Genomic DNA, 111,520 nt, shown 5'->3' with positions numbered 1-111,520 from the left:
TCTGTTTGCCATGAAAGGATGGGGCCCAGATGCCATGATCTTAGTTTTCTGAATGTTGAGTTTTAAGCCAACTTTTCCACTCTCCTCTTTCACTTTCATGGAAAGGTTCTTTAGTTCTTCGCTTTCTGCCATAAGGGTGGTGTCATCTGCATATCTAAGGTTATTGATATTTCTCCTGGCAGTCTTGATTTCACCTTGTGCTTCATCCAGCCCAGCGTTTCGCATGATGTACTCTGCATATAAGTCAAATAAGCAGGGTGACAAACGACATCCTTGACATACTCCTTTCCCGATTTGGAACCAGTCTGTTGTTCCACGCCTGGTTCTAAATGTTGCTTCCTGGCCTGCATAAAGATTTCTCAGGAGGTAGGTCAGGTGGTCTGGTATTCCTATTTCTTTAAGAATTTTCCACAGTTTGTTGTGGTACACACAGTCAAAGACTTTGGCATAGTCAATAAAGCAGAAGTAGTTGTTTTTCTGAAACTCTCTTGGTTTTTTGATAATCCAATGGATGTTGACAATTTGATCTCTGGTTCCTCTGCCTTTTCTAAATCCAGCTTGAACATCTGGAACTTCAAGTTTCACGTACTGTTGAAAAATCAGTACAGTTTATCATAATATAGATATTATGGATAAATTATGTAGCCATAGTGATGCTACTGATGTATTTAAGCTGAGTAACAACAGTCTTCTTGGAGTTTTCTCATTTCTCTATGGATTGGGTGGAAAAGTGAACCCTACTCAAGTCAGAAGACTAAGATTAACCTAAGTTTGAACCTGAGCCCAACATCTTGTATTTGTGTGCTTTGGGGCAAGTTAACTTTTTAATCATTTTATTGGAAATATGATTTACATATTTTAAAAGGCACAAACACTTAGTGTATGGCTTAAATTTTTATTTCTATATACTTAAAACCATTGCATGAGTCAAAATGGGTAACATTTCTATTACCCTTTTGCCCCTTTGCACTCAACTCTTTTGCCCAGAGGTAACCACTATTCTGATTTTTATAATCATAAATTATGTTTGTTCCTGAACTCTATATAAATGGATCATCAACTCTCTTTTTTGTTGTTTTTTTCAACATAGTATTGGTGAGATTTCTCCATGTTGTGTGTATCAGTTCTCTTTTACTGTGTGGTGTTCTGTCATATGAATATACTATAAATTGTTTTTCTAATTTGTTGATGGGCATTTGAGTTGTTCCCCGTTTTTTACTATTGTAAATAAAGCTCCTAAGCGTATTCTGTAAGTCTTTGGTGAACACAGCTCTCAGTTCTCACAGGTGTGTACCTAGGAGTGAAATTGCTGGGTCATAGGGTAGGTATGTGTTTAGCTTTCCTAGTAACAGCCAAAGAGTTTTCCAAAGTAGTTGAATTATTATTATTATAGCTACCAGCATTGTAGGAAGATTGTTGCATTTGTTTCACACCCTCACCATTATTTATTATTGCCAGCTTTAAAATTTTAGCCATTTACTGTGGTTTTAATTTATGTTTACCTGATGGTTAGTGATGTCGAGCACCTTTTCATGTGTCTGTTGGTCATTTATTTCATTGTTTCTTCATCTGTTTACATGTCTACCAATCACAGTCTTGGCAACAATACACCTGGGAGTCATACAAGGGGGTGGAGAAGAGATGGAATCAAGGGATAGGACGCTATCTTACTGCTTCATGATGACACCAAGAGTTGTGAAATGGTTTACTGTTAGTCTTCCGAGTCACTGATTTTATCCACTAGGATGACACTAGCTGCTTTTAAGAAATCCCCAGAACTTCAGTGACTTAACAAGATGGAGGTAGGTTTTTGCTCACCTAACTGTCCAAGGAGGGTATTCCTGCAAGGTAGGCAGCCTTTCAAATGGTTATTTAGGACTCCAAGCTTCTTCTGTCATGTGCCTCTTCTATCTTTGTATCTTTGGTACATGGTTTCCAAGGACTTTATGCTTCTCTTCATCAAGCCAGGAAAAGGGAAAGAGTGGGGCTAGGGGAGGGCAGCAGTGGACAATAGGAAGATGTTTATGAATTAGGCAAAGAAATGGCATATAGATCTCTCTTCCTATTCCACTGTTGAGAACTTAATCACATCTAACTGTAAGGGAGGCTAGCAAGTGGCAGAGTGGGGCTTTGAACCCAGATATTCTGGCTCAAAGGTCTGTTTGCTGCTCCAGTCTAGCCCATCTCCAGCTGCTGTGTGTATGCTCAGTTGTTCTGTCGTGTCTGACTCTGTGACCCCATGGACTGTAGCCCACCAGGTTCTTCTGTCCATGGGATTTTCCAGGCAAGAATACTGGAGTGGGGTGCCGTTTTCTGCTTCAGGGGGTCTTCCTAACCCAGCGATCAAACCCACGTCCCTTGAGTCTCCTGCATTTGCAGGTGGATTCTTTACCGCTGCCTTGCTGGTATGGGAGAGACATATGTGATCAATATATCCCAAATATCATTTCAGTATATAATCAGTATAAAATTAAGGTATTTTACATTTTTGTACTGAATCTTTGAAATCCAATATATATTTTATAATTCCCTCCTATCTCAAATTGGAAGCTGTTTTCATTGGAAATATTTAGTATTTAGATTTTATAAACTATACTGAATATAGTAAATTATGATTTAATACCCAATATAGATTCACATACTCAAGTTGTTTCAGATACACTGAAGTTTCCCAATAGCCAAATCAAGCCTCAAGCTTTGCATTAAGTAAAATAAAGTTTAGAAAATTCAGTTTCTCAGTTGAACTAGCTGTGTTTCAAGTGCTCAGTAGCCACATGTGCTTAGTGGCTAAGACTCTTTTAGCAACAGTGCAATTCTAAAGTCTAGACTAAATTCAGACTGTAAGCTCTAGGAAGGCAGGGACTTCTGCCTGGAACTGAGAAAGTGCTCAAGAAATATTTGTGGTTTGAAAATAATGTCATCCTATTCTGAAGTTGGTAAGAGTTGAGAGTGAGGTTTAATAAATAATTTAATTGAATAGCTGGGAGGAAGCCAGGCTTCCAAAGCCAAGATTTTGCCTCAAAAATTTAATTATTCTTAATAAGCATTTAGAGTATGCTTATTATATATAAATATAGGATTTATTTTTATTTATATATTCATTATATATTATGTGTATTTGTTTTTAAATATATATTATTTATTTTATATATTATATAGCATTATATATTTTAATTATATATTATATATAAATATAGCATTTATATATAGCATTTATTATTATTAAATACAGCATTTATACATGCAGTGATTTAGGCCATAATGGCTATACATTTTTGGAAGATGTCTTTTTCCACCCAAGTGGCTGGCAACTCTTGTCAAATTGCATATTAATCACCACATAGTGGATTAGCTAAACAACTATGGAGGAAAATGTTCAAAGTTGATTTTTCTGCAATTCATTGGTTTGAATTTGGGGAATAGAAACTAAAGGAAAAGAAAGTTAAAACAATTAAGGTTCAAATTCTGAAAAATAATCATACATCCTATTTCATGTCGCTCTGCAGAGGAAACTATTTTGTTGTGTTACAGAGGCGTACACATGTAATTTAACAACAACAACAACAAAATGTTTTTTGAAAAAAAAAAAACCTGAAAAAAGAACTATATTCTTTGAGAATGAGAGTTTTATATATTAATGTTCTTATGTTTTTCCCACTAATTACCCAGACTTTACTAGTTCAGTGCTCTACTCAAGTCACACTTCTTTTGCAAAGTCTGTCTTGTTTACTGTACTTCACAGTGCTTCCTCCCATCCCAGAACTCATAGACTCAAATCTTTTGTTGTCCAAATATATATCTACAGTGTTGTGAATTGTTTCTCATTTGACTCATGTCATGTCTAGCCATCTCAACTCAGTCCTCTCAGTATTTAACAAGTAACAGTTGCTCAACTTGTGCTTGAGTACGCAAAAAAATGACAAATGGAAATCCTGACTGACAGCCTTCTTAAGAACCTCTGACTGTTCCCATGCTTTGAGTTCAAATTGCTTTACTGCATCCTTCTTGACTTGAGTAGTGAGAACAGTTCAGCTGAGCTGGAGAGCTAACTGCCAAGTGCTGGAGTACTGCATTAAACAGGTCAAAATGAAAGTGAGTCACGTTTTTAACCGCTTACGGCGTTTGTATAGACAAGGGTCTGAACTCAAAGGCTCACTCTGATCCACTTCTTGCTGTGGAATGGCCTACTTGTTGAGGGTTGGACGGATCAGCACAGATGTTGGGAGTTGTCTCACTGTTTAGGGAGCCCTGAACAAAAGGCACTTGCAGACTTATGGACCCAGAGGTTGGGAAAAGGAAGAAGGAAAGGCTAGGAATTGGAAACTACTGAGTCAGGGTCTAGAAAATTGTCTTCTAGTTTTTTCCCATAAGAAAACTTCCAGATAGAGGTGCCTGGGCCAGAAATGCAGATGTGTTTAACAGCACCGCCATCCAGGGGGACCTGAATCCTTGTCTGCAACAACTTTCAGAGATGGTAATGCATTGTGTGTTGATTTTGTATCAAATCTGATATGGGGAGGACACCTTTGTTATGAAGCCCACCAAGGGAAGTCTTTGTAATTGCTTATGGTCAGGCCTAAAAAATCGGTGATTTTTGGCTGGGACATGGACTCCTTATGTATGAAATCTGTACTCAGGACCTCAAACTACCCTTATCTGTTCCAGGGTGGACATTTCCCAACATTTTAATATCTTTGATATCAGGATGTATTTTATAATTGATGTCATCCAGATAACAGTTGTGATTTAATTGATGCTTTGGGATAAAAATCAAGAAAGTACCAGCATACTCAGCCCTAAAAAGGAATGAATTTGGGTCAGTTGTAGTGAGGTGGGTGAAATTAGAGTGAAGACAGAAAGAGAAAAACAAATGTCATTTATTAATTCATGGAATCTAGAAAAAAGGCACTGATGAACCTATTTGCAGGGAAGGAATGGAGACAGAGGTCTAGAGAATGGACTTGTGGACACGGGGAAGGTAAGGGTGGGATGAATTGAGAAAGTAGTGCTGAAATGTATACACTATCAAATAGTGAGAAGTTCCTGTATAGCGCAGAGAGCCCAGCCTGCTGAAACAAGGCAGAGGATGCAGACTGAAGCTGCCTAGAACTTGGTTTGGTTTCCCTCAACCACCCCAGTGCATGCCTCAGTCCATGGCAAGCACCCAAGCACCAGATAAAGAATCCAGAGCATTAGTAATAAGAATGCTAACTGAACTAAGGAAAAGAATCGATGAACACAGTTTTAATAAGGAACTAGAAAATGAATAAAAGAACCAGTCAGGACTGGAGAATACAGTAACAAATGAAAAACATACTTGAAGGAATAAACAGCAGACTAAGGATACAGAAGAACACAGTGATACAGAAGACAGAATAAGGGAAATTGCGCATTCGGAACAGGAAGAAGGTGGCTCCGGTGGTGAAGAGTCCACCTGCGGTGCAGGAGACTCAGGTTCGATCCCTGGGTCAGGAAGATCCCTGGGGAAGGAAATGGCTACCCACTCCAGTATTCTTGCCTGGAGAATTCCACAGACAGAGGAGTCTGGAGGGCTACAGTCCATGGGGTCGCATAGAGTCAGGCACGACTGAACAACAAACACACACATACAAGGAAACAACACAAGTGATGTGGAAGACAGCATAAGGGAAATCCCCCAATCAGAACAGGAAAAAGAAAAAGAAAGGGAACAATTTAGGGTACCTGTTGGAAAACAGCAGGTATACTAATATTCACATTATAGGTGTCCCAGAAGAAGAGAGAGAAAGATGTGTTGAAAATGTAATTTGATTAAATTGTGGCTTAAAAATGTCTGAATCTGAAGAAGGAAACAGATATCTAGGTATGAGAGGCACAGTGAGTTCCCTAAAATTTGTGAACTCAGACCCATTCCAAGATATAATTAAAACAGCAAAATTTAGAATTTTAAAGGCAGTCAGAACAGACTCATATAAAAGGGAATTCCCATAAGGTCATCAGCTGATTCTTCTGCAGAAACTTTGCAAGCCAGAATGAAGTGGCATGGTTTATTTAAGGTATTGAAAGGGGGAAAACCTACAATTTAGGATAATCTGCCCAGCAAGATTATAATTCAGAGTTGGAGGAGAAATAAAGAACTTCTCAGACAAGTAAAAGTGAAAAGAATTCATCAATACTACACCAACCCTAAAAGAAATGTTAAAGGATTTTCTATAGGTGGAAAGAAAAGGCTGCAAGAAGAAGAACTTATAGGCAAGGAAAAATCCAATTAGTAAAGGCAAATATATAGTAAAGATTGTGAATCAACCACTTAAGTAAGCTTGTGTAAAGATTAAAAGACAAAAAGAAATTCTAAAATCAACCATAACTATAATAAATAGTTAAGGGATAAACATGAAGATGTAAAATATGACATCAGAAATACAAAACTGCAGGCGAGAGGAGTAAAAAAATGTAACTCTTTTAGAATGTGTATGAACTTAATGACTACCAGTTTAAAACAATAGATATAGGCCAACATATGTGAACCCCATGGTAACAACAAATCATAGACCTACAATAGATATGCAAAAACTGGAGAGAAAAAGACTTAAGCATACCGCTGAAGCAATCAAACCACGAGAGAAGAGTCTAAAGGAAGAAGAAAACAGAAGAACTGCAAAAACAACCAGAAAACAAGTAACAAAGTGGCAATAAGTGTATTTAAATGTCAATAGACCAAATGGTCCAATGGAAAGACAAAGAGTGTCTAATTGGATAAAAAATAAGACCCCTGTATATACTGCTTGCAGGAGACTCACTTCAGAGCTAAAGCCACACATGGAAAGAAAGTGAGGTGATGGAAAAGAAGATTTCCTGAAAATAAAAATAGCAAGAAAGCTGGGATAGCAATATTCATATAAAACAAAATAGGCTTTAAAACGAAGCCTGTGACAAAAGACAAGGCCATTATATAATAACAAAAGGATCAATACAATCAGAGGATATGACATCTGTTAACATGTGTGCACCTTATATAGGAGCATCTAAATATATAAAGCAAATATTAACAGACATAAAGGGAGAAGTTGACATTGATAATAGGTGACTCTAACACCCCCATTTACACTGGTGGACAGATCATCCAGACAGAAAATAAGGACACAGTAGTAGTAAATGATACATTAGATCAGTTGTGCTGAATAGATATGTATAGGACATTCCATCCAAAACCAGCAGAATGCACATTCTTTTCAAGTGTACATAGAACATTCTCTAGGGTAGATCCTATGCTAGGCCACAAGTTTCAACAAATTTAAGAGCATAGAAATTATTTCAGGCATTATTTTCTGACCACAGTAGTATAAAACTAGAAAACAACTACATTAAGAAAAACGGGGAAAAAACCAAACACAGAGAGTAAACAATAAGCTACTAAAAAAACAGTGAGACAACAAAGAAATAAAAAAGGAAATCAGAAAATACTTCAAGACAAAAATACAACTTTCCAAAATCTATGAAAGCAAATGTGTGTCACATCCCACTCTTTGTAACCCCACATGGACTGTAGCCCACCAGCCTCCTCTGTCCTCCTCTCTCCAAGCAGGAATACTGGAGTGGGTAACCATTCCCTTCTGAAGGGATCTTCCCAACCCAGGGACCTAACCCAGGTCTCTTGCATTGCAGGCAGATTCTTGACCACCTGAGTCACCAGAGAAGCCCAAAATCTATGGGACACAGCAAAAACAGGTCCAGAAGAGAAGCTTCTAGCAATGCAGGCAACCTCAGGAGACATGAAAAGTCTCAAGCAACCTAGCGTACTATCTATAGGAATTAGAAAAAGAAGAACAAAGCCTGAAGTCAGTGGAAGGAAGGAAATAGTAAAGATCAATCAGGAAATGAAATAGAGCCCCCCTAGAGAAGAAACCAATAGAAAAGATTGATGAAGGCATGAACTGTTTTTTGAAGCAATGAAAAACAGAATTGATAAGAATCGGTAAGGCTTTAGCCAGTTGCCATGTCAGGCTATTACACATCTCTACCAGAAACATGTTATTTTTATAATTTTTCCATTTACTTTCAATGTACTGCTAAACTGTTCCTTTCTCTTACTTTCTGGGATCCATTTGCCTTAGGGCACAATTAATGGCTCCTCTTTCCCGTTTCCTGTAGCACTTTATACACACATTTAACAGCACTTGCCACTTTGTTCTATAGTGCCTTGTTTATTCTTGCCTGGAGAATCACATGGACAGAGGAGCCTGGTGGGCTACAGTCCACAGGGTCGCACAGAGCCAAACACGACTGAAGCGACTTAGCACAGCACAGCACACAGCACCTTTGTTTATGAGTCTGTTTTCCTACCTAAGTTGTGAATGTTTCCTAGTTGAGACCTCTGCTTTCCTCAACTTTGTTTCCACAAGCTCAAGCATAAGATCTGACACTGACTTATGTTTGTGGAGTTGAGTTGAAAGGCTGGAATGCATGGGTTTCATCTCTCCTCCTCCAACCTCAATGTTACTTTCTTCAAGTGTATTGATTTGCCATTCTAGCCAGCACTGTCTCCTGTTGTGCTCTGTCCCATGCTTTCTGTCATATGCTCAGATTGACTTTAGCCCCTATCAGTAAACTCCTGCTGCCATAGCTTCAATGGTCCCTAAAAGTCCAAGTTGCCTTCTTCCTTCAGTTGACATTTATCTTCTCTATTGCATGTGTTATTTGTGGTAATCATGTTTTATAAAGGCACTGTGGACTCGGAGTTAGTGAATACTGAACACTTCTCCCTCGTGGAAACACAGGGTTGAGTTCCTGTGAACCTCTGGTCACGACATTGGTGTCAGATACTCAGCACATAACCTTGTTGTATATGTGTTTCCATTTAAAGGCACCTAGTTCAATGTATCGGAGAAGGCAATGGCACCCCACTCCGGTACTCTTGCCTGGAAAATCCCATGGGCAGAGGAGCCTGGTAGGCTGCAGTCCATGAGGTCACGAAGAGTTGGACAGGACTGAGCGACTTCCCTTTCACTTTTCACTTTCATGCATTGGACAAGGAAATGGCAGCCCACTCCCGTGTTCTTGCCTGGAGAATCCCAGGGACGGCGGAGCCTGGTGGGCTGCCGTCAATGGGGTCGCACAGAGTCGGACACGATTGAAGTGACTTAGCAGCAGCAGCAGCAGCAGCTGTTCACTGTATATTGTTGGTGCATCAACCTTGAAGTCACAGCCAACAGCAGTATAACTCACACCTGAACAAAGGTTGTCTAACACACGTATGTCCTGTCAAGCACATCATGAGCTTCTCCTTAGGACCACTAGACAGCTCTTCAGCACTACGCTTGAGGGCCATTTTAAATGGCGAAATCACCATCAAAACGCACGCAAAAATGTGAAAACTGTGGCACTGAACAGATCATGAAAAGAAAGTTTGTACAGTACAAGAGCAGTGTTACTTATTCAACCTCAGCATGGAATGTATGCTTCTTGCCACTGCTTATGTCTGTGAATGACCATGGCACAGCTCAAGGACTGATTCTGGGGACACAGTGAATTTTAGAGAGTTGGTGAATTTGCAAATATGAATCTATGGGTAATGAGGATAGATTGTGCCCCCGTAGTATCTCATCTTCTGAAATTATGAGATTCATGGCACAGATCTTGCTTCTTGGTGGCCTCCCTTTTAGGTGATTTTAGGTTTCAACTTTCTCATGTTTCTTCATCCCGCTGCCGCTTGACTCACTTCTCATACTCCAAAACTTTTTGACCTCTCTTATTGCCATGTTTTGTTGTCTCTTCTCCCATTTGTTTTGTTTGTGTGACTTTGTAGCTTTCCTCTGCCTTTACCGTCATTTTCATGGAGTTATCTGATAGAGCAGAGAGAAAAGTATGTATCCAATCAACCATGGAGCCAGAATTTTATTGTATAACATCATTAGTCACGTGTTATATGTATAATAAGTTTACTAAGTAATTGTTGAATAAATTAAAGAGCTGCTATTTTTATGCAAAAATGTACCTGTCCTAGATAGTACATTATAGCGGTATTTTTTTAGTACCTCATAGTTTACTATGTTAAAGAAAAAACAAACAAACTTTCTCCTCCTTACTTCTGCTAACCTTTCCTACTTAGTAGAACATTGGCTAAGGAAGATGGGAAATAAATTTAAATTAAGACATATATGGGGACGTCCCTGGTGGCACAGTGGATGGAACACTGCCAACGTAAGGGACATGGGTTTGATCCATGGTCCAGAAAGATTCCACATACCTCAGAGCAACGAAGCCCATAAGCTGCAACTCCTTAGCCTGCATGCTTCAACTACTGAAGCCCAAGTGCCTTTTCTCTGCAGTAAGAGAAGCCACTGCAGTGAGAAGACTGCACCCTGCAAGAAGGACTAGCCCCTTCTCGTCACAACTGGAGAACGCCCATGCAGCAGCCAAGAGCCAGCACAGCCATAAACGAATAAATACTAAGTTTAAAAAATTACTAAATAAAAAACCATATTCAGCTGGAGCGCATATCTTGTTTTAAAGCTTAGGTTTCTTTCCTTTTGCATCATTTTTTCCATAGACAGTTCCATAGACTTTATGATTTTGTCAGTTACAAAAAGATAAAATTATAATGCCTAAAGTGATCCCAGAAACCATCAGATTTAACCTTTGATTTATAGGATACCGAGAGTCAGGCTGTCTTGGTTCAGTTCTTGGCTCTACTACTTGATTTGGACAAGTGTCTTTTTCTGGCCTCTGTATCTTCATCTATAAGATGAGAGGAAAAATATAACTGATGTCATAGAATTGTTGTGAAGACTGAGATAATTTCAAGTCTGTAGTACTATGACTGACATGTAGTAAGATCTCCATATATATTTAATTATTATATTAAGTCACTTAATTAGTAATTTAGCTGGCTTCCAGCCCCCCAGTTTAGTATACTTAATATTGGGTTGGTCGAAATGTTTGTTTTTCCGCAACACTGGATGAAAAACCCAAATGAACTTTTTGGCCAACCCAACACATGCTTAGGAATTATAAATCTCTTTTTCCAAGTTAGCTACCACTATTTTCTCTCCATCTCTTTCTTCATTTAAAGATCATTGCATGATGATATATTTCTGAAACTAAACATACTCTTAGCATTTCACCCATTACCACCTGCATTTGTAAGGACTTCCTGTATAGAACATTTTAAATTTAGTCATTCCTTGTAGTTGTTTATGGCACTTTCAGATAGCACTTTTTTCTGTAAAGTTGAGTGGTCTCACAGAAGCAGATTTTTTTAAAGTTACAATAATGCACTCCATTTCCCAGCATAAGTGGGTAAGTGCCACCCTGGCTTGAGCTGGGCTTAAAAGCAAAGGAAAAGCCCTTGGACCAGAGAGGAAACACTCGCATAACTGTGTTGATAAATTACAAACCACTCTCCTTGCTCTCACTTGTGCTGTGGAAGACAGGGCACCTTTGATGTGGATCTTTTTAAACAGCAGAACCTCTGTGGGATACCACCCCACACAGGAAGGTGAGTATCAGGCCACAGAACCTGATAACGCAAACACCTGCAGATTTGGTCCCTTCTTCTATTATATGAGGGTTTATTTCTGCTTTCTTCAATAAAGTTATCGGTCAGAACTCGCTGCATGACTTACTCTGTAGTTAGATTGGTTATTGATGGTGACAAGGAATCTAATCTTCTGGCAGTATATCTTTTTTCAAATGGTGGCGCTAGGGTGGGAGATGGTGGAGGACAGTGATCAGGGGCTGGGGAAAATATAGGAACGTTAAAGGTTTATCTTTCTGGGAGCTTGAGGCTGTAGAAAATTAGACCTAGGAGATTCAGAAGAAAATCCCTGTGTGTAATGGCATTTTGTGGCAGGAGGACTGAGGGAGAGTAAACCAATAATAACTTCTGCTTGATTTTGATGGAGAGAATCTAGGCTTTAGAATAAGAGAAGCGTAAGTTTGAATCCAGCCATGGGGTCGCAAAGAGTCGCATACGACTGAGTGACTGAACTGAAAATGAAACTGAAGTCACTTACAAACTATGAGAGTTTTGGACTGATGAAGTGATACTGTGAGCCACAACTTCCATATCTGTAAAGCAGGGGTAATAATACCAACTCTGCAGGGATTTTAGGAAGGACAGGTGTAACTTATGTAATGCAATTAGGACTTTGTAGACTTTGTAGTAATGTCGCATCATACTTGTGTTCTTGCCAATCTTGCTGCTAGCTGTCTCAAAGTATTCATTGTGTGAAAGCAGCCTGAACCTCAAATGGGTTTATACTCTGAAACTGAATGCAGTTTCCTGATAACTCTTTTTAAAAGTAATTGAGATATAATTAACTTATTAGTTTCAAGTATACAACATAATGATTGAATATCTGTATGCAGTGTGACATGATCACCACATTAAGTCTATTTAAGGTAACATGTATGGTGGCACTAATGGTAAAAAACATGCCAGCCAATGCAGGAGATGTAAGGGATGTGGGTTCGATCCCTAGGTTGGGAAGATCCCCTGGAGGAGGGTGTGGCAACCCAATATTCTTGCCTGGAGAATCCCCATGGATAGAGGAGCCTGGCAGGCCCCAGTCCACAGGGTCGCAAAGAGTCGGCCACGACTGCAGCGACTTAGCATGCACACATACCACCATACATAGTTACAAAAGTTTTCTCTCGTGATGAGAGCCTTTAAGGTCTACTGCCATGAAAGTGAAAGTTGCTCAGTTGTGTCCGACTCTTCGACACACCACGGACGGAATTCTCCAGGCCAGAATACTGGAGTGGGTAGCTGTTCCCTTCTCCAGGGCATCTTCCCAACCTAGGGATCGAACCCCGGTTTCCCACATTGCAGGCGGATTCTTTACCAGCTGAGCCACAAGGGAAGCCCATACATGGTCACAAAACTTTTCTCTTCTGATGAGAGTTTTTAAGGTCTACTGCCATAGCAACTTTCAAATATACAGCACAGTATTATTAACTAATATTAACATATTAGTCACCATGTTGACAGCTCTTAATCTCATCTTGATAAGGTACATAAGCATTTCCTCACCCAAAAAGAAGATACAGTTAGTTTACTAGGCTGAAATTGTCAATATGTGACTGTTTCAGACTTATGAAAATAGCATTTTTGTATAATTCAACCTAAAAGTATGTTACTATCCCTAGAATTTACTTCTTTGTCCATCCTTTAAAAACTCAATCCCATGCTCTGCACAGTTTGTGGCACAGCATGGGTATCAGCACACATTAACTGAGGAAATGTATGAATGAATGAATGAAAGCCGGGTCATATAGTGATATTTTGGTGTGCAGGCGAAATCAGGTAAAACAGCCTCCAGGACACAGCCTTGAGTGGGAACTGAAGCTCCAAAGAACAGCCTGCGTGTGGGGTGGTGGAGGTGTTTGTGTGTGTGTAATGGGCAATTGGAAAACAGAGATGGAAACCAGCCATGCTATTGCTTCTGGTTGGGTGATAAGAGATAGAATATGGAGAGGAAGGGATAGTTTCACATCAGCTGGCAAGAGCAGAGTCTCTTCCTTTGTTTTCTTGTCTCCAGCCACTGCTGAAGCCAGCAATAATTGGTTGGTTTCACTTCCAGTCATTGTACTCCTAACAGTAGCTACTACTTTAAAGATAAGACACTAAAAATTACTCAAGTGGCATCACTTTATGTTCTGAGTCCTTTGGTTCAGTATGGAATATTCACAGTGTTGTTTGAGAATTCCAGAGCTCCTGTTGTATTCAAATCAGGCACCACTAATGAGAAGGTGTGTATTTCCTAGGAAGTGCCTCCTTAGTGGAGACAGTTATTCAAAGCTGCTGCATTTTAAAAGTTAGCACTGATGAGTCAGGCAATGAAGGTAATGGTTTAATGGTTCTCCTTAAGAGCTCAGGATAATCTTCGTGAATTTTCTGTAGCCCACAGTCTTGCTGCACCCAGAATTGCTCAGATTTGGGGAGGCTGATTACCGCATGTAAGACTTCATGAGACTGGTAGGTTTAAACAAAGGAGGGTAGACTTTTCTAATTACTAGAAGACTTACATCCTTTGTTCAGGATCGGGACTTTTGCTAAATTATCAATAATCAGAAATGGCTTCACAGAATCAGAGCAGTCATGGAAATTTTGGGTTTTGAGGTATCTTTCATCAAGGCTGTGGTGAAGTCTAATGATTGTCCTGTTATAGCGTACAGCTGACCCTTGAACAACATGGATTTTAACTGTGTGTCTTGTTTTCAATAGTAAATACTGTCGTACTACACTGTTCATGATTGGTTGAATCCAAGGTTGTAGAACCTCAGATGGGGAGGAACTGGGTGTGTGGACAGAAGTTATGTGAGTGGATTTCTGACTGTGTGGAGAGCCTGTGCTCCTAACTTTGGCATCACTCAAGGTCAACTGTATGTCACTGCAGCAATGGAAAACTTCATAATTTCCTCCCATGGATATTGAGTCACTCAGTTGTGTCCAACTCTTTGTGACCCCACGGACTGCAGCCTGCCAGGCTCCTCTGTCCATGGGATTCTCCAGGCAGGAAGAGTGGAGTGGGTTGCCATTTCCTCTTCCAGGGGATCTTCCTGACCCAGGGGTCGAAACTGCATCTCCTGTGTTGCTGGCAGATTCTTTACCCCTGAGCCATCAGGGAAGCCCAATGAACACCAATGAACACTGCCAACTTTTTTTTCTGTGACCTCTCCTTTCCATTCCCATAGTCTCCTTCCATTTAGGATACATTTAGTTGAATAAATTCCTGCAACTAAATGACAGTGTTAATTTTCCAGATCCAACTCTCTTGAGTGTACACCCAGGCTTCCTTGGAAGAAGTTCAGAGGGAAGTCAAGTTTTTCAAATGCCATTTTACAAATACATTCTTGATTTACTCCCACAGTTAACTAGGATCACTTCTGTGCACACATTTTGCTAGTTGAACTCTCAGTTGAACTTATTTCTAAGTTCCTGGGAGGTACCTCACATTTGTTTACTTTTACTACCGATAAGCAGTCATGAGTGGTAGTTCTCTGGTGTGTGAGGAGAAGTGGAAAACGCCCTGGAGGACAAACAGGTGTTAGGGCATTGTCATTCTAGCAAAGCTTATTGACTTCCCCAGTCATCAGCTCTTCCCTCTCTTTGGACATTCTGTGCTCTCCTCGCACTATTGTAATTACAGCACTTATCAGGTGATATTTGCTATTACTATCCGTGCTTCTGTTGCTGCAAGTAGATCAGTGGTTCTCAACCCTTTTTTCTTCTACAGCTTTGTCTCTGGGTATAATTTAGTACTGTTAGTACTGCTGTTTTTTGTTAAGGCTTTAAAAATTCACAAATAATAAGTGAGTATTCTCACTGTAAAGCAAAAAAGCAATAATTACAATTAATTAAAATATTTAAGTTCAATATATTCAATATTTAATATTGATAAGATTTTAAAATGCAAAAGCCTGTGTTGGAATAACAATTTGAGCTTTAGCACTTATAATTGCTTATTTATTCAATCATCGAGACTGTCAGCATCATGTCTTGAATAGTGTCTTCATGACTGGGCCTCCCTCACTTGCCAGTATGCTTTTAGAACTTGTAAAGGCATGCTTTTTGGCTAAGAACTGGAGAAAATTAGGACACCATTGTGAATAGTTGGATGTTAAAAAGTGCTATTACTGGGAATTCCCTGGTGTTTCAGTGGTTAGGACTCTGAGCATGCAGAGGGCATGGTTTCTATCTCTGGTCAGAGGACTAAGATCCCACATGCTTCAAGGCAAAAAAAAAAAAAGAAAGAAAGAAAGCAAAAATTCTATTCAAGGCCAAAAAAAATCTATTGCTGTTATAATTAATTTTCAAAGAACACATTTATTCTTCATTGAAAAATTTAGAAACTTCCTAAGTTTTATACTCATTTAAATCAAAATGGTTGTTTTTGGAGAGATTAGCCACAGTTCTTGAGTAACAGGCATTAACTATTGCTGTTATGTAACCATTTTTTTGTTGTTTCATAATGGTATTTCTATGACTGTGGATCCAAGTTCTCACTCTGCTTTATTTTGCCCTAGGCACTTTCAGTTAGTTAGGTGTTTCAACTGGTTTGTGTGTGAGAAAACGTTATCCCTATGGTTTTCCTCCAGAAATGCTGCATTCAACTTTTCCTAAAATGATTTATTTTTCTGAAAACTCTCCTTTTCCCCCCATAATGATATGTCAGCTGAAAATGTAGCATCATTTATTTCTTTCTGAAAGCGAGATATTGCCTTTACATTTGCTTTAATCCTTAGACTATCTCACCATCTCATCTGGGATGATGTGAGGCGCAGCAGCCTTTTTATCCTAATTATTCCGCAAACAATAGTGAATGTCTACCAGGTCCCAGGCACTGCCTTCAACACTCAGGCTTCATAGAGAGAGAAGCTCCACTCTTCAGAAGCTCCCTATCTGTAGAGAAGCCAGCAGGTAATCTACTAAACACCGTTCTGTGTGCTGCGTGCACAGTACGGAAGGCATGGAGGGCGGGTGGGGCACAAAGGCTGACTGGCGGGCCGAGTCCATCTGGGAGCTCAGGGAAGGTGCTTGGAGAAGGCTAGCTTTGAGCTGAGTCTGGAAAGATGGATCACTTTGTCAGGAATAGGGAAGAAAGGACATTCTAGACAGAAGGAACCACATGGACAAAGCATGGAGATGTGAAGTTGCATGGTGCTTTTGGGAAATGACGAGATGCCTTGTTTAGCTGGAGTGGTCAGGAACTGAGGCAGAGACTGGAGGACAGTACTGTCTTTCTGGAGTGTATTCTTGCTGGCTGGTGTACTTTTTGTATTATATAGTAGAATTAACTGTGGACAAAATAATTGACTGGGGTAATGGAATAATCACAGAGGGATCTATGTGATGCTAACCAAATAAATATAACAAAATAGAATGTAATACAAAATATATAAAACAAAATACCTTTCCTCAAAATTCCCAGAATCTGTTTGTCACTAGAAACAGAACTGTTGAGGAGAGACAGGAAGCAAACTAACTCTTGACTGACGATATTTTCTGTTCTCTTTTCAGCCTCCCTGCATTATTTGGGAACAATGTGGGACACTGTGGATGCTCCCTCTACTCTGCAAATTTGGCCTGGCAGGTAGGTCAGCCTGTGCCCTTTTATGGATTATGTGATTCTTTCTGCCTTTTTTGGATAAGAGTTGTTAACTTGAGAACAAAGGGGCACCTGGACATGGGCATTCATGGATGAACAATGGGGGATTTGTGAACTCCCTGAATTAGTGTGGGGTTGTATGTGCCTGTTGATATACACTTATGCATGTACAAGTTTGGCAAGATGATCTATCATATTTTCAAAGGGAGATATGGCCGTTTGAAAGTCAAGATTCACTGTTTTAGAGTAATAGTAAATGATTATCTTGGTGATTCCTGTGTTAAGTGTGCATAGGTTCCTATGGGATACACACATAAAAACATATATACGTTTTCACACTATTTGCCATAAATTTCAAGGGTATAAAGGGAAATGAATCAACATCTTTCTACAATGGTCCAACTCAAAACTATGGGCCTAAAGGCCATATAATACCTTGTAGATCTAAGATGTATTACTTAGATCACATATTATGTTAAAAAAGATAAGACCAGATTAAAAGAAATGGTGACTGAACACTAGAAATGTAGAAAAGGCATGTAGTATAATTATTCGTCTGGTCAGGCTGCTATATAAGAAAATACCACAGACTGGATAACCTAAACAACAGAAGTTTATTTTCTCACAGTTTTGGAGACTGGAAGTCCAAGGTCAAGCTGTCTGCAGAGTTGATTTTCTCTGATACCTCTCTCCTTGACTTGTGGATGACCATCATCTTGCTGCCTCTTCACGTGGTCATCCCTCTGTGTATCTTAATGTCCTCTTATAAGGACACCAGTCAGATTGAATTAGGACACCCTGTAATGGCCCCATTTTAGTTAATATGTCCTTATATGCCCTGTTTCCAAATGCAGAGCAGAGAGAGGGTAGGGCTTCAACATATGAGATTTGTGGGGAGGGACACAATTCAGGCCGTAACTTATCATAATCAGAGGTCACCCAGAAGGCAGTTGTGATCCAGAGATAATGAGAATGTCTTCTAGACCTCTGGCATGCCTGGCCCACCTTGCAGGTCCCTGGGCTTATACTTGTGGACACTCCAGAGCTTTGTAGACAATACAGGCAGGTAGGGCTGTGTGTCTCTGTCCCTTTCAGCCATCTCAGAAATCCCCAATTGCTTCCAATTGTCCAATTTAAAGTTCTGCTTATAAGCATCATGACACCGTTCCCCTCAACTTGTATCTTGGTCTTGTATCTCAGTCTTCTCTTACTACCTTTCATTAATACCATTTCCTGTATAACTGACTCCAGTTTCCACACTACTTCCCTTCTAGACAGTTTTTCCCTCGGTCTCAGCCTTGCCCTTCTTTTATTTCAAGGCATTGCTCACAACAAAATGTATCTTTGCAAAGATACCAAAGATATATGGACATAGAGGGGAAGAAGGGAGATTGAGAAGATCTTTTTAATTTTGAAAAATGTTCTTTTTGCATGTAGGAAATTCGCTGATAAGCAAGAGCAGAACATTCTCCTGGTCCTTCTTAGAGGAAAATTCTGAATATTTCTGCTTATTTCTAAAAATAGAGGAAATAGTTATTTCTAGAAATGTAGCAACATGTTTATATGCTTTTTCTTAACAAGTGGAAGGATTCATGTGTGTGAGGGGCAAATGTAGCCTTCAGTTGTCCATGTGTAAAAAATAAACATTCTGTTGTAGTTTTAAATGTACACAAAAATTGTGAAGATAGTACAGAGAATTCTTATATACCCTTCATCCAGTTTCCCTTATTGCTAATATTTTCTAATAGCATCGTATGCTTGCTGAAACAAAGAAACTGATATTAACACATGATTATTAAGTACATTCCAGACTTTATTTGATTTCACCAGTTTTTCCTTAATGTTCTCTTTGTATTCTGGGATCCAATTCAGGGTAGCATATTGCACTGAATTGTCATGTCTCCTTAGTCTCTTCTGGTGGATGACAGCTCTTTAGTCTTCCCTTTTTTCTCATGACTGTGGCAGTCTTGAAGAGTACTGTGAGTATTCTTGGGGTTTTTTGAAAAATAGAACAGAGGTAAAATGCCCTTCATTGCTCTATCACAATTATATAATGTTTGTGACAGTCTTTTGATGAAGAGTTTATATTCTGATTAGAGGTAAGTTGAATAAGACTTAAAATAGGCACAGTAGGTGCCAACAAATAGGCAGGACAACAGATGTATAAGCCTTGCTACTCACTTGCAGTTACATAGGTTAGGGCAGTTCAGATATGTGGGATCCACACCAGATAACTGAGGCTGTAAGTAATAACTCTTAAGTAAAGAAAGAAAGCAAAAATGAAACTGTTTGCTGATCTGGTTTTCCTTTTTATTCCAGTTCCCCTTGACACCCTCATTTGTGACAAAACAAATCTACAATGCCCTGAGATCATATGCAGAGTTAGAATGTCATGAGGACATAGAGAAAAAGGACATAGGACAAAGAGAAGAAGAGGGAAGATTACTCTTAAATGAATTCCTCCCCCAAGTCCTAAAATCTTGGATTTTCAGGCAAGCCATTTTTCACATGAGGCAGGGAAAGTTGTTTATGCCGTGAAAATAAACAAGCCTAAAATCTTAGTGCTTAAGACAACAAAGTCTGTACGTCCACCACCGGTAAGTAGGGACCTAGACTGATGGGGGCTGTACCAGCCTAAGACTCATCATCTCAACATGGATTTGCAGGGTGTGCAGGGCAGAGGGAGGAGAGAAAGGATAATCATGTACCAGTGCTTTAGTCTCCTCTCATGTCAGGGGCCAAAGAAGTCATGTTGCTATGCCCAAGGAAGCAAGGAAATAAAATCTTCCCATATGTCCGGGAAGGGGAAATACGGATGAGCACTGGAAATGTTCCTGGGCATTCATTTTATTTATTATAAATCTCTTCTGTAACACCAACATAGGGGATCAGACTATGCCAACCCCAAATATACCACTTTGGCATAAGGATTTATTTTGATTCGGAGTCAAATGAGAATCAAGAGATGCAGAAGCAAAGTCTTTGTGGAACTTCTTTTATTTGTTTAAAAGAAGACACTTCTGAAAAGTAAGGACTGCTATACATATCCTCTCCTGGAGGAGTCTGATGACCATGAGGAAGACAGAAAATCAGTGCCAGGATGGATCTGCACATGTAAACCCTACTCCATTAGTGTCTCACATACATTTACCTTTTCACAGTTTGCCACCCTTGAAAGCCTAAGTTCATTTTCCTTTGCCCTGTCAGTTCTCTACAGATTTATTGGTTTTGTCTTAAGATGCTGTTTCAGCCCAAGTTCTCACCACCTCTTTAAGTTACTCTTTATTGAGTTTTTGCCTGTGTAATTTCACTGCATGCATTAATATAATGTTTTCTCTTATTAACCTGTCTTTTGTCAGTCTGATTTTACAGGGTGCTGGCTGGAGAACCTAGGAGAGTAAAAGGAAACAGAATTTTTTCCTTCTCTATACCAATATCAAGTGGCCTCGCAAGAATATCTCTGTCCTGCCATGTACCAAACAGGGAGAGTAAAACAAATGTAGCTCCTTCAAAAAAGCTCAGGGGAAGAGGAAAATCATTTTTACAACTACTTCCTCTTCTGATTTCTGATGACACTGATGGTTCTGGTAACCAGAGGTTGGATTCCCCTCTGACTTATGGTTTTTATAGATATTAATCAAAGCTTCTGAAAGAGCTAAAGAGAGATATTCAAGGAAGAATAGTAAAGACCAGAGTTCACCATGGTTCGATGGGGATATATTTAGATTCACAAGGATCTATTCCTGTGCTGTGCTATGTTAAGTCACCTCAGTCGTGTCCGAGGCTCCTCTGCCCATCTATTTCTACACTGGTTCTTTTGGTGGCTGTCTTTGGAATCAGCCTGTGCAAGACAGACTGAGAATGAAGGTGGAAATCAAATGGGACCGTAGGGGGCCATAATGAGAATAGTACAAAACTAAAGACTATTCTGAGGAGACAGGGAAAGGCATCTTATTTCTTTGTTTTCCAGCCAATGATCAACTTTGAAATCCTGCTGAGAGTTCATGTGCTGGTATGAGCAAAATGGAGGTGGAGGGCAGGCTAGTTTTGGATGACTATTTGTAAGGAACTTGGCCAGAGGACTAAAGACAGACCCACATGTACACACAAACACATACAGCCAAAATCTCTGAGCCAGAGAGTGAGTCAGTCAGTGTGAAAGCCATTCCCCTGGGGACATTGTTGGCTAACCCTTGGCTCACCCTCTTGTAGAATTTTGCCTGTCCCACTGACAGTTGTGAAGTGTGTATCTGTTAATATTCTGCTTGCTGTCCTGAGGATTCCTGAGGGAGGGTTTTCAAGCTATATGGGCTCTCTGAGGAATTACTGGACTAATCGGTTTACCTTCTGATCTCCACTTGACATGTAGTATTCTTTGGTTCAGGTCAGTGAACTTTGGTCCTTTAAGCAGTTGGACTTGGAGATCACCAGCTTTTTCATGGTTTTCAGCATGCAAGTAGCACAGATAGAAAGTCATTGCCTTAATTGTTTGTCCGGAGCCACCGGGATGGGCCCAGTCCGTGACAAGGTCATGGGACGAGAGAGGAACCTGCAAGGCAGCTCTTCCTCACATGGGGCTGCCCCGGGGGCCCAATATGTCCCCTCCGGAGCCACCGGGACGAGAAAGGAACCTGCAAGGCAGCTCTTCCCCTCGAGGTTGTCCCAGGGGCCTGGTATGTCCCTTTCTTCCTTCTGTCTTACTGTTGTTGGGCTTTCTATTAATTTTTAGAAAGAATAATGTATAGTAATAAGGCCTCACTGGAAAAATCCAAGCCTTTTTGGAGATGCTCATGATTGCTCTGGCTCAGGACACGACCATAAACATTAAGTCAAAGAAATAAGGCCGCAGTTATCGTCTGGCTGATTGCTTAAAAGATTATAATGTTCTAGAACAGAAAAGTGTAGAGGTATTTAGATTTAGAAGTAGATATACTGCTTTAGTTTACTTGCTCCTTGGTTGATGTAAATCCATGGCTGATTCGCGTCAATGTGTGACGAAAACCACTAAAATGTTGTGGGGTGGTTGGCCTCCAGCTAATAGAAATAAATGGAAAAAAGAAAGATGGAATCTACATTAAAAAAAAAAGTAGATATACTGCTTTAGTTTACTTGCCCCTTGGTTGAAAGGGTTTTCATCATTGCTATTTCCTTGCTGCTATTTGTTCATTGTTTCCTTTTCTTTAAACAACACGGGATATTATAGGTATTTTTGTAAAATTAGAAAGTGGGGTATATAGGATTTTAATAGAAGATTTATATTAACCAGCTTCACTGCCATTATCTCACTATTAATAGAGATGTTTTGCTGCTTTAGAGGTGTTTTTGCTGTTTAATAGTTAATCATTGTAAACTGAGATTTTGTGGTTTCAGGTAAAGAAAAATATCAGGTTTTTCTCGTGGTACTATTCTCAGAAATGTCAAACATGTTACTGTGACCCTTCCCATGTATTGTTTTATTGTCCAAAGAATTTACACTATACCTGAGATTTGTGGAACATTGTTTTTGTTAGAGTGAGAATGTTAGGCCATTGAGGCAAGAAGACTATGTATGGGACATTTAAGTATAAACCCTGTAACCAGAAACGTTCTAGATGAATGCATAGGGGAAAAACATGGGAAAAATATTGACGGAAGCACAAACCAATATCTGATGTAGTATGTGGTGACTTAAGGGTGAGGTAATATTCATTCTATAAAAACTGAGCTATCCTAAAAAAAAAATAAAAAAAAAGCTACCTCTTCTACGCAACCGTCTGTGTCTGTGTGTCTGTCTGTCTTCTTCCTCGCCGACGCCACTCATCCCTTGGGTATTCCTGGTCCTGCTGGGGCTGGACCTTGGCAATTGTTGTCAGGATCAGGCTCATCTGCAGGACTCAGAGGAAGGCGTCTCAGGAAAAAGCTGGAAATGTGGACATGACATGAAGGCCCCTTGCTCTCCTTCACTCTTGTTTGGCACTCCCAGGGGCCGCTTTACCTATGTGGACAATTCTCATTTCTTAGACCACAGTCTCCCACATTGCAGGCAGATTCATAACCATCTGAACCACCAGGGAAGCCCATGAATGAATATACAAATCCCAAAAGTCCCAAATCTAAGCAGTGAATACAACCCATTCTGAAACCGTTTATTACTGACTTCCTATTAGAAGGTGTTACCTCTGGAAGAGTTGAAATGTATACATTAGTCAGATATGCAGATATATTTTATAGCATCCTTATTTTCTATGATTAAGCTAATCAGTATTCAAAAAGTCCCTGCTCGCCTGGAAAGCCAGGCAAGCCTGAGGAAGGGAACAACATGGGCAGCACTTATATTTGTAAGCATTGTCTCAGTTTCTCCTGATTTATAGTGTTTTTCAGCTGATTCAGTCTCTCTGGGGTAACTGTGTGCAGTTCCAGAGCTTCTGCCTGTCCCCCTACTCCTGCCTGGGGTGGTGTCTAGGTATATGAGAGGGTTTACGTAACTTCAGAGTCCTTGTCTCCTAAATCTGTGTGAGCAAGTCTTTGTTTCCCTCTGTTTTCCTCTGGGCGGTCTGCTGGGGTCTTATCCCTTCTCTGTTATCTGCTGCTGGGCAGCCAACTTTGCGTGGGCTTTGGGGTATCATTGCCAAACCCACTCCTGAAGTTCATGCCCCAGCTGTTTGCCTGTGGTCTTGACATCCCCCTGTGCACAGAAGCCTCTTCATCTGAATCCCAGGCCTGATCTACAGCCATAACACCCTGAACGTGCCTGATCTCTTCTGAATCCCAGGCCTGGACCAACCCCACACATCTATACCCACCCCCAGTTCCTCACCCTGAGATACTGGGGACTTCTGAATCCCTGCTTGCTACTCTCACCTGTTCAGAGCTTACGTGAAGATCTTCCCCAACCCACCCTCTGCAGTGCTAGGACTTGCATATCATGCTGGAGTTGGTGCTTAAGTGGTACACGAGGCTCCGACTAGACTTACTATGCCTGGTGAAATAGGCCACCAGCCCAAATGACCTTGGTTCCTCAGACTCATGCGTATTTGTACTGTTGCACCCAAGAAAGCTGATATCTGAGTTCTTTGCTCCATCTTACCTTCACTCCCCTGCTCCAATATTTTACTTGCTACAAGTGATGGACTTTTTACTTCTTATCTGGTAGGAACTTCCTTGAATAAAAATAAAAGAAGTGTTTTCTAAGTAGAAATCTAGCTGTTTAAAGGGACTAACTGCAGAGATGGAGTTAGATTCCTTCCATGGCCCTGATAAGGAGAACCTGTTATACCTAGTAACTTACCAAGAAGTTCAGCTTTTGATTAATCTGTTTTCATCAAACTCTTCAATGCTGGCAATATTTATCATGCACTAAATTTACTGTGTTTGTGTAGTTTTCTAGACCTGCCAACTAAGCCTGAGAACATTTCTTGTGTCTTCTACTATAGGAAAAATTTTACTTGCACCTGGAGTCCAGAGAAAGAAGCTAATTTTATATCTACACAGTCAGGAGAACTTCGTGAGTATGGGAGCTTTTGTGCCATCAGGGAGAGTAAGGGGAAGAGGCAGAGGTTCCCACTTTAACTCCTGACTCAAGTTGCTTAGACAGTAAGTAATATGTTTTCTCAATTATAGCTTCTAGATAACCATTATTTGCATCCAGTGGCTGGGGTGATATCTTGGTTATTTGCAACCATACTGGTAGGATCTAAAGCTAAGAGGGAGGGGAGGATGCTTGTATAACCATTACACTACATTACCCTGTTGGCCATTTTTGCACTCTATGATAACCATGGAAAACCCTGAGATCCTTTCTGCTTTCAAAATTCCATGATTCTCTATTTCTGTATGTTCAGGCTCTGCTCCCTCACCCCTGCCTTTACAAATCCTTACAAAGTGGGCCCCCTCTTCTGGTCTCAGCCTGTTTCATCTCCCACATAGTCCCTAGAGGACTATAGCAATAGCCACCTCCTTGATTCCTACAATATGTGTAGTTGTTTTCATTAAGTTATAGCTTGATAAGGTTTAAGTTATCTATCTAAGAAACTAATTGTAATGAGTTTTCTGAAAACAGTGTACACCAGTGGCAAAAAAATCAATCTGAAAAATATGAAGAATATAAAAAATCACCCAAAATCCCACCACCAAAGGTAACAATGTTTAACATTTTAATGAAGGCATTTCTAGACACCTTTAAGAAGAGTTATGTAAATATGTAAGTTCATATTAATGTAGTCATTATTTATATAATATGCATCTTGCTTTTTTCACCATTAATAGAGTACCAGGCATCTTTCCATATCATTAAATATAGTTGTAGTAAAAACTATCATTTTAAATTCTATTTATGTATCTACTGTAATTTATTTAACAAATTCTTTTTATTTTTTCTTTTTTTTTTTCTATGTGTGTTAATTTTTTTTTATTAGTTGGAGGCTAATTACTTCACAACATTTCAGTGGGTTTTGTCATACATTGATATAAATCAGCCATAGAGTTACACGTATTCCCCATCCCGATCCCCCCTCCCACCTCCCTCTCCACCCGATTCCTCTGGGTCTTCCCAGTGCACCAGGCCCGAGCACTTGTCTCAGACTATTTTTTTCCTTTAAGAATAAGTTCTCAAGGTTAGAATCTGAGATTTTCAAGAGCCTATTCATTATTTTTTACGAATAGGAAATATGTTATATGACTGTAACTTTTGATGGACTTACAGGATTCCCAGGGAGGTCTCCATGGTAACTTTTCTCTCTTCTTGAAGCTGAGGAAGGAATCTGGAGAGATAAACATCAATTTCTGGACTATATAGTTCTCAAGAGAGACCCAGAAGGAAGCTACCAAATACATGCTTAATATATTAAATATGCTTATGTTTCTAAACTGCTGTACTAAACTAATGCTGAATCATTTTTTCCTTCAAAGGTGTTATTTACATGAAAATGATACTTGTAATTCTACAAGTAAAAATGGTTCTTCATGCTCTTTTTATTCAAGATTAACACCACCAGATATTTACATTATTCAAGTGGAGGCTCAAAATGCATATGGTATAATTAAATCTGATATTAACATATTGGGACTTAAATACCATAAGTAAGTATCACTTTATATTCTTATGTACTTTTTTTTATTAAAATATACCCTCTTCTTTTTTTTTTAAAGAGATATCTGTGAACTAAAAAGTAGATTCACAGCTCAAGTATATACTAGGTGTATGTTATGGATATATGGAAAATTTGTCTTCTTTTGAAGAAGGAAAAGAGAGGGAGGATCAGAGGGAAGATGAAAGGAAGGAAGGAGGGAACTGACCAAAAAAAAAAAAAAAGAATGAGAAGAAACATTTTGCTGGTCCTTGATTTTCTCTTGCAGTTTGTACCATAAATTATATTAGAAGAAACAGTGTTTCTCCTTCAAAACATTATTGCTCCTGTAGGAGAAAGTAAAACTCTTATTTTGAAAAATATCTCACTGATTGTTACCTTTTAAATTCTTTTTCAAAGAGTAGTTTTTACTATTTAATTTTAAAATAACATCATTTGTGAGATATAATTCACATGTGATAAGATTCACCTTTTTTGTTATTTATTTTTAACTGGAGGATAATTGCTTTACAATATTGTGTTGGTTTTTGCCATACCTCAACATGAATCAGCCATAGGTATACATATGTCCCCTCCCTCTTGAACCTCCATCCCATTCCCCACCCCAAAGATTCACTGTTCAAAAATGACAATTCACCAGTTTTTAAAAATCATATTCACAAAGTTATACAAATATCATCAGGATCTAGTTCCAGAAACTTTTCATCACCCCTCAAAGAAACTTCATGCCCATTAGCAGAAATCCTTAATTCCACCTTCCCCTTGGTCTCTGGCAGTCACTAATCTATTTTTCTGTCTTTATGGATTTACTTATTTTTGAAAATTCATATAAACGTAATGATACAGTATAGTCCTTGTGTCTTATTTCTTTCACAGCATAATGTTTTAAAGGTTCAATCCATCTTGTAGCATTTATTCCTTTTTATAGCTGAATAATAATCCATCATAGGGACATATTACATTATGTTCAACCATACATTGGTTGATAGACATTTGAGTTGTTCCCACTTTTTGGTTATGAATGCTGCAATTATGAATATATGTGTACAAATTTTTGTTTGGATATAGGCTTCAATTCTCTTAGATATATACCTAATGAAATTGCTGTGTCATATAACTCAGTCTTTAACTTTTTGAGGAACTGCTGAATTTTACCAAAATGGCTGTATCATTTCACATTCCCACCAGCAATTTATAAAGTTACTAGCTTCTCCATATCCTCACCGACACACTAGTTATTGCACTTTTTTTTTTATCATAACCATCCTAGTGGGTATTAGGGAACTTCCCCGATGGGTATTACATCATACCTCACTGTTCTGATTTGCACTTACCAAATAATCAATGATATTGAGCATCTTTTCATGTGCTAATTGGCCATTTGTACATCTTCTCTGGAAAAATGTTAATCCATGTATTTGCTGATTTTACAATTATGTTGTCTTTTTATTGTTCAATTTTAAGAGTTCTTTTTGCAAGGAGCTGTGCTCTGAAGCATGTGAGATCTTAGTTCCCCTACTAGGGATCAACCTAAGCTCCCTGCAGTGGAAGAGTGAGTATTAATCACTGGATTGCCAGGGAAGTTCGAGTTCTTTATATATTCTGGGTATCAGCTCCTTATAAGATATGTTTTGCACATATTTTCTTTCTTCCTGTGGGTTATGTTTTCAATTTCTTAATGATGTCCTTTGAAACTAAAACATAATTTAATCTTGATGATTTTATTATAATTTATCTATTTTTTCCTTTATTGCTTGTGCTCAGGAGTCAGAACTAATAAACTAGTACCAAACCTGAGGTCACAAAGATTCCTACTGTTTTCTTTTAAAGACTATAGTTTTAGCCCTTACATTTAGTTCTATGATCCTTTCTGAGTTAATTTTTAAGCAAAATTAACAAACTTTGTATTCCTGAAATAAATCTCACGTGGTTGTAAGTGTATAATGCTTTCTATATGTTGCTGAATTTGGACTGATAGTTTTTTTGTTGAGGACTTTTTCTTCTATCTTCATAGGGGATATTGGTCTGTTGCTTTCTTTCTTGTGAAATATTTGTCTGTTTTTGGCATCATGGAAATACTGGCCTCATAGAATGAGTTGGAAAGTGTTTCCTGGTCCTGTTTTTGAAAAAGTTACAGGGATCAAGACCATCCACAAGAAAAAGAAATGCAAAAGAGCAAAATGGCTGTCTGAGGAGGCCTTACAAATAGCTGTGTAAAGAAGAGAAGTGAAAAGCAAAGGAGAAAAGGAAAGATATACCCATTTGAATGCAGTTCCAAAGAAGAGCAAGGAGAGATAAGAAAGCCTTCCTCAGTGATCAATGCAAAGAAATAGGGGAAAACAATAGAATGGGAAAGTCTAGAGATCTCTTCAATAAAATTAGAGATACCAAGGGAACATTTCATGCAAAGATGGGCACAATAAAGGCCAGAAATGGTATGGACCTAACAGAAGCAGAAGATATTAAGAGGTGGCATGAATACACAGAAGAACTGTACAAAAAAGATCTTCATGACCCAGATAATCATGACGGTGTTATCATTCACCTAGAGCCAGAAATCCTGGAATGTGAAATCAAGTGGACCTTAGGAAGCATCACTATGAGCAAAGCTAGTGGAGGTGATGGAATTCCAGTAGAGCTGTTTCAAATCCTGGAAGATGATGCTGTGAAAGTGCTGCACTCAACATGCCAGTAAATTTGGAAAACTCAGCAGTGGCCACAGGACTGGAAAAGGTCAGTTTTCATTCCAATCCCAAAGAAAGGCAATCCCGAAGAATGTTCAAACTACCGCACAATTGCCCTCATCTCACACGCTAGTAAAGTAATGCTCAAAATTTCTCCAAGCCAGGCTTCAGCAATACGTGAACCATGAACTTCCATATGTTCAAGCTGGTTTTAGAAAAGGCAGAGGAACCAGAGATCAAATTGCCAACATCTGCTGGACCATCAAAAAAATAAGAGAGTTCCAGAAAAACATCTATTTCTGCTTTATTGACTACGCCAAATCCTTTGACTGTGTGGCTCACAATAAACTGAGGAAAATTCTGAAAGAGATGGGAATACCAGACCACCTGACCTGCCTCTTGAGAAACCTGTATGCAGGTCAGGAAGCAACAGTCAGAACTGGACATGGAACAACAGACTGGTTCCAAATAGGAAAATGAGTATGTCAAGGCTGTATATTGTTATGCTGCTTATTTAACTTATATGCAGAGTACATCATGAGAAACGCTGGGCTGGAAGAAGCACAAGCTGGAATCAAGATTGCCAGGAGAAATATCAATAACCTCAGATATGCAGATGACACCACCCTTATGGCAGAAAGTGAAGAAGAACTAAAGAGCCTCTTGATGAAAGTGAAAGAGCAGAGTGGAAAAGTTGGCTTAAAGCTCAACATCCAGAAAACTATGATCATGGCATCTGGTCCCATCACTTCATGGCAAATAGATGGGCAAACAGTGGAAACAGTGGCTGACTTTATTTTGGGGCTCCAAAATCACTTGCAGATGGTGATTGCAGTCATGAAATTAGAAGACACTTGCTCCTTGGGAGGAAAGTTATGACCAGCCTAGACAGCATATTAAAAAGCAGAGCCATTATCTTGCCAACAAAGATCCATCTAGTCAAGGCTGTGGTTTTTCCAGTAGTCATGTATGGATGTGAGAGTTGGACTATAAAGAAAGCTGAGTGCAGAAGAACTGATGCTTTTAAACTGTGGTGTTGGAGAAGACTCTTGAGAGTCTCTTGGGCTGCAAGGAGATCCAACCAGTCCATCCTAAAGGAGATCAATGCTGGGTGTTCATTGGAAGGACTGATGTTGAAGCTGAAACTCCAATACTTCGGCCACCTGATGAGAAGAACTGATTCATTTGAAGACCCTGATGCTGGGAAAGATTGAGGGCAGGAGGAGAAGGGGACGACAGAGGCTGAGATGGCTGGATGGCATCACCGACTCAGTGGCCATGAGTTTGGGCAAACTCCGGGTGTTGGTGATGGACAGGGACGCCTGGCGTGCCGCGGTTCATGGGATCGCAAAGAGTCGGGCACTACTGAGTGACTGATCTGAACTGAACTGAAAGATCAGTGGTAATTCGTCTTTAAACCTCTGGTACATCTCAGCAGTTTAGGTATCTGGGCCTCAGATTTTCTTTTTGTGAAATGTTTGACTTGGGTTTCTTTTAAAAACATTTTTAGGAACTCCCTTTGGAAGGCTTACATCACACTGCTAACATTGGCTCTACCTCTTGACGATGGGCCTGAAAGGGGCAAGGCTTTTCACTTCTTAAACACAAACTTCTATTTTATTATTATCTTTACTTTCTTAAAATTAACATATATTACTTTAGCAAAAATGTAAATTAATGGAAAACAGTATGAAAGTTCAAAAAAAATTAAAAATACCACTACCATGTTAAAAATACAACTACCAAATTAAAAACTACAACTCCCAAATTAAAAATATAACTACTAGCAATTCCAATTCTGGTATTATCTAAATAGGATCTTATTAGGATCGTAAAGAAATACTTGCATTTCCATGTTCATTGCAATATTATTCATAATAGCCAAGATATAGAAACAGCCTAAATGCCCACCAACAGAATCATGAATAAAGAAATTGTGCTATATATATACACTGCAGCTATTACTGTAGCTATTTTGGAAAGCAAAATGACATTTTGTGGGAAGTAGCCCTAACAATGTTTATGCTGTTGTTTTTTGTTGTTTAGTCACTAAGTCATGTCCAACTCTTTTGCAACCCCATGGACTCTAACCCTCCAGGCTCCTCTGTCCGTGGGATCCTCCAGGCAAGAATACTGGAGTGGGTTGCCCTTTCCTTCTGCAAGGGATCTCCCAACCCAAGGATCAAACCCACATCTCCTGCACTGGCAGGTGGGTTCTTTACCACTGAACCACCTGGGAAGACCCAAAATGTTTATACCTTTTAATTTAATCCTTCTGTCCTAGGGGATCTAAGGAAGCCATGAGAGATGCAGACAAAGATACAACTGTCATCCACTTACTTGTTCACTTAACAAATATCTGAAATTTGCTAAGTGCCAAGTGTTAATCCAAGGCCTTGTGATGGAGACTCAGCTTCTGTTCTCAGGGGAGCTTTAAAACAAGAAATTGGAAACACTATGTACACTAATAGAGAAAGTGTCAAATTCTGTTCCTCTATAAGAGAATATTATGAAGCTTTGAAATCATGTTTTGAAAAATTTTAATGCAAAGGGATGTTTGCTGGTTTCATAATGTTTTTCAAAAAGACAAAAGATTTATTTAGCATAACATCATTTTCAAAAAAAAAAATACAAATTCTTGTATAGGAAAAAGCCTGGAAATACACCAAAATGCTAATAAGGATGATCTCTGGTTGATTGCAAGAAGGACATGGCAACCCACTGCAGTATTCTTGCCTGGGGAATCCCATGGACAGAGGAGCCTGGCGGGCTAGAGTCCATGGGATCACAGAGAATCCGACATGACTGAAGCAACTTAGCATGCATGCCGGTTGATAGAATTATGGTTGACTACATTTTTCTTTGTAGTTTTTCTATATTTAAAAAATTTGGGGAGGACTTCCCTGATGGTCCAGTGGTCAAGACTCCGCCTTCCAATGCAGGGAGCGTGGGTTCGATCCCTGGATAGGGAACTAGATCCTACAAGCTACAACTATGAGTTCTCAAGCTGCAACTCTGCAACTTAGACCTGGCACAACCAAATAAATGCATTCAAATAAATAATTTTTGAAATGAGCCTATGTTACTTTTATAACCCCCCCCACACACACACTTTTTCAAGGAGAGATTTAGGGTGAGAATGTTTGTAGTGTTCAGGGGAGATGAGAGGTGCTTTCCACTGGACACTTCTTCATCCTGAAGGTCAAAGAAAGAGAGATGGGGAGAATAGACAAGAGGAGCAACCCATTCTCTGGTCATGGAGTTTCCTTTTACCTCCCTTCTGTTTGACAAAAGATCTCAACCAGTCAGTAAAAGGCTGATTTGTTTAAAAAAAATCTCAGAAATATAGCCTTTCCTCACTGGACATTCTCTTTTGAAGGAGTGGGAGGTGGCAACATTCTTTTTGTCCTGCTTTCCTAAAGCCTTGTGCATACACTAAATCACGAAATATGCACTATCATTTCCTTTTCAATTCTGGGTGGATGTTATTAGCACTTTCTGGTCTTTGTGCAAATACAAGAACTGTATGATTTTTATTTTCAGCTAAAATCGAGCCTCCTAAGATTTCCAGTGTGAAACCAGTTTTGGGCCTCAAAAAAATGGTTCAAATAAAATGGACACAGCCTGTGTTGGCACCTAAGTCATCTACTTTAAATTATGCACTTCGATTCAGAGCAGTAAATAGTACCCACTGGGTAAGTTACGCCATTATAATGTTTCTCAGAGAATTATTGATGTTTGTTGATCTGGAATCAATTTTTTTCTATTTTCTACATTTAAAATAGAAGATAGACAATAGTGAATACTTTTCTCCCCAGTTTCCCATTTGGGCCTTTTAGATTGGAAAAGTGTTTTACCATATGCATCTTGCATTCTGAACATAGGGGCATACAAAAAAGTGATAAATTTATTTTTGCATTTCATTCTGTTTTGTGTCTAGCTACATTGGTTCTTGAGAGTCTATAGCTTGGGAATTTCCTTTTAAATTGTTCTAAACTTTGTGATCTATAACACATATTTAGAAACGTGAACAAAATATAAATATTGCATTTAACAAATTATTATTAAGTCAGTGTGCATGTAAAAACCACTGATATAAAAAATAGCATGCGATAGCCCCCTGCCTACCTTTTTCTGATAACACTCTCCTCCTGCCTTTAGAACCAATGATTATCCTAATTTTCATGGTAATTGCTTCTTTGCTTTTCATTATGGTATTACCATGTAGGCCTGCATCCCTAAACAATGTAGTTTGAGATGGTATATAAATGGAATCCATATACTTTGTATTTTCTTTATGTTTGACTCCTCTCTCTCAATATTGTGTTTTTAAGATCCATTCATGTTTTACAGTGCTGGTGTTTATACATTTTTATTTATTCCAATGTAGTCTTCTGTTGCATGTACACAATGGAATCATGGCTTTAATTTGCATTTACCTGACTTTTAATGAGATTGTATGTCTTTTCATGTATTTATTGGCCACGTGGAATCCTTCTTTTTGAAGTATTGATTTAAGCCTTTTGCACACTTTTTTTCTTTTGGAAGATCTGATTTTTTAATTGACTCATAGGAGTTACTTACATATTCTGTTTATGAGTCTTTATTTTTTATGTGTCTTGTAAACATCTCTCACTAAGCAGCTTGCCTTTTCACTTTCTTAATGGTAACTTTAGAGGAACAGAACTTCTTAATATGAATACTGTCAAATTTTATCAAGGTTTCCCTTTATATTTAATTGTCTTTTGCATCTTGAGAAATATTTTCTTACCTCAAAATTCAGAAATAATTATCATATTTCCATAATGCAGTCTGATATTATATCAACTTTCTATTTCTAACCAACTTACATTATTGACTCTTAGCTTCCAGCCAATTAAATCATTTAAATCTTTAAGATTTCCCCCCCCAACACACAAAAGATTTTCTAGTAAGAATATTCCCACTGTCTTATAACTTATCCCTTTTTAACCTAAAATGCTGATGTTTCATTTATTCCTATTGAATTTCTTCAGGTTGGTCTTATCCATCTTTTTGGCCTATTGAGAATCTTTATTCTATTACCCAAAGCTTGTAGTTAATTTTCTACTTTCTAACTTTTCTATAAACCTTCGAGTTAACTTTTTACTTTCTAATTTTTTAATATCTTCAGATTTGATAACATTTTTATACCTTCATCTAATCATTGATCAAAGAATGACTACACTGGAGCCCACCCAAAGACATCAGCCTCTCCTTTGTGCTAAAAGAAGCTCATTTACTCAAGCTTCTTTGAATATAGAAGACCACCACAACCATTAGCCTACTTTTTTCATCTTGGCCATGAGGCCATCACTAGACTTTTTCCTTTATTGAAGCCATGGTACTATATCCAGTGCATCCTCCACTAGACTAGAACTCTTGCAGAAAAGAAAACTGGTTAAGTTTCACTTGTCTTATATTCAAGTCAAGAGAAATAATGAGTTCACTCTTCCTCTCAGCTTCTTTTCTGTGCCAACTCTGGATCCATTCTCCTAGAACTGACTATACGAACATAAGACTCACTGATGGGTAGTTTCTGGAACCCAGAAAGGAACCCCTAAGTAGGGCACTCCCCAGCACAACGTAAGCTCATCTTCATACCACATAACATGGGCTCAGTGAATCTGAGGAACTTCTGTGTGATCTACTGTCTAGCAACCCTTGGTTTCTTTTGTCTGATCCCAGAGTCCTGTGACTACTTTACAAAATCCAACAAGAAAAAGAAGCCAGGAGCTATATTCCTCTGGAAAATTACTAAACCACTTACAATACTAAGTGAGGGCAGCACATGCAAACTACTTCAATCCCTAGCATCCTGTACCCCACCTCTTTGAAAAACTTACCTGCATCTGTACTCATCTTTGCCTCCTTCCTTCCGAGGTCCTTCCTCCTGCTAACCTGGAGAACGTGGGAAGGAGAGTGGAATGTACAACCAGAATCTCTCTCCTTTCAGTTCTCAAACACAACCAAGTCTAATCAGTTCTAAATCCACCTAAACCAATCCAGTCTTCTCTGGATGGTTCTCATCCCATTGTCAATGGAAAAAGATCTAAATTCTTAACCCTCCAAGGCCTGGCCCCTATCAAGCCCTCCAAACTCATCTTCCATCTTGCTCTTGCTTCTCTAGTAGTTCTGAATTGCTAGTTTCCCTTGTGTCACATCATTTCATTACTCTCTGCTTCTGCCTAGAACAGCTCTCTGCTTTGTACCTCTCCTCTTGGCCTAAACCTTGCTAGAGCCACTCATCTCTCAGAACTCTGATCTGACATATTTTCTTCTGGGAGTCTGAGATAGGTACTCCTCCTCTGTCATTGCACTTAACATAGTCACTTAAACTCATCTCTCCCCATATTTGATGATAAGTTCCTCAAACACAGAGACCTTGATTTTCATCTTAGTATTCTCATTGCCTGCCACATGTGCTCAATAAATGTTTAATTAAACTACACCACATAAAAACCAATTCCAAAATCCCAATATGTTCATATAACAAGACTCATATTTGTGAGATGCTAACATATGGGTTTGCTTCCCAGGTGGCTCAATGGTAAAGAATCCTACTTGCCAGTGCAGGAACTGCAGGAGACTCGTTTTCAATTCCTGGGTTGGAAAGATCCCCTGGAGGAGGTAATGGCAACCCACTCCAATATTCTTGCTGTGATAATCCCATGGACAGAGGAGTTTGGTGGGCTACAGTCCATGGGATTGCAAAGAGTCAAATATGACTGAGTGACAGCACCCATGCACACAATATATGGGTTGCAGAGTGCTTTTTTATACTGCAAGCTACTTAATCCTTGCAAATATCATATAAATTGTTGTTTTTTAGTTAATAAGTTGTGTCTGACTCTTTGCAAGACCATGGACCATAGTCTGCTTGGCTTCTCTTTCCATGGGATTTCCCAGGCAAGAATGTTGTTCATTCGCTCAGTCATGTCCGACTCTCTCCAACCCCACGGGACTGCAGCACGCCAGGGCTCCTGGTTCTTCACTATCTCCCAGAGTTTGCTCAAACACATGTCCATTGAGTTGATGATGCCATCCAACCATCTCATCCTCTGTCACCCCTTCTCTTCCTGTCCTCAGTCTTTCCCAGCATCAGGGTTTTTTCCAATGAGTAGGCTTTTCACATCAGGTGGCCAAAGTACTGGAGCTTCAGCTTCAGTGTCAGTCCTTCCAATGAATGTTCAGGGTTGATTTTCTTTCAGATTGACTGGTTTGATCTCCTTGCTGTCCAAGGAACTCTCAAGAGTCTTCTTCAGCACCACAGTTCGAAAGCATCAACTCTCCGGTGCTCAGCCTTCTTTATGGTCCAGCTCTCACATCCATATGTGACTACTGGGAAAACATAAGCAAGAATACTAGCGTGGTTTACCAATTCCATCTCCAGGAGATCTTCCCAACCCAGGGATTGAAACTGTGTTTCTTCCATTGGAAGGTTGATTCTTTACCACTGAGCCACCTGGGAAACCCCTCCTATAAATAAGATATCGCTTTTCTTCTTATTGTTGTTTTTGTTTAGTCAGTAAGTTGTGTCCGACTCTTTGTGACCCCAGGGACTGTAGACCACCAGGCTCCTCCTCCTTGGGATTTCCCAGGCAAGAATACTGAAATGAGTTGCTATTTCCTTCTTCTGGGGATCTTCCTGACACAGGAATCAAACCCACATCTCCAGCATTTGCAGGTGAATTCTTTACCACTGAGCCACCAGGGAAGCCCCATTGTTATTACAGATTAGTAAATTGCAATGCATTGGAGAAGGAAATGGCAACCCACTCCAGTATTCTTGCCTGGAGAATCCCAGGGACGGGGGAGCCTGGTGGGCTGCTATCTATGGGGTCGCACAGAGTCAGACACGACTGAAGTGACTTAGCAGTAGCAGTAGCAAATTGCAATGTAGAGCACTTTGGTCATCTGTCCAAGATTTGTAAGTTACAGAGTTGAGCTCAGGTTTTGTGACGCCAAGTTCAGTCATTCATTTGACCATACTTTAGCCTCCAAACCACCTTCCCATGGCCGTAGCGTAAAGGGTTTCTACTTTTATAAAAGGGAACCATGTGAACACTCTACCAAAGGATTTCAAGACTGTTTTAAGAATTTGACTTAGGCTTTGCTCCAAAACTTCTGACTCATCTCTTAAGATATAAACACTTGGGATAAGCTAGGACGTGGCACAAAATATAGGTTGCTAGAAACAAAACTGGTGGTTAATTAGTGTTTCGGTAGGAGTCCATTGCTTGTTCTGAGTTCGGGGATTTTTAGATTTAAGCCTGTATATGGAGGATCAATTGGTCTTGGATCCAGTGAGGACCAAAGCCATATAGCCTGGAAAAAAGCCACAGTAAAGAAGCCTTAGAGGAGCACTCTTTGGAACTTTAACTGCATTTTTTTACTGCCCTGAGGCTGGGTCTGGGAAGAACAGGTTTGCACAGGTACAGTAAAGAGAGCTTTCTGATTGTGAGGAGACCCAGCAAGAGACCAAGCATATGCTGAGGGTACTAGCAAAACAGGAGGAAAATTTTGAGAAATTAAAAATAGAAGAAGAATATTATATATTTTAAAAAGCATGGAAAGTAAAATAGAATGTCATTAGACTTCCTTACATGTGTTTTATGGATTAATACTGTTTTTATTTTGATTTATGCATGGAGAGTACCATGTGGTTGACCTTCTCTCAAACGTCTTAATCTGGTTTTAACTGAGCCCCATAACTGAGGTCGGTTGAGGAGGCCACTTCCCCGGAGATGATGAATTGTCCCAAGATATGTTCCCAACAGCCCTGTTCTACCACTGCAACGTCTCCAGGGGCTTTTGCAGGAAGGTGCTCAGGGAACCTGGGGTGCAAAATTGCCTTCAGGCCTGGATGCTGCTTCCTTGCTCTGATGCCATCTCACTAGACTGCAGCTGGGATGCTCAGCTGTTGGCCATATAGACGCATCCTGATTTTGCCCCAATTTCCTTTAGGCCCAGCACCTATAATTGTGTACCGATTTTCACAGTTGTTGTTGTACACATAAGTGATATCAGGACTTCCTATTCTTGCCAGATTCTATGGGCTAGTGTGCATCCTCACAAAGTAGTCATGTCTGTAAATAGAGTTTATTTTCATTAATAAGCTCAATATAAATTTATATAAACCTACAGCTAAAAGTTCATGTTGCAGCAACAATGATCATGCTCAGTAAGACATAGCTGAATTTCTACTTTCTTGTGGAGAGTTAAGTCCAGAGGGACTTTATAGAAAGCAACACGCTCATTTACTAACAAGGAAACTGAGGTCTAGAAAGGGGAGGTGGTATATTTGCCTCTCCCTGTTCTGCACACTGAGAGAGTGTCAAAATGAATTTATGTATCTAGGATACTGAGATCTTTAGCAACTTGACTGATCACCCAAAGACCAATCATTTGAAATGGGAAGTTTGAATCAAAGGAAAGAGTCTGGGCGTGAGGGGATCTGTGCTCTGATCCTAGTTCTGCTGATTATAACTGCTGAGGTAGTCCATAATCACTTAACTTGTCTGGGTTTTGCTCATGACATGAGTTTGAACTTAATGCTGTCAACGTGTCTTTTACATACTGTTCCTTGAGATCTTATCTCTAGGTATTGTTGTCATCTCCAGAAATTAAACTGAGGCCTGTATTGGGTGCCAGGACTCCACCCACCCTGCATCTTCCAGGACAGCAAGATTCACTCACATCCAGCCCAGAGGCAGGAATATCTACCTCACAAGCTTAGAAAGAAGAAAGGGGATGAGTGGTGGTTCTTGGGGTAACCCCTCTATTTGATGCTAACAGTCTCCAAGCAAGTGTAGAAGTTTATTTGTGAAAATTAAAAAATTTTAAATATAATGCTACTGGTTCAGAAAGGTAAGAGAGGGTTGGGGAGTAAAGAAGAAACATGGAAAGATAACATGTGGTCTCCCATCCAGCTTAAGGCTGTCTTTGTCTTTTAGATGGAAGTCAACTTCACCAAAAGCTGTGTGAATGAAGAAGAAGCATATAACCTCACAGGGCTGCAGGCTTTTACAGAGTACGTTGTGGCTCTGCAATGTGTGGCTCACAAGTCAAGGTTCTGGAGTGGCTGGAGTCAAGAAAAAATGGGAATAACTATGGAAGAAGGCAAGTTGGTCCATTGTGGTTTCTTTTTTGTCTGCTCTGGTTTAGGGCAAACTGAACTGAGCCCTTGTGGATTTTGTCAAGTACTTTGCCATACTTGGGAATGATGGAATCCCACAATCCCAGAGCCAGAGAGTCTGTACAGTGCACCTCCACAGGGCATGCATGGCACACGCCTGAGCCTACAGGATAAGCTGGCCTTCCCCTGATGATGTTAGTGACATTAGCAGCTTTCTGCCTTGAAGGCAAAGGACCATATCTTGAATACTTGTATAAAGTTCTTATACTGTGCTTGAAGTAGTATAAGATTATTTAAAGATGTCCTATGATAAATTAAAGATTGATGTTGCAAACCCTGAGCTACTGCTAAAAAATAAAGGTGTAACTAATGAGAAAAAAGGCCACATCTTTAATTATAGTGAAGGAAGGAAGGAGAAGAGGATTGATTGCACCTTGATTGAATGGTTACCATGAGTCAGGAATGGTAATCAAGAACACTATTGGGTTCACCAAAATGTTCCTTTGAGTTTTTCTATAACATCTTACAGAAAAACTGGAATGAACTTTTTGGCCAACCTAATCTGTGGGCTTGATATAAAATCCAGCCTGGCTGTGGAGTAACTTTGGGCAAGATACTCACCCTCTAAGATTCAGTCTCCTTACTAATGTTTCCCCTTTTCCATAATGGACTATAATTTATAAAATTGAGTTAATAGTAGTACCTACTTTTTAGTATTATTTTAAAGATTAAAAGAAATAATTGTGTTTAGCCCATAATCAACATTCAGTAGTTGACAGATTTCCTATCAGTGTTATTAATTCTCCTAAGAGCCCTATAAAATATGTAGAATCACCTCTGTTTGCAAGTGAGATAGCTGAGATGTTAATTTGTTCATTGTCACTCAGCATGTTACCATGCTCTATAAATCAAGAGCTTTGCCCAGAGCCTGACCCCAGTAGACGTTCAGTAAGTGTTTGATGAATGTGTTCATTTCCTGTGGCCACTGTAACAAATTGTGGGTGTGTGTGTGTGCTCAGTTGCTCAGTCATATCTGACTCTTTGTGACCCCATGGACTATAGCGTGACAGACTCCTCTGTCCATGTAATTTTCCAAGTGAGAATACTGGAGCAGGTTACCATTTCCTACTCCAGAGGATCTTCCCAACCCAGAGACCAAACTCCCCTCTCTTGTGTCTCCTGCATTGGCAGGTGGCTTCTTTGCCACTGTGCCACCTGGGAAGCCCACAATTTTTTTTTTCTCTTCTAGTTCTAGAATTCAAAGGTCCAAAATCAGTTTCATTGGACTAAAGTCAAAGTGCTGGCACAGTTGGAGATTTTGAAGGGAGAATATATTTTCTCGCCTTTTCTATCTTCTAGTAGCTGTCTGTATTCTTTGGTTTGTGGCCCCTTCCTATAAACAAAGCATATTACTCCAGTCTCTGCTTCTGTCATCACATTACCTTTTTCTCCTCTTCCATGTCAAATCTGTCTGCTTCCTTCTTGTAATGACCATTGTGATAACATTTAGGGCCCACTGGGATAATCCAAGATAGTCTCCCCATCTCAAGATCCTAACCCAATCACATGTACAAAGTCCCTTTGGCCATAAAAGGTAACGTTTATAGGTGATAAGAGATTTGTACTTAGATTTTGGGGGTTCATTTTTCAACCTAATACAATGAATGAATGACTAATTAAATGAATACTTATCAAAGGCCACACATCTTCTGAAATATGTAAGAGAAACAGAAAAATGCTGATCATTCTAACCTTCTGAGGCTTTAACTTTGTTTATGAGACATGTAAGTTCTAGACCATGAATTTCCCCTCACCCCACCGTGGGCATGATTTCAGGCCCTTTTTAATCAGTCTTACAACAAGTCCCTCACTGATCTTATGCAACATGTGGGGTCAGCTCCTGTGCTCCCTGGTCTATATGGCGAAAGTGTATTCCCCTGGATCCTGGTTGAGTTTCCCATGAGACCCAAGTTAGTGTTAACAGATATTTGGCATGTTTGCCCATATGATCATATGTCTGGGAATAATCAGGTGCCTTCTGAATTTTGTATCTCCCACTGGAGATGTTCATGCTTAGTCTGGACTACTCATTGGTGGATGTAGTTACAACAAAGATTCATGTGACACACATAGAGGATTGGGCTGGATGGCCTCTGAAGTCCCTTCTTACTCTAAGATTCTGTTCATCTATGGCATTCAGGCATCCAGGCTTCCATGCTCAACTGTAAGAATACAGGAAAAAGTAATATAAAATTTCTAATCCCTATGTGTTTATATGCTTAGAACAGTGCCTTACAAATGGTAAGTGCTATATAAATTTTAAATAAATAAAAATACATGCATGATTAAAACAAAACTAGTCAAGTTGTGGACCTAATGTGAATTTTTGATTAAAATTATATGCAGTATTTGGGAACACTCTATAGACACCATCTTAAATAATCCTCAGACGGTAAAGTGTCTGCCTACAACTCGGGAGAACTGGGTTCGATCCCTGGGTCGGGAAGATCCCCTGGAGAAGGAAATGGCAACCCACTCTAGTATTCTTGCCTGGAAATTCCCATGGACAGAAGAGCCTGGTAGGCTACAGTTCATGGGGTTGTAAAGATTCGGACATGACTGAGCAACTTCACTTTCACTTTCAAAACAAATATACTAGTTTACAAATACCAAATAGCACTTAAATTGTACAATATAAAATGACCCAATGGTTACAATCTGTTGGAGTGCTCAGTTATTGCTGTCTGTGGCTTCACTGACCCCTATCTTTAAAAATATTAGAACGAAATGCAAGCAATATCCTTGTGCAAGTTGTCCTCTCCCTCTGCTATACCTTTCAGCAGGCAATCTGGGAGAGTGAGTTCTACCCTGGGTTTGATCTTGTTTTGTACAGTTCTCCTCCCTGTAGCTGTCATTCTTCTTAGAGACCTAACATCATTATGGTTCACTGTCTTAAGTTCATCACAGTCCAACCACTTGCTAATGTCAATTTCATACACTTGTTTCACCACTAGAAATGAGATTTACCATTTCAACTGATTTGTTATTTCAGCTTGCTTGGTTAAGATTGACCACCAAAACATTAGATGCTAGTGTCCTCTGTGCCCTGTGCTTGTTAAATAAAATGAACATCTGTCAACATACCACTGGACAATTTTTGCTTTTCTTAATTTTTTCAGAATCCCAGAAGAAACTAATGAAAATGTACCCACCCCTGGCAAATCCTAATTTATCCTCTTCTAATTCGTAAAGTGTTTCCCTGTTTCACAAAGAAATGCCAGCTGTTTTATACACACTACCTCAAACCTTTTCTAATTTGAAAATTTCCATTTTAAGTTGAATATGAAGTACTCTTCCCTTTTGCATTTCAATATATTGATTATTAGGATTATTTACTCACATTTAAGCATATAAATATATACTACTTGAAACACGCATACTACACAAAACAGCCGATTCATGAGAAAAGACCCTGATACTGGGGAAGATTTAAGGCAAAAGAAGAAGAGGGCAGCAGGGGATGAGATGGCTGGATCACATCACCAACTCGATGGACATGAACTTGGGCACACCTCGGGAGACAGTGAGGGACAGGGAGGCCTGGAGTGCTGCAATCCTTTGGATTGCAAAGAGTCGGGCATGACTTAGTGATTGAACAGCCACAGGAAACATATAATAATATTCAATTCCTGGCGCCATTACTTAAAAGTTATATTGGGCAATTTTCTCACTTCTTAACACCTCAGAAGAGGAAATAGTAATATTGATGTACCTAATTATAGGCTGTGGAGGTTAGATGAGATGATTCAGGTAAAATGCTTAGTATCTGACACTTGCTAAAAGTGAGTGATTCTTAGTGTTAGTCTTCAGCAAAGGCAGCAGAATGTGTCTAAAGTGCTGATTGGTGGTGACTGTGGGTATTTCCAGATTGTACCTGGAGCAACAGAACAGCAAATTCTTACTACGTCTGTCCAAACAGTTGATGCCTTGGAATATGTAAACTCCAATATGTAATTGGAGAAGGAAATGGCAACCCACTCCAATATTCCTTGCCTGGAGAATCCCATGGACAAAGGAACCTGGAGGGCTACAGTCCACGGGGTCGCAAGAGTTGGATATGACTTAGCGGCTAAACCACCACCACCAATATGTAAATATTTTGGCAAATTTGTAAAAGCTTAGTATTATTCTTTCACAAATACAGAATTATTGCTTTTCCCCATTTGGTTAAGCTGGATTATTAATTTATTCATTATCAATTTATGATCTTGGAAAATTGACTGTAATAGTTGTAGATGAGGGTTTTTCAGATGGCTCAAGTGGTAAAGAATCCACCTATGAATGCAGGAGATGCAGTTTCAATCCCTAGGTTGGGAAGATCTCCTGCAGGAGGAAATGGAAACCCACTCCAGTATTCTCGCATGAAAAATTCCATAGACAGAAGAGCCTGATGGGCTACAGTCCAAGGGGTTGCAAAGAGTTGGACACAATTGAGCATGCACACGTAATTGTAGAAGATTTAAATGCTAGCCATTTGTTTTACTAAAAGTCACGTCTGTAGGAAGTCTACATCAGAAAGACTGTTTCTCTTTGGAACACATCTGCAGGAAACAGTGACCACAGTGAAAGAAGAAAATACCTGATTAAATTCATTCGTCAGCACTGTTTACCATCTACTAGAACCAAGTGGCTGCCTATGGGGTAAATCTAAGTAGAATTTTACTCTTTCTAATCAGTGACTGGAATGATTGATTATTTAATGATCAGTTTATTTATTTATTTTTCACAACACAATACCTTTATTAGCCTTAATATTTTTTACTGTTATTAAATATTATGTTTCCTAACCTTGGAATTAAAATCAATAATCATTTGAGAACAGTCATATAATACAAATCTACTTTTTTTTTTGACATAGGAATAATTTAGGTGATATAGTATTTGCAATATATTTTTGGGTGGGACTGTCCCCTCCACTCAGGATTTATGAATTTTTGAACACAGAGAAAACACACATAACCATTGTATTGATTATACTAAGGATATTGGTTCTTTTTTTTTGTTTCTCTCTATGCTTCACATGAGTATTTGGAACTGGTTTGTAATGAAAACTTTGCCTTTAGGTTTTCTCTTTCTTATTCTCCATATTATTATCCCAGAGTCTGAGTTCCATGTAACTGGAACAGAGAGACTCTGCAAGTAAGAGATGGATTGAGAGTCTTTCCAGTTCTGTGGGTCACCTATGAAGGTCTCATGACTTTGTAGCTTTGTGCTGAGAAGACTGTCTTCTGGGAGGAACACTGTCTTTGCTGACATCTCAGGCTGTAACCTGTTGACAGGCTGAAACTTGTTGTTCTCTGTCTGAGAAAGTTGAGTCCTGACTGTCCAGTCTCTTGATTTGGTAAAGACCTTTGGGAAAACTCCTGGCAGAGCTTGTGAGACAACATTTCAATGGAATGAAGATTGAGTCATATATAAAGTTTAAATGTTCCAATTTCCTTATATGGCACTTACATGGAATTACAATAGGTCTCATCGGGACACTTGGAACCTAGCCGTTAGACTGTGTTAACCACACTTTGACTTCTGCAAGCATAGTTGTAGAAATGTCACCCTTCATTGATGACAAGACAGGTCATTGATTTAATTGCCCTTTAGTGCCCTTCTCTACATTATGAAGTTGTCTTTAATTAGGGTTCAGTATGTAATTTCACATTAAACACTCAATTACCTGAATTAAAAACAAAAAAATCCCTAAAAATAGTCTCTCAGTACTAAAGTAGTTTAGATCTTGTCCTGAGTGGCAGATCCCATTTTTTGCAGACTGAATTACATTCCTTTCATCCATGTGAATTCCTCAAGAAAAGATTTAGTCTTCATAAACTTCAGCTTTAGTTAGAGACATTTCCTCAATTACAGGCCAATAGCCTTCTGAACAGTTCTTTCGAACCCTGCTTTCCTCTCTTGACTAAAGTGTATGTGTCATTCTTTAGTCAGTAGCTCACCATTTGAAATTTCAGGTGCATGTCAGAAGGTTCAACTATAAATTACCAGTGGCCCACTTTGTGCCAAAACTCCTTGAGACAAGATATTTGGGAGATACAGTCTGGAGGTCAAGTGTAATAGAAATTCCTCTCTCTCCTTCTCTCTTTTTTTTAAGTTTTATCCCTGAATGGTTAGATCATCAGAAGCTAACACACTTGAACTATGCTGTCTTCAGGTATGTTGTTTTTCACGGGAGAAATGCATGAACCTAACTTTCACATTATGACCTTGTATTTCATAGAAGACAACCATGAGAAGTGTACACTTGCCATATTTATGTGCTTTTGTTCAACTGTGATTGCAGACACAGTTTTAGGTTATCTTTTGTCTTTTTTGACTGGATCTACAAGGTAATTCCATTTATGAATTTAATGCCCATAGCCTGAAAAAACTTGCCTCTTCACAATGATTTCTATGTGTTCTTTTTATCAGCACATAAGGAATACACAACTAAATTTCATTCTTTTTCACTCTTCCTGCCTGGAAGATCAGCATTAAATTTAGAGCTTAGAGAGGGGCTTAGGAAAGATTATTTCTCTGCTTGTTTCTTCTTTGATTCTTTGTTGTGCTTTATAACATTGTAAGTGTGTGGTTTCTTCTTTTTGGGGAGTAGATATGGCATAGTGAAAATGAAGTCGCTCAGTCGTGTCTGACTTTTTGCGACCCCGAGGACTGTAGCCCACCAGGCTCCTCCGTCCATGGGATTCTCCAGGCAAGAATACTGGAGTGGGTTGCCATTTCCTTCTCCAGGGCATCTTCCCAACCCAGGGATTGAACCTGGGTCTCCCACATTGCAGGCAGACACTTTAACCTCTGAGCCACCAGGGAAGCCCAGATATGGTATAAATTATATATAAACTCTCCTTAGCAGTTATCTATGTTATTCCTAGCTTTCATGTATGTGAATGATGAGGACATGAGATGTCATATTCCAATCCAGATTTGAATAATAAATTATATTACAGTGGGATCTATTGTAGTTTTATTTTAGCTTACCTTAAGTCATCAGATCCAAGAGCAGTTTTAATTTTTTATTTTATTTTTATTTTTGCCCTACATGATTGTGGTTTTCATAATCATGATTATTTTTTCCACAAAATACAAAGCTTTTCACCACATTATAGTAGTGTTCTAATACAAGAAAATCCCAACATTTTCATTGCAGGGGGAGAGTGATTTATATATAGGATATTAATTTTATAGATCCTTTGTTATTTTTGACTTTTGGTTGATTCTAGTCCTTCAACTACAGGATGAAGACGTCATTGCAATGAAGTCTTCCACTCTCCACCTTACTCCTGCTGGCCCCCTCGAGCAAATCCTCCCCAACTGCATTTTCTAGACAGACAGCCTCACTAATTTCACCATCTCCTGCTACAACTCCCTTCTGTCTCTGCTGAATACCTCACTCCTATTCTTTACAGCTCCACATGACCTGGATCTATGGAGAGATTAGACAAAGTGGATGGAAAAAGGCCAGTGCAGTTGTTGTGGAAGGTGACCTCTCTCTGGGTTATTTATTTACAATTCTGTGTAAAAGCCTTGGTCTCTTATACCTCTAAGAACCGTGATTATGGGCATTTTACCTCCTTAATTTCCTTCCTTTCCTTTGATGCCCCAAATCTCACAATGGTTTCCTACCTCAGAAAAGCCCTGGATGTCATTTTGTAGAAGTCCTGAATGGGCAATGCAGACCCTGAGCCTTCTTCTTTGATCTGAAATGTTAACACTTGGAAATGTTAACACCTGGGACAGGTACAAAGTGTAACTGCAAGTGGAAGTGCAGGAGGCTCCTTGACCTTCTGGAGAAAACTGTCGCTGGCTGGCCCTCACTCTAAGGCAATGGAAAATTATATAGTCCCCACCCGCACACTGGAGAAGAGCACTGCCTTGGGGGTGAGCTTACCAGTGTGTCCTGGGGTCATTGCACAAGTGCCCCCCAGAGCACTGGGATAGTGGGGTGCAAGGATAGAACAGGGGCCCAATGGTCCTTTGTAGGATGGAGGCCTCGGAATGAGGAACAAAGGAGGATCCAGGTGGTTAATACAGAGGATACGAGAGAGGGGATGAGAGGTGACTGTAGGAAAAAGGACAGAAAAGGAGAGAAAGAGGGGATCATTAGGAAAGGAAAGGGCAAACAGAGGGGAAAAACCAGCCAGAAAGTAGGAGAGAGGAGTTGGGGGAAAGAAGAGAGGGAGAAGAGCAGTGAGATGCCCCAATTCTTTGGTGTGTCTCCAAATTGCTCAGGAAATACTCATTGGGTTATCTCATACTTGCTCAAGTCTGGGCAAGTTTCAAATGCTCTTGAAAATGGAGAAATCACCCTGCTTTTTCCAAATGACATCCCAATTCCAGTTACTTCAGGGTTGGAGCATCCTTCTACCTTTCTCCTCTCCCCACCCCGAGGACAGAAGGACGCCATCAGTGGCAGCATGCAAGGGAGAACACAGCCAGTGGTGTTGGGAAATCTTCAAGAATTGATCCCAGATGTTGTGAGTTCTTTCTCAGTCATCAAGTGTGGAAAGGAATTACTCTGTCAACATATTTCTGAGAAGGAAAATAAACAAGAGCACATCCTGTGTGTGGCCAGACCCAGATAGATCAAGTAGGCCAACCTGTGAAGTAGGTGAGATGGACTTGAATGCCCTTCTTCTTCTCCCCCTCACCTGGGGACTGGTCTTCCTTTTGCTTCAATAGAGTTTTCTAAGAATCAGAGATGCTTAAAAATGAATGAACTAAAATCAGATTGTGGTGATGATTGCACAACTCTTGACTATCCTAAAAGCCAGTGAGTTGCACACTCCAAAAAAGTGAATTTTCTGGTATGTGAATTATATCTCAATAAAAAATTTTATTATTTTATTATAAAAATAGAATGAGTTATCATGAAAGATAAATGCCTCCCAGTCATCAGGAAGATTTTTAACAGACTTTTTATGTCATGGGAGGTGTAAAGGAAATTCTCAAACCAGAAAGGCAGTGGGACAAAGTGACTTCTGAAGTCCTTCTGACCTTATGTTCAGTCATTCTGCTCATCTCTGTGTGTTATCAGTAACAGAAAGAGAAAAACAGGGAAGCCCTCTAATTCCTGAGAAATACTCAGCATGCTGATCTCTAGCAAAGCATATGATTAACAGGCTCAGGTTCAAGGCTGAAAAAAAGAGGTTGGCCTGGAGCCCCTGTGGTCACCTTCATTTCTCACCAAGGATTTGGTCTGATAGGGTAACCTTGAATGTTCTAGTCCTCTTAGCTGGAATGTCTGGTTGGGGAAGCTAGCTCTCTCCTTGGAGAGGGTGGTATGGAGATAAAAGGACAGGGCACTCTCCAACCCCTGAAGGTTTCCATGAAAGAAATCATCCAGGGCCAGAACAGACTTGGGATTGGCTCAGAGGAAATGCCTCAGCTTTTAAGTTTATGCTTCTCTGTCCATTACCAATATCCATTGGATCATAGAAAAAGCAAAAGAATTCCAGAAAAATATCTGTATCTGCTTCATAGACTACACTAAAGCCTTTGACTGTGTGGATAGCAACAAACAATGGAAAATTCTTCACGAGATGGGAATATTAGACCACCTTACCTGCCTCCTGAGAAACCTGTATGAAGGTCAAGAAGCAACAGTTAGAACTGGACATGGAACAACAGACTGGTTCCAAATAGGGAAAGGAGTATGTCAAGGCTGTGTATTGTCACCCTGCTTATTTAACTTATATGCAGAGCACATCATGTGAAATGACAGGCTGGATGAAGCACAAGCTGGAATCAAGATTGCCAGGAGAAACATCAGTAAACTCAGATATGCAGATAACAACACCCTTATGGCAGAAAGTGAAGAGGAACTAAAGAGCCTCTTGATGAAAGTGAAAGAGGAGAGTGAAAAAGTTGGCTTAAAGCTCAACATTCAGAAAACTAAGATCATGGCATCTGGTCCCATCACTTCATGGCAAATAGATGAGGAAGCAATGAAAACAGTGAGAGACTTTATTTTCTTGGGATCCAAAGTGCCCACTGTGGATGGTAACTGCAGCCATGAAATTAAAAGACGCTTGCTCCTTGGAAGAAAAGCTATGACAAACCTAGACGGTGTATTAAAAAGCAGACACATTACCTTGCCTACAAATGTCCATGTAGTCAAAGCTATGTTTTTTCCATTAGTTGTGTATGGATGTGAGAGATGGACAACAAAAAAAAACTGAACACCAAAAAATTTATGTCTTCGAACTATTGGTGCTGGGGAAGACTCTTGAAAGTCCCCTGGACAGCAAGGAGATCAAACCAGTCAATCCTAAAGAAAATCAACTCTGAATATTCATTGGAAGGACTGATGCTGAAGCTGAAGCTCCAATACTTTGGCCACCGGATGTGAAGAACTGACTCACTGGATAAGACCCTGGTGCTGGGAAAGATTGAAGGCAGGAAGAGAAGTGGGTAACAGAGGACAAGTTGGTTGAATGGCATCATCGACTCAATGAATTTGAGTTTGAGCAAAGTCCAGGAAATAGTGGAGGACAGGGAAGCCTGGCATGTTGCAGTCCATGAGGTTGCAAAGAGTCGGACAGGACTGAGCAAGTGAACAACAACCTCTCCCATTGAAGACAGAGAGCAAGATGCTGCCTAAAGGAATAAGGAGTGGTTTGCTTGCATTGGTTTGGGCATCATGCTAGTTTATCTTTGTGGAATTAGATTTATGTCAAGGGTTGATACCAAGAGACCATTTAGAAATCACCTCTCCTGGCATTTGGAGGGTTAACATGGCAGAGTGTATGTTACTCATCCCAGAGGGATCATCATATGATTATAGTTTAGCACCTAATAATTAATATTACCTCCCATCCCTGATTCCCATCACTTATTACTGTCTCAATGACTTTCTTTCCTTGCTGTTAGCAGTAAATTTTGTTTCCTTTGTGTTCAGAAGGCAAAAGGAACCCCAGTCCTGGAGAAAGTACTTGGTTACAACATATGGTATTTTCCAGAAAACAACACTAACCTCACAGAGACAATGAACACTACTAACCAGCAGCCTGAACTGTATCTGGGAAACCAGACCTACTGGGTACACGTGATTTCTTATAATTCTCTTGGGAAATCTCCAGAGGCCACCTTGAGGATTCCAGCTATTGATGAAACGTGTAAGTATGACATAAACTTCTTAGTTAGATGCCTTACCCCATCTGATTTGCCAAGGAGTTGTCCCTATCCTCTCAATGGTTGCTGTTTTTTTAGCATCGAAATGAAAATGAAGTAAGGACATTTTAGGTTATGGTGGGGAGATCATAATCTTCAATTAATGAGCTTCTTGAAATAATGTTCTTTTGGAATAAAGCCTCTGTTGAAAATCAGAGATTTCATAAATCATAGGATACACAGTCATGAGCCTAGAAGTTCTATGTGCAGCAAGTCTTTGTTTTATTCTGAGTGAATATAAGCTGGATTGAGCATTAAAACTGTCAGATCTGCCATGTTTATCCTCAGTGGCTAAAAGATGTCTTTCGAAATCTTCCCTTCACAGTTCTGACCCCATCCTGGTCTTGATTTGTTCACTCTCCTGTTTCCTTCTTTTTCTCCCTTCCATTTGACTATCTAGTTAGGGATAGTTCTAATGTTAATTGTTGTTGTTGTTCAATTGCTAAGTAGTGTCTGACTCTTTGCAACCCCATGGACTGCCCCATGCCATAGGCTTCCCTGTCCTTCACTGTCTCCCTGGAGTTTGTTTGGATTCTTGTTCATTGAGTTGGTGATGCTATCTAATCATCTCATCCTCTGCCACCCTCTTCTTTTGCCTTCAGTCTTTCCCAGCACCAGGGTCTTTTCTAATGAGTTGGCTCTAATGCTTATTCTTGCCAATAATTGCTCATTACACCTTTAATTAAGTAATTTTAAAAATATTACTACTCTCATGCAAACCTATATCCTGTTTTGGAATAAAATAGCTTCTTTGAGTCTTATTCAAGGAATTGCAGACAATCTATTTCCTCTTCCTGGCTTTATTTTCTCTATAGATCTTATTGCTGTTGTTCAGTTGATAAGTCATGTCTGACTCTTTTGCGACCCCATGGGCTGTAGCCCACCAAGTTCCTTTATCCATGGGATTGCCCATGCAAGAATACTGGGATGAGTTGCCATTTCCTTCTCCAGGGGATCTTCCTGACCCAGGGATCTAACCCTTGTCTCCTGCATCTCCTGCAACAATGTGAAGCAGTGGCAGTGTTGAGTAGTTGCCACAGAGGAGGCCTGCAAAACCTAAAATATTTACTATTTGACCCTTTACAGACCTCTTTGCAGTTCCCAGTCCAAGACATTTAAGAATGTGATGTTTTACAGAATTTTGTTTACTAGAGTCGGCTGGAGAATAGTTATAATAATAATTGTAAGTTTAACAGTCATTAAGTATAATTATCCAATATTGTCCATTAGGATATGTCAGACATTGTGCTAAAATGATATGATTCAATCTAATTTTAGCCTCACATGACCCATGGGATAGGTGCTATCAGGTTTACTTTTGAGCTGATGAAGCTGTGATTCAGGAAAGCTTAGTAATTTGCTCAAAGATCTCTCAGGTGGACTTTAAGCACAGGTCTACATGATTCCACACTTGTCCAATATATTTTATCCAGAACCTTGGACTTAGTAAAGTGACTTAGAAATCTGATCACAGCTGCTGTGTGACACTGAATGATTCTTTTCCTCTGTGGACCTCTGTTTTCCTATCTTTCAAATAAAGAATTGGAACAGAAACACCTTCAGGTTCTTTTTGGCCCCAAGACAAGAAGCTCTGCTTCTAAGAGACCTTAGCCAGCAGACAGCTGTGGAGTGGTCTGAGGCAGGACATGGCAAAACATGGCCAATTGTCCAAGGAGGAGCTTGGTCCTGAGTTGAGGGAGGGTTCAGGTTGGGCTAGGATGGTGGGCAAAGATGAAGCACTACTAGCATCTGAGAATGATATTTGATGGGCCCAGAGTGACTGACTTCATGCAAATCATAAGAAATTAACAGCATTTGCAGTCTTAGTGCCTTTCCTCTTCTCTCAAGAGGAATCTATTTCCTACCACATCTGGGGGTGTATTGTGTTTGGAGAAGTTGCTGAAAAAGTGATTGTTGAGTGATAGAGGCAATTAGTCAACATTCAGTAGAACAATGACTTGGAAACTTCTTTCAACAACACTTAATGCTGCCCAGGCCCTTTCATCTTGCTAGGCTGACTCATGGCTTGATTCCACACCCTCTGTGGTCCAGAATCTGTGCTTGTTTCTTAACTCTTTAGACCTGACTTCTGCTCCTCAGAGTTCCAATACTGCTAAAGAGAAAGAGTGTGGGGTTAGCAACCAACACTCACTTCCATCTTCAAGTTGGGATGTTCGTGCAAGTGGTTTATTAATCAGAAAAGGAAGGAAGGCCAGGGAAGAGGAGGAAGAGGAGGCTGAGCCAAAGATGTTGATTGATTTTCCCAGATCTTCCCAACAAAGCACCATAGACTCGGTGACTTCAAACAACAGAAACTCAACTGCCTCATTTTTCTGCAGGCTGAAAAGTCTGAAAAGTCTGAAAATGAGGCACTGGCAAGACCGTGCTCCCTCAAAAACTTCTAAGGGAGGATCCTTCCTTTTTATCCCAGCTTCTGGAAGCCCCAGGCTTTCCTTGGCTTGTAGCAGTCTAATTCTAATCCGACTCATTCCTCACATGACCAGCTTCCTGTGTGTATCTGTCTCTGCATTCAAATTCCACTTTTAAGGAGACCAGTCATATTGGGCTAAGGACTCTCATCTTATTTTAACTACTTATTCCTGCTTTCCAGATGAGGTTACATTTTGCAATACCAAGAATATCTTCTGCGGGCACACAATTCAACCCAGAATGGTTCGATTTGAGTTGACAGTCCTGGGGAGGGTGGTTCCAGCCTGACCCTGCACAGGAACTCTGAAGTTTGTTACAGCTCAAAGTTATCCCAAGCAGGCGACATATAAAGACAGCAAAAAGGCATCGGAGGGGATCGGTTGGCAGTTTAGTCTCTAAGTCGTGTCCGACTCTTGTGACCCCATGGACTATAGCCTGCAGGCTCCTCTGCCCATCGGATTCTCCAGGCAAGAATACTGGAGTGGGTTGCCATTTCCTTCTCCAGGGGCTCTTCCCAACCCAAGAATCGAACCTGGGTCTCCTGCATTGCAGGCAGATTCTTTACTGACTGAGGGGATCAGGGAACACTAATGTTACCTGCTTCAAGAGGCTGAATAAGTTTGCAAATGCTCCAATAATGACTTTAAGCCTGATTGCAACAGTGACTAAGGATGCTTAGAGGCTGTGAGCAGGGGAGGGCAGGGAGGAGAGAGCTGGAACGCTAGGGCTTAGGTGGGTTTAATTTCCTGGCTCTGTGCTCCTTGCCCTACTCCAGCTTCACGATTTCTCCATATGTCAGTTGCCCTTCCTCAGAGCTGCCCTTTCAAGTTGACGGATTCTCTGGCCTTGCTTCTAGACCAGACGGTAGAGTCTCTCATAAAGGCCTAGTACGGGGAAAGGACTCCTTTCCCTTCCATTGTGAGCTTCAAGAACAGAGGCTCCAAATAGGTACACAGCCCTCTGGGGCTTGTTGTTGTTGTCGTTTTCCTGTTATTTTATTTATTTTTAAATTTTAAATTAATTTTTATTGGAGTCTAGTTGCTTTTGGAGTGGGGAGCTTCCTTGGTGGCTCAGACACTAAAGAATCTGACTGCAGTGCAGGAGACCCGGGTTCAATCTGTGGGTCAGAAAGATTCCCCTGGAGAAGGAAGTGTCTACCCATTCAAGTATTGCTGCCTGGGAAAGCCCATGAACAGAGGAGCCTGGTGGCCTACAGTCCATGGAGTTGCAAAGAGTTGGACATGACTTAATGACTAACACACACACAGTTGCTTTACAGTGTTGTGTTAGTTTCTGCCATACAGCAAAGTGAATCAGTTATACATATACACATATCCCCTCATTTTTAGATTTCCTTCCCATTTTTTGGCTTCCCTGATAGCTCAGTTGGTAAAGAACCTGCCTGCAATGCAGGAGACCCTGGTTCAATTCCCGGGTCGGGAAGATCCCCTGGAGAAGGGATAGGCTACCCACTCTAGTATTCTGGTGTGGAGAATTCCATGGACTTCGGTCCATGGGGTCGCAAAGAGTTGGACACGACTAAGCAATTTTCACTTTCCCATTTAGGTCACCACAGAGCACTGAATAGAGTTCCTTTTGCCATAGAGTAGGTTCTCATTAATTATCTATTTTACACATAGTAATGTATTTAATCTCCGGGAGTTGGTGATGGACAAGGAGGCCTGGCATGCTGCGATTCACGGGGTTGCAAAGACTCAGACATGACTGAGCGACTGAAATGAACTGAACTGAACTGAATGTATTTGTTGCATAGGCATAGCAGAATTTAGTACCGCCTGGCCTCTTATGCCAAATCTCTATACTTGCCTAGCTTTCCAACTTCCAGAGGCATTTTGGCTTTTTTGAGGGACTCCACCTCCTCTTCTGTCCTCATCCAGAACCATCTTTGATGTTACTTTAAACATACTTCCTGTGGATTCCAATTCTATAGGATCAGGGATGTTGTAGGCGGTGAGGAGTAGAAGAGGGGAAAGCCACATGCTGTGGTCTTCTGAGCCCCACTCCTTCATGCCCTCCTTCTCCTCCTTCTCTCCCCACATCTCCAGTAGTCCTCTCTTCTGCATATTCAGAACATTTTCAATAAGGGAACTCTCTGATTCTGATTAGATCCCAGGTACTAGACTTGAAGCCACATGTTCAACTTTTCCACTAAAGAACACTGTGGACTGTTTCCCCACCTGTCTTTCTGCTAGGTCTGCAGGGAATGCAGTCATTTACTTATTGGTCCACATCTAGGTGCTTTAGTTGGGTGTGTCTATATCCTTCTGCAGCAGACACAGTTCTTCCTACCTGAAGATGGGACTGCATAGCCAGGTTGTATAGCACCAGTTTAGGTAGTTGAAATTAGAAACCATCACCCTGGTGTGATTTTAGGGTCACCAGATTCCAGCTTCCCAGTCACAAAGTTATAGATGCCTGAAATTCTACCTTTAGAGATCCATTCTTTGTCTCAGGCTTACTTTCCGTTTGATTTGCACAGACCCCAGAGATGCCCGGTAATTCTTCTTAGGCATCAACGGTCTAGTAAGGTTCTCTGCTGGCAACAGGCAAATTTGGGGAAGATAACAAAAGGCACTTCATCAAATATTAAGAGTAAGGAAAAGGGATACAATAAAAACATTGAAAACAGCATCCTAGTGGAAGGTGGCAGTGGAGATCCTGAACTTTGACCTTCTTTACACTTTAGGCAGTGAATAGATGTAAATATGGTTGGTGCGTTTGGAGGATGAGTTCGGTGTTGTGAAGCAGTCTTTTCCTCTCCTTTCAGTGTTCCAGTGCATTGAGGCCATGCACACCTGCCTCACTCAGGACCAGCTGGTGGTGTAGTGGCAAAGCTCTGCTCTGGAGGTCGATACATGGATGGTGGAGTGGGTCACAGACGGACTCAAAGCCCTTGGCCATTTCCTGGGAGTCTGTGTCTCATACCAGGAACTGGACAATCCAGCAAGGTAGTCAGTGCGGACCCCACAGGTTCTTGCTGTGTAGGATTCACGATTGTTTTCACCAGTTTTAAAGTCCTTAATTTTGTCTTCAAACCTGTAAATTGTAAGTAATAGAATTTGACAGGCTAGGGCAAGCTTAGTGACGTGTGCTTCTTGGCATTTCCCAGAAATGCAGGAATAAGAAGCCGTGAGTATAGGACTAGGCAGCTGATGTCCTTCCAGGCGGAAAGCACCATCTTTGGTGGTGGACACCCACCATCAGAGAGCTCTTCCCAGATACCAGGATCATGTGAATACAATGTGGAAATCATGCGATTGTGTGGAAACACCAGAGTTTGTATCCCATCTGTCCAATTCAGGATGCCTCCTTCAGTTCTGGCTACATGTTTAGGTTCTAGGGCCCTTCCCCAAGTGACTGATACAGAGAATAGCCTTCTTTTCAAGAAAGTCCCTGCTCCATATAAGACACATAAGTGAGGCTTTACTCTCCCAGTCCTATCACTCCAACCATTTTTTAATACTTAGTAGCATCTATATGAAGAATTATACTTATGTAGGGATGCAGACAGACAGAAGAGCTAGAATGTATGGTAGCTGAGTTCTCTAAGGTGATATGCTATTGAAAGAAGAATTAAGTTTATTCTGTAGTGCTCCCCAAATGATGTAACAAAATCAGTGATGAAGGAGAGCCTGGATCTCTTACTTCTCCTTTCCTGGGTGGCTCAGCCATTTTGTCAGAGTGGTGCAGGTTTGGTTCCTTTTAAAATTTAATTAATTTTAAAATTAATTAACTTTAAAATGTTAGAACCAACATAAATATTAGAGACCATCCAAGTTAACTTCCTTATTTTTCAGATGTGGAGATGATTGAGAAATAAAGTATCTTCTCTAAGTCACAGGTCATGAGTCTTAGTCTAGCATTCCTTCTTCTATGCCATGCTCTGCACCTAACGCTTCTTCCTGCCTCCCTTACTCCTTCTCTCTCTTTCCCTCCCTCTGCCCCCCTCCCTCTCTACCTCCCCCTTTTCTGCAGATGAACTGAAACCTATCTGGTACTATAATATCTCTGTGTATCCAATGTTGCAAAACCGAGTGGGCGAGCCATATTCCATCCAGGCTTATGTCAAAGAAGGTGGTATGTATGGACAAGGTGCCATTGGGCAAAGGAAACTCTGGGGCCTGTCCAACATTTACTCAAGGCTGTGAAGGCCTGTGGCTTGTTCACAGTTGTTTTAGTGCTCATCCGTGCTGCACATTTAGCTTGTAGTAAGCTATGTATACTTATTACAGTTTGTAGAAGTTGACACAGTTGTGGTCAGAGTATGGAGTCAATGAAATTTAAAGCTGCGGTGGACATTAGAGATCATCAAGTCCAAGTCCCTCATCTCACAAAAGCAAGGCTCAGAGAGGTGAACCAACTTGCCAAAAGTCACAAAGAAACAGTGCTAACAGCTCTATAATCAGAAAAGACCAAGCTAGGGACCCTAAGAGTTAACTGTAACTTGGAGATGCTAAAAAACTGTATTTGATTGTATAGCAATAAGCAAAGGTTTTATTGGTGAACCACTCAGACTGTAACTTCTGCCTTTTTGGAAGTTAACATCTTCCAGATTCAACCTTAGGAAATATATCCTGTCACTCAATGATAGCTCATGGAAGCATAATCTTCAACTGTTTGATAATAGCTATTACATGTCTGGATGAAAAAGCTGGGTGCCAAATTAGTGAGAGGTCTATGAGGAAGTACTCTTTCTCTGGTCTTTGTCTCTGCTTCTCTTCCTGTTTGAGAGGCATGATTCCAGACAACAGCTTTTCAAGACAAGTTGATTCATCGTTTCCCTACTCTGCCCCACCTCCCACCCCCAGCACTGATTACAGTTTGAGGACTGGGCAGAGACTTCGTAGGGGAAAGACCTGCTGGGGTGTGATTCGGTGTTCATTTGTCTCCCTGTCCTATAAAGTGCCATCAGCAGGTCCCGTGATGAAGGCGGAGAACACTGGTGTGAGGACAGTCACAATTACATGGAAGGAGATTCCCAAGCATCAGAGAAATGGTTTCATCAATTACACCATATTTTACCAAGTTGAAGATGGAAAGGAATTCTGTAAGTGAGCTTATAGTCTAGCTGAAAGAACCCTGAGCCCCAGATAGATGCTGTGGATAGACCTGCTATCGGGGTAGCTCCTATGGTGGGTGCCCTGCCATTTTGCAGGAATCACTTAACTTCCTTGAGATTCTCTGAAAACAGTGTCAAGGGTGTCCATCTCTTGAGTTTTTAAGAGTCAAATGAGATTGAAATGACTGTACCTGAGAGTCCTGTAGGGACCAGAGAAATTGATATAATTTGTGCCCATCAGGCTGTGAACAGTGGGCCTCCATGGAGCTCTTGATCTTTACGCCAGAGTGGGACATGCCTAGATTAAAGGCTAGAGGGGACAGACCCTGTTTGGTGGCACTTGCTTCAGTGCAGGACCCTTTACAATGGCTTCTACCGTCCACTGCCTTTTTCTTGCATCTACAATATTGCCTGACATCCTCAATTGTGGGCTAGGCCTGGGTTTCTGTTTAGGCTAATTTTTTTTTTTTTTTGGTTATGGTAAAATACATGTAGTGTACATATAATGTAAATTGTACCACTTCAAACATGTGAAAGTATACAATTTAGTGGCATTAAGTATTAAACATCCGTAATGTTGTAACCATAATACTACTTAATTCCACTCCAAACAGGAACCGTGTACCCATGAATCAGTCACTTCCTTACCCTTGACCCAGAGTCCGCGGCAACCACAAAACTCCTTTCTGTTTCTATGGGTTTCCCTACTCTGGATATTTCATATAAACAGAATCCTACAATATGTTACTTTTTTTTTTTTAGCCTGGCTTCTTTCACTTAGCATAATGTGTTCAAAATTCATCCATGTTGTAGCATGTATTAGCACCTCATTCCTTTTTATGGCTAAATAATATTTTATTATATCAAGAAACATCTTTTAATCCATTCATCAGTTGATAAAACATTTTAGCCACTGTGATTAATGCTGCTATGAACATTGGTGTATAAATATCTGTTTGAATCTCTGCTTTTAATTCTTTGGGGGGTATATACTAGGATTAGAATTGCTGGGTCATTTGGGAATTCTAAGTTAACTTACTGAGGGGCCACCAAACTGTTTTCCATAGCAGTTATACCAATTTGCATTTCCACTAGCAATAAATTAGAGTTCTAATTTCTCTACATCCTTATCAACACTTGTTATTTTTCATTTTTAAAAAGCGTGGCTGTCCTAGTGGGTATAAAATGCTATCTCAATGTGGTTTTTTTTAAAATGTATTTATTTTTAATTGAAGGATAATTGCTTTACAACACTGTGTTGATTACTGTCATGTATCAACATGAATCAGCCATATCAATGTGCTTTTGATTTGCACTTCCATAATAACTAATGATGTAGAGCATCTTTTATATGTGTTTGTTGGCCATTTGTATATCTTCTTTAGAGAAAGTCTTCTCAGTCTCTTTGCTCGTTTTTAAATCGGGCTGTTTGTCATTCAGTTGTTGAGTTGTTAGGGTTTTATTTTTTAAAGCATTCTGGATACAAATTCCTTATCAAATGCATGATTTGCAAGTATTTTTTCCCATTCTGTGAGTTTTTCACTCTCTTGATAGTGTCTTTTGATGCACAAAAACTTTTAATTTTGATGAAGCCCAGTTTAATCTTTCTGCTGCTTCTGTGCTGGTGTCATATTTAAGAAGTCATTGTCATATTCAAGGCCATATAGATCTACCTTATGTGGTTTTCTAAGCGTTTTATAGTTTTAACCCTTATATTTAGGTCTTTGATCCATCTTAATAAGCTAATTTTAACGGATAGAGAGATAGGAGTATTAGATGGCCAAGCTTGGAAGCACAGGTTCCAGTGCTCTTATTTGAACTCCAATAAAGCACAATTTTCACTTGGGTTTGGCTGTGGTGTTTGACTTCTGTATTTTTCCTTTAGCCAAGACAGTCAGCTCCAGCATCTTGTGGTATGACCTGGAGTCCCTGACACGAAAGACCTCTTACACTGTTCGGGTCATGGCCAGCATCAGTGCTGGGGGAGCTAATGGCCCCGGGATAAACTTCAAGACATCATCAATTAGTGAGTACTCTTTTAGTCCCTGGGAATGTCTCCTTGACACTTCCTTTAGGCCAGTCACAGATGGTGTTTGCCAGGGGCAGGGGGAAGCCAAAAGAAAGGGCAAAGTAAGAAGAACCATTTGTTGTCTGACTCACTGGCCTTCCAGGAAAGCATATGAGTGATGGGAGGGAGAGCAGGAAGATTGAGAGCTGAATTTGGAAAGATGGTTCGTTTTGCTTCTTCCTCACGGGTAGCCCCAAATCTTCATAGAGAGGAGGGATCAAGTTAATGCCAACTTCACTGACACTTCAAACCAGCCCCACCTCAAGATTGTCCCCAGTTCACAGTTGTCAATCCCTGTGTGTCAAACAAGGAAAAACCTTGCACCACTGACCCACTTAATGTCATCATTTGTGGAGTCTTTTGAGTAAAAAAGTGCATAATATGTTCTAGTAATCAGATTTTATATTTAAAATGGGAGCAAGAAAAATTTAATAAATAAAACAATAATGTAAAATATAATGTGATTCATCTGATGCTCGTGGGGGCTATTCAAGAGGGGAAAGAAGATGGGCTGAGAAGGGAGATGAAGGAGAAAGAAGGAAGGAAGATGGGAGAAACAGGTTAATTTTTCCAAGCCTTTGAATGACAGAGATTTGATTGTAAGGATATACTAACACTGTTCTTAAAAATGAAACTTAAAAGTGAAGGGATATTGCAAAATTTCAATAAAAGCTAGAAACAGTCTAAGTATTCTTGGAAGTCCCTTGTTTATCATCATGTTTCCAAGAGAAGAAAAGCAGTTTATGGTTCTAGAAGATGTGGGTATAGTATGTGTTTCTACACAGAAAACATGTTCTTTTTTATTGACTGAAGCATTGTCTTTAGGGACTTCTTTTTTGATATTGCTCTTTAAAAATCTTTAAAAATCATGTCATCTTTTTACAACACTAGACACAAATTGCATTATCTGGTGGAATTTCTCTAGGGGTCAACTTGAAGGCAAAAGTCTACCTTGGAGCCTAGAAGTTTTTTACCAGTGCTTCTTATAGATCTCCCTGCTTCTATCTTTGATCCTCTACCATCTGTTTTCCACACAGTAGCCAGAGTTTAAAATCCTAGACTCCTTGCTTAAAAGCCACCAATGGCTTCTGTTGTATTTTAAATAAAACCTAAACTCCTTCCCATAGCTTTCAGGACACTTCCTCATCTGTCCCTTCCTGATTTCACCTCTCATCACTTCCCAATTATGTTCCCATTTATGCTCCTGCATCTGCTCTTTTTTCTGTCTGGAATGCTTTCCCCAGAATGAACATGGTTCGTTCCTTCTCATTATTCACATTAGCTCAAATTTCACTTCTCCCAAGAGCCTTCCTTTGCTACCCTATCTAAAGGTGCTAACTCCTATCCTACTTTACCCTAGTTATTCTCTAATAATAAAATAATTTTAAAAATACCCATTTTATCTGAAATAATCTTACATTATTTATTGTCTGAATTCTTGTACCAGAATGTAAACTCCAGGTGGCCAGCTTCTCTTCTAGGCAGAGTAGGGAGCAGGGTACCCATGGAGTTGGAGCTCTGGCCAGCGCATGCCCAGCATAGACTGGTCCTTGCTAATTACACAGTGTTGGAGGGCTGGCTGAAGGCCATTTGTCCTGCCTGCTCTGGCCACTGTAGGGGAGGAAGCCTGTTTTCAGGGTCTTGTCCTTTCTCTCCCCAGGGAGCCTCATTCTACCCTGAGGGTCACGGGCTCCCTCCCTGGTAGACCTCTCTCTCCAGAACTGCACAGTTGTGAGTCTTCTCTGCCAAGCTGCACTTGTGTGTGCATGTATGCTAAGTCACTTCAGTCGTGTCTGACTGTTTGCAACCCTAGAGTCCATAACTAGGGACCATAGCCTGCCAGACTCCTCTGTCTGTGTAATTCTCCAGGCAAGAATACTGGAGTGGGTTGCCATGCCCACCTCCAGGGGATCTTCCCAGCCCAGGGATTGAACCCATATCTCTAATGTCTCCTGCATTGGCAGGTGGATTCTTTACCACTGACACCACCTGGGAAGCCCAAGCTGTGCTTAGTTATGGTCAAACTAAGTCAACCTCCGTTCCCATGGATTGTAACTGAATCTTCAGCACAAATTCTTGTAAATTTTGCATATCTAAAAGCTCCCAGGTGGTGATGATGCTGCTGGTTGGGAACCACACTTTGAGAATCACTGCTCTAAAATATGAGTATCTTATAAGACTTAGAGTGTTACCTTTCCTGGGGAATAAATCTCAAACAAATGGCTCTGTGATAGTGTGATTTCCGGCACCAGGACCAGGGGGTGGAGATGCAGTGGCAGGAGAGGGGGAAAGAGTAGCTTTCTGGAGAAAGGACTCCCTCCATTATGTTGCACAAATGACTTGCAGTTTCAACCCCCCCTCGCCCCCCGCCTCCCAACAAAGTACTCTGTTCTCTCAGTTTCCATCAGGAGGCTGTGAGCTTGCCATTATTCAATAGGGAGCCGTACAATTCCCCATGTGTGTTTGCATGCTCAGTCGTGTCTGATTCTTTGTGACCCATGGACTGTAGCCCACCAGACTCCTCTGTCCATGGAAGTTTCCAGGCAAGAATATTGGAGTGGGCTGCCATTTCCTTCCCCAGGGGATCTCCCCAACTTGAACCTGGGTCTTGCGTCTCCTCCACTGGAAGGCGGGTTAGCATTCTTTTGGCTTGGCCATGCAGTACAAGGAAAATGCTTCTTGGACTTACTTCCTGTTTTAAAATCTTCTCTCTTATTAGCAAACTGAAGCACCTATGTTGGCCTGATGTTCCCAACCCTGCTGAAAGCAGTATAGCCATGTGGTTTGGGGATGATTTCAAGGTAAACACTCCTGTTTCTATTAAGGAGACTGTGAGCAGGCTGGTTATGGGAGGTGGACAGGATGATGCAGGTGGGGAGCAGTCCTGGGCTGAGATTTACACAGGGTTCACATAAGGGGAACTCGAGGTTTAAACGTCCCAGGGAATGGCTGGCAGGACAAGTGGAATCAGCCTTCCTGGAACAACTTTGACCTCAATCTTTGGACAAGAGGAAAGGGCTTTACCAGGCTCATAGAACCTAGTGTTTGCTGGGCATGGAACTGGTCCTATAAGGGATGCCACAGAAGAAAGACACTGGCCTTACCTTTAAGGACCCGACTGTCCAATTAGAAAGCAGGAGAGCCCAGCTATAAGGTTGGAGGCCATTGAAACAGCAGCCAAGAGCAAATTAATCCAGAGACCACCTGGGGACTGCTTATGTGTATTTCTGTCCGAAGGCTAGGGCAGGCTGCATCAAATTGTTTTTCTCAGATTGGAGAAGTTGGCAATGGGTATTCTCGTGAGTTATTCATAATAGAAAGTGTCCTTTCACATACATTTTGAAAGTGAAAACTGTTCTGAAATTTTTAAGGTTTAATTTCCTGGTTAAGTAGAAATAAGCCCAATCAAGTATAACCTTTTTTTTTTTCAGTTACTTTATTTTATTTTTTTATTTTTCATTTATTTTTATTAGTTGGAGGCTAATTACTTCACAACATTGCAGTGGGTTTTGTCAGACATTGACATGAATCAGCCATGGAGTTACATGTATTCCCCATCCCGATCCCTCCTCCCACCTCCCTCTCCACCCGATTCCTCTGGGACTTCCCAGTGCACCAGGCCCGAGCACTTGTCTCATGCATCCCACCTGGGCTGGTGATCTGTTTCCCTATAGATAATATACATGCTGTTCTCTCGAAACATCCCACCCTTGCCTTCTCCCACAGAGTCCAAAAGTCTGTTCTGTACATCTGTGTCTCTTTTTCTGTTTTGCATATAGGGTTATCATTACCATCTTTCTAAATTTCATATATATGTGTTAGTATGCTGTAATGATCTTTATCTTTCTGGCTTACTTCACTCTGTATAATGGGCTCCAGCTTCATCCATCTCATTAGAACTGATTCAAATGAATTCTTTTTAACGGCTGAGTAATATATCAAGTATATCCTTTAAATCCTTATTATTGAAGGACTATTTTCAGTATCCCTTGATGCAGGAATTTTTAGTATCAGCCCTCATTTCAACTCAGAAGACTTTTTTAACGTGGGCATTAAAATTATTTTATTATTTATTGAATTAAATTCTTGTTATTTCTATTTTCTTCTCTCATCATTCATGTATTATCCTATTTAATTTCCTACTGATCAAAAGTTATTAACAGAGTAAATTAATTCATAGGAAGTATTGTTTGATGTCTAAAATGTTTTTTGAATTATCTGCAGTACCCACTTATTAATCACTCAATATATGCCAGGCATTGAACTCGGCTCTGGAAATGCAAAGATGTCAGACCCTGCCCCTGCCAGGAAGCCATCTTTGATTTTTCTGGTGATGTTGGGAAAGTCATTTGTCTTTATGACTGTGATTTTTCCATCTGTAAGAGTTTTAATTTGATGCTTCCATTTCCACTGGAATTTTGTGAGCCCATGATTATATGAAAAATAGCTTTGGGCTCCCTAGAAGAAGAAATTATTTGAATATAGTGTGTTCTTCTCAGGAAATGGGCCACTCTTGCCAAGGTTGCATGGAAGGGCACCACTTCTGGTCTCTGAGAGGGATGTGGCAGACTAGTGCAGAGGTGGGCTTTGGGTGTCCCAAGCCCAGTAGCTTTTGGCTACATCATGTGTGGCCCCCAAATGACCATTGGGGGCATGTCTCTCTCACTTTCCCAGGGAAAGCTAAATCTGAAGAAGTTTGACAACTCTGTGAACAGAGAAGAAGACAAGATTCTAAAACCATGTTCTTCACCCAGTGGCCTTATTGACAAGTTGGTGGTGAACTTTGAGAATTTTTTGGAAGTGCTTTCCGCTGAGCATCCTGGGAAGGGTTGGGAAAATATCTTGAGAGGGGAAAAGAATGAGTACGTGACCTCCCCAAACAGGCCTTATTGTCCCACTGTTTCAACCGAGATTCCACCCAGAGGGTCCCAGTGCCTGTGTTCTGGGATGTTAGAGGAGACCTGCTCAGAAGCCAGAGAGCAGCTTCTCCCTCCCACCCAAGGCTTTGGGCCAGACCATCTCTGTGAGGAAAGAGCATCAAACCCATACTTGAAAAATTCAGTGACAACCAGAGAATGTCTTGTGTCTGAAAACCTTCCAGAGCAAATCCAAAGAGAAGTCTAAGTGCTGCTGTGACTTGAATCCCCCTGCGTCTCAGTGTGGCTGACACACAGAGGTAGAAGGTGTGGCTCCAAGAGCTTTCTTGGCATCTTCTCATCATGCTTGTGTTAGAAAAAGCCTTGCACACCCCCAAACTTGGTTGGTACAGATGTGGAATTCACTTGAGAAGAAAGGATGGTGATCAGTCAGAGAGCAGAGGACGCCCAGGCAGTGCTAGGAGTCAAGGTGAGGAGGGTGGCCTGAGTGTGCACCAGGGGCTCCCCACCCCAGAACACAGGGGACCCCACAAGGGCCTAATTCCCACACCTTGTCAGCCCTGGAAATCTCGGACTGTGCTGACTGCACCCTGGGGAGCCACCCTACTTCCTCCTTCAGGTAGCCAGGGGACTGCCCGCCCCAGAGGCATGCCCCTGTGAGGTCTGAGAGCACACCTCAAGGGGAGACCTGTAAGTGGCCTGTGTCAGAACTCCCAGGGTGCATTGCTCAGCCGAGGCTGCTGACACCCACTTTCTCCCCAGAGGCATGGTCCCCATCTGTTCCCCTGCCTCACTCCTGGCTCTGGTTTGATCCCAGGCGTTGCACTCGTGGTCAGGATGACTGAACTGAGCAAGCCCAAAGAAGACCTTCAGGACCCAGGTGAGGCCCAGGGCCCAGAGGAGGCACAGCTCTTGGGGGCTGAGGCAGGGGAGGCTGCATCCACCTCGGCCTTCTCCCCACAAGACTCCTGCTCCACCCTTGCAGAGGCCTTGCCCCAGGAAGCTTTGAATGAGATGGTGGCTAACCTGATGAAGTTCCTGCTGTTCGAGTATCGGGCCAAGGAGCTGACCTCCCAGGCAGAAATGCTGAAGAAGGTCCTCAGGGATAACCAGGAGCACTTCTCAGTGGTCTTCAGCCAAGCCTCGGAGTGCCTGCAGCTGGTCTGTGGTGTGGAGGTGAAGAAGGTAGACCCCAGGGAGCACATCTGCATCATGGTCCCCACCCTGGGCCTCACCTGTGATGCGATGCTGAGCAGTGGGAAGAGCATGCCCAAGGCCGGCCTCCTGGTGCTGGTCCTCAGCCTGATCATGTGGAATGGAGACTGTGCCCCTAAGGAGGATGTCTGTGGAGCACTCAGCAAATGGGGATGTTTGTCAGGAGGGAGCACTGTGTCTTAGGGGAGCACAGGGAGCTGCTGACCCAAGTGTGGGTGCAGGAGGGGTACCTGGAGTACCGGCAGGTGTCTGACAAAGACCCTGCTCGCTTCGAGTTTCTGTGGGGTCCCCAGGCCTGTACGGAGACCAGCGAGTCGGAAGTCATGGAGGACCTGCTGAGGGTCAACCAGTGGTTTTCCAGGGCCTTCCCACCCCCATCTGCAGAGGCTGTGAGGGAGGAGGAAAAGGAGCCCTGACCCAGAGAAGCAGCCAAGCTGATCCTCCCCTCTGTGATTGAAGAGGGAACAGTCAGCCTTCTCAGTAGTGATGGCCTGGGCCACTTGAGGGAACCCGGGGTGTAGCATCTTTGTGTTCCTTTTCTCTGTGATGACATGGAAATTCATCTCTGTTTTTTTTTTTTTTAGGAATTTTTCAAATGTGTTTTTTCAGCTTAAGCCTTAATAAACTTCAGTATCTAACTTTGTGAATGACATTGATCACACATGTATTTGTACTTAATCAGTTAAAGGACCAGAGTTTTGCTGTTTTGTAAAAGAGATTGGAAACTTTTGCATTTTATTTTGTGACCCTGAGCAAGATCACATGGAATTGGAATTACAAGTATTTTGATATGTGAACTTACTTAGCAGTATATAGTTGGTGGAAGAATTGGAAAATAAAAAACGATTTTAGTGAATTCTCGCTTCTTATAGGATTTGATTGTCCTTTTCTACAGCTAATCCACCACATCTGTTTACTTGGATTTTGCCAGGTTATTATTTAAGAAAGTAGGAGAAAATTGATGAGATTAATAAGACCCCTTCTCACTGTCTCATTTATTCCACAGAATTTCACGGATCCTCTGCTCTGTGGAAGGCCCTGTTTTAGCAGTGGGGACACTAGGAGAAGCAGGACACCCCCACACCTAGAGCTATGTTCTAGGAGCCACAGTCACAGGAGGAAGGTGGAGAGACATACCATTGTCCCACAGAACAGGCAATATGGGGCACAGTGGTGGGGATCCAGGAGGAGCACTCGAGTGTTGGTGCCTGAGCCAGGGCAGTTTGAGGCTTTGGGAAGCTGGGCTCCTTCTGTGGGAGATGATGGTAATGAACCTGAGTGGTGTCAACAGCCAGACTGTAGACAGTGTCTTATGAGTGAGAGGAAAGTCTGGAATCAGGCATGTATGTTAGAAGTTCATCTTCTCTCCAATAAATCTCCTGGGTCTCAAAAACAAAGTGCAATTTGGTCAGAACAGGTAGACACCTGGGTTTTCTGCCTGAGTCTAAATACACTTGAAAGTTTCCAAATGGGAAATGAGTGAATTTGGTTTGGCACACAGTCTACTCAGTCTCAGGGAATACAGTTGAAGACATTTCAATTACCACCCTCAGTCTTCTGGTAAGATTTTAATGGGGTTCTTCTTTGAAACTGGCAATTGGACACTTCAACTGATGGGTCAGCTTTCCTAGGTGGTCAGACCCCAAAGCCATAGTGAAGGAGGAAACAGAACAGGCTCTATCTTGAAAGTAGGACTCCATCTTGGGCTGGACTGTGGACTTTGAGCTATAGGCCCAGTATCTGTGGAGACGACATAGCAACTGGAAAACCAGGACCCCGAAAGGAAGAGTCTCAGGGCTCTCCATCCCCTAAAAGAATACCTTAATTATCTGTGTAACCAAATAGAATCATACATTCTGTTATGTTTACTGGGGTATGACCACAGGCTTATTGATAATTGTCCACTGTTAACTACCTGGGCTTAAGGCATATGATCAGGGGTTACCTTTGTTTGGATCTTTCTTTTTCCTTTGTTCAGACTAGTTTCAAGGAACCTTATACACTTAGGGTATATAAGGTTTTCACAAAAACTGGTCAGGGTCCCTGGCTAAGAGGAGACTCTGTCTTGGGCCCACCGGTGTAATAAGCTGCACTCCACTATCTGCATTGTCCTACTGAGGGAGTTTGTTTCCCAGAATGCATGGCTACAACAATAAAAACTGCACTGAATTTGAACTCACACACCTCAGAATCCTCCCAGAGAAGGCAATGGCACCCCACTCCAGTACTCTTGCCTGGAAAATCCCATGGACGGAGGAGCCTGGTAGGCTGCAGTTCATGGGGTCTCGGGAGAGTCAGATAGGACTGAGCAGCTTCACTTTCACTTTTCACTTTCATGCATTGGAGAAGGAAATGGCAACTCACTCCAGTGTTCTTGCCTGGAAAATCCCAGGGACAGGGGAGCCTGGTGGGCTGCTGTCTATGGGGTCGCACAGAGTCGGACATGACTGAAGCGACTTAGCAGCAGCAGCAGCAGAATCCTTCTTGAAGGTGAAGAGTGGTGCATTGTGTTTATCCTTGCTGGATTTTGTAAAGAAAACTCCCACTGCCCTTTTTCTCCCACTGTCACTTGTCTGATACCTGCCCCTCATGAAGGTCATGGCTTTTGGGGAGCCTACGGGCACCTGTGCATGTGCTCAGACATGTTCTATCCTGTGGAGGCAGCCAAGTCTCCCAGGCTACACTCCCTGGCATTAGGAGGCAGGGCCACATATTCACTCTGCTGAGACTGTGGCCGGGCAGCGCTGCAGAGGGTCGGGCAGAAAGAGAACTGGAGGGAGTCGGGGGAGGGGGACCCCCTCCCTGACATTCCCAAGAGCCTTGGAAACTAAATCAGATCTTGCATTGGAAAGTGCCAGTAGAAAAAAAAAAAAAGATAGAAAGTGCCAGTAGAGAGTAGTGACTAGAAACAGTTGAAAATTCAAGGCGTCTTTGGCTTCCTCAGAAACTCCTCAACACGTGAAGGGAATTGTCTTCATCACAAGCTTTACCTACCGGCTGCTGTCTGTTGAGCACCAGCACCGAGTACACTGCAGGTCAGGGGAGAGACTCCAGGTCCTTGTTCACATCTCTTCTCCCTCTGCTTCCTGGAAGCTGCCTGCAGGGAACAGGGGATCCTTATGTAAACCTACAACAAGTTGGAAATAAATACAAGATTAATTCACTGATTTTAATACAAAGAAAAAAAACGGTTCATCTAAATAACAATAGCATGTACTTTAGGGAAAAAGCATCCCATGTGTCTTGATGCCTGGGGTGGGATGGAAAGGTATTTTGGATGCAGGTGGTGCCACATCCATGGGGCTGAGCTCCCACAAAGCAGGATATGCTCCTGCCTGCCTGACTGATGGAAGATCTGTCCAGGTGCTGTCCATTCAGGGCCAAGGGTGAGGACCTGGGCTCTTCCCAGTGGCACAGTCAGAAGGTAGGTGTTTTTAGGAGAACTACTCTCTTCCTAGAGCCCTCCAGGACAATTGTGATGTAGACAGGGTGGAAGAGGAAGGAGCATTTTGGATTCTGGGCACTGCAGATGGTATCCTGGAGGTGGTACAGCCAGAGGGACTGAGGAGGGTGGAGAGCCCTGGGAGCAAGGGGCAGGGATGCAGCCTAGGAGTCTGGAGCTGAGCTTCAAGCCAGAATCACATGAGGACCACGCAGTCTTCTCCCTCTGCCCTCCTTCTGGGGTCCATCCTTCTCTCCCTTTCCCTTCGTCACATGGCAGGGCTGGGTCAGGAGTAGAGGAGACACATGGATGGGAAACTGGTGCCTGAACCTCTGCAGAGAGGAGCGCAAAGTACCAGGTGGGAACCATGGCTCAAAGGTCAGTAGGACTGTTATGTTATCTCCTGGGGGAACCATCTTCCTTTGGGAAGAGCATGTCCTGTCACCACCATTAATAGAGTGACCAGTAGCCACATGAGGCTGGGTAGTGTGAACTCAAATGTACTTAGTGTGTCCCAGGGCCTGGCCTTCTGCCTTAACATAATGTGAAGTCAAATGTAAATAGCTAGAAGTGGCTAACGGCTAGATAGCCCCGCTGAGGGACTGCAGAACCTACACGGGGGCCCAGAAGCACAACTTCCCCTGTGGGCCACTGGGAGTGGTGGTAGGTGGGGTCACTGTTCCCTCTGGTTCCAGGGCCATGTATCTTACCTAGTGGGGGAACTAATGATGACAGATGTGGAGTTTGTCCAGTCCCTGGAGGGTGAAACCCCAGCACCACGGGCTCTCATATCCCAGTGTGCACCTCACATGTGCTTCGTAGAAGCCATTCCGCTGCTCCAGGAGACCAGCAGCTCTGGAAGCTGTGGTCTCAGGGCAATGAGGGCTTTGGTGTGAGGGTCCAGCCTTGGGTCAACTCAGGGACATCCTGTACCTTGCAGAGCTCAAGATGAGGACCCTGAGGAGGACACAAGGACCCCATGGATCCCACCCCTGCTGTCATCCCTAGGCATCCCTTATGGTGGCATGAGCACTTGGCAGCATGTCCCTAACTTTGGCATCCCTGTCTCTGACAGGTTGGGGACCTAATATAAGGAGCGGGCCTTAGAAGGAGAAGCGGAGGATCTTAGGTTCTGAAGAAGTCTGAGTGAGGACCCTGAGGAAGGACTGAGGGGATCCTGGACCCCATCACAGAGTGGACTCAGGGAGCACATAGGGTGGAATGAGCACATGCCGCATTTCCTGACAACCAGGTCTCAGAGAGACTGGGATCTGCTATAGGCGGTGGGGCCTCAGGTGGGCAGAGAGGAGAATTCCAGGTCTTGTGGGGTAAGAAGTTGAGGTCCCTGAGGGGGGACTAAGGGACCCTTGACCTCAAAGAAAGCTGTCTCTGTTGTCGGTCCTTGGCGACCCTGAGGTAGGATGAGAACCACAGGCATGGTCTGACTTCCTGACATCCGGGTCTCAGAGAGACTGGGTACCTCGTATAAGGGGCGGGGCCTCAGGTGGGGAGAGGAGAGAATCTGAAGTTCTACCCGAAGACAAGGTAAGGCCCTGAGGGAAGATTGAGGGGACCCCCAGGGAGGACTGATGGAACCCCACAGATCCCCGCCCCTGTCATCAGCCCTGGGAGACCTTGGGGTGAGAAGAGCACACTACACCTGTCCTGACTGGGGACCTGTTGTGAGGAGCCGGGCCTCAAACTGGGGGAGGACAGAGCCCCAGTCCTACCAGGAGTCAGGTGAGGACTCTGAGGGAGGAGTGAGGGGAGCCGGACCCCAGAATAGAGGGGACCCTGGTATTCCCCAGGCAGGACGACTTTGTGCTGCATTTCCTGACATCAGGTCTCAGAGAGACTGGGGACTGGGTGAGGGCGGTGGGGCCTCAAAATGGAGGATGGGCCAATTCCAGGTCCTGCCTGGCATCTAGGCTCCAGCCGGGGAAGGACTGAGGCAGTTACACCCCAACACAGAGAGGGATCCTTGCCTTTGATGGGGTCTTAGAGGTCCCAGAGCGGGTTGAACAGGATGAGCAGTTTGTCGACCTCTGGCTTAGGGGCCTCGGGAGATGAGGTGTTCAGGCGGATGGTGGAGGCTTCAGATGCACAGAGGGTGGACTCCATGGACAGAGCCGAACCCACTCTTGTGGTCAGTGCTGGGAGTCTAGGCTGGACGTGAGGTGAGGACCGAGCATCTCCCCAGCCTATGTAGGACCCGCGGGAGGCCCTGGGTAGGTGCGACCACATGTGGGGCCCCTTAGCGCTTTCTCTTCAGACTCGGGTCTTGTTCTGAGTTACTCTGCAGGCCCCCAAAGGGCATGGTCCAAGCCGTGGCAGGGGAAAGGTGGGCACTACAAAGGAGCGACAAGGGGACCACTTCCCCCACAGCTTGGGGGGGGCCTCAGAGTCCAGGGCTGTGCAGAATCTACCCCCAAGGGGCCCCCTCCATTTTTTTCACAGGGGCTCCAGGAAAAGGCAGAGGCAGAGGTCTGAGGCCTGTGTCCAGAGGTCTGAGATCAGAGGAGGTCCAGGCAGTACCAGGAGTCAAGGTGAGGAGGGTGCCCTGAATGAGCACCAGGGGTTCCCCATCCCAAAACAGAGGGATCCCCACAAGGCCCTAATCCCCCCACTGTGTCAGCCCCAGAACCTCTGGCTGTGCTGGCTGCATGCAGGGGAGCCACTGCCCTCCTCCTTCGGGTAACCAGGGGTCAGACCAACCAGGAGGCGGGCCCCTGTGAGGCTGAGAGCACCTCTCAAGAGAAGACCTGTTAGTGGCCTGTGTCGACCACCCAGGGTGTATTTCTTAGCTGAGGCCCATGGTCCACAATGTCCCCTGCCTCACTCCTCTCTGTGGTTTGATCCCAGGCATCGTGCTCGTGGTCGAGATGAGTGAGCTGAGCAAACCCAAGGAAGACCTTCAGGACCCAGGCGAGGCACAGGACCCAGAGGAGGCACAGCTCTTGGGGGCTGAGGGGGGGGAGGCTGCACCCCCCTCGGCCTCCTCCCCACCAGTCTCCTCGTCTGCTGCTGAGGAGGCCTTGCCCCAGGAAGCTCTGAATAAAATGGTGGCTAACATGGTGAAGTTCCTGCTCCACAAGTATCGAACCAAGGAGCCAACCTCTGATGCCGAATTGCTGAATACGGTCCTCAGGGATAACCAGCAGCACTACCCGGTGGTCTTCCGCCAAGCAGTTGAGTGTGTTCTGCTGGTCTTTGGCGTGGATGTGAAGGAGGTAGACCCCAGGAAGCAGGTCTACATCATGGTTCCCTGCCTGGGCCTCACCTGTGATGCAATGCAGAGAGGTGGGCAGGGCCTGCCCAAGGCTGGCCTCCTGGTGGTGGTCCTCAGCCTGATCCTCCAGAATAGGGATCACGGCCCTGAGGAGGAGATCTGGGGAGCACTCAACAAGATGGGGGTGTATGTTGGGAGGGAGCACTCCATCTTTGGGGAGCCCAGGGAGCTGCTGACCCAAGTGTGGGTGCAGGAGGGGTACCTGGAGTATCGGCAGGTGCCTGACAGTGCCCCTGCTCGCTATGAGTTCCTGTGGGGTCCCCGGGCCTTTGCGGAGACCAGCAAGGAGAAATTCACAGAGTATCTGCTCAGGGTCAGCCAAAGGGCTTTTAGGTCCTTCCCACTCCCTTCTGCAGAGGATGTGAGGGAGGAGGTAGGGGGACCCTGAGCCAGAGCAGCAGCCAGGCAGATCCATCCCTCTGTGATTGAAGAGGGAGTAGTCAGTCTTCTCAGGAGTGATGGCCTGGGCCACTTGGTGAACCAGGTGTAGCATTTTTAGGTTCCTGCTCTCTGTGATGACATGCAGATTGATCTCTGTTTTCTTTAGGAATTTTTCAAATGTGTATTTCAGCTTAAGGCTTAATAAACTTCAGTATCTAACTTTGTGAATGACATTGATCACACGTGTATTTGTGCTTGCCCAGTTTAAGGACAAGAGTCTTGATGGTTTTTAAAAGAGTTTGGGAACTCTCCCATTTATTTTGTGACCCTGAACATGGTAACATGAGAATGGAATTATAACTATTTTGGAAATGTAAACTTACTTAGCAGTAATGTACTTGGTGAAAGAATTAGAAAATAAAATGTGATTAAAGCGAAGTCTTGCTTCTTATACTTTTTGTCTGTCATTTTATACTGTTAAGCTATCTCAGTTTATTTGAATTTTCCCAGGTTATTATTTAAGAAAGTAGGAGAAAACTAATCTGACTAAATAAGGCCCTGCTCCCTGGTTCATTTATTCCACAGAACTTCACGGAGCCTGATTTCTGTGACAGGCCGTGTTAGCAGTGGGAAAAGCAGAGTACCCACACACCTGGAGTGATGATCTCAGAGCTGCAGTCACATGAGGAAGGTGGAGAGACTTTGCCTGGTCCCATAGAACAAGGCTACACGTGGCGGGGCGGTGGGGATCCAGGAGGAGCCCCCGAGTGTCGGTGCCTGAGCCAGGGTAGTTTGGGGCTTTGGGAAGCTTGGTTCCTTCTGTGGGAGGTGATCGTGATGAGACTGGGTGGTGGCAGTAACCGGACCTCTCGACGATGTCTTATGGGTGAGAAGAAAATTTGAAATAGGATATATACATTAGAAGTTCCTCTTCATATATAGCATTTATTATGTTGAGGTATGTTCCATCTATTCCTGCTTTCTGGAGAGTTTTAATCATAAATGAGTGTTGAATTTTGTCAAAGGCTTTCTCTGCATCTATTGAGATAATCATATGGTTTTTATCTTTCAATTTGTTAATGTGGTGCATTACATTGATTAATTTGTGGATATTAAAGAATCCTTGCATTCCTGGGATAAAGCCCACTTGGTCATGTTGTATGATTTTTTTAATATGTTGTTGGATTCTGTTTGCTAGAATTTTGTTAAGGATTTTTGCATCTATGTTCATCAGTGATATTGGCCTGTAGTTTTCTTTTTTGTGGCATCTTTGTCTGGTTTTGGAATTAGCGTGATGTTGGCCTCATAGAATGAGTTTGGAAGTTTACCTTCTTCTGCAATTTTCTGGAAGAGTTTGAGATAAATCCATGAACCTATGGACATCTTATCTTCGACAAAGGAGGCAAGTATATACAATGGAAAAAAGACAACCTCTTTAACAAGTGGTGCTGGGAAAACTGGTCAACCACTTGTAAAAGAATGAAACTAGAACACTTTCTAACACCATACACAAAAATAAACTCAAAATGGATTAAAGATCTAAATGTAAGACCAGAAACTATAAAACTCCTAGAGGAGAACATAGGCAAAACACTCTCCGACATAAATCACAGCAGGATTCTCTATGACCCACCTCCCAGAATATTGGAAATAAAAGCAAAAATGAACAAATGGGACCTAATGAAACTTAAAAGCTTTTACACAACAAAGGAAACAATAAGCAAGGTTAAAAGACAGCCCTCAGATTGGGAGAAAATAATAACAAATGAAGAAACAGACAAAGGATTAATCTCAAAAATATACAAGCAACTCCTGCAGCTCAACTCCAGAAAAATAAATGACCCAATCAAAAAATGGGCCAAAGAACTAAACAGACAGTTCTCCAAAGAAGACATACAGATGGCTAACAAACACATGAAAAGATGCTCAACATCACTCATTATCAGAGAAATGCAAATCAAAACCACAGTGAGGTACCGTTACACGCCAGTCAGGATGGCTGCTATCCAAAAGTCTACAAGCAATAAATGCTGGAGAGGGTGTGGAGAAAAGGGAACCCTCTTACACTGTTGGTGGGAATGCAAACTAGTACAGCCACTATGGAGAACAGTGTGGAGATTCCTTAAAAAACTGGAAATAGAACTGCCATGACCTAGCAATCCCACTTCTGGGCATACACACTGAGGAAACCAGATCTGAAAGAGACACGTGCACCCCAATGTTCATCGCAGCACTGTTTATATAGCCAGGGCATGGAAGCAACCTAGATGCCCATTAGCAGACGAATGGATAAGGAAGCTGTGGTACATTTACACCATGGAATACTACTCAGCCATTAAAAAGAATTCATTTGAATCAGTTCTAATTAGATGGATGAAACTGGAGCCCATTATACAGAGGGAAGTAAGCCAGAAAGATAAAGAACATTACAGTATACTAACACATATATATGGAAATTAGAAAGATGGTAATGATAACCCTATATGCAAAACAAAAAAAGAAACACAGATGTACAGAACAGACTTTTGGACTCTGTGGGAGAAGGCGAGGGTGGGATGTTTCGAGAGAACAGCATCGAAACATGTATATTATCTATGGTGAAACAGATCACCAGCCCAGGTTGGATGCATGAGAAAAGTGCTCGGGCCTGGTGCACTCAGAAGACCCAGAGGGAGTGGGTAGAGAGGGAGGTGGGAGGGGGGATCGGGATGGGGAATACATGTAAATCCATGGCTGATACATGTCAATGTATGACAAAACCCACAACAATATTGTAAAGTAATTAGCCTCCAACTAATAAAAATAAATAAAAAAAAGAAGAAGTTCCTCTTCACTTGGAGATGAATCTCCTGGGTCCAAAAGACAAAGTGCACTTTGATCAGGATCAAGTAGATGCCTGGTTTTTCTGCCTGAGTGTAAACACACTCAAAAGTTTCCAAATGAGACATGAGTGAATTTGCGTTGGCACACAATCTTCTCAATCTCAGGTTTTATAGCTGAAGACATTTAGTTACAATGTTGTAGAAACCAGTACTTGGGAAACCTAGCATGACACTTGGACAGTTGGAGAAGTCAGGTTTATTACGCCAGCGGGCCCAGAGGAGTTAACACTCCAAGCTCTGAGCCTCGAACAAAGGGATTGCAGAGTTTTTATAGATAGACTGTAGTGGGCAACACAGCTGTTAATAGGCTGGTTTAAACAAAAGGGTTTCTCATGCATGGCAAGAGTGGTCAAGATGGGGAGGGGGATTCCTGACCTGGACAGGCATGATTAAGCAGGTTTGCAGGGGCTGGGTGATTGCAAAGAGCAGGACAAGGGTGAGTGAGATAAACTGCAGTTCCTAGCATTGCAAGTCTTCACTTTCTGACGCTATGTGACCTATGTGATCTACACTTTGCAAGGGGCAAGCTGAGTTACAGAGGCAGAAGGAGAAGGAGGTGCTGTAAAAATTTAACTTTTCTTCTTCATTCCCCCTTCTTGATGCTTCTATCCCTTGTTGTAGAAAGCATCATCCCATATTTTTGGTAGGACATTCAGAGCTCCCCATCGTTTATGGGGCTGTATTGAACTATTACCATTTGTAACTTTGTGGATTCAATCCGAGAGGTTATGAACTGGGTAATAGCATTGAGTATACAAGGGCCAAACAAGAGCGCTGCAAAGAGCATGAAATGAGGACCTGTTAAAGGGAGAAGCCATGATGGCCAACTCCAGATATTACTCCAATTACCCCAGGAATTAGCTAGCTTTTCTCTCCTTTTATGATTTGTTCCCTTAGCTGTTGGGCCATGTTCCTGACTATTTCTGACTGGTTTATATAAAAGTAGCATTCTTCATTCAAGAAGAGGCAGAGTCCTTCCTTTTCAGCTGTCAGTAGGTCTAGACCTCTCCTATTTTGCAAAACCACCCCAGCCAGGGCGTCTAGTTGGTCCAGTAAGGCCACTAAAGATTTGGCCACTCTCTCAATGTCATCTGTGAAGTCTTTGGATAGTGTATGGTGAAAGATGGTTGGTGAAGCAATTCTTCCTATCCCCATACCTATCCCAGCCATGATTCCCAGACCAGCTAGTAGGGGTATAAACTGGATGGCTCTTTTTGACTGTGTATGTGCTGCCAGAGGTATGGTGAGTCTGGTTGTTAGGGACAATATTCATCTGGGGAATGAGGAAAGCTAAGGTGCTGATACCCATCTAATTGACAGGTAAACACAAGTAAGCATCTGTCCCACAAACAAAGAAAAGGCCTTGATGGGGCGGCACCATCTGTTACAGCAAGGGACACCAAAAGGCTGCAAAGCAGCCTGCACATAACAGGTAAGTGAAGACTAGCAAAAGGGTTTCTCCCCATCTTTTGGTTGTCACGGCTCTAGCAGCTGAGCCTATCATGAAGGGGTGTCAGTTATACTGTGGAGCAGTTTAGTTAGTAGGGAGAATCAATCATAAGAGACTTCTAATAAGAATGAGGTTTCCCATTACAGTGAGATAACAGACAGTTAACTGCAGCTTCTGACCCAAACACCAGTCCTGGGGTGTGACTGAAACTAGTCCTGTTGTGAAGAGCACAGAAATAATAGCAATCAGGGATAGAGTCCAGGCTTGACAATGAAAATCCACTGATATTTTGATAGCCGGATCCTCAAGCTTCTGTCGTGTGTTGACAAGCCAGCTGCCGGAGTGTGGCTGGAGCAAGTCTCAGCATCCTTCGTGCGTGAGGGTTGTTGTTTTTGTAAACAGACCTTGAGGATGTTTTTGGGGTCCTGAATTGCTTTCCAGGTGTCCTCATTATAGGAAGCCGCTGCTTTCTTGACTCTGGTGTGGTGGATCCAAGGGATGAAACCTATAACTTTAACAGTAGTAGGGGTTGGCAGGATGACCACGTGAGGGCCTGTCCAAACTGGCTGAAGTGGTTCCTTTTTCCAATCTTTAACCCATACCTCATCTCCTGGCTGATAGGGATGAACCCAGTTGCCCAGTGGAATGGGTGTCCTTTCTCAGGGTTTTTGGGTGATATGGTGGAAGAATTTCCCAAGGCCTACACCTCCAGGTCAGCTAGTTGGTGGTCTCCCTTGAGCTTTTTAATCACTGGGGGTGATCTCCCGTATAAGATCTCAAAGGGAGAATAGCCTGGGTCCTCGGGATGCATTTACAGAGGGCGATGTGAGTCCACAGACTAAGGCAGCTTGTTCTAATGTTGTCTGGGCATTGGCTGGGGAATATTCTTGTCGTACTTCTACTTGGAGAAGCAAACTTAACAAGAAAGTTAAAGATATGTGGCCCAAAGATTAATAGAAGTAGAAAAGCTGCCAAGGCACAACTAGGAGAACCAGGTCCAGACATTGGTTTGTGACATTAGTGTTTCTCTAGGTGTGAGAAGATTCAAGAGTTTGGACTTATAAAAATGTTTGCCTGAAAACATCTGACTATCTGAAGGCCTGTTTCTCTGGGTTTTTCCCAGAGCTCAGAGTGCCTTATTTTTTGTCTCCACCCTTAACGCCTTTGAAGGGAGTGTTGAAAGATCAGCATCTTATAGTGGTCATGATTTAATCTTTGTAGAGGCAGCTGGCAAGGGCCAACTTCCAGCTGATAGTCATTTTTATCTGATGGGTTAAAGGCTTACCTGCATACAGTGTTAATGCCCTCACAATGATTTCTCCAAAAAAAAAAAAAAAAGGAAAAGAACAAAATCATGTTTCATTAAATATTAAGTTCTAGTTTTGTTAATTAAGGTCTGTGCTACTAAGACGCACTTCTGAGAGTTCCTTGTTATGTTATATTGCTAAAAGGATTAATTAAATTATTAAAAAAAAGACACTCTTAAGTTTGTTATAGTCATATTTGACTTCATAGTCATATTTGGCCATGTTTGGGGGGCATTTCATGGTCATTGCTCATTCCCAGGTCTAACAAAGATTCCATTGACAGCCCACTCAATGTGTTGTCACTAGACCAGGCCTTGTAAGTAGCAAAAGTCTCTGAACCATACATGTCTTACTAGCCTCTTGGTCCAGAAGAATGTTCCCTCTTGTTGTTTCTTCCCATAATTAAAATTAAATTATTACAGTTATTGATCTCATATGGAACTGCACATCAGCATTTTATCACAGGCTCTGTGACACATTTGGTAACATAAGAAATAATCTTCTGAAACAAGCTACATAGAAAATAATATAGCTAACAGTTATTAGTAAGGTCACAAGCAAGAATTTAAGTCAAGAACTTTCATTGGTTATAGCCCGGTATACCCCAGGTCACCTGTCTCAGTTAAATGATTATAGCCAAGTGTTAATCTCCTGGTTATACATCATGGAGCATCTGACCTTTATCCAAAGACTGGTTGCTGAGGTAAGCTTTAGAAACAATCTTAAGAGTGTCTTTTTTAATAATTTAATTAAACCTTTTAGCAATATAACATAACAAGGAACTCTCAGAAGCGAGTCTTGGTAGCACAGACCTTAATTAACAAAACTAGAACTTAATATTTAATGAAACATGATTTTTTTCTTTTCTTTCTTCTTTCTTTTTGGTGAACTCACTGTGAGGGCATTAACACTGTATGCAGGTAAGGCTTTAACCCATCAAATAAAAATGAGGTCTATCAGGAGCCGGGAAAAGCTAAGGGGCCATCTTGGATTTCCCATAGCCCTGGATCTTTGATGTTTAGCTGTTGTTTATTTTTAATTTCTTGATGTAAGAGCAGACTGTCACCATGTTTTCAGGACATCAAGATAGTAAAAGTCTAACCTTAAAGGGTTATTTTTTGTTGAAGCAGAATAAGCTTTGTCTACATGTACCATAATCTTAAATAATGTTTATTTATGTTACCAAAGTAACAAAAACATTTTAAAAACCAATGAAAATCACTTAAAGGCAAAGAAATTTATAGTCTGTTTTTGAGAGCTACTTTTTAAGAAAACTTTGTTCTCTAAACAGAGAGAAGATCAAATTACAGTCTGGTACCAGCTTACTGTTAATAACAAAATGTGTTTATCTGTTTAATCTTAGAAAGTATTTTCCATAAATCTTGAACTAGCTGTATTCATCTAAAGGCATGAGAGTAAAATCATAGAAGGCATGTTTAAAATCTGATTCTATTGCAATTGACAAAGAAACCTGGTCATAACACTTTAATATGATAACTAGAATTATAATTGACCATATTTTATCAGGGCATATCACATCTATATGAATTTCACATAATTTTAGGATATCTATATTAGTAATATCAGCCATAGAGTATAACCTGTAAAGAATTTTTTCACCCCTTTAACAGTACTTCCCATGTAATTTAACACGTCCAGTGAACCCAGGTAGCTTAATAACTCTTTGTAATGTCTCAGGGACCCTCTGAAGCATCTCAAAGTTAGCTAGAAGTCAAGTTATTTAGGAAGTTTTGCCGATAAATATCTAAAGATTTATCATAGTCAGGCAGGATCATGTAAGTTGCTGTGAAATAATAATTATTTACTTAACCAAAGTTAACAAAAGATTTCAAAGGTTAATATAGAACAGATCAATTAAGAGGGAAAGGAACTTAAATCTATTATTAAAAGCAGTTCAACATCTAAAGAAAGTATGTCTTCTTAACAGAGAGAAAGGCCAAATTTAAGTCTTTGCACCAGCTTACTTTCAACTCATTTAGGTAAACCTCAATTAAATTTATTTTAAACTTAGTCCTAACCATGCACAAAACATTTTTACAGGGTCCACCTTCCACAAACCTTTTAATCACTTTCTGTAATAGCCACCTGCAAGTCAGACCTACTTTCTTTTCCCTTTATAAAAATGTAATTTTATTTTTTATATCTTCTTTATTTAAAACACACATCCTACTTTCTTATTAGATTAGCAAACAAACATTGATACTAGATATTCAATATAGAATATTTCACAGTTCACATGAATCTGAATTTTTTTTTCGTTTTTTTCTTTTTTTTTTTTTTGTATTTAGAATTCTTTGGTTTTTAAACACTTATTTTTCTCTAGGGCAATTAAATTAGAACTCATTTACAACTTCAACAATATTATCAGAAAAAAGACATACACTGAGACACACATAAATCCAGACAGACAGACTGAGAGAGATCTTATAGTTTTCTGTTTGAGATTTAAAATATCTCTTTGACACCCCCCCTTTTTTTCCCCTTCCGTTTAAAGTTCTAATTTGCCCAAGGCTGAGGTCTCAGGCAAAGCTGACTGTATATTTCAAGGACATGGAAAGGGTTAACTTCAAGCTTTTCCCTGGGCAGGTCTTTTAACAAGCTAGTTGTTTTTAATTGCACACGCAAAAAGAATTGGTTTTGTAGTTTCCAGAAGTTTCTTTCAAGTTTCTTTTCAATCAGCAATCACACACTCACAATCATTCAGAGGCTACCACAATGCCTCCCTTCCTCCCAAGTCCCCAGGTCTCCCTATCTGTTGATCCCTTCCTGGGAGCCCAAGGAGGTGATCGGTCTCCTCTTCTAGCCATTGGGGTAGGTTCCTGCTTGGGGACCGGCCCCAGGGCCTTATCTTATCCTGTGATCATTCTTGGTGAGTTGGTCTGTCCCTCCAATGAGTTCAGTTGGGGCTCGGCCGTCCAGAGAGTCGGAACACCTCTCCAAAGGAGAACCCAGAATACCGTCAGGTGGCGTGCCTCCTCCATCATCTTGGGGTTCCTTTGCTCCAGCACAGCCGAGCCAACCTTCTGGTGGCTCAAGGGGCCAGCGTGGTTGGAATCTCACTGGAGCCTCCAGAAATGTTACAGAAACCAGTACTCGAGAAACCAAGCACCACGCTCAGAGAGTTGGAGAACTCAGGTTTATTATGCCAGCAGGCCCAGAGGATTTAACACTCCAAGCTCTGAGCCCCAAACAAAGGGATTACAGAGTTTTTATAGACAGACTGTAGTGGGCAACACTAGCTGTTAATAGGCTGGTTTAAACTAAGGGGTTTTGCATACCCGGGAACAGTGATGGGGATGCCTGACCTGGACAGGCATGATTAAGCAGGTTTGCAGGGGCTGGGCGATCGCAAAGAGCAGGACAATGGTGAGTGAAATAAACTCCACTTCCTAGTGTTGCATGTCCCCGCTTTCTGAGACTATGTGACCTACGTGATCTAGACTTTGCAAGGGCCAAGCTGAGTTACCGAGGCAGAAGGAGAAGGAGGTCATGTAAAATTTTAACTTTTCCTCTTCAACCACTCTCAGGCTTCCTGTAGGATTTTAATGGGGAAATTTTTTGAAACTGGCAGTTGGACTCTTAAACTGATGGAGTGGCTCTCCTAGGTGGTGAGACTCCAAGGCCATAAAACTTGCTCTGAAGCTGAATTCACACAGCTCAGAATTCGCCTTGAAGGTGAAGGGTGGTGCATTGTGCTTATCTTAGCCAGATTTTATGAAGAAGTCTCCCACTGTCCTTGTCCTCCCACTGTCTCTTGTCTGATACCTGCCCCTCACGAAGGTCACGGCCATCAGTGAGCCCAAGGGCACCTGTGCAGGTGTTCAGGCAAGTTCCATCATGTTGCTGGCCAAAATCTTGGCCTTCTCTGCCCACCGAAGGTAAACAAAAAATACAAAGATAGGGTGGGCAGGCAGTAGAAAGGTGGCTTTAATTCTCAGCCAGCAGAGAGGGGAACAAAGTAGGCTCATGCCTCAGAAAGAGCCCCCTGTCTATGAGGAATCTAGGGGCTGATATAATCTGAGGGCTCCCAGTCAGGAGTCAGTGATGAGGAAGAAGGTGTTAGGATTTTGATTCCTTTCTCTTGCATTGCTTCAAAGTCAGTCACAGACTGGCTCAGTAACCCATCCATTGAGCCTGGCAGTTCAGTGACTCAGTGGCCTACTTTCTGATATGTAACTACAAGGGGAAGGGTGTTGTAAGGGTAATCACCAGATACAAGGTGTATTTAGCATAGAATCGAAGAAAAATAGGTGAGAAGTGTAGCTCCTGTAGAATTAGGGGGCAGAAAAGCAAACAGTTACAGACATGCAGAGTTCAGAGCAGTTAAAGTAAAAAGAAACGAGGAATGTTCAGGCCTGCTCACTGTTCTCTTTATCTTCTTTGTTCTCAGGAAAGGGATAGAAAAAGACTCATTTTTCTTTTTTTCCTTTTCCTTGCAACAAATCCCCGCCTGTCAGTTTATCTCCTCCTTATTGATGGATGAGGGAAATTGTTGTCATTCCTGTCTGGCTGAGGAACGAAGTTCAGTTTTCCTCCATGTGACAATCACCAGCTGTTCAGCCCAGGGGCCCATCTATCTCCTACTTCAAATTTTCCTTGAGAGATGAACCTCACAAATCTTTATTGGGGTTCTAAGGGGTAGATTGTCAGTCTTCCATAACTTCTTTAGTGCTGACACAGGACTCGTAGATGCTACCTAGTTGGGGTCATGGAGCTCTTGCCTTGTTTTATAAAGGGGCCCTCAGGTGACTTTTCTGGTTATTCCCACATGATCTGTTCAAAGGAGTGGCTGTAATCTCTCTGGGGCGCATGGGTTTTTGCTCCACATCATCATTTTCTTGATGTAAGTATGTTGTCATCTGGAGGAGACAAAACTTAGCAGATTTTTTTTTTTGTTTTAAGAAAAACAGAGGCCATAGATCAGTTAAAGAGTTATTGTAAATGGGGGTCAATGAAAGAGTAAGAACCAAGTTATATTTGATGACAATTTTGGTTCTGGTCCAGGTAGGGTCAGTGTTTGGGTCATCCTGTTCAAAGGAATGGAGCTATTTGGACTCAGAAGTAGTTGGAGGAATGGCAACCTAGACCTTAGCAGACAAGATAGAAAAAGCTAAGCCTGAAATTAAGCCTGAATCCTAATTTAGATTTAACACTTGTAGCCAGGTAGCCTGGCTCGTTGTCTGTTGTTGTTCAGCCATGTCCAGCTCCTTCTGATCCCGTGAACTGCAGCATACCAGATTTCCGTGTCCTTCACTATCTCCTAAAGTTTGCTCAAACTCATGTCCATTGAGTTGGTGATGCCATCCAACCATCTCATTCTCTGTCATTGGAGTCTTTTGGGCCTAGAAAAGAGCACAACAGTCTCAAAGGCCCCTTGCTGAATCATCTAACTTCGGAGAAAACAAAACAGAACTTTAGTTCCACCCTGATGCTCCAGGCCGGTTGCATCTATCTGGGACTTATCAACCAATGTCCAGAAACCTTCCACCCCCTACACCTTCCCAGAAGACTTATCACCCCCTGCCCAACCACAAATGTCATCTCAACAAAAGAATACTCAAAATATCCTGCCTGATTAACGTTTCTCTTACCGCTTCCACAAACCTCCCTATAAATATGAAGCCTCCCTGATCCCTCTTAGTGCTCAGCCTGGTCGTTAGGCCGACTGTCATCCCTCCTTGCCTGAATAAAGGTAACCTACTTCTGTTGAGGTCGTCTTTCCTTTTCTGCCTCGCCCGAACTGTACTTTACAGTCATCCCCTTCTCCTCCTGCCTTTAATCTTTCCCAACTTCAGGGGCTTTTCTACTGAGTTGGCTCTTTGCATCAGGTGACCAAAGTATTGGAGCTTCAGCTTCATTTAATTATCTAGGTTTATCTAAGTAGACTTTAACCTTTCATGTGGTTATTGGTCACTACACATGTTTTTTTTTTTTTTCCCCCAACATATGGTCCAGAGAAATTTCATTGTCTAAACATACAACAGTTACAACAAAAGACCTTTAAAAATATGATTGCTGCTGAATGGCTGATTGCATTCTGAGTCTGGCACAGCTCAGAAAACTCACGTTCTTAACAAAACAAGGACTTGTCTGAAATCACACCATAGCATCACCTAGGTATTTCCATAGCTGCTTTATTTTGTTTGTGCCAGAAGTCCTCTTGGAGGAGGTCGCCATTAACCCCACTATAGGGCTGCCAGGTGGGCGATCTACAAACTGGAGAGCAATTACCTTGAAGAAATTCTGGCACTCCTGAGAAAGCTCTAAGCCCTACAATAGACTTCCCAACTTGGGAATCTGACAAAGGGATTGAGAATCTCCAGGGAAACTGACTTTGAAGATCAGTGAGATCTGATTACAGAACTTCCACAGGACTGGGGAAACAGAGACTCTCAGAGGGCAGAATCAAAACCTTGTGTGCACCAGGACCCAGGAGAAAGGAGCAGTGGTCCCACAAGAGACTGAGCCAGACTTGCCTGTGAGTGTTCGGGAGTCTCCAGTGGAAGCCTGGGTCAACAATAACATGCTGTGGGGTTAGGGCCACTTACAGCAGCAGTCCTGGGAGGCACAGCATGCTGGCACAAGTCCTCTTGAAGGAGGTTGCCATTATCCCAATCATAGTTCAGTCCCAGGTCAAAATACAGGGCAGGAACACAGCCCCACTCATCAGCAGAAAATTGGATTAAAGATTTACTGAGCATGTCCTTGCCCACCAGAGCAAGACCCAGTTTTCCCCATGGCCAGTCCCATCCACCAGGAAGCTTGCACATGCCTCTTATCCTCATCCATCAGAGGGCAGATAGAATGAAAACCACAGTCACGCAAAACTAAGCTAACTGATCACATGGATCACAGCTTTGTGTGACTTAATGAAAGCATGAGCCATGCCATGTAGTGTCACCCAAGATGAATGAGTCATGGTGGAGAGTTCTGACAAAATGTGGTCCAGTAGAGAAGGGAATGGAAACTCACTTCAGCATTCATGCCCTGAGAACCCCATGAACAGTATGAAAAGGCAAAAAGATATGACACTGAAAGATGAACTCCCCAGGTTGGTAGGTGCCCAATATGCTTCTGGAAAAGAGTGGAGAAATAGCTCCAGAAAGAATGAAGAGGCTGAGCCAAAGCAGAAACACCAGGCAGTGTGGCTATGTCTGGTGGTGAAAGTAAAGTTTGATGCTGTAATATTATTGTATAGGAATACTATTGTATAGGAACCTGGAATGTTAGGTCCATGAATCAAGGTAAATTGGAAATGGTCAAACAGGAGATGTCTAGAGTGAACATCAACATTTTATGTATTAGTGAATTAAAGTGGATGGGAATGGGCGAACTTAGTTCAGATGACCATGATATCTATTAAAGTGGGCAAGTATCTCTTAGAAGAAGTGGAGTAGCCTTTATAGGTGCCATTAGAGTCTGAAATGCAGTACTTGGGTACAATCTCAAAAGTGACTTACTGATCTTGGTTCATTTTCAAACCATTTGCTATCACAGTAATCCAAGCCTGTGCCCCAGCCACTGATGCCAAAGAAGCTGAAGCTGAACAGTTCTGTGGAGACCTCCAAGACCTTCTAGAAAAATTAAAAGTGAAAGTGAAGTCGCTCAGTCGTGTCCGACTCTTTGCGACCCCATGGACTGTAGCCTACCAGGCTCTTCCATCCATGGGATTTTGCAGGCAAGAATACTGGAGTGGGTTGCCATTTCCTTCTCCAGGAGATCTTCCCGACCCAGGGATTGAACCTGGGTCTCCTGCATTGTAGGCAGGTGCTTTACCCTCTAAGCCACCAGGGAATTCTAGAACTAACACCAAAAAAAAAAAAAAAAAATGTCCTTTTCATCATAGGGGATTGGAATGCAAAAGTAGGAAGTCAAGAGATACCTGGAGTAACAGGGAAGTTTGGCCTTGGAATCTAAAATAAAGCAAGGCAAAGGCTAACACAATTTTGCCAAGAGAATGCACGGGTCATAGCAAACACCCTCTTCCAACAACACAAGACGTGACTGCACATGGACATCACCAGATGGGCAATACCAAAATCAGGTTGATTACATTCTTTCCAGCCAAAGATGGAGAAGCTCTATACAGTCAGCAAAAACAAGACCGGGAGCTGACTGTGGCTGAGATCATGAACTCCTTATTGCAAAATTCAGACTTAAGTTGAAGAAAGTAGGGAAAACCACTAGACCATTCAAGTATGACCCAAATCGAATCCCTAATGATTATACAGTGGAAGTGACAAATAGACTCAAGGGATTAGATCTGATAGACAGATTGCCTGAAGAACTACCATCAGAGATTTGCAACACTGTACAGGAGACAGTGACCAAAACCATCCCCAAGAGAAATAAATGCAAGAAGGCAAACAGGTATCTGAGGAGTCCTTACAAATAGCTGAGAAAAGAAGAGAAGAGAAAGACAAAGGAGAAAAGGAAAGATATACCCATCTGAATGCAGAATTCCAAAGAAGAGCAAGGAGAAATAAGAAGACTTTCTTAAGGGAACAGTGCAAAGAAATAGAGGAAAACAATAGAATGGGAAAGACTACAGATCTCTTCAAGAAAATTAGAGATACCAAGGGAACAATTCATGCAAAGATGGGCACAATAAAGGACAGAAAAGGTATGGACCTAACAGAAGCAGAAGAGATTAAGAAGAGGTGGCAAGAATACACAAAAGAACTGTACAAAAAAGGTCTTTATGACCCAGATAACCACGATGGTGTGCTCACTCACCTAGAGTCAGACATTCTGGGGTGTGAGGTTAAGTGGGCCTTAGGAAGCATCACAAGGAACAAAGCTAGTTGAGGTGATGGAATTCCAGCAGAACTATTTCAAATCCTAATAGATGGTGCCGTGAAAGTGTTGCACTCAATATGCCAGCAAGTTGGGAAAACTCAGCAGTGGCCACCAGACTGGAAAAGGTCAGTTTTCATTCCACTCCCATAGAAGGGCAATGCTAAAGAATATTCAAACTGCCACACAATTGCACTCGTTTCATATGCTAGCAAGATTGTGCTCAAAATTGTCCAACCTCAGCTTCAACAGTATGTGAACTGAGAACTTCCCGATGTACAAGCTGGATTTAGAAAAGGCAGAGGAAGCAGAGATCAAATTGCCAACCTCTGTTGGGGCCTAGAAAAAGCCAGGGAGTTCCCGAAAAACATCTACTTCTGTTTCATTGACTACACTAAAGCCTTTGACTGTGTGAATCACAATGAACTGTGGAAAATTCTGAAAGAGATGAGAATACCAGACCACCAAACTTGCCTCTTGAGAAACCTTTATGCAGATCAAAAAGCAACAGTTAAAACTGGACATGGAACAATGAACTGGTTCCAAATTGGGAAAGGAGTACATCAAGGCTGTATATTGTCACCCTGCTTGTTTAAAATATGCAGAGTACATCATACAAAGTGCTGGGCTGGTTAAAACTCAGGCTGGAATCAAGATTGCTGGGAGAAATACCAATAACCTCAGATATGAAAATGACAGAGGATCCTGCTGTGATTTATGTCAGAGAGTGTTTTGCCTATGTTCTCCTCTAGGGGTTTTATAGTTTCTGGTCTTACATTTAGATCTTTAATCCAATTTGAGTTTATTCTTGTGTATGGTGTTAAAAAGTGTTCTAGTTTCATTCTTTTACAAGTGGTTGACCACTTTTCCCAGCACCCCTTGTTAACGAGGTTGTCTTTTTTCCATTGTATATTCTTGCCCCCTTTGTCGAAGATAAGGTGTCCATAGGTTCGTGGATTTATCTCTGGGCTTTCTATTCTGTTCCATTGATGTATATTTCTGTCTTTGTGCCAGTACCATACTCTCTTGATGACTGTAGCTTTGTAGTAGAGTCTGAAGTCAGGCAGGTTGATTCCTCCAGTTCCATTCTTCTTTCTCAAGATTACTTTGGCTATTCGAGGTTTTTTGTATTTCCATACAAACTGTGAAATTATTTGTTCTAGTTCTGTGAAAAATATCATTGGTAGCTTGATAGGGATTTCATTGAATCTATAGATTGCATTGGGTAGTATAGTCATTTCGACAATATTGATTCTTCCAATCCATGAACACAGTATATTTCTCCATCTGTTTGTGTCCTCTTTGATTTCTTTCATCAGTGTTTTATAGTTCAGATTGGGAGAAAATAATAGCAAATGAAGAAACAGACAAAGGATTAATCTCAAAAATATACAGGCAACTCCTGCAGCTCAATTCCAGAAAAATAAATGACCCAATCAAAAGATGGGCCAAAGAACTAAACAGACATTTCTCCAAAGAAGACATACAGATAGCTAACAAACACTTGAAAAGATGCTCAACATCACTCAGTATCAGAGAAATGCAAATCAAAACCACAATGAGGTACCATTACACGCCAGTCAGGATGGCTGCTATCCGAACATCTACAAGCAATAAATACTGGAGAGGGTGTGGAGAAAAGGGAACTCTCTTACACTGTTGGTGGGAATGCAAACTAGTACAGCCACTATGGAGAGCAGTGTGGAGATTTCTTAAAAAACTGGAAATAGAACTGCCATATGACCCAGCAATCCCACTTCTGGGCATACACACTGAGGAAACTAGATCTGAAAGAGACACTTGCACCCCAATGTTCATCAAGGCACTGTTTATAATAGCCAGAACATGGAAGCAACCTAGATGCCCATCAGCAGATGAATGGATAAGGAAGCTGTGGTACATATACACCATGGAATACTACTCAGCCATTAAAAAGAATTCATCTGAATCAGTTCTAATTAGATGGATGAAACTAGAGCCCATTATACAGAGTGAAGTAAGCCAGAAAGATAAAGACCAATACAGTATACTAACACATATACATGGAATTTAGAAAGATGGTAACGATAACCCTACATGCAAAACGGAAAAAGAGACACGGATGTACAGAACAGACTTTTGGACTCTGTGGGAGAAGGTGAGGGTGGGATGTTGTGAGAGAACAGCATCAAAACATGTATATTATCAAGGGTGAAACAGATCACCAGCCTAGGTGGGATGCATGAGACAAGTGCTTGGGGCTGGTGCACTGGGAAGACCCAAAGGGGTCGGGTGGAGAGGTGGGAGGGGGGATCAGGATGGGGGATACATGTAAATCCATGGCTGATTCATGTCAATGTATGGCAAAAACCACTACTATTTTAAAGTAATTAGCCTCTAACTAATAAAAAAAAATTAAAAAAAAAAAAACAACAAAAAACTAAGATCATGGCATCCAGTCCCATCACTTCATGGCAAATAGATGGGGAAACAATGTAAGCAGTGACAGACTTTGTTTTCTTGGACTCCAAAATCACTGTGGACGGTGACTGCAGCCATGAAATTAAAAGACGCTTGCTCCTTGAAAGAAAGCTATGACAAATTTAGACAGCATATTAAAAAGGAGAGATATCAGTTTCCTGACAAAGGTCCTTCTAGTCAAAGATATGGTTTTCCCAGTCGTCATGTACAGATTCGAGAAGTGAAGTGAAGTGACATCACTCAACCATGTCCAACTCTTTGCTTTCCCATGGACTGTAGCCCGCCAGGCTCCTCTGTCCACGGCATTTCCCAGGCAAGAGTACTGGAGTGGGTTGCCATTTCCTCCTCCAGGGGATCTTCCCAACTCAGGGATCGAACCTGTGTCTCTGGTGTTGTAGGCAGACGCTTTACCATCTGAGCCACCACGGAAGTCTGCAGCTACGAGAGTTGGACCATAAAGAAGGCTGAGCACCGATGAATTGATGCTTTTGAACTGTGGTGCTGGAGAAGATTCTTGAGAGTTCCCTGGTTGCAATGAAATCAAACCAGTCAATCCTAAAGGAAATCAACCCTGAATATTCATTAGAAAAACTGATGCTGAAGCTGATACTTTGGCCACCTGATTCAAAGAGCCTGCTCATTGGAAAAGACCTTGATGCTTGGAAAGACTGAAGGCAGGAGGAAAATGGGGGCAAAGGGATGAGATGGTTGGATGGCATCATCAACTCAATGGACATGAGTTTGAGCCAACTTCAGGAGAGCATGAAGGACAGGGAAGCCTGACATGCTGCAGTCCATGGGGGTCACAAAGAGTCAGACGACTGAGCCACTGAACAACAGTAACTCTATTTTGACTTTGGTTATAATTTTCCCTTAATAGCCCAAGTGACTGTCACCATCAATGATGTTAGTATTTCTCTAGGTATGAGTAGATGCAAGAATCAGGGCTCATAAAAATCTCCTCCTGAAGGTGTCTAACTATCTGAAGGGCTCTTCTGCCAGTTTTTCCAGAGCACAGAGTGCCTCATTCCTAATTTCCACACTGAATTCCTTTCAGGGGGTTTTGAAGATAGATGGCAAGAGTCCCTTCAGGGTCATGAATCTGACCATGGTTTGGGGGCATTACATGACCATTTTGCCCCATGGTGTTAGGAATGCTCATTCCCAGGTCTTGTGAAAATTTTGTTAACAGGCCACTCAGTGTGTTGTTACTGAATCAGGCACAGTTCAAAACAGTATTCAAAATTCAAAACAGTACAAAACAGTATTTAAAATTCACTGGACAACCTGTACTTACTAGCCTCTTGGTCCACAATAATATTCCCTTTTGTTTTTTCACCCCATATCTAGAGTTACACCTTTGCAATCATTGATTTCATGTGAAAACGTATACTATCATTTTATCACTGGTTCAGTCACACATTTGGTAATGTAAGGGACAACAATTTTTTAAACTGTCAATACAGAAAAACAATGTAGCTAACAGTAATAGTAAGGTCATGGGCCTCCCTTGTGGCTCAGATGGTGAAGAATCTGCCTGCAATGCATGAGGCCTGGGTTCAATCCCTGGGTTGGGAAGATCCCCTGGAGAAGGGAATGGCTACCCACTCCAGTATTCTTGCCTGGAGAATTCCATGGACAAAGGAGCCCGGTGGGCTATAGTGCATGGGGACGGAAAGAGCCAGACACGACTGAGCAACTAACACTTTCAATTTTCAATAGTAAGGTCGTAAGTATGAACTTAAGTCAAGAACTTCCATTAGTTGTAGCCCAGTATATACCTAAGTCATCTGACTTAGACTGTTCTGTACCAATCCTTATTTCTTAGGGAAACTATATATTGGCATTGTCCATAAGGCACCCAGCCTCTTTTCTAGTGTTGCTAGACTGATTATCCTTAGCATGATTTAGTTGTTCCCAGCATAGAAGAGAGTTTAAATTACCATAGCCTGATGTTAACTACATAAATCCATCCCATAGATGTGAGAGGTTTTATTCCTTGGTTGAAATTTTGTTTGTTGCTCTGATTGAACCTGAGTAATAGAGGAAAATTCATATTTATGGCCAAGGTCAGAGCTGGCATTATTAACTGATAAGGTGAGGGGATCTTATCTCATAATATCAATAGTGGCCTGAACATGACTATATTTGTTTTTCATTTGAGATAGATTTCCCAAGAGTCAACAATTAAATCCTTGGAGAGGGGAAACCCACCAAAGTAACCCAGAAGTGCTAGACACAGATAACTGACACAAACCCAATACTTGGATTGATTTTTAAAACTAGCAATAGCTCAATTTAACTTTTTAGCAATGTAACACAACAGCAAGGAACTAACTGGGAAGTGAGCCTTGATAAACACAGACCTTGATTAGCAAAGCTAGAATTTAATATCTAGTGAAACAAACCTTTTTTTCTTCATTGTGAGGGCACTAACCTCAAAATCAGAGAAGGCTTTATACCATCAAATAAAAATGAGGTTTGTCAGGGGGCTAGGAAAAGCCAAGCAGCCATCTTGGATGCCCCATAGACCTGACTGGTTGATTTAAACAATAGTTATTCACTTAGCCAAATGACAATGGAAGATTTCAAAGGCATTTCAACATCTTAAGAAAACTTGTTGCTGCTGTTGCTGTTCCATCACCAGGACATGTCTGACTCTTTGTGACCCTGTGGGCTGCAGCACGCCCGGCCTCCCTGTCCCTCAGCATCTCCTGGAGTTTGCCCAAGTGCATGTCCATTGACTTAATGATGCCATCCAACCATCTCATCCTCTGTTGCCCTCTTCTCCTTCCGCCTTCAATCTTTCCCAGCATCAAGGTCTTTTCCAATGAGTCAGCTCTTGGCATCAGGTGGCCAAATTATTGGAGCTTCAGCCAAATTATTGGAGCTTCAGCTTCAGCGTCAGTCCTTCCAATGAGTATTTAGAGTTGATTGCTTTTAGGATTGACTGGTTTGATCTCCTTGCAGTCCAAGACACTCTCAAGAATCTTCTCCATCCCCACAGTTTTAAGGCATCAATTCCTTGGCACTCTGTCTTCTTTATGGTCCAACACTCACACCTATACCTGACTACTGGAAAGGCCATAGCTTTGGTTATATGGGCCATTTTCAGCAAACTGATGCCTTTGCTTTTTAATACACTGTCTAGGTTTGTCATAACTTTCCTTCCAAGAAGCAGTCGCCTTCTAATTTCATGGCTGCAGTCACCATCCCAGTGCTTTTAGAGTTCAAGAAAAGGAAATTTGTCACTGCTTCTACCTTTTCACCTTCATTGCTTGAAGTGATGGGACTGGTTGCTATGATATTAGTTTGTTTGTTTGTTAGTTTTTTTTGAATTTTGAGCCTGCTTTTTCACTGTCCTCTTTCACCTTCCTCAAGAGTCTCTTTAGTTCCTCTTCACTTTCTGCCATTAGAGTGGTATCATCTGCAAAACTGAGGTTGTTGGTATTTCTCCCAGTAATCCTGAATCCAGCCTGTAACTCATCCAGCCTGGAATGTCATATGATGATTCTCTGCATATACGGTAAATGAACAGGGTGAACATATACAGCCTTGTGGTACTCATTTCTCAATTTTGAATCAGTCAGTTGTTCATTATAAGATTCTAATTGTTACTTCTTGACATGCATACAGGTTTCTCAGGAGACAGGTAAGATGGTCTGAGATTCCTATCTCCTTAAGGATTTTCCACAGTTTGTTATTATTTACACATTTGGGATTCCCTGGTAGCTCAGCTGTTAAAGAATCTGCCTGCAGATGCAGGAGACCCCAGTTCGATTCCTGGGTTGGGAAGATCCCCTGGCGAAGGGAAAAGCTACCCACTCCAGTATTCTGACCTGGAGAATTCCATGGACTCTATAGTCCATGGGTTCGCAAAGCGTGGGACATGACTGGGTGACTTTCACTTCACACAGTCAATGGCTTTAGAGTAGTTGATGCAACAGAGGTAGATGTCCCTCTGAAAATCCCTTACTTTCTTTATGCTCGAATGAATGTTAGCACTTTGATCTCTGGTTCCTCTGCACAGACACTCTAGGATGTCTGGCTCTAAGTGAGTGACTCCACCACTGTTGATATCCACTACAAGTGAGGCCCGAGAAGACCACACACCCCAGAACCGGGGGAACCTCACAGAGTTCACCCCACCTTCCAGCACAGAAGGCCTAGGGCCCTGCTACAGTTGACACTGGATATGAGCCTTTGTTACCTCTCACAAGGACTCTAGGAACCTAGAGATGAAGACCTAGGTCTGAGAATGTGTCCTGAGGTCACAGAGTACAAGGTCCAGGCAGTGTGAGGAGTCAAGGTGAGGCGGGCACCCTTAGCGTGCACCAAGGGCTCCCCATCCCAGAATACATCGGACCCAACATGCCACAGATCACTTCCCCCTTCATCCCATGAAATACTGGCTATGCTGGCTGCACCCTTGGGCGCCATCTCACTTCCTCACTTGACAGGGGAAAGTCGACCAAGGAGGAGCGCCCTTGTGAGGCCCAAGAGCAGCCCTCAGGAGGGGATCTGTAAGTGGCCTGAGTCAGAGCAGGCCAGGGCATGTCTCTCAACTGACCATTTACCACCCACCCCCCCACCAGGCCCGTGGTCCCCAGCTGTCCCCCTGCATCACTCCTGTCTACAGTTCAATCCATCATCATGTTCATGGTCGAGATGAGTGAACTCAGCAAGCCCAAGGAAGACCTTCAGGGCCAAAACCAGGCCCAGGGCCCAGGGGAGGCATGGTGCATGGGGGCTGAGGCAGAGGAGGCCTCAATCCCTCTGGCCTCCTCCTGCCCAGTGTCCTCTTCCTCTGCTGTCGCCCATGCAGAGTCCTTGCTCAAGGAGGCTCTGAATGTGATGACAGCTAACCTAATGGGGTTCCTGCTGCTCAAAGATGGCATCAAAGAGCCAATCTCTCAGGCCAAAATGCTGAATATGGTCCTCAGGGATAACCAGGCCCACTTCCCAGTGGTCTTACGTAAAGCCACACAGTGCCTGCCGCTGGTCTTTTGCATGTATGTGAAGGAGGTAGACCCCAGGGAGCACATCTACTTCCTAGTCCCCACCCTGGGCCTCACCCTCAATGAGATGCAGAGGGATGGGCAGGGCATGCCCAAGGCTGGCCTCCTGGTGATGGACTTGAGCCTGATCCTTCTAGCAGGGGACCTGACCCCGAGGAGGAGGTCTGGGGAGCACTTAGCAGGATGGTGAGGGGGGTGTCTGGAGTGAGCACTGCATCTTTGGGGAGCCCAGGAAGCTGCTGACCCAATGTCGGTGGGGAGGGATACCTGGAATGCCAGCAGGTGCCTGACAATGGCCCAGCTCACTTCGAGTTCCTGTGGGGTCCTCGGGCCTATGTGGAAACCAGCAAGTGGCAAGTCAGGGCATTTCTGCTCAGGGTCAAACAAAAGGCTTTGAGGGCCTTCTGACTCCTGTCTGCAGAGGCTGAGGGGGAGGAGGAAGAGGGGGCCTGAGCCAGAGCAGCAGCCAGGTGATCCTTCCCTCTGTGATTGAAGAGGGAGTAGTCAGCCTTCTCAGAAGTGAGGGCCCGGGCCAGTTGGGGGAACCAGTGTGAAGCATCTTTGTGTTCCTCTTCTCTATGATGACATGCAGATTCATCTCTCTTTTCTTTAGGAATTTTTCAAACTTTGGCTGTTTTAATAGAAGGCTAAATAAACTTCAGTGTCTTAGCTTTGTGAATGATGCTGATTACAGTGTGTTTGTGCTTACACAGTTCAAGAACAAGAGTTTTGCTGTTTTTTTTAAGTGATTGGGAACTCTTCCATTTTGTTTTGTGACCCTGAACAAGATGAAATGGAATTGGAATAGAACTATTTTGGAAATGTGAAAATACTTAACAGTAATATCACTGGGGGAGGAATTATGACTTAAAATGTAACTGAGGTGAGTTCTTGCTTCTTATATTTCTCATCTGTCATTTTATACAGTTAAGCTATCCCCATTCAGTTGGACTTTTGGGGTTATTATTTAAGAAAGTAAAAAAAAAAAATCTGATCCAACTTAATAAGTTCCCTGCTCACTGGCTCATTTATTCCACATTTATTACTTCATGGAGCCTCTGCTCTGTGGAAGGCCCTGTGTTAGCAGTGGGGACACTAGGAGAAGCAGGACACCCCCACACCTAGAGTGATGATCTAAGAGCTGCAGTCACATGAGGAAGGTGGAGAGATGTCCCCTAGTCCTACAGAAAAAGGCAAAATGGGGGGGGAGGGTGTTGGGTCTCCAAAGAGCACTTGAATGTCGGTGCCTGAGCCAGGGTGGTTTGGGGCTTTGGGAAGCTGGGTTCCTTCTGTGGAAAGTGATTGTAATGAGGGTGGGTGGTGACAGCAGCCAGAATTATACACAGTGTCTCATGAGTGAGAAGAATATCTGAAATGGGGCATACACATTAGAAGATCCTCTTCTGTCCTAGATAAATTTCCTGGGGCAGGAAAGGAAGGGACACTTTGGTCAGTTAGACACTTGCTTATGCTGCCTGATCTAAGTACACCAAAACTTTCAAAATGGGGAGGGGTGAGTGGACTCTTATTTGCTGCACAATCTACTCAGTCTTGGGGAATATAGTTGAAAAAGTCTTAATAAGCACCCTTAAACTTTTGTCTGATTTTAATGGAGTACCATCTTTGCAACTGGAGGCTGGGCACTTCAACTGATGGATCAGCTTTTCTAGGTGGTCAGACCATAAAGCCATAGATAAGGAGGGGTCATGGAAACCACAGTGGCAAAACCTGCACTGAACTTGAATTCATACACCTCAGAATCATCCTTGGAGGTGAAAGGAGGTGCATATCCTATCTTAATTTTATAAAGAAAACTCCCACTGTCCTTGTCCTCCCACTCTCGCTTGTCTGATACCTGCCTCTCATGAAGCTCATGACTGTCGGGGAGCCTAAGGGCACCTGTGCAGTTGCTCAGGCAAGTTCTATCGTGTGGAGGCAGCCAGAACTCCTGGGGACTCCCGGGGGGAGACTGTGTCCTGGCATCAGGAGGCAGGGGCACATCCTGAGATTGTGGCCGGGCATCACTGCAGAGGGAAGGGCAGAAAGAGCACTGGAGGGAGCTGGGGGGACCCCTCCCTGCCATTCACAAGAGCCTTGGAAGCTAAATCAGATCTTGCATTTGAAAGTGCTGATGATACAGAGTGGCGACTAGAAACAGTTGAAGAGTCAACGCACATTGGGCTTTCTCAGAAACTCCTCAGCACACAACGGGGATTGTCTTCATCACAGGCTATACCAACCAGCTGCTGTCTGTCAAGCACCGAGTATACTGCAGGGCAGGGGAGAGACTCCAGGTCCTTGTTCACATCCCTTCTCCCTCTGCTTCCTGGAAGCTGCCTGCAGGAAACATGGGGCCTTTATGAAATCCTACCACAATTTGGAAACAGAGATGTGATTAATTCAATGTTTTTTAATTAATTCATTGGAAGGACTGATGCTGAAGCTGCAGTTCCAATATGTTGTCCACATGATGTGAAGAGCTGACTCACTGGAAAAGACCCTCATGCTGGGAAAGATTAAGGGCAGGAGAAGAAGGGTGACAAAGGAAGGGATGGTTGAATGGCATCATAGACTCAGTGGACATGAATTTGGGCAAACTCTGGGAGAAAGTGAAGGACTGGGAAGCCTGGCGTGCTGCAGTCCATAGGATGGCAACAAATGGGATGTGACTGAACAACAACAAATTCAGTGTTTTAAATACAGACAAAGGTTTTATCTAAATAACAATAGTACATTGTTTGGAGAAAAAGCATACCATTTGCACTTTGCCTGGGGTGGGGTGGAAATGTATTTTGGAGGCAGGTGGTGCCATAACCATGGGACTGAGCTCCTCAGAAGCAGGAAAGGCTCCTGTCTGACTGACTGATGGAAACTCTGTCCAGGCGCCATCCATTCAGGGCCAAGGGTGAGGACCTGGACTCCTCCCAGTGGCACAGTCAGAAGGTGGATGTTTTTTCAAGGACTACTGTCGTCCTAGAGCCCTCTAGGACAGTAGTGATGTAGACAGGGTGGAAGAAGAAGGAGAATTTTGGATTCTGGGCACTGCAGATGGTATCCTGGGGGTGGTACAGCCAGAGGGACTGAGGAGGGTGGAGAACCCTGGGAGCAAGGGGCAGGGATTGAGAGAGTCAATTCCTAGGCAGGTTGATAACAAGTCCGGGTTCCCCGAGGAGGAGAAAGGGGTTTGGGGCTCTCAAGGAGGAGATAGGGGTCTGGAATTCTCAAGGAGGAGGAAAGGCCAATTTTTTCCTCTCTACATTTCTTAGTCTTAGTCACATAAAATGTTTTTTTCCTTTAAGCCTCAAACTGATGATTACATAACAAACAACTCAGCTTAAACTCTGTACTAGGGATTATATAGCAATAGTGTAGCCTGCTTGAGGACAGCTTCTCCTTCCAGAAAACTTTCTGACTAATCCTGATATTTTACAATGTATATTATGGGAGTGGGTCTGGTAAAATTTTTACGACCTTGAGACATTCTTTTGATTAACTGTAATAACCAATTATTAAAAAGTATATAACTCCCTTGCTAACACCTGCAATGGCGGACTCTCCGTCCCCCTTCTGATGTCTATGTCAGAAGCTTTCTCTGTCCCTTTTCTTACTTTAAGAAAACTCCACTACACAAAAGCTCTTGAGTGATCAAACCTGGTCCCTGGTCCCGAAGCTAAATCTTTGGAGATCACAAATCCAACATGGTTCACCATAAGCTATCAGGATGCAGCCTAAGAGTCTGGAGCTAAGCTTCAAGCCAGAACCACATGAGGACCACACAGTCCTCGCCCTCTGCGCGCCTTCTGGGGTCCATTCTTCTCTCCCCTTCCCTTCCCCACGTGGCAGGGCCAGGCCAGGAGAAGAGGAGACATGTAGATGGGGAACTGGCTCAAGAGACTCTGGGGATGGTGAGAAAGAAGCTGGGGTACACAAGACTATGAAGGCCATTTATACTGAAGCAGCCTCCGGAATCTCCGTTTCCTTCTTGCACCAGCAGAGTCATGAAACAAACCACTCTGTTTGCACACCAGGTGGAGCTGGAGTCCTGTGTATTTGTTCCTTTTTCATGAAATGTCACACTCTGCACCTCCCCTGATGTGAGCAGGGGTGGTGGACTTCATACAAGGGGCCACCCTTCAGGAAGCAAAGTCCAGGAATTCCTTCCTGCCACCTGATCACTTTAGCTCTCAGAGCAGCACCCTTCCACTGTCTCAGAGCTCTTCGGTCCTCCTGACAGTGTGTTGGAGGCAGCAGCCCAAGTGGACCTGTAGGATGGTGGCACCCTGTCCCTGGCTTCCAGCCCAGAGCTCCCATCACCCCTACTGTGGACCCCTTGCCCCCACTGTCTCCAACCTGGCCTCACTCTCTGCATCTCGGGGCTCTACTCTTCCTGTCCCTGTCCAGACAACCTCCCAGCCCAAGATGGGCGCAGTGTTGGCATTCCCCTACAAGTCGTACATGAAGGTCCCCAGATAATAGTCCTCTGTCACAATTGTTGTGATTCAGAAAAATGGACAGTTGAGGTCACTTTTGGTGAGTGTCATGACAGCTAGTAAATAACAACCCTGTGCGATGTGAATAATGACAAAAGGTTATGATTATGAATGACTATTCAAATGATTCCTTAATTCCCAATCTTTGATGAAAATGATCAGCGAGGCTGGGTGGTAGAAGGCTGTCCTTTCTGAGGTTTAGCCAGAAGAGGGTTGCCAGGATGGTGTGTCAGCCACCCACAGAGCCAGAGAGGACCTCACTGTCCACAAATAGGCAGTTGGAGCAGATGAAAGGCTGTAGCAGATGACAGGTGCAGTCACCAGCCTGCTCCCCAGACCCCATCATCCCCAGACTCAAATGAGGATTGGAAATAGCTGGCTTCATCACACCGTGTTGTTCATCCACATGTGGGTCATGGGCATTTCCTCACTGGAGCAGTAAGGGAACCCTGGCATTGAAATACAGAGTGTAGTGCTTGTTCATACTCCTCTGCATTACTGTGTGATACACAAATATTCTAATCATAATAGCAGTGGTAAATGCTTACTAGTTCTGTTCTGTTTATTCACTGGGTCAATAAAGTGATCTGACTTGCCAAAATAACCATCAGGGCACAGAAGCCTTGAGATATAGCTTTGTGATTGAGTCCAACAAAATACTTGGAAGTCATACTCCTTGAACTTTGGACAGGACACAGGGATCCCCCCTGCCCATGACTTCAACATCCAAAGGCTAAGTCTCTGTGTCTAACTTGCATTTCGTTCTGTTGTTCACTTCTGGTGCCATTTCAGAGGACAATGGTCATAGTAATTTTCAGAAGGCAGACATCAAAATGAAAGACCCTGCAGAGATCAACCTAATCAAGGTGAGGGCGTCAGGCCACTGTATCATTTCCACATTGATCCTGTGAGTAGTCTCTCACAAAGAGCTGCCCCCAGGGAGGCAGCCCCTTCAGTGGAGGGTAATTCCTGAGAAGACTTTTGGTCTGAGTCCTCATCCACCAACACCGGTGGCCCTGGGCAAATGAGTGGGCTAGTGACAAAGAAGAGATCTGGGTGGCACCACAGAATCCACTATAATCCACCCCTCCCAACACTGACATACACTCCCTTCATCTGGAGAGTTTGCCTGATCTGAGGACAGCTCCTTGAGGATTCTGGTTGGTCTCCTCTCTTCCTAAAGAAGCTCAGAGAGAAAGACTGGACAAATGCTGGGCCCTCACAATTGCAGCAACTGCTGCACCATGAATGATGGTCACTCTCTCTTGCCGAAGCTCCGTTCTAAATCCCCTGTACTCTCAGCCAGGAACTTGGCCATTTCCAGGGGCTTTCCTGGTGAGGTAATACAGACTTTGGCCCTCAGGGTTCTGAAGCCCTGGGCCTGATGCCCTTCTCAGACCCTTGCTCTTGGACTTGTCAACTCACCAATAAAATGGAGCAGGAACCCAAGACACATCACCTGGCTGTTAGAGATGTTTTCTCGCTGTTCCGCCTGTGCCAGAGTAACCCGCACACTCCTTAGGATCAAGGTCAGCTCTGTCTGCCAAGATGGGAACAGTTCTTTGTGTGTGTTGGTCCGCTAGCAGGAGGAGCCCAAAGTGCCCAGATGGGAACCATGGCTCATGGGTCAGTAGGACTGTTATCGTCCTACTGTTATCCCCCAGAAGGGGGAAACTTCTGGCTTTGGGAACAGCCTGTCGTGTGTCACCACTGGCAAGAGGGTAACCAGTAGCCACATGAGCCTGGGTATTGTGAACTGAAATGGGCTTAGTGTGTCCCAGGGCCTGGCCTTCTACCTTAACATAATGTGAAGTCAAAGGTAAATAGCTAGATGTGGCTAATGTGGACAACCCTGCTGTGGAATTTTAGAACCTACTCTTGGGAGACTGGAAGTAGAAGTTCCCTATGGGAACCACTGGGAGTGATTGTAGGTGGGGTCATGGGTCAGTGGGAGTGGTGATCAGTGGGGTCACTCTACCCTCTAGTTCAAGGACCATGTATCTTACCTCGTGGAGGCACTAAGGTTGACAGATGTGGAGCATGTCTGGTCCCTGGAGGGTGACACCCCAGCATGACGGGCTCTCATATCCCAGTGTGCACCCCACGTGTGCTTTGTAGAGGCTGTTTCCCTGCTCTAGAAGACCAGCAGCTTCTGGATGGTGGTGGCTGAGATAGTGACTTTGGATCCCATGGCCACTTGCCCTCTGAGCCTCCGGCATCCTATTAGAGGGTCTCTTGGTCCTGGATGGTTTTGTGAAATATTCTGTGTCACTTAGTCCTGCATTCTGTGAGACCTCAAATAGTGGCATCAGACAAGGTGCTGCAAGCAGGAAAGCGAAACCCACATCTAGAATGTGTGCCTATCAATTTCAGCAAAAATAGACCTCTCCTCCTTCAAGGATGGAAGTGAGAAATTGTGATCCATTAGAAGCTCAACGGTCTTCTTGAGGAACAGTATGACACTGAGGATTCAGCAGTAGTCTGTGATGAAAGTAATATAATTTTATATATGAAATATATATATAATTTAATATGTATAGAATTATATATTTATATACATACACACATTTATATATATATATGTGTATATATATATATATAGTACAGAAAGGCAACCACATCAGGATGGGTAAGCTGGGCAGACTCATGGTATAGTCAAGAGCCGTACCCTGGGTGGGCAATGCACAAATGGTAGAATAATCACCACTGCAGATGTTCTTCCCAGGAAGTGAGGGGTCCGAGCCCCACGTTGGGCACCTAGCCTGTAGGTCATGCACTGGGACGACATGCCCACAAAACATTTGGGTTTGAAGGGAAGTGGGTCTTACTCTTAAGAGATCCAGACAGCTTTAACACTTAGAGACTCCACTCTTCAAGTACATACAGAAAACCTCATGCACTCCAAGACTCTGTGTGGATGCAGTAATTTGAAAGAGCCTGCGTGAGACCCACCTGCTCATCTCTGAGAGCTCCTGGAGAAGCAGTAGGAAATGGAGCTCACCCTGGGGCAGAGCTACTGGTGGCAGCCACTTGAGGGCGCTCGTTCTTCCAAAGGACATGGGTGCTGGCAAGTGCCATTTTGAAGTCCTCCCTCTTACTTATTAGCAAGACATCTCAGCCCCACGAGGCAGCTTGTTGGCATCAGTACTGGGAAGATTCAGACTAAGCAGATAGGTGAGCATGGCCACAGCTCCACCCACCAACAGGCCATTTGCATTAGGACCCTCAGAGTCCCCCACCTACACAGGATCTGGCCCTGACACCAGGATGCCCAGGATGGTGCTCCACCCACCAGTGTGCCCGCACAAGCCCGGTGACCCTCAGCTCTGCAGCCAGAGGTCCAAGCCCTGCCCCATCCACCAGTGGGCTGGCACCAACTTCAGCAAACCCAAGGCTGGCAGTCAGAAACGCTGGGACCATCTCCGCCTACCAGATGGCTGGCACCCATTCCAGGATCACATGCTCTGTAGCCAGGGTCGCCAGGATTGGCTGCAGCCAACAGTGAGAAGGAAGCAGCTCCAGGTCCACTATAGCCCTACAGCCTGCCATGTCAGGTCCAAGCCCACCCACTAGCAGGCCAGCAGCAGACCTGGGACCCCATAGGAGCTGGATTTCCAGACGAGAAGGAGGAGACTTGATTCAGGACACCCTGGACCCTGAAACCAGCTGTGTCAGGAATGAGCCCCACACAACAGCAGGCCTGGCAACCAAGCAGACCAGGGGTCAGCCATGCCTACCAGGCTGCCCACACCAGTCAGCCTGCCTCAAGAGAGGCAACCATGCAGTTCCCACGGTGGCAACACTAGAGCATATACCTTTGGTGACAAGAGGACAGGGGACTTCTGGGATACATAGATTGTCTCCTTCCATCACTCCAAGATCAAGAAATAAAACCAACCTGCCAAAGATATAGAAATAAAAAGAGCCAATTAGGAAAAATGAGGGAACAGAAAAATATGTTCCAATTGAAGGAATGAGATCAAACCCCAGGAGAAAAACTAAGTGAAATGGAGAAAACAATTTACCAAATAAAGAGTTCAAGGTAATGATCATAAAGATGCTGAAAGATTTTGAGAGAAGAGTAGATGTACATAGTGTGAAGTTACAAAGTCAAAGTAGGGAAAACCTCCAGACCATTCAGGTATGACCTAAATCAAATCCCTTGTGATTATACAGTGGCAGTGTCAAATAGATTCAAGGGATTAGCTCTGATAGACAGAGTGCCTGAAGAACTATGGATGGAGGTTTGTGAAAGGAAGCAGTGATCAAGATCATCCCTAAGAAAAAGAAATGCAAAAAGGCAAAATGGTTGTCTGAGGAGGCCTTACAAATAGCTGAGAAAAGAAGCGAAAGGCAAAGGAGGAAAGAAAAGATATGCCCATTTGAATGCAGAGTTCCAGAGGATAGCAAGGAGAGATAAGAAAGCCTTCCTCAGCGATCAACGCCAAGAAATAGAGGAAAACAATAGAATGGGAAAGACTAAAGATCACTTCAAGAAAATTAGAGATACCAAGGGAACATTTCATGCAAAGATGGGCACAACAAAGGACAGAAACAGAATGGACCTAACAGAAGCAGAAGAGATTAAGAAGAGGTGGCAGGAAGACACAGAAGAACTATACAAAAAAGACCTTCAAGACCCAGATAAGCAGGATGGTGTGATCACTCGCCTAGAGCCAGACATCCTGGAATGCAAAGTCAAGTGGGCCTTAGAAAGCATCACTATGAACAAAGCTAGTGGAGGTGATGGAATTCCAGTTGAACTATTTCAAATCCTAAAAGATGATGCTGTGAAAGTGCTGCACTCAATATGCCAGCAAATTTGGAAAACTCAGAAGTGGCCACAAGACTGGAAAATGTCAGTTTTCATTCCAATCCCAAAGAAAGGCAATGCCAAAGAATGTCCAAACTACACCACAATTGCACTCATCTCACATGCTGGCAAAGTAATGCTCAAAATTCTCCAAGCCAGGCTCCAACAGTATGTGAACCGTGAACTTCCAGATGTTCAATCTGGATTTAGAAAAGGCAGAGAACCAAAGATCAAATTGCCAACATCTGTTGCGTCATTGACAAAGCAGGAGAATTCCAGAGAAACATCTACTTCTCCTTTGTTGATGACACTAAAGCCTTTGACTATGTGGGTCACAAAAAACTGTGGAAAAATTCTTCAAGAGATGGGAATGCCAGACCATCTGGCCTGCCTCCTGAGAAATCTGTATGCAGGTCAAGAAGCAACAGTTCGAACTGGACATGGAACCACAGACTGGTTCCAAATCAGAAAAGGAGTACATTAAGGCTATATGTTGTCAGCCTGCTTATTTAATTTATATGCAGAGAACATCATGAGAAATGCTGGACTGGATGAAGCACGAGCCTGAATCAAGATTGCCCGGAAAAATATCAATAACCTCAGATTTGCAGATGACACCACCCTTATGGCAGAAAGTGAGGAAAAACTAAAGAGCCTCTTGATATAGGTGAAAGAGGAGCGTGAAAATGTTGGCTTAAAACTCAACATTCAAGAAATTAAGATCATGGCATCTGGTCCCATCACTTTATGGCAAATACATGGGGAAACAGTGGAAACAGTGACAGATGTATTTTTCTGGGCTCCAAAATCACTGCAGATGGTGACTGCAGCCATGAAATTAAAAGACACTTGCTCCTTGGAAGGAAAGCTATGATCAACCCAGACAGGATATTACAAAGCAGAGACATTACTTTGCCAACAAAGATCTAGTCAAAGCCAAGGTTCTTCCAGCAGTACATATGGATATGAGAGCTGGACTATAAAGAAAGCTGAGTGCCAAAGAATTGATGCTTTTGAACTGTGGTGTTGGAGAAGACTCTTGAGAGTCCCTTGGACTACAAGGAGATCCTACCAGTCTATCCTAAAAGAAATCTGTCCTGAATATTCAGTGGAAGGACTGATGCTGAAGCTCAAATTCCAAAACTTTGGCCACGTGATGCAAAGAACTGACTCACTGGAAAAGACCCTGATGCTGGGAAAGGTTGAAGGTGGGAGAAGAAGGGGACTTCAGAGGATGAGATGGTTGGATGGCATCACTGACTCAATGGACATGAGTTTGAGTATGCCCCGGAAGTTTGTGAGGGACTGGGAGGCCTGGCATGCTGCAGTCCATGGGGCTGCAAATAGTTGGACATGACTGATCAACTGAACTGAACTGAACTGAGAAGTTTAACGAAACAGAAAACAAAACAAAGAACCAAACAGAGCTGAAGAATGCCAGAGCTGAAATTAAAGGTACACTAATAAGTATCAAGAGTATATTAGATGATACTGAGGAACAGGTCAGAAAACTTGAAGAGTGAGTAGTGGAAATCACTCAAGCTGAATAGATAAAAAGAAACTTTAAAAATGAGGACAGTTTAAGAGACCTCTGAGACAACATCACACACTCTCACCTTTGCATTATGCAGGTCCCAGAAAGAGAAGAGAGAGAGAGAATGATTGGATAATATAATGGGAGATGAAATACCTGAAAAGTTACCTATCCTGGGAAAGGAAACAGACCTCCAGCTTCAGGAAGCACCTAGAGTTCCAAGCAGGATCAACTGCCAGAGGATCACCTCAACATACATTGTAATTAAAATGTCCAAAATAAAAGATAGAGAAGGAATACTATAGCAGCAAGAGAAATGCAGTAAGTTTCCTACAAGAGAAATTCAATTAGGCTATCAGCTGACTTCTCAGCAGACATGCTCAGGCCACAGGGAGGGGCAACTTGCTTTTAAAATGCTGAAAGGAAGAAAAAAAAAAAAACGACATTCAAAAGTGTTCTACCCAGAAAGCCTATTGTTCAGATTTGAAGGAGAGTTCAAAAGTATCAACCACATATAAGCATGGAGGAAGGACAAATGATAAAAGGAAAATCATCTATATCCACAAAAAGTAGATGAGGGATAGACAAAGCAAAAGGACCTATGATGTCCAACCCATTAAACATGGGGCAGAGAGTACAATGCAGTGTTGTTAAAATGCATTTGAATTTAATATATCAGCAACTTAAAATAACTATAAAAACATAACTGTATATACACATATATGTGTGTGCACACACATATAAACATGCAGCATGCATAAATCATGTATATGTATACATGTTTACACACATATAAACATACAGCAAAGTGCAATGTTAGAAGCATTCTTGCTAAGGACAAGTCCTAGAAGTATGCTATCTATCCCATCTAATTTTTGAAGCTGCCCTGAAACAGAAAACCAGAGCTATATAAATATAATATCTTTATATTTTGCAATATAAATGCATACTGAAAAATTAATGTTTCATATTACAGTGTGATCATCTATCCAGTAAATTCAAAGGAATGAGCCCTTGGATAGTCAAATGAATAAGAGACTTCAGAAAAATAGGGGATGGAATATTACCACAGCCAAATCAAGTGCTTTGCCCTGCAAGAGCAAGAGCTATGTAAAATATGTAATAGAAAATGTCTCATTTTAAAACTGCAAAAAATAGCAAAATTTATCTAAAAAGAATCCTAACAAATATGTAGACAAGATCTTTATGGAGGCATTACACAAGCTTACTGGTAGACTCAAATTCAAGAGTTCCCAAATAAATAGAGCAGTAGAGCAGATCCAATGATGGGAAACAGAATTCTGTGACAATACCAATTCTCCTTTTTATTTTTTTTCTAGATTTACAGGATTAGTGCTATAAATTTATCTACCAAAAGGACAGTCAATCTTGAGCTTCTGTCTTCTGTTCCCAAAGGAAATCCTGAGAAACTAAGAAGGGAGAGTGAAAGAAATAAATTGTATTTATATCTATATAGCTGTAGCCTGCATAGAAGCAGGTGACAGGATGGGTAACAGGAAAGTTTAAGCTTCTGCCCATGTTTCATTGTGTAAATTGGGAGACAGTGTCTCAGGCCACAGATGCCAGAAGCCACAGGGTAAGATCAGGACAGCACAAAGAATGGGATGATTGAGCCAGTAGGGCTGTAGCGTCTGTGCTAATAACCACTTGAAATCACCTCACCTCAGTGTGAGGACTGGCCTTTCCGAAGTGTGCACTTTAAATAGCAGATGAAGACCGGACTAGAAATAAGAGAATAGCATTGAGCATCAGAGTGAACCAGGCTGCATAAGAGTGAGTGTTCTTTCCTGAAATTTGGCAAGATGTGAAATATATTTCTGACTCTGAATGTGGCTCAAGAGAGTGAAAATCAGTGCTCTGAACTATGAAAAGTTAGAAAACTTGATTCAAAAGACCTCTCCAGACCCTGCTGCTCAACCTCTTCCATACAGAGAAGGAATCTTAGAACAAACTAAGTCTGGCTGCAGGCAGAGAGGCAACACTGGAAGGTGTGCTTCCTCTGGGACCCTCCTCCGCAGTCAGGGGTGCTGTGGCCCCACCCAGCTTCCAGTCTGGGATGCAGAGTCACTCTGTGCTCAGGGTGCAGCTGGACAGAGGCGCAGACCTGACCCGGAGGGAGTCCATTGCAGCAGCATTTCCTCAAGGACTCCCAAGTGAGGACCCTCAGGAGTGGGTTCTGGGGAGGGGGCATCTTCCCAGGGGGTCCAGAGAATCCAGCTCCACTCCCAGCTCAGCCCTGGGAGTCCCTAAGCCATGGATCCCAATGTGATGTCACCCGACTTCTGTCTGCCTCAGAGGTCTGAGAAAGTGCGGGCCTGGGTCTGGGAGGAGGGTCCAGTCCGACAGAGAGGAAGCTGGCCCTATGCGGGGTCAGGGGAGGAGCCTGAGAGAGGACTAACAGCCCCACAGGATCTGCGTCCTCCCTGGGAGACCCTGAGTGGGCTTGTTGGACTGGGGACCGGAGGGGGAGGGCCTGGGTCTCAGGGCAGAAAATTCAAGTGGGCAGAGGGAGGAGCCCAGGTCCTGAAGGGAGCCAACATGAGGAGCAGAGGGAGGAGTGTAGGGCTCTTGGAGCCCTGAAAAGTGGGGCAGTAGGAAAGTTGGGTGTCCAGAGAAGTCCACTCTTGCTGTCAGGCCTGGGAGGCCCCAGGCGGATGAGCACGTGGCAGGGTGTCCTGACATTCGCATTAGGTCTCAGCCAGACTGGGACTTGGTGCAATGGCGGTGGGAGTGGGGGCTCAGGTGGGCAGATGAGAAGCCTAGGAACTACTGGGAGAGAAAGTGAGGACCCTGAGGGTGCACTGAGGGGACCCTGGACTCCAGAATGTGGGTGAGGGTGGAGTGTCCCAGAGAAACTGGCCCTGCCCTCAGCTGTGGGAGGCCTCAGGGTGAGATAAGCAGCCTGTGCTGACTTCCTCATCTGGGTCCCAGAGAGACTGGGAGCCTGGGATAGGGGTGGGCACTCAGGTGGGCAGAGGGGAGGGTTACATGGGACCAAAAGTGAAAGTGAAGATGTTGAGGGAGGATTTAGGGGGCTCCGGGTCCCAGAACAGAGGTGACCCCAACAAGCCCACCCCTGCCCCCAGGCCTGGGAGACCCACAGGTGAGAGGAGCAAATGTTGTATGTCCCAACTTCTGCATCTGGGTCTTAGAGAGGCTGGGGTCCTGGTGTGAGGATTGGGCTATCTGCATGAAGACGGGCCACCCAGGACCTGCAGGGACGTTAGGTGGAGACCCTGAGGGTGAGTCGGGCCCTGGACCCCAGAACCCAGCGTCCCCCTCTCCATCTCTGCTGTCACCCTGGAGCCCGTGTGGCTCCAGGTGCTGCCCCCTGAGGGCAGCCTCTCCATTTAGACCAGCTGAAGGTCTGGGTCAGGGGGTCAGGAGGCTGCAGGTGGGCAGAGGGAGGGGCCCGGGCTCCATCAGACAGTGAGGGAGGACCCGGAGGAGGTCACCTAGGAAGGTCCCTAGGAAACATCCCCCTCCCAACTGCAGCACCTCAGGGTTCGCGGGGATAGGGCTGAGTTCCGAGGGGCCCCAGGGTAAGCCTGGGCAGGAAAGGCCTGAGGCTATCATTTGGGTGGACTGCTAGGTCCCCTGCTCAGAAAGAAGGGAACCCACCTGCAGGGTGGTCCACTGTACCGCCACGAGAGCTCAGCATGGAGACCAGGGTGATGCACTCTTCCTGTCAAGGTGCTTCGGGGGGAGCTCAGTGATGGGGGGCGGGGGGCTCTGGAGGCCTAAGGCTTTGGGGGGATTCAGTCAGCATGGGTCAGATCAGGCTGCATGGCAATCAGAGCGAAGGTCCTGAGGACAGACTGAGGAGGCAGCCTCCCCCACGACAGCGGGGACCCTGCGTGGTGGGGGTAGAGGAGTGCCTGCTGTGGAGGCGGACCCAGAGGGGGAGGACTGCGCCAGGGCGGCCATCTGGGGAGCATGTCTGCTCAGCAGCAGAAGGAGTCACAGAGTCACCAGGAGTCAAGGTGAGGACCCTGTGGAGGAGTGGGGAACCCCAACTCCCACCACAAAGAAGGGACCACAGAGATCCCTCCTGCCAGCCCTAGAAACCATCAGAGCCCTGAGGTCCACCTCCTCAGCCAGATGGTTGGTCAAGGCCAGGGGGCCTTCCTCTGAGGGTCTGGCTTCAGGCCCTCACAGAGGTCAGGGGGAGCACTGGGGAGACCCCTCCTCACACACAGTACTTGGAGCCCAGCCTGCCTTGCCCCTTTGGTCACCCTGGGGTGGCCCAGAAGAGGTGGGTGCATTGGTGCTCTCATTTCCATTGTCATGAATGTTAAGGCCGTTGCTTAAGGAGATGGGTCACAGTCAACAGAGGACACTGCCCTAGGCCTTCCAGGGTGTCAAGGTGGAGACTGAGGCGACTGCCCATCGTCCCAGCACAGAGGGACTCCGTAGAGTTTGGCCACCCCTTGTTGTCCCTTGTGAGCCCTGTTAGCCCCTGGGCAGGCATGACCAGTATTCAAGGCCCCTCTCTTTCTCCCTTTCAGTACAGGGAATGTGTCTTGAGAATTTTGCCTCAGGACAACAGACGGGAGGGCCCAGACCCTGCCAGGAGGAAGTGGAGGGCCCTTTGTGAGCACAGGGGGGACCACTCACCTCAGGACAGGGGGAACCTCGCCGAGTACAGCCCAGTCCTCCTGTCAGCACCGAGGGGCTCAGCGCCATGCCACAGTCTACAAGCCAAGGTGCCCCCTTGTTTCCTCTCACAGGGGCTCCAAGAACCCAGAGATGAAAGCACAGGTCTGAAGCTCGTGTCTGCAGGTTGCAGAGCAAAGGAGGTCCAGGCAGTGCCAGGAGTCTAGGTGAGGTGGGTTCCCTGAGTGTGCATCAGGGGCTCCCCATCCCAGAACAGACGGGACCCCACAAGGCCCAATTCCCCCTAGCGCATCAGCCCTGGAATCTCGGGCTGTGCTGACTGCACCCTTGGGAGCCACCTCACACCCTCCTTCGGGTTAGCAGAAGACAGCCTGCCCAGGAGGAGCGTCCCTGTGAGGCCCAAGAACACCCCTCAAGAGGATACCTGTCAGTGGCCTGTGTCAGACCAACCAGGGTGGGTTTCTCAGCCGAGGTGGCTCAAATCCCCTCTCTCCCGCAGGCCCGTGGTCCCCATCTGTCCCCCTGCCTCACTTCTGTCTGTGGTTTGATCCCAGTCATCATGCCTGGGATGAGCGAGCTCCATGAGGAGAGTGAGGCCAACCTTCAGGACCCAAGGGAGGCTGACAGCCCAGTGGAGGCACAGTTTATTCAGGGGGAGGAGGAGGAGGAGGTGGAGGTGAAGGAGGAGGAGGAGGAGGTTGCATACGTTTCCCCCTCCTCCTCTGTCCTGTTCCTCGGCACCCTGGAGGAGCTGGAGCTGGCTAATGCTGAAGCACCCATCCCCCCACCACCTCAAGCCCTCAAGGTGCCTTTCTCTCCCCCCTGCCATGGCTGCCACTCCATGGAACCAATCCAAAGAAGAGGCCTCCAGCAGCCAAGACTATGAGGGGCTGAGAGCACCCAGTGGGACCAAGAAGGTGCCAAGTCCACGCACCTAGACCCACTGCATCTGCTGGTGGTGGAGCTGGTACACTTCCTGCTCCTCAAGTATCACACCAAGGAGCCAACCACGAAGGATGAAATCCTGAACATGGATTTCAGAGAGGACGGGCACCACTTCCCTGAGGCCTTCTGCCAAGCCCTGGAGTGCCTGCAGCTGGTT

At 42.9% G+C, this 111,520-nt stretch overlaps 1 protein-coding gene, 1 non-coding gene and 2 pseudogenes across 3 annotated transcripts; 3 read left to right on the top strand and 1 right to left on the bottom strand.

Moving 5' to 3' along the window:
- The first annotated feature begins 1,796 nt into the window (after window positions 1-1,796).
- On the top strand, window positions 1,797-39,255 carry LOC122435671 (annotated as a pseudogene).
- A 10,344-nt stretch (window positions 39,256-49,599) lies between these two features.
- Window positions 49,600-73,455, top strand: LOC122436021 (melanoma-associated antigen 8-like). Of its 2 annotated transcripts, XM_043460147.1 has the most exons (7): window positions 49,600-50,172; window positions 55,446-55,626; window positions 56,654-56,755; window positions 57,582-57,725; window positions 59,623-59,763; window positions 65,500-65,927; window positions 72,630-73,455. In XM_043460147.1, the coding sequence occupies exons 1-7, from the start codon at window positions 50,164-50,166 to the stop codon at window positions 73,014-73,016; spliced, it is 1,392 nt and encodes a 463-aa protein (XP_043316082.1). In that variant the 5' UTR covers window positions 49,600-50,163; the 3' UTR covers window positions 73,017-73,455. The 2 variants fall into 2 exon arrangements, with proteins under 2 accessions (XP_043316082.1, XP_043316083.1); XM_043460148.1 differs by lacking the exons at window positions 49,600-50,172; window positions 55,446-55,626; window positions 56,654-56,755; ... (1 more) ...; window positions 59,623-59,763; window positions 65,500-65,927 and adding an exon at window positions 71,797-71,885 and having other exon boundaries at window positions 72,202-73,455.
- A 12,936-nt stretch (window positions 73,456-86,391) lies between these two features.
- TRNAC-ACA lies at window positions 86,392-86,463 on the bottom strand. Its single transcript has one exon. It is a non-coding gene; the product is annotated as a tRNA-Cys (tRNA).
- An 8,115-nt stretch (window positions 86,464-94,578) lies between these two features.
- On the top strand, window positions 94,579-95,351 carry LOC122435670 (annotated as a pseudogene).
- The last annotated feature ends 16,169 nt before the right edge of the window (window positions 95,352-111,520 follow it).

Source organism: Cervus canadensis, chromosome X (assembly GCF_019320065.1).
Source record: "Cervus canadensis isolate Bull #8, Minnesota chromosome X, ASM1932006v1, whole genome shotgun sequence".
Taxonomy (NCBI): Eukaryota; Metazoa; Chordata; class Mammalia; order Artiodactyla; family Cervidae; genus Cervus; species Cervus canadensis.
This window is presented reverse-complemented; position numbering and strand designations above follow the sequence as displayed.

What these genes read in the sequence shown, in the direction of transcription:
- LOC122436021 (XM_043460147.1), top strand. An exon ending in GGCTTATGTCAAAGAAGGTG is followed by an intron (nt 56,756 to 57,581) that starts GTATGTATGGAC and finishes TGTCCTATAAAG; the next exon opens with TGCCATCAGCAGGTCCCGTG. An exon ending in TGGGCCTCACCTGTGATGCG is followed by an intron (nt 65,928 to 72,629) that starts ATGCTGAGCAGT and finishes ACCTGTGATGCA; the next exon opens with ATGCAGAGAGGTGGGCAGGG.